General features: G+C 39.1%; 2 protein-coding genes across 10 annotated transcripts; one reads left to right on the forward strand and one right to left on the reverse strand.

The window, feature by feature from the left end:
• Positions 1 to 28,606: 28,606 nt before the first annotated feature.
• LOC148011598 (TATA box-binding protein associated factor RNA polymerase I subunit C) lies at positions 28,607 to 99,594 on the reverse strand. 9 transcript variants are annotated; one of them, XM_087670972.1, is made up of 15 exons: positions 99,250 to 99,581; positions 98,945 to 99,046; positions 98,760 to 98,851; positions 62,844 to 62,993; positions 62,592 to 62,744; positions 62,325 to 62,504; positions 61,919 to 62,023; positions 33,897 to 33,956; positions 33,234 to 33,761; positions 32,228 to 32,321; positions 31,462 to 31,926; positions 30,809 to 30,862; positions 30,465 to 30,639; positions 28,907 to 29,784; positions 28,607 to 28,820 (listed from the first exon to the last, which is right to left on the reverse strand). In XM_087670972.1, exons 2-15 carry the CDS (start codon positions 99,006 to 99,008, stop codon positions 28,684 to 28,686), a joined length of 3,135 nt encoding a protein of 1,044 aa, XP_087527098.1. In that variant the 5' UTR covers positions 99,009 to 99,046; positions 99,250 to 99,581; the 3' UTR covers positions 28,607 to 28,683. The 9 variants fall into 9 exon arrangements, with proteins under 9 accessions (XP_087527098.1, XP_087527095.1, XP_087527097.1 ...); XM_087670969.1 differs by having other exon boundaries at positions 98,945 to 99,117; XM_087670971.1 differs by having other exon boundaries at positions 99,221 to 99,581.
• Positions 51,640 to 52,595, forward strand: LOC148011599 (uncharacterized). Its single transcript, XM_087669874.1, has 3 exons — positions 51,640 to 51,819; positions 51,976 to 52,163; positions 52,280 to 52,595. The coding sequence occupies exons 1-3, from the start codon at positions 51,640 to 51,642 to the stop codon at positions 52,593 to 52,595; spliced, it is 684 nt and encodes a 227-aa protein (XP_087526000.1).
• Positions 99,595 to 144,179: the final 44,585 nt, after the last annotated feature.

Raw genomic sequence — 144,179 nt, forward strand, 5'->3', positions numbered from 1 at the left:
TCCGCGCCTATGGATCTGAGAGACGATAACCCATCTCACCTGCATCTCCATAGCCAAGGAAAATGCATTTGACACTTTTAGGATCCAGCTTACTACGCTTGTCCTTGGGCACATGGCAGTATGCCTCACATCCAAGGACACTAGGTGTGGATAAGATGGAGGTTTCCCAGTCCATACCTCCTTTGAAACTTGGAAATCCAAACCACTGGAAGGTGATCTATTTATTATATGCATACTTGTACTGTTTGCCTTAGCCCAAAAGTTTTGTGGTAGGCATGCATGGCTAAGCATATTGCGTACACACTCCTGGATGGTTCTATTCATCCACTCAGCCACAACAACCATTCTAGGGTGGGATATATGGGATGTTCAACTGACGCTTAATACCCCTCTTGTCACATAGTTGCTCAAAGTCACATGACACATATTCTCCCCCATCGTCAGTCCTAAGGCATTTTAGCCTATGTCTAGTCTAGTTCTCAACCAATACAAGCCATCTTTGAAACACAGCCAAGACATCAGACTTAAGCTTAATGGGATAAGCCTAGACTTTACACAAAAAATCGTTAACTTAATGGGATAAGCCTAGACTTTACGCAAAAAATCGTTAATAAACGTCACAAAATACTTTGCACCACCCATAGACTGGCAGGGCATGGGCCCACAAACATTCAAATGTACCAATGTAGGGGCTCACTGATGCATGTCCTACCAGACTTCCTATGCATATGTGTATTCTTAGTCTATTTGTTCCCTTCAAGGACATATGGCCCAAATGGGCATGCCAAAGAGATACATGTGGGATGGAATCTATAGACAAAACATGATAATTAGAGGATCCATCAACTACAAGAGGATAGAGCCCGCCAGCCTTGGCACCTCTAGCAAGCACAAGTTTTCCACGTGTGATCTTTCAGGAAGAATCCCCAAAAGAGACATGAAATCCAGCATCATGAAGCTACCTTGCAAACATAAGACTACGTGTAAGTGCAGGTACATGATGTACATCATGTAACAGAAAAGTATTGCTAGTAGAGAATTATAGCCATACATCCCCAATGCCAACAATAGCAAGTGACCTATCATAACCCAGAGACAGTGTGGTAGGAGTGGAACCACTCACGACATGGTGTAACATGAAATGAAGCACAAAATCCAAAAGCCAGCATTGCACATACATAGAGTGAACCTTGGTCAATGGCATAGCATCACAAGAACTAGCTGCAAGTATGTACTCCCCGTCGGAGTTCTCAGTTTGTATGACATTTATTTCCTCGATTTTCACACTGGATTTCACAGGCACCATGTTGCGATCATAGGAATTTTCCTGTACTTTGTCTTTCCCCTTCTCTTTGCACTTCTCATTGCGCAACTCATGACATTGTGGGCATATATGACCCTTCTTGCTGCAATGGTGACATGTCACATTAGCATTTTTCCCAGAGACTTGCTGCACGACTTACCACGCGACTTAGACCTAGAATTCTGTGAGTCTCTGCCACGGCCATGCCCACGGTAATTCTTTCCATTACCATCTCTGCCTCTAACAGTCAATGCGTGCGATGCACGAGAGGCATCCAAGTTATTACAGTTGATCTCTTCTTGCAGAAGAGCACTCTCTACATCAGGCAAGTTCAAAGTAGTAGCAAGAGCACAGGAGGCAGTGCAGAATATATCCCATGATTCACTCAGATTTCCAACCAAAAACAATGGAGTAACCTCGTGTCACACTTTATCCATGAAGCCCTCTTTTATTTGAGCTGGACATCTCTCCCATCACCTCCCTAATTACCACTCATTTCATCTGTGAAGTCCTCCACTTTTTATCCATTGGAGACATCTCTTCTCAACCTTGCAAAGAACTTCCACATTGGGAAGATTCTATTCATCACTATTTTAACCACCACCTTCAAGTTTGATGAAGCTTTATTCAAAGAAACATGCATTCATCATAGCTCCCAAGAGAAGAAGTTAAAGAGCTACAAATGTTGGATCCATAGGAGTTGTAGTTGGAAACCCAAGCAAATGCGCTAGCCCCCATTATCCAAATCGAGGTTCCTCTATTATTACATAAATTGAACTTTGTCATATGAAAGGTTAACTTACACATCTAGTAGATTAGGTTAGTATCCAATACTATTTCAAAACATTCCATTTAAGCTAATAGTAAACACTCATCCTTAGATGAAAGAATGCACTATAAATTGATAAGGATAGGAAAGTGTAATGCTATTCCTTCTGGCATTGTGTTGAAATTGATAAAGAGGTCTAATGTTACTCTTACGTCACATTAGGTAAATAAGAAAAAGTCGAATATTTTTTTGCATTGCATTAGACAAAACAAAGATAAAAGCAATGCATTAAAGAAATATAAAGTTAAATTTCACATCGCTTTGCATTATATAGAAATTAAGAAGGATCTATTTTTCATATTATATATCACACTCCATAAGGTTTAGATAAGCAAAGTTCCTAAAATTGTATTTTCTAAAGTCAAGTAGAATAAGCTTGACTTTGTATGTTCTAGATAATTAGGACGACATTGCACATGCTCGCTAGGTTAAAATTTTGATAGAGAATTGACTACATGACTACTACCAAGGGGAGATCCAATGATTCTCCTTCACATAAATTAGATTTTTGATAATAATTCTTAATAAGTTAAAACCATCACACTAGTGCTAGAGATACTAATCATTGATGCACTTTAAATTACCCATGCGTTAGGAGATTCTTGAGGTCTTAGAAACCTAAAATTAAGCAAGACAAAGACTAGTTTAAAAATCAACGCTAAGAGATGGGTGGAAGTTGGTCTAAAGAATGTTTAGTCAAACCTTCTATCCAAAAATGGATTGTCCCATATGTAGGTCAAGTGAGGAAAGAAAAATAACCATAATGTGTAGAAGGTTTGACTACTTGTAGCTAAGAATCACAACTCGTAACCCTAAGCAATTTAAGATGTGCATGCAATGGGTTTACTGAAGCACCAAAAAAAGAAATGTGTCTATTTATAAGGTTAGGATTCTAATTGAATTTAATCTTAACATGATAAAAGAAAGGATATATGCTAAACATCCACCAAGGCTAGTTGTAGGAACTCTACTCTAAGGGGGGTTGATACACTACTTTATAGAGCTTGGACTAGGCCTTGTTGCGAGAGGTCACTCCATAGGGAGGCCATTAGGTAGGAGACCATGAGGGTGCCAAGGGGTTCTGGCAGGTAAATCCCTCATGCTCCTAGGAACTGCGGGGATCTTGATACTAGTTAATGGGTAAAATCTTAGTGGATATTTGACTAATAGTATTGGATTATTGTTGATGTTACTTCCATATGTGTAGAAGGAAAAAATTGTAATAAGAATCCTTCAAGATAATAAAATAACTATTTGACAATGGTCATCCGATTCTATTTTCAGGTTGTGAAATAAATTATGTGAACACATCTTGTGCTCTAAAAGGCTTAATTAAGAAAGGTGTCTTTAAGTGGAAAAACATAACTACGGTAGTTAAATAAATAAATAAAAATATCCAATTAGGAAAGTGGGAGGGCATGAAACTTGATAGGTCTCTGTGAGCTGAGAGGTTCTTTGAAGAAAATTACATTTTCATAGGTTCATGTCAAAAAACTTAGGAAACTGAATAAAAACCTTGAATCCCTGTTGTCTTAGGAGACCAAGCCTTGTTGTGAGAGGTTGCTCCATAGGGAGGCCGTTAGGTAGGAGAATATGAGGGTTCTAGGGGGCTCTAGTGGGTAAAACCCTCATACTCCTAGGAATTGCTTAAACCCTAAGTGATCCATGATGGATTTTCTAGGGGACCTTCATACTAGTTAATGGGCAGAATCTTAGTGGATATTTAACCATTGGATTATTGTTGATGTTACTTCCATATGTGTAGAAGGAAAAATTTGCAATAAAAATCCTTCAAGATAATAAAAGAACTATTTGACAATGGTTATCTGATTCTATTTTCATGTTGTGAAATAAGCTACATGAACAAACCTTGTGCTCTAAAAGGACTAATTAAGCAAGATGTTTCTTTCAAGAAAATTATGTTTGCATAGGTATACATTGAAAAACTTAGGAAACTGAATAGAAACCTTGACTCCATATTGTTTTAGGGGATTGGAGTGAGACTCTGCCACGTGGGTAGAGGGGTTGATGTGTTGGAGTCCCCCTCATTTCTTAGTGTCTTTGAACCAAGTGTGATACGAGTCCGCTATAGTTTGGGTGATCTTGCCCAAAGTGGGCACTTGAAGAATGATGCTAGCAATATAAAAGGTGACCTTAGTTGATCTAGGAACCCAGTTTCAAGTGGATCCTAGTAGGTTGGTAGAACTTCCCATTGTAATGTGGAATCAAGAGATCCACGGTAATAAAATCCATGACATTCTAAGGAGTGTTGGGTGGTGTCACTTAGGAATATCTCTTGATGGGCCACTGAATCCTGTCAATTGAGGACTTCTTAGTCATGCACGTTACATGTGGTATTAGAGCATAAGAAAATTAAACACAAACCTAGGATTGAAGGAGCTCATGAAAATTGTAACTTAAGTTATCTTAAGTTTATTTACTCTTTGCTAATATACATTAGTATTGGCAAAGTGATGAGGCTAGGAATTGATTGTTAGTATTTTGAGTCATGTACACATCAGTGATGCACTCTTCTAATTACAAATGGAGAGGAGAAGTTATGCCTATCTTGGATTGAGTTTATGATTCATCCCTAGTGTACCAAGAAAGGATATGGGTTTGGGATGGACATTATTGTTACATAGACACCGGTCCTTTCCACTACATCTAGACAAACTTGAAGAGAATTCAATGGATGGAGAACTTGAAGGTCGTAACTGTGTTTATATTCTCCCCATCTAGGAGAAACCCTACCTTGTACACACGAGGCTGAGCAATTTTCCTAGACTAGACTTCTATGACAAGATGACAAAGGTAATCACATTCGATAGAGTGATCGTAAGGGGCTGTTCCAATCACCGTGGGTTTTGTATAGAAAGTCTTCCCAACCATTCTTCATACTATCGGATTATGGACATCAATGGTGAGCCACCTTATTATTACCTTGCTGAACTGACTTATTATCATTTTTAGGTTCTTATCATGGAATTGTAATGCCCTCAGGGTGTAATAGAACAACTTCCTACTCGATGTAAATCTCAGCTTGTGTTTCCTATAATAAAATGAGTCTCTATTTGGTTCTCAAAATTTATGGACTCATTATGCTGAGTTTTTATTTTGAAGTATAAATGATTGTAGTTTTGTACTATGAGCATTAAGTGAGAAACAAAACTCTAGGTACTCTATGCGCAAATTGCAAACCCAAGGTATTGTACTTACCCCAAGTCCTGCCAAAAGCTTAGGAAAAGAAATTTCTTCTCAAATAAATTAAACCACTTGAGTTTGATGGCAAGGGAAAAAATGCTGAGACCAAGGCAAAGATATGGATAGAATCCATGGAGGATTTTATCTGCTACAAAAAGTGCTCCCTCAAACCAGGCAACGATCTCCAAATTGAAATTAACATGGAAAGCCTTCTTATGGTGGAAGTAGTAGAGTAAGGACTAGGAGACTTTTAAAGCAACCATCACTTGGGACAAGTTAGAGGAAGGGGTGTGTGGGAGATATCTCCCACTAGCCGGCCTATTGCACCCTGAGTTTTTCATCTTGAAGCAATTAAGGATGAGTTTGGAAGCATACTACTCAATATTTCTATCGCCTCTAAAATATGCACCATCCATGGACCTTTCAAAACAAGTGTCTAAGATTTGCCATGTGTGAATGCTCCTTTGGATACATGCCTCGAGGCAATGAGATCATGCGATCTCCATCATCTGCCAATAGCCATCGCCATTCGACATGCCATCCCTAGCTCTCCCCCACATTGCCATTGCCATTGCCATTGACACGATTATCACATTCATGGTTGATCATTTGTTGTTGCTTGTAAGTTGCATGCAGTGCGACAAGCATGAGAGGGAGGGAGAGTGATGACAAGACGGGTGGGTTATCTACCCCCCCTTACCAGGGCTATAATAGCCTTATGCTATTACCATGAGGAGGGGGGTGTTTTAGGCAGTTAGCTTGCACACTGGCTGCCCACGACACGAAGAGAGAGAATTAGTGAGAGAATAATCTCACATTGCACTTCATCTACGAAGCCCTTCGATCTTCTACTCGAGTGGGACATCTCTCGCCGATTAAAGGCCTTCTATCCACTCCACATCGCGTTCAAGTCTATTCGTCACCACACCGCCTTCAAGTCCATCGAAGTTCTATTCCAAGAAACCCACATTCATCATAGCCCCTTATAAGAGGAGAAGTTTATGAGCTATGAATATGCGGGAGTCGCAGGAGCTGCAGCTGGAAGCACAAGTGGAGATAATGCTCTAGTCCCCATCATGCAAACTGAGGTTCCTCTATTATTCCATAAATTCATCTTTGTTGTATGAAAGGTTGACTTGTATATCTAAATTTAGATCAGGTTAGTATCCCTTGTTGTTTTGAAATGTTGCATTTGAGTTAATAGTCAACACTCACTCTTAGAAGAAAGAACACACTAGCAAATGATAAGGATAGGAAAGTCCAATGTTACTCCTCACATTGCATCAACATTGATAAAGAGGTCTAAAGTTACTCTTGCATCACATAAAGAAAAAAAATTCTAACATTTCTTTTACATCGCATTAGATGAAAGAAAGATAAAGCAATGTATATTAAGTTAAATTTCGTGTCACTTTATGTCAGATGAAAATGAGAAAGGATCCATTATGTGTATTGTATATCACATTGCATAAGGTTTAGCAAAGCAAATTTCCTAGAATTGTCTTTTCTACAAGGTCAAGTAAAATTGAGAAGAATAGTAGTAACAAACCTAACTCTATACATTCTAGATAACTAGGAAGACATCGTATGCAGTCAATAGGTTAAAAATCCGATAAAGTATTGACCGCATGACTGCTACCAAGGGGAGATCCAATGATTCTCCCTCACATCAATTAGAATTTTGATAATAATTCTTAACTGCCTAAAACCATTGCACTAATGCTAGATATACTAATTATTGATGACCTTCAAACTACCCACGTGTTAGGAGATCCTTAAGGTCTTAGAAACCTAAAATCAAGCAAGACAAACACTAGTTTAAAATTCTACTTTAAGTCATGGCTGAAAGTTGGTTCAAAAAATGATTACTCAAACCTTCCATCCAAAAATGGATCAGCTTGTACATAGGTCATGTAAGAAAAGAAAAAGAATAATAATGTGTGAAAGATATGATTACTTGCACCTAAGAATGCAAGTGTTAGAAGAAAAGCCCCGTAACCCTAAGCAAATGACAAGGGAAATAGCAACTCCAAGCTTGTTAAGAGATTTCCTTTTAGGGCAAATTACCTTACTAGGGAAAGTGGCAATTGTTTTTTTAAAGATGTGTATGCAATGGGATTGTTGAAGCACCAAGAAAAGAAAAGCTTGTTCTTGTAAGGTTAGGATTCTGATTGAATTTAATTTGAATAGGATAAAAGGAAGGATATGTACTAGACCTCCACCAAAACTAGTTGCAAGAACCCTACTCTAAGGGGGTTAATACATCACTTTGGAGAGCTTGGACTGGTCTTGTTGCAAGAGGTTACTCCATAGGGAGGCTATTCAATAGAAGGAGGTGAGGGTGCCAAGGGGGATATGGCTGGTAAATCCCTTATACTTGTAGGAATTGCTTAACCCTTGCGTGACCCAGGTTGGATGTTTTGGGGGCTCTAATACTAGTTTATGGACAGAATCTTGGTGGATATTTGACTTTTAGATTGTTGTTGATGTTACTTTCATATGCATGGAAGGGAAAAATTGTAATAAGACTCCTTTAAGTTAATAAAATAATGACTTGACAATTTCTATTCGATTTTGTTTTCATATTGTGACATAAATTACGTAAATGAACCATGTTCTCTCTCGAGTAAGTTACTCATGAATATATGTGTGTATCATGTGGGTTCAAAATAACGTATTTTTAACATGCCATTTTTATACATTTTTTACATACAGAAGGGTGCAATATAACGGGGTTATTTATAGATTGAATAGAAAATGATTATATTTTATTCAAAAAAAATTCATAGATAAGGATATTTATAAATAGGACTTGAACGCACGTGAGGTAGAGGATATACATGTAGTAACTTCTCCGAGTGTTCTCTAAAAGGATTAATTCAGAAGGTTGTCTTTTGAGTATACAAACATAACTGGTAGTTAATTAGATAACTAAAAGTGCCTAGTGAGGGAAGTAGGAGGGCGTAGTCCATGACAAGTCTATTATATGGTACTAATTCTACATCTTTGAGAAGATTCCTTTGATTATCATCTTTCTACCGTCGGTTCATTAAAATTATGCACAAGTCATAGCTCCATTGACTAACCAACTGACAAAAGAGACTTTCTTTTGGGATTCTGTAGTAGAAAAAAGCTTCAATGAGCTGTAATTACTCCTCAATTTTAGTACCATTTTTTGGTATGTCTTGATTTTTCTAAGGAATTCACTATGTGTGTGATACTACTGGAAGAGGTATAGGGACTATTCTATATCAAGATCATGGAGTCATTGCCTAGAAAGTAGGAAAAAGGATGACAAGAGCACCAATTTCATGTATATGAGTAAGAGATGCTCACAATTCTTCATGCAATCAAAAAGTGGCATGGTGGACATGACCATTTGATTAAAACCCCTCCAACAATGCATAAAGTTAAGCTTAAATTATAAGTTAGATTTTATTACTTGAATAGAAATTACTAAAATTTCATTGAAAACTTTATCTTGATTGTTATCTAGGAAGGACTAGTTGTTGATTATCTTGTTTGACTAAAATAGATTGCATATTTAAATTCTTTAAAAAGATTCTAATGACATATGTGCCTTTAATAGCAATGCGAGATTGAGGCATGATGCCATCACCAGGGCCATGCTTAGGATGCTTTTTACTTAGAGTTATATATAAATTGCATAAGGTGACAGACCACTGCTTGGGGCTCCTTCACTCTTTTGGTGCATATGGCATACATTGAGAATGGAGTGATCATGGAGTGTACATGCACTTGCATACAAGAATTAGGCTTCGAATAATTGGAAGGTGGGAAGAGTTCTCCCTGGACTGAACACAGAGTGTACCTACACTTGCATACAAGCATTAGGCTCCGAATCATTAGAAGGTGTATCCACTACGTTTTTCAAGGTCAAAAGTAATCATCATGTGCTAAAATACTTTCTCTCATAGCCTACTTTATCTCCTAAGCAAAGATAGTGGTTGTCTTTACTTCAAGGCTATGATATAGAAATCTCTTACATGGCAGGTAAGGATAATATTGTGGCAGATGCTTTGTTAAGAATGTGGGCATGTTTATTTGATTCAATCTCTACCCTATATAAAGATTTGGATCCATGACATACAAGAAGAGTATTTGCTTCATGAGAAAATAACCATTATATATCACATGTTTATTTGACGCCCCCAACATCCTTCAAGCACTGTATCTTATAAGAAATGCACTCCTCATTATTAACATGACACAAATATGGGCTATTCAAAATATTTAATACTATCCATATAAGAGCTTTTATTGGAAAGAAATTGGTAGCATATTAAAGATTATATCACACAATGTTTTATAGTGCTAATAAAATAATGATTCCATGCTTTTACCCAATGGTTTGCTTTAGCCATTATCCATTCCTTAAGAAACTAGACTAATATAGGCTATTGGCTTTCAACAAAATTATCCCATTTTATCCCAAGTAAGGTTCAATTTTTTGCCAAAAAAATGATTAACTAGTTTTTGGAGGATGTTTTCATGCTCCTTGGGATGCTTTTAAAGATATTATCCAATAATAATAATAATTTCATGGAATTTTTTTTGCCAAGTCTTTTCTGGGCATCAAATTGACTCCTAGCTTGATGTATCACCCCCAAACAGATGGGCAAACAAAGCACATCAACAAGTGGTTGGAGGTTTATCTTCATCATTTTTATCATGATACTCAAGCCTTTTAGGACGAATGGTTGCATTTGACTGAATTTTATTATAAAAATACTCAACACATGAGCATTGTCATGTTACCATTCGAAGCGCTATATGGTTACAAAGTGCAAATACATTTTTTCATTTTCCATGATGATGTGAATCCATAAGATAATGTTGAATTGGAGAAGATGGAAGATTTGGCAAGTCAAAGTAAGGACAATATTTGCAAAGCTCAAGTTGTCATGAAGGCATATGCAGATGAGAAAAGGGTGAGAAAAGAAGACCATTGGAATTTGAAAAAGGCGATTGGGTTTTTTCTAGAGTTGTTTGAGTTTAGGAGTGCATCCTTGAAAGGAGGCCATAACAAGCTAGCTCATCAATTTTATGAGCCTTGTCATATCCTTAAGAGAGTTGGAGAGTGTACATATAAGCTTAAGTTGCCTTTTTCAACATGCATTCATAATATCTTCCATGTTTCTCAATTAAAGAAGTTTGTGTATCCAATCATTTAAGTTTTGGAAGAGTTGCCTCCTATGGATGAAGATGGTCTTTTTACTCATGAGCACGATAAAGTCATTGGAAATAGAGAGAAAGTGTTAAGGAACCAATTATTGCTAGAATACCCTATTAAATGGGTTTACCCATAGTGGAGTTTGCTTGGATGCCATTCTCGTATTAGATGACTCCTTTCCTTAACTTTTACATGAAGAATAGTAAATTTTTGAATAGGATAGCTTATTGTATTAGATTTTTAGCATAAAATAAAATGTCTTAACTTGGTAAAAATGTCATATTTATGGATGGAAAAGCTTCTATATGGTGTCTACTTTGTAATGACACCTCATTTGTTGAATTTGGACATGGATTTCCCAAGTTATGGTACTTTTCCTTATGATAGCCTTGTTTGGATAGTTATAGCAATTCGTAGTTATTCACTTTGTTATTCTTGCTTCATGGAGCCCCTTCTTTGAATTATGGGCTTGATTTTCAGCATGGATCTACATCCTCTAAATCTCTTTTGTACATTCCATTGTAAATTTCATCTCAATTCCAAGCTTTGAGGACAAAGCTTCTTTAGGTCTGGTAGGCTTATAATAAAGCATATGTATAGGGAAGACTATAAAAGGCTAAGATGTATATGGCTCATTATCTATTTGGTATTAATTAAATTTTCCTATTGAGGAATCCTATTCTTAGACCTCCCACCATAGCCAAGCGATGAGTACCTTGCTCCACCATTGCAAGAGGTGTGTATCTTGTTGTCATCTCCATTTTCCTCATAACATCTCTTATAAGTACATAAATACGAGAATTCATTATGGTTACCTTGATCATAGTTTTTCTATATTTCATGGGTATTTCTTGGCTATGAGAAACTATCTTTTGTATGACAGGTAGATTTGAAGTGGATATGCAAACACATGGGATGTACAAGTATGTAGAAGGTATTAGAAATGTGCTTGAGTCAAATATTGCTAAATTTTAAGTAGGTTTGAAGGATTTGTTGTATCTACGTACTTATGGCTCTATAATAAGAAGTTAAAATTTGTTGGGGTTCTTGCAAACTAGATGATTTAGTACTTAGTTTGGGTCATAGTCACAAAGATTATCTCACATAAGAGCCGTTTTTGTAGAATATACCAATAGCTAGGATGATTATCATAGGTTTAACCTATATTTAAGTAATCCCTTTTTTAGAAAATCACAAGTACTTGTTTGAAATAAAATTTTAATACAACCAACAAATGCCATTGTGCATAAGTGTCTATGTAGGTCCGAGTCTACAAACATAGGGTCCATTGTCTTGAGTCATGAATTTTGGTTCTTCTTAATTGAGTTAGCTTTATCTAGGCAACAATGATATCTTGGTTTGAGTATCAGGGTTTATCTCTAAAGGATCAAACCCTATGTTTTTAGTCTTAACAAGGTGCTTATCTATCCTAGTAATGTTGATTTAATATTTCTCTTAATTTCCTTTGGAAGTGACTAGATTATAAACTAAATATCCTATATGCCATTGCTACTAAGGAAGAAAATGCATTGTGTAAACACATAATTCCTTTCTCATAAGAAAATATTCAATTTGTTTTAAGATTGGATGCGAGGACTAATGTGCCATAAGGGGAGGATAATTCTAGTCAAATTTCCTCCTAAACACCTAGTGTTTTGTTCATCTACTCAATGTCCTAGGTATGCATGAGAATCCTAGACTACCTAGTGGCTTATGTTACTATAAAAAACAAAAAAAGGAATAACTTGGACTTGGGGTTGTGGAACAGAGGTGTCGCTCACACATGCTAGCTTACTCCTAGCTCTCGAACTCCTCCACTTAGGAGCCATCTTTGTTACCACTTCATTGATTCCTCCTTCTCTAGTCTTTCTTTAGACTTAAGCTTTGAATTGGGTTTGTAGAAGTAGGGAGATAAGTACGAAGGAAGTGTAAGTGGGGTTTAAGAGAGCAAGAAATTTGGCTTAGAGGGTGGGATTAGTAATGACATTATAGCAAAATATTCAAAAGAATTTGAGATGTATTCCACAGATAAGGAATATGATAAGAGCAAGGTGATGATGACATGGAATGAAGCGGGATGGTAGAGGTACACGGGTTGCTTCGGGGTAGGCGAATTCAATGAAGAGGATGGAAAAGTAATTTTGATGGGATAGGGGATGTCCGTAACAATGAGTGTGAACTAACATAAAATCCTTGAGTATATAGAGAGATCCTTGATCTACACACAAGGCCCTAACTTCTCCCTTTGATCTTGCTATCTCCTTCTCTTTGGTATCTCTCTCTGTCTCTCTCTCTGTCTCTCTCTCTCTCTCTCTCCTTTCCTAATCTCATCCTCTCCTATTCTTATTTCTTAGTTTCTCTCTCTTTCTCTCAATTGATCAGTGTATAGGTAAAAGAAGATAATCAATAGCCCTGTCCTTTAGGCTTTAAGCCTTATATAGCCTTTGGCTATCTCAACCTTTATGGAGACATATGTGTGCTTTTCTCAATTCAACTCATTAGCGGATACGTTTTAAGATTTTCTCTAACTTGATCTGCATGCTAGCTTTGTGGTTACTTTGGGATCTTGTGGATGATGACGTGAGATGGCGACATAGATGTTGATATTCGAGCAACATAACTTTTTGTGTTGTGAAGATGATCGTGATGATGATGGGGAGAGAATGATGTTTGCACTGATGAATCAAAGTTGTAGATGTCAGTTTTTTTAAATTTTTTAAATAATTTTTTTTTTCTAAGGACATTACATTCTCTCCCCCTTAGAGGAATTGAGATGTCCTCATCTTAAAAGAAATTAGGGATATTGTTTAGTTAGGGATTTCTCGTCAATCCAAGTGGCATCCTCTTTAGGATAGTCCTTCAATTGGATGAGGTACTCCCTTACGTTTTGCTTCTAAGGACTCTCATCTTTACATCAAGGATTCTCTCAAGTTGAAGCTCAAGGACTCCTTGGCTTGGCATTACAATTTGTTAATAATCTAATACATGATTGAGATTAGGTACATAAGCTTTTAAGAGACTAACATGGAAAACATTGTGGATCTTTAAGTGCTCGAGAAGTTGTAACTTGTAGGCATTGGTGCTAAACACTTGAGAATCTTGTTGGGTCCAGAATATCTACGGCTTAGCTTCTTGAATTCACCAATGATAGCATGATCTTCTGTGCATAGACATAAAGAAATACCATATTTCCATCTTTGAAGATTCACTCTTGTCTTCTAAGGTAAGTGTAAGGTTTTTTAATTATCCTTGGAAACTTAGGTATCCTACCTTATGGCTTTAACTTATTTGTCCATTTTCTCCAACATTTTCTTAGAGGTTTCTATCCTCAGTGTTGGATCGGAGAAGTTGAGTAAGATAGTCTGGTCCATACAAGGCCTAGAATGGAGTCATCTTAATGCTTTGGTGATAAGGAGTATTATAGACAAATTTTACTATGTGTAGATATTCTATTCATCGCTTAATTTCTTTGTAGCAATATGCCCATAAAATATCCTCTATGACTTGATTGACTCACTTTTTTTGGCCATTAGTTTATGGGTGATATGCTATACTTAAACATAGCCGCATGCCAATAGCTTCAAATGAGCTTGTCTAAAATTTAAAAGTAAAGAGAGAATCTCGATTAACCGACACTTCTTTTTGGTAAACCATGAAGTTTAAAGACTTTCTTGACAAACAACCTTGTGATGTCAGAGGCCTTATAGTTTATCTTGACTAGAATAAGGTGGGCAACCTTTGTTAGCATGTTTATAATTTCCATGATAGAGTTGTATCCTCTTTGAATTGAAGGCAACCTTTACTACGAAGTCCATGCTAATGAATTTCCACTTCATCTTAGGAATATCAAGGGTTTGAAGTTGGCCTCGAAATTTTAATATGCTCTACTTTCACTCTTTGTAGTTTAGGTATTCAATGGCATACCTTAGTACATCACCTCTTAATTTCTCCTAGTGATAGCCCTTCCTAATTGCATTAAAGGTTTTAATATTGCCAAAATATCTCAAAAATGGAGAATCATGCGTCTCCTAGAGTATTTTCTTGTTTAGATCGTGACTAGAAGGAATGCATAATCTTTTCTTAAGGCACACAAGCTCTTTCTCAACAGAGAAATCTCAATACTTAAGTTGTGATTTAGGATCTAGATCCTTTTTTTTTGCACTTCTTTCCTTAGCTATTGATACTTAGGGTCCGTTTCAACCTTTTCCTTTGGCATTTGAATGATGGGGTTACTTGGCATTGATACTATAGTAGCTAATGATTTTGTTCTTAATGGTTCTTTTGTAATGAGGATATTAAGGAATACCTTGTGGCTCAAAGAATTTGCAACAACATTATCCTTGTGTCATAGCCTATATTTTATTTCAAAATCATATACCTATAAGACTTCAATCTATCTTCATTGTCTCATGTTTAAATATTCGTGGGTAAAGATCTATTTGAGGATTTTGTGATTTGTTACTAAGGTAAATTTCTTGCCAAGTAAATAATGTCTCCATAGTTTAAGAGTATGGATTATGGATAACAACTCTAAGTCATGTGTAGCATAATTCATTTCATGAATTTTCAGCTTCCTTGCGGAATAGGTAATGGGATGCCCCTCTTGCATGAGTACACAACCTAATGCAAGAGAACTTGCATCTTTCATGACCTCAAACTCTTATTGTAAGTCTTGAAGCTTCAAGATAGGAGCTGTCACAAGGCTCTACTTGAGTCTCTTAGAACTAGATTACTTAATTGGAGTCCACACAATAGAAACTTTGCTTCTTGTGTATATCTGTAAGAGGTGCAACTCTGAAGTCATGGTTTCATATAAACACCCTCTACCATCCAATCAAGCCTGAGAAGCTTCACACTTCCTTAACCAAATCTGGAGGCAACCACTTCTACACATCCTTGACTTTGGATGGATCTGTTATGATCCCTTTCTTGGATACTATAAATGCAAGGTATTCTATCTACCTTTTAAAGAACATGCACTTGGTGTTTTTGGCATAGAGCTTGTGCATTCATAAAGTGTCTAGTGTAATTTTGAGTTGTGTTTAACATTGGTTATCAATGAAAGCCCTGCTAGTTACAAGAATGTAATTGTAGCCAAATTGTATCTATTGTACCCTATCTTATATGGAATTATTGACTGAAAATGAAGCTAGATGTGGATCTAAAGCTTAGACTCTAATATCACTAAAATTCTAACTTAAATAACAACAAACCATTGCCATTTCCATATCGTATATCGAAATGGAGCTTACACTATATAGAATCCATGGTTGAAATAAAAAGTACCATAAACAATGATAGTCAAGGCACTTGAAGGGTCACCCAACTCTTACATAAAAACTCACCCTCATGCTAGATGGACATGAAAACTCGCCTTCATGCTAGGTGGGAGATCTTCAAAGTAGTAGAGTAAAAATGGCATACTAAAGTTATGCACAATTCTAAATTTTTACCTTTTGTACCTTTTATACTGAACCCTAATTTCTTAGAGTTAGTAGAAAAGCCAGGTTGTATATTGGCGTGGGGATCCCAATGGCCTAAAATACCATAACTATTATTCTATCTCACTATTTAGAAGTAGAAATCCATAGATAAAACAATCCACATTCCATATTCAAAAATAGCCATAGTATTAAAAATTTTGATATGATTCGTGGAAGGTATGATTCAAAGATTGATTTTAGTGTCTCATAAGTTCTCATTCAACGCATTTACATCCATTACAATTTATGAAGCAAAAAGATTGATTCTACATGCCTTATCTATGATCATCTACAAAAGTTTGATTAGGAAAAGTGACAATTTCGAGACTATTTTTTTAGTAATTTTAATTACCATAATTTTACCCAAACCTAATTATTATCATAAGGCCATTTTTCATTGCATAGAATCAGTGCATGATTTGGGTTGGCATGTGACTATTGCATCTTCAAGGGATAATATGGATAAGGATGTCACCAATTTTGTCTGTAAATGTCAAACTTTTCAATAGATAAAAAGACACCACGGGAAACAATATGGATTGTTTATGCCACCTCCTATGCCTAATTTACCTCTTGGGACTAAATTTTTATGGATTTTTTTATTGGCTTTCCAACCATAGGATTTGGACCATTATTGATCATTATAGTAAACAAGCTTATATTTTTACTTTGTAAGAAAAAATTAATTACTTCCCAAGCCACTCGTCTTTTCCTAATTTTTGTAATAATTTTTTAGACACTTTGTCTACTAACTTAGACAAGGACATTGATTTCAGCTTTGCATTTTATCCCAAAATTAATGGACAAATTGAAGCCACAAATGATACAATTCTTGATTTGTTGGGTGCATACACCATATCATGTTTTGGTACTTGAGACACACACATTCACTTAGTTTAGTTATCACACAACAATACACACCACAATGTTACTAAGAAGATACCATTCGAAATAATTTATTGTAGATGTATGCCCATGCTTGCATTTGATTTGTCTAATCACATTGCAAGCCATTGATGAATTGGTGCAAGATCATTCTAATAATTTTGACCAAGTGAAAGAAATGACGGATAAAGCCTAGTAATCATATTAGTGCAAACCATTAAGAAAATTCAAATTATGCAATTTAAGAAAGGTGATTTTTTGTGGTTAATATTTGAGAAATACATACTAAAAAGTATTGAGAAAAATGCAAATGTTAATTACAAACCATTCAAAATCGTTCAACGAATCAATGACAAGCCTTTAAACTTGATCTACCTTCTCACTAGATTATTCACAACACTTTTCATGTGAGTCTTCTTTCACAATTTAGAGGCACTTGTTCATCTTGTTTATGACCCCAAATACCTTTTTTAAAAGAAGACACTAAAATTTAGAACCATGGCTATCATAAATACTGACCAAATCACCACTAGAGATGGTAACACTCCTTATCAATATATAGTAAAATTCAAGAAGCGCTCTATTGAGGAATCCCAATGAATGATAGTCCACTCATTGCACTCCTATCTTTCTTTTTTCTCTACACATTAGGTCACAAACAACTAAGGAAAGTTGTGATGCCCACCCAAGGCAACTAAGATGCATTTATTTAGCTCATGCAGATGTATCTATTGTTCCATGTGAGGCATATTTATCAGTTCATGTGAAACATAATCATTGTTTGTGTGAGATATGTATTAGCTAAAAAAGTCTCCTCTATGTGCTAGGATATATTATTAGTGGGGTGCCTTTGGAGTACCCTTTGACCATTTATTTTTTGGTGACAACTAATGTTTGATCATTTATATTTTATTATTGTAGAAAATTGCTTATTTACAATGATTATAATACTGACTTATTTGTTGTAAGACTCAATTGGTGTGGTGATCTTGCAATGCTAGGGTAAGCATTAGCCAATTCTAGATTATTGACATTTATTTATTGATATTATTGATTTGTAAAGGCACATGATTGATGGATGCATTTATTTTTAAAATTTTTCCTATATTATTGGGAAATAATATAGGTGGTTCCTCCTACTTTTCCTTCCATTTTTGTGCTATGAGTAAATTAAGGTAAGGACAATTATTTTGGCATAAAATAAAAATTTTTCTTAAAATGCAAAAGGGTCAAGAACCTATGCTAATAAGCAAGCAAAAAGATTGCACTACTTTTGAAAAGAGGGCTATTTCTGGGAAGAAAAATAATCAAGTCACTAAATACATGCATTAAGGAGAGTGCTTTCAATGCATGGGGGGAGATTATACCCAATCTTGGTGTAGTGCACTCTCTCTTGCTTTTTCCATGTTCATGCTTTCTATCTTTTTTTGTGACTTTTTGTGTATAAGAGATTAAGCTATGGTGTGAGCTTCCAATAATTATGTAACATAATGAGTTTAGGATACATTCTAACCATCTATGATAAGCTCAAATGATATATGAGTGGTCTTGTAAACCTTATTGATGATCTTCAACCTTTCTGCCAATTTGATCCTCTCTAGATTTCTAGTCAAATTCAGTGTTTTATGAATATAGATAAAATACTAACTTCATCTTCGTCTCCCACCATAATCGTCTCTCTATATTCCTCCTTTATAAAGCCAAAGTGATAAGTTCAACTTCTCTATGATGTGCATAATGGTGTTTCTAAAGCATTATTGTGTTGACCCACATGTAGCCAAATGCTCCTAAATGCCAAGGTGTCATTGAAATTTTTTGGATAAAACATGGTCTAGTATTAAAGAAATTAGCATCATCTGCATCAATAAAAAGAAAACATGAAAAGAATGCATATAATGAAATCATTGTTGCACAAAGCAAAAAAGATTACTCAACTTGTCTGTATACTCCCATACCATGTGCAAGATACCACCCTGAATAGGCTAGGGAAAATATCCTTTAGTACTTCAATATGATTTCTTATCCTTGACACCATCCAAATATCGAATATATGTGGATTTAGTTTATCAAGCTATTTCTTATTCTTCATAGTGAAACATCAAGATCTCAACCTTTGGATTAAGCTTGAGGGTTTTTACAATGTTCAAAGTCATCCTATCATTATCTAGTTTATATAAACACTCTACCCTTAGGAGCAATGGAGTATCATAATGACAACTAGATTTTGCACTTAGTTCAAGGAGAATAATGCTTTCTTGCTCAACAAGCAAAGCACATCCATCAATTTGTTTCCCTAAAAGGGAATAGATAGGGTTCTACTTTGTCTGGGTCACTTTAAGTCATACATGTTCCAAACATGAATCGTTGAAAAGATACCAAACTTATTGGGTCCACATGTATTGAGAAAGTAATCATCAAGCTCATGATCTCCCACCCTCCACCTAATGCACCCACATAGGTTTAGGTTTCTAAAGAAATTGATGCTATCATATTATTGTGATACATAACAAAATATTTCTTAATCTCAATACATTCTCATATTTTCTTAAAATTTCTTAGTTAGAGATATCAATAAGGTTCAAAAAGTAAAATTTTTACTTGATAATATTGCAAATAGAAGGTATTTACCAAGCTCTAACTCTTTACTAAGCCAAGGACCCCTTTATTGTGGTTTTTCTTCTTAGCTCGTTTTCGAACTGATAGCTAGCAACCCTTTACCTTGTTGGCCACACTCATCTTAGGGTGCAGGAGGTATTATTTGTTCAAAGTCCCCCTTACGCTATTTAATATGCTTTAAAAATGGAATGTCATCATGTTGGGGTAATTCAACTCAATTTGTATTTAGAGTACAAAGTAGCATTATTTTTCACCCTTAAGATTAGGAAATCATTGGACCTTGGGGAGGATGGAACTGATTCTAAGCAAAGGTTCAAAAAACATTATTATCTAAGCATCACAATCAGTCCTTGCATACAACATGATGCTAGGCTTAGGATATCGTTGTATGTTGGGGAGGATCAAATTGATTTCAAGCAAAGATTCAAACAAATATTATTATCCAAGAGTCCTTCCATACAAGCTTCTGCCATTTATTGACTCTATTCTTTTCTTATAATGTTTCCTTTTAATTGTCACTTTCTAACTACACTTCCTTAATCTCACCTTATAATGAGTGTTAACTAAACCACAATAGAATCACTAGTCTAATGCTCAAGGTCCCTGTTATCCTACCTTTTTTGCACATATTTAAAGAAATGGCTACTTAGATTTTTCATTTTTTTAATTGATCAAGGCTACCTCTAAATGTGATTACTCTAGGTCATTTCTTGATTCTGCTTTACTATAAGTCATAACTAACATGAAAGGAACATTACCATTGATCATTTTCTTCCTATTCTTGATTATCCATAGATTCATATGCTATCATAATACACACCACAAGAATATAGAAACTCAAATGCAATTTCTTAATCTAATGAACATGGTTTTCTTAGCTTGGCATGGATTGCTCCATTGTGTTGATTGCAAACATTGCATTGTGTAATCTCTTCTTCGCAACTAAAGCACCACTTGTAAGTCATACAACAATCCAAAGCATCCTTTCTTATGCCTCTTTCTTTCATCTTTCTCTTTGGCTTCTTGTATGCTTTGGAACACCATATCATGTATTCAAGGCAAGTGACATTGTCTCTCTTTCTTCCATTGTATTGATTATAGGATTTGCATTCTCATCTCTTTGGACCAACTACTTGAAAGTCACATTCCAATCCAAAGCATCCTTCTCTTTGGCTTCTTCATACTCTTCACTAGTCCGACTAAAAAATTTGAAATGACAATAGTGGATTGAGTTGGTGGAGGGGATATACTACCAAGATCATGAGGGAAATATTGTAGTACTATCAATCTATAAGGGAATGAGGGGGAAAATGGGTGGCTTAACCCTATCAAATTAAAATGAGATTATGGCTACTATTTTTAGAGAGGTATTGGCAATATGACACTACATAATTAAGAAGATCAGTAGTATTTTCAAGGAATAATGACCGTCGTAACACTGTGAAATGGTGATGGGGATGCCAAGCATTTTGAAGAGGAATATGGGCAACATAATGACAAAGAATTGAGGATTATGGAAAGATTATCATGATTGTCTATCAAAATGATTATGAGGAACCATGAAGAGGATTCTAGCAAGTTATATGACAACCTCCTGTTTGTAAGTATAGTTTAGAAAAGTGTACAAGGTGAGGAAAAGTAGAGAGAGAGAGAGAGAGAGAGAGAGAGAGAGAGAGAGAGATCATGGTTCATAATTCAAAAGAAAGAGTTAATAGTTGATAAAAGCATGGACTTGTAAGAGCATAGTTGACTAATACTACAAGGAAAGGGACCCTAGGCATCGTTATAAATGTATTATTTGACCTACAATAAAAACTCATAGGCCCTTTTTTTTGCATTAATGTAGGTGTCTAATTATCCATATGTTAATAAGTATGTCCACTATGTAATTTGCATATGCTAGTAGATGTGAATGTACAAACATTATTTTCTAGTTGTAGAAACCACGGAAGCTACTAATTGCAAAGTTGTAGCTCAAACTAAAGTTACAATGCCCAAAACTCCTAGTTATGGTTAAAAAATCATGCACATGTTCACACCGAGTATTCTGTTTTACAACAAGTACATCATAATGAATTCAATCAACACACAAAATGTGCACATCCTCAAGATGTAAAACAGCATTCAACCAGATTGGCCAAGCAATGTTCTTTGTCTACTTATAAATACTCATGGGTATCTAAATGTATTTTGAAGCCAAAAGTGGCTTGAATTACAAAAATAATAACTATAACCTATGGTATATGCTTTGCATGAAAAGGCAACACTACAAAAAAAGTGTCTCATGTACTTATTGAGAGAGCCCTCCTCAAATCTAGTGCCATCATATCCAATGTTCTCATCAGATCCAACCCCTTTGTCTCTCTCTTCATCACCTTTTATCTATACATGTGACACACAATACATATTAGCACTGAATGGTGCTTAGTATTACAAATTACTTAACAAGTTATAATTACCTCCTTGTGTTTTTAAAAATGATGCAAAATAGTATTGCTCCATAATCATCCCCTTAGTGTAGAAGTGCTCTCACATATCTCACCTATTATATTGACAATGAAATGACATCTTTGAAAAATTCGAAAGTTTACTTATAAGATCAATCAATAAATAATAATATGTGTATTAAAAGAAAACAACAACAAGGTTAACGAAGAGGTTAGATACTTACAAACTTGATGTCCCATGACGCAACACCTCTATAATCTAAAGTGTGATTATCCATACTACTAAATGTATCGTACATTTTAGTAATTTCTACTTGAAACCCCTTCTGCTACATTTCCCTTATCCTGCTTCCACTCGGCCTTGTGCACTATTGCACGCTCACTTTCATAAGGAAATCCTTGCTCTATCCTTCTCTTTTTGGCCTTTGCTTGCCACTTTAGTAAAGACTTCTTGTTTACAAGGATAGATTTGATCTTATCCTTATCCATTTGTCCTGAGGATTTGGAAACCTCCTTTACACAATCTTAAATTTATTTGAGAATGTATCGTTGAGCAAGTTTGACTTTTTATTTTTTAAATTCATGAAACAATTTTTGTATTCTATGTGGACTATGTAACAAAGGTATCTCACAACCTCCCTCCCATGCATATCCCCAAACACTCTACTAACAACATTCAAGTCATAGTCATTCTCTTTCCTGTGAGGAGGTGGGTGGCAGTGCTAAAGAACTATCCCCATGCTCAAAATGCACTCCTAGTTATCCCCTGCATTCTCCACTTTTCCTACTACTACTGTGTCCATGACACACCATTCTTGTGGAGCTATTGAACTAATAGTGACAACTAAAAAGATTAAATAGGAGTTGGGTATAATGGAGTGGATTACACATGTGAATGAGATAAGGAGTTTCTGACATAGAAAGACCTAGAAATTGTCTTGGTGTAATAGAAGAGACTATTAATAGAGTCTATGTAGCTATCTATGATGATCATTATTATTAGGGGGCACTCACACACCTTCTCAAGAATGGGGCTCCCAAAGAAAGAATACACCCCACCATGCATTTCTCATTATTTTTCATCTCTCTGTCAATGCCAAAGTTGGGATGTTTAAAGCATAACCTTGACCACATTCACATTTGCATCAAAAAGATGAGGAAAATCTATAAAATATATAGCATCAGAATTAGGGAGAAGACAAATAACAATGATTTAATAACATATAACATATAACATATAACATATAGCAATCTACACCTAGGCTAGCCTATATGTAATCCTAGCATTGCCTAGTCTACATGTAGCCTAGAATGTGCCTAATGCCTAGCCTTCGTATGTGCCTAGCCTCTGCATCACCTATGCATAGCCTACACATATGCCTAGCCTATCTATACCCTACACCTAGTGTAGGTTTATGTATATCCTACATGTGTGCCTATGCCTATTCATATGCTTATACCTAGCCTAGCATAGCCTATGACTAAGCCTAGCCTATCCTTAGGCCTAAAGAAGCCTAGTCTATATACACGTAGCATGCACTTCCACTTCCCTTATGAGCTATTTGGAAGCATAGCCTAGCCTATGCCTACACCTATGGTTCCCTAGCCTAGCCTACACATATCCATACACCTATGCTTGCCTAGTGTAATCCAAAACAACAAACAGCTACAAGGCAAAGAAAGAGTTGGTCAAAGGAGATCAAAGCTAACTTAATATGGAGGACTGTCGTTAAAGAATAGTAGTAGTCTTGCAGATGAAAAAGCAAGAAGAAAGACCAATTGGGTGTTGAAAGATAATGGAATTATTTTTAGAAATATTTTTAAGCCCCAAATTATTTTAGATAGGATATATTAGTCATCTCTTTATATCCTATAGCACATGAATAATTTTGGTACAATTTGAGTGCTACACTCACTCTTCTGCACATTGTATTTAAAAACTTGAATGAGAATTTCCATTCATATATGTAAAAAAATGTTTCATAGAAATATTGAAATTAGGTCTACCACCATTGGTGACGCACAAAGACCCAAGGCATTGTAACTAAGCAGGATTATCAAACAAGAGAGCGAAAGAGGATTGATGACACCTATGAATCCTATATATTTGAAGTTCCCAATTATTTGAATCTCTAATTCTTGTCTATAATTTTGTGAGCCCTTACTTCTCTACCTTCTTCTTTACCTTATGGGGTGTGTGTGTGTGTGTGTGTGTGTGTGTGTGTGACCATACCTTGTTGCTTCCACCATAGCTTCACACACACTACACGTGTGTGCATGCGTGCACATGCACATGCTTGAGTGAGATCTCAAGAGGCTTCCCCTCCCATTCTCTTATGTCTATTCCCCTCCTTTTTCTCTATTATGGATTTTTTGGGAAGCTTGAAGCCATAACCATTGCTTGAGTGAGAAAGTGAGTAAGTAGTTGTATGAGAGGGAGTGAATGAGAGAGTGAAGAGTATATGTGAGAGCTTAGGAGAAGGTTATGTTCTCCTTTTCTCATCTATATTATTATTATTCTTACTCCTCTTTGCATGTGGCAATGGTGGTGGGGATGTATTGAGAAAAAGTAGGGTACCATGTGTAAGGAAGAGCTACATTTGAATCATGAGACCACTAAAGCCCCTCTAAATCAATCAATAAAAACAATAGGGAGGTAAGTTTTGGTGACTTTATTACATCCTTTGATCTTGCTATTGCTATCTTGTGTTCTTGGGATAGACAAGAAAGTGCATAGTTGATTTATCTTCAACAAAAGTCCGATATGAGAGAGGTAGCTTGAATATATAGAGTGGAAGCTCTTAATGAAATAAGAGTTCCACCAACCTATCAATGTATTAGATAGGGCATGTGATAATGTGGAATTTTTGTTTTCTTTATCCCAAAAAAACCTAAATTGAACCTTTTGCCCGTGTGAATGTATTTAACAAGTTGAGATAAGTAGCCAAGTGGACACTTCCAATTTGCCTTCACTCTCAAAGAACATGCAAAGTTTGGTCTTTAGTCTTGATGAACTTGCACAATTTGGCATTAACTCCCAAATTGTGCACTTCAAATATCTAACGTTCAGCTTAAGCTATTCCAAAACCTAAATAAGTTTATGAATAGTAATACTTAGCGAGTTAATTACCAAATCTGGCCTTAGCAAGTATGTGTAGGCCCTAGGAGGTGAAATCAATCACAAGTTTTCCACTAACTTTTTGAAATCCTACAAGAAGACCACAACAGTAGAATTATGATTGTCTATACTCCACACGAGGACATATCACGCACCCTGTCTCCTTAATTAAAAGGATTTGGAAGATATACTGGAAATCAAAAGGTAAAATAGAATCCACAGCAAGGGTCATACTTCTAAATTAGTCAATGAATTTTGAGGAGGAGCACCTACTACCAATCAAGAGAGCTATTGCTCCAAGCCATGCAAATTATATGCTCTAATTGAAAGGAAGGTGTTCCACATATATTCTCTAGTGTGAGACAATGTCTATATAACAAGGATCCCTAAGAGCGCCTAACAAGGAATACATTGCAATAAATTGTAAATAACTAATATCTTAAAACATGATGCTACTTAGCTTCAAGAGTTGATACAATAATCCAAAAGCTCCTCTCCCTATAGGAAAATTGGTGCAAAATGCAAGGTTCTAAGTGGCTAGATAGAAGAGAATGGTGAAAGCCATAGCTATGAGGGGACTATGCAAGGGGTGGGATGGAGTTACGTACATTGACATGAGCATTAAAAAGCTAGATAAGGAGAGGGAGAGAATCAACAATTCCCTACAATATATTTATCCCAATTGGGTGAAGTATGAGTACTCATCCTCTCCAATGCATGGAGTGACCAAAAGAAGAGAGGAATCATCACCATACTTCTCGTGTCCCCTATGCACTTATCTTTCGTGAGTTGTATATGTGGCGTGAAGGAAAAAATGGCAACCACGATATCCATGTAGAAGCCTATCTAGCAAGCTACAATAGAGCTGAGCATACAATCTTGGTTTATGAATCTCTAATCTTTCTCTTGGCCTTAATATAATTTTGAGTCTCTACTTCTATCTCTACAAGTCTACCTCTACAAATTATCACTACCTTAACCTCTAGTCTCTATTTCTATCTTTGCATTTTGAATTAGAAATTACATCATATACATATAGGTTGGTGCAAGTAAAGTGGCCCAAGTTATCATTAACAATGCTTCAAATGATCAAAGAATTGAATGCTTACTTGAGCCCAACTTTACCTTCATTGTGGATGAACATATTAGGTTCATTGAAGAAGAATGTGGAGACAAACATGATTATGATTACTATGACTATGATTGAAAAGGTGTTGTGGATGAACATATTAGGTTCATTGAAGAAGATTGTGATGGAGGCAAACATGATTATGATTACTATGACTATGATTGAAAAGGTGAAAGTCATTATCACCTTCTACACATATAGTGTTATCGATCTTAGTAAACCGTCGAAGACTCCTCTAACATTACATGATTACTCCTTGATCAACTTCTTGATATGTGAAACAAAATCCAAAAGTGCATATTGGCAAAAAAGTCAAATCATAGATGGATATAGGGTTCTTTACATGACAGATATGGAGAGTGTCACCATGGGGCTTCACATCGTTTTATAAGAGAAGCCATTGAGGAGATAAAGGCTTGGACTGTGGTCAATGCCTTGACTTTTAACATACACACTAAAGACCAAATATTTTTGAATTTAGATTAAAGCTTAGTATGTATAGCTCACATGTTTCTTAAATCTTTTTTTATTAGTGATGGCCTTGAATGTTGCATGATGAGGCAAGGTATGATAACTTCCTCTATATCTTATAAGAAAAGATGGATGTAGATGCATATAAGAGCCGAATAAATATTTATATCTCCCAAAGGACTTATATGTCCATAAATCTTTTCTCAAAAAGCTCATTAAAGATAGCAACCAAAGGGAAACGGCCTTTGCTAGGATTGTGTACTAGAAAAGGGTATGTGTAGTCAAACCTCTCTTTTGGTGGAAGTCATTTTGCCTATCAATTTACTAAATGTGTAAAAGTTGGCACTTAAGATGCTCACTCAAGTTCTTTTGAACTATAGCATATTTTAACTACTTACGTATGTTAATAGCAAAGACTAATGTATCACCAAGTATTCTAATTGAAATAGAATTGTTTATTTAGAGCTTATAAGAAAATTTCATCAATTTATTCAAATATGCACCAAGATTCGTAATAAGCTTAGCACTAGACAGTTAGAACAATAGATTACCATTCTAACTTCTGCATGCTACATGATATGCATGAGATGCCTATGACTAGACAAAATAATGTGTTGAGTTCCGTTGTAGCCCATAAGTTTAGCCTTTAATAATTCTTGAACTAAATTTAAAATTACTTTACAATCTCTCAACTTTCAATTTTCAAGTGGATCAAAATGAGTTCAAGCTAAGTGCCACACTCCAAAGTGTGCATAAAGAGCAAGATGATGAGCAAATTGTTATTTTAAGAGACTACTACACATAGCTGAACCAGGTGTCACATACTTGTAATGAGGCTTTTGTTAAGCATGGCTCTAGAAACAGTCCAATATGAATAATGTGTCTTCACCTCAAGACCATCAATAATGTGTAGCTACATCACCTCGAGACCATCAATAATGTGTCTTCTTTTTGTAAGGTAATAGCATAAGGCCTACTTTCAAAGTACTCGATCGAGCACAATAATCATTGATGGATCTCTTTCTTATTGATTGGGATCATTGGCTTCAAAATGTTGTGCAACTCGGTTTGCCTTTCAATCACTCATCTTGGGTTTCATCCATGTTTCCCTAGTGGAGACTATTGTCTATCGTATCCGCAAGTTGCCAAAACTCACACAAACCGTGCAAACTTTGCCTGCCACATAAGAGTTTTGGAATATTATGAGTATACACCCTTAATGCACATAGTTATGCAGTGCACTCTTGATGCACTTCTACAAACTTGGCACTTTTCACCTCCAATGCATCTATAGTGGAGTCACAACCTACCGTATACACAACACAAATTTAACTATTTTGTTTACCGATTCGCTTAATGCTTCCTATACTATAAATGGAATGATCTTCCACATAGAACAAAGAAAGAAGCCACTTACTCTATAGACCAGTGTTAAATTGCTTGCAATATAATTTTCCCCCTGTTTTCTTGCACCTGAGATGACAAGTAAATGCTCCTTTACTATCTCCAATTTGACTAACCCACCCAGAGCTTGACCAGCATTACATTACAAAATTCTACATATCTCAAGGAGTGATACTGTCGAGTGGCCACCCACTTGTTTTGTCTATTATTTATCCCACTCGCCCAGGGTCCAGTCCAACTTCCAACAGCTACTGGAAACCACTCAATCTGAACACTCATCAATGCTAGAAAGATTAATCTACAGAATAATATAAGGGTGGTACATTAGGCATAACAGTCGGAGCGAGCACCATCTTGAGCAAATCACCAAAAAACACATTAGTTAGGATTAAGCTCTGGCATATCTACTTTAGACTGGCAAACCCATTACAATATGATACATACATAGGAGCTTTTGCATTTGGCCTCTAGAAACATCAACTCACTTGCCTTGGCTCCAATGTCCAAAAATAGAGCTGGAAGAGAATCAAAAGGTGCTGTGTGATTTACTAAGATGAATATATGTACTCCATTATGTACAAGTTGCGCTCCGTTGAAAACTTATTCTTTACAAAATACCGGTAACAAATGGGAGTTGCAGTAGGAGACATAAGGCTCAAAATTTGTCTGCCAATGTTGGAACTGATCTTTAAGACCAGTCAAGACATCCAGTTCCTCGGGCTTTACAATAATATCACCTGAAACCATCATCAGACACTCGTAAGTTACTTGGTTCTGAGGCTTTACATGATGGTCACCGAAAACAGAAAGTATTCATGCATACCAGAGTCCTTGAATGAAAGTCCAACTGGACAGAGACTTGCGTCCAGCTTGCTGAAGCATTCTTCTTTTGTGTTGTCCCTACCATCACACAATGCACTACCCATAAAGGATTCTTCCTTGGTCATATCCCTCTTATCATGCTCTGAACTACCAATAAAGTTCTGGAATTCAGGCTTCTCAAAAGAACCTCCATTGGAGGCATCCAACTCCTGGCTTGCACACTCAAGCTGCACTCTCTCTTTCACATTTGGCATCTTGGCTTCATGTGCAAATGTCTGCAATGGGAGGAAGTACAGATGACTTGAATCCAGCTTGTGGAAAACAAGATGCTTACTGCAATTGTCCTGCTTAGTCTGTACAGTCTCTAACCATAGATCTGTGGAGTCGGTCAAAGAGATTGCTGATTCAGCCCGTTGTAAAACAAGAGCCTCCTTCCTAAAACCTTCAACAACCTGAACAATCCAATCACCACAGCCTCTCAATATATCAGAGCCAGGCACCATGCCATTAACATGATCTTTGAAGATACTGTCTGAAGAAAAACGTGCCAAGAAAGCACCATCACTTATTAAGGGTGCTTTTCTATGATGTCTGTTGGAGGAACTAATCATTGGGAACTGCTGGACCTCAAGTAGTACAGGAAGGGGGAGAGCTGGACCTAATAAGATTGACTCTTCCTTTTGCTCCAGGCTAGTTACTGGCATATCAGCTGCCGCAACAACGAGAGAAGCCAGGTCATTGCCAGGTAGAATTTCTGGTAACTCCAAACCAGCTTTCGTTCTCGAATGCTTCATGAGCATACCCTTTACCCTTTCCAAAGACTTGCCTGCTAACTCAGATGGTAAAATCCTCCAAAGAGCTTTCAAAGAAACCTCATGTCTGCTACAATTGAGGAATTGCAAGGCTTCAACAGATCACACACCAGTAACACTCATTTGTTTTGAATAAAATCAGAAGTCCATCACTGATTCTGGCAATCAATACGCAGGCATGCCAAATGAAAGATTCAGGAATATACTATACTGCTTTCCCGTAATGATTGTACCTAAAAGCTCCTTAAAAGCATGCAGTTGTCATGGCAAATTAAACAGGTTGACTCCCACGCATTCCACAATATTATTCATTCGCTGCAAATACATCTCAGAAGCAAAGCAGTTAAGCAGCACATGACAAAATGATGCAATCCCAAAGTCCCAACAGCAGATGCCTTCAACAAATTTCTAGCAAGTAATCAAGTGCAGGTGCCTTCACACAAATCAATGCAAATAGCAAGGTAAAATCATTACAAACACACAAAATTTTCCCAGTACAGCCCTTATAAAAACATAAGCAGTCCTGCATCCAAAAAAGCATTGTCATTTTGTTAAGAAGCTCAATTGACAAAAGGCTCTCTGCAGTAGGTGGCACTGTGCCTACTAAACTTCCAGGACACACACTTCTAGATTACAAAAAGAATATGTAACACATGATGTTGGCACACAGCCCAGAGGATATGCATCCAGACAACTGACAAAATAATAATAATAATAGCTCCAAAGGATTCCCATTTGCAAGGATACATGCTGAAAGGATGGGATGTTTCCTTGATTAATTGCAAACACATATCCTTAAGTTTATCGGCTGTATTTTTGAAAGAGTGTTCGTGCAATGTGATTGCAGCATCACAAAAGTCCTTCGTTTTCCACGCCACCTCATCTTGAATATAAGTAGGCCAAATACGGCCGTTCTGTATATCTAGCTCAAAATTAAGGCCATCCATGAACTAGACACATCAGAAAGTAAGATTTAGCATTGAATTGTTTTACTGTTATCATTTATGCCAATAGCTTAAATAAGAAAGAATATTTATTCTGACAATTTGCTGAAAAAAGATATTGTCAGGTTAAAGGCGAGTTCAGGATACAGTTAAGAAATGCCGGAAGATACTCCATACGATACTGCTTATTTCCTATTTTTGCTGAGAACACATCAAACCAGGAAAACAAAGGCTTTGGTCAGATCTTTATTACATATTCCAGAATCTGGCACATGGTAAATGAATATTTTAAACACCAAACTGCAAGAAAGGCCCTTTATCAGCTAAAACAAATTCTAAAGATCTAACATAAAGAACCCCTACTGCAGTTGTTAAGCTCAGGTTCTGTCGACTTTCTTTGCAAGCATCCAGGCCAGAGTGTTTTCCATATTTTTCCAGGAATGAGATTAAATGTGTTTAGAGTAGTCTCGACACATAGATTTATAAGATCTGGCCCAAATTTTCAACCATTTACTTCACTAGTACGAAGGACTCCAATAAGAACTCTCCAAACAAAAACCTTACCCTGACACAGGATATTTGATTTCCATAAAGGCAATATAGCATGCCATTTTGTCCCTCCCTACCTCCCTCCCTCCCTCCCTCCCCCCCCCCCCCCCTCTCTCTCTCTCTCTCTCTCATACAGACATGTGGCCCCTCATCATGAAGCCTTTGGTCGTAACACATGCTTAACACATTCCAACACACTCTCTTTGCATATACTTATTATGTAAACCTAACCCATACATCTCTTAACATACCAGCACTTGATCCTATAGCAGTTATTGGCTTGGGAGTGGTGCGGACAAAGCCACAACTTGTAGAGTCCAGTTTTGTTGAGACTCTGTAACTCTGTGATATGATCAGACCACTCCCTGTAAGGTGCAATACGTTGAACATTGGTATTTGTGAAATATGTGAGAAACTGAAAATTCCTGAAACATTTTCCACTTCATAAGATTTGGGAAAGAGGTTGCATTGCCGGCGTTCCCAAGTGCTGACACTAGCTTCAAATTTGTTTCCAATCCTTTCACCAGAATCAACTCTCTTAGGAGTGAGATTGGATGGAAGACCCCAGGAGCATAAAACATCATTGAGACTTAAATCATCTCGGTTCCTTTGAATTATTGAACTTGAGATATTTGTCGAATACACCTCTGGGTATGGGCCATAACAGAAAGCATGTATATCACCCGTCTTACATGCACATGCTAAAATGACATTACCTGTTCAGAACCAGGTGAGGAAATAGTTATGGCCACAAACAATTCTTGTACACATCATAAAGGTTCTCTTGCAAACTGAGAGCAGAAGTACAAGATTCTGAAAATCACGTTAAAAAATGCAACAATTGTAGAATTTCAGCTGTCTTGCCCTAGACTACTATGCCTTAGCACATACCTCCTACAAACACTTGAAACCTTTTTTAAACCTCCAAACCAGAATTTCCATTGAGCCTTTTTTAAAGCCAAAAGAGCTAGCATCAAAACCTACCTCATTTTCCTAGCATCTGGAAGACTTGCATACCTGCTGAAAATGTGTGTTGCAGAGGGGAGCACAGATTTGAGAAACTGTAGATCTGAAGGACCCTAGGTGGTTCACACAACATTCTATGTTCCCACTGAAACAAAAAACGATATGTAAGATATTCCTATCAAAAACACATGTTGCACATATTTTTCTGAGCCAAAAAAAAAAAAGCAGGATTTTTTTCCACAAATCCAAGGCCCCTCTTAAAAACAAGCAGATGTAAGACTCAAGAGCATATACTAAAAGAAAAAGTTCACAGCAGGAATGAATATGATTTATTTTTCCCCAGTTTCCCCCCTTCCCCAGTTTCCCCCCAAGCAAGGGACTGGTAAAAAGTACATGCAAACTAATTCAAGGTTGGATTGTTCCTATAGTATAATTTGGTTTATGGCCTACTCACAAAACTACTGTCATCAGGGGGTCAGCAGCCATATTTGCCTTGACAAGCCTTCAGAAAATCTATCCAAAGTTCAAATTTAACTAAGAGCAAGGGGCTTCAAAATTTGCACCTGATAAGGGAGAGATTGGCATATGCTTTGTTTCATCCATCCAGCTGGATTGCCAGATGAACAGAAAGATACTTGGTTTCACAATGTTGGTAGCAAAAAAGAAAAACAAAGTCTCATCACAGCCATCATTCACATGAAACAGGAAGGAGCAGTTCCTTTTCCCCAGAGTACAAGGACACTGCATAATAGTGATGGCAAAAAAAAGATGTTTTAACAAGATAACTTATGCTGACTGGCCCTTCTTCAGGATGAACCTGTAGAAGAGACAATGGGCCAGTTTTGACCAGATACAAACACAGGAGCAGCTTACGCGGCATACATCCCCTCAGTAGTTGCTAGATTTTTTTTCTTTTTTCCCGAAAAATAATATATTAAGTATTAATGCATAATGTGTGTTTTTTCATGCCAAATATTTAAAATGCAGACTCCAGTGTTAGAATAAACTCAATTAAGTGCATACACCTAACCACTCTGAACAAGGAGAATCCTGGCACCTGAAGCAGTGGAATCTTTGGTTGACGTGCATCAAAGAGCATCAAGCGCCTTGTTGATGCTGCAGCAAACTGATAAATATCATTGTAGCTAGGTCTAGCAAGGCTTGTAAAGTAGTCTGTTTGCCGTCCTTCATTGCAGTACATTAGTCCTCCAATATAATTAAGAGTAGCCAAAGAAGTCTTGAGAAAAGGACTTTGAAGCTGCATCCTACCATGCTTTTGCCTTGAATCTAGCAAATAAATTTCCCTGTGACCAGCAACAAGTATAACTTGAGGGTGCCACGAGAACTCACAACTCCACCATTGTCTTGCCAAATTATCATCAATAACCTTTCCCCTTTTCCTTTTCTTCTGTATAAAGCCAAGCTGATGGTGATTAAAGCTGGAAGACAATTCGTCAATGTAATGTTCCCTCCCCAGTACACTTGAGGTCCAAGTTTTTTGTTGCGAGTTCAAATCAAAAATTTGTATGTCTCCATTTTCCAGAATCGCAGCTGCTTCCCCTTGAAGATGTGGATTCCATGCAACCTATTTGTTGTGTGTAGACATCAAGCATCAGAAACAAAACAAAGTGCAGGGTGGCTATTATCATATGATACAAGCAGAACTGAGATCTGTGATTCTAGTGCCAGAAAAGCAACATTCACAAACACAAAGACTTACATGTGAAGTACAATCTTCAAATGTTGCATATCCTTTGGACTGGAACAAAATCTCGTCATCCTGTTTAACAAAAAGAAAGCATGAAATCCACCCACAAGCCTTTTGTTTAAATTTTCTGCAAGGCGAAATTTGATACTAAGACCAGAATACACATGGACATCCAGTAATGCAAGTCAATGTGGCTGCTCTCAAGTAGCATACCAAACCTCCCAATGAGCCTCAAGCTCTATAAAAACACAGGAAGCAAAGCTACTGACAATCAAGGGCCTATCTATGATGGATGCATCGATGTGAAAAGGGTACCATAGTTGGAACTAGATGTGTATGGTTGGCTGAACCAGACATCTGAAAACTGGGATTTCAGATGCATATGGAGAATGGGAAACATACTTGACATTTTGGGATTGAAAATGAACCATATGAAGATTTTGCAAAAGCAAGGCTATTTTTCCACTTCCCCTGCTTACTGCTGTCAGTTATTCTAAACAACAGAAAATACTAAATGTATAATGTATATTTCCTACTTCTTTCCCCTTACATTATTGGGGTCATCCATGATTCAGCCCCCAGGGCTTTACCATACTACATCATACCTCCATACCAGTCAGCATTTGCCATTATTGCTCTTGTTCATTCAGTTTATTTTTCATTTCAATTTTGTTTTTCTTTTTAGATCATCCCCCTACTGACCTCTGTGATTGCAGATCTTACTCTCTTTTGCAGACTTTGTTTTCAGCATAGGACTAACGTACAGATTTGTCTAGTCCCATCTAAGCTAGAGACATGCGATGTGAACCATTCCCTTCATGGTTTCATCTTCCTAGGAGTTTTGCTCTTCTACCAAGATGGAGGCTTCCCCTCCCGAGGCGGATCGTACAGCACCTCTCTTCATGCTATCATGGCGGTGGCCTCTACCTCGCTCTTTCAATCAGGATGCTTCTTCTCATCATGGTTTCATCTTCCTAGGAGGCAGATACAACATCTCTCTTGATGCTATCATGGCAATGACTTCTACCTCGCTCTTCTAGTCATGATGCCTCTTCTCATCATGGTTCTTAGCACCACGTAAAGACCGACATTTGGCTCCTCTTTCTTCTTTGGCGCCACCATTCCAAGTTGAGAGGGGGTTCCTACCCTTCTTGGGATTCTTCAGGTTTTGTTACTTGTCTTCGAGATCAGTCTCCCCCCCCCCACCTTTTCCCACATTGTACCTTCACCCTTTGCATTGCATGATTACATTATCTTTGTACTAGGGCGCTTGGGCAAGTAAACAATTTCCCCGCGAGGGAGCCTGTCCAAGTAGCATATGCTGCATGAGCAATTCACAACATGTGGTATACTCATTATGTAGAGCACCACTAGATGGATCCTAAGTTGTTTCCACCGGCAATTTCTACACCACACCACCATTACTTTGTCACAATTCCCTCCTCGTCGCCATCCTCGAGTGGATGGGTAGCTTGTTTGTTTTGTGATGAATTGGACCTACCCGACCCTTGTAAACACCCCGAACAACGTAGTATGCTTAACAATTATGATATTCGCTTGTTTTCGAGATTTAATATAAAAGAGAATGAACACTTAAAGCTGAAAATGAAAATTACTCACAAAATTACAGCCATGAAAATGTAAAAGTAATGGAGACAAGATTGAGGGTTTAGGGTTCATCACCTCTGTTTGGCCGTCAGTTTGAGGATGAAAAGCTAAGGAGAACTTTAAAGTGGTTCCCAAATTCTCAAATAAAGCACGCCAAAAGTTACTTGTGAATTTGGAGTCTCTATCTGAAATGATCTCAGAAGGCATACCATGTAATCTGAAGATACGTTGAATGAAAAGTCTTGCAGCTTGTGCGGATTTCAATGTTTTATGACATGGAATAAAATGTGATTGTTTGCTGAATCTATCAATTATATCATGACCTTGAGGTGTTCTTGGAATACCTGAGATGAAATCCATTGTGATAGATTCCCATGGATCTTTGGGCACTGGAAGAGGTTGCAACAATCCTGGAATCTTCTACCTATCATACTTGGATTTTTGGCATACCAGACAAGCCTCAATGAAGTTAGGTGTATCTCTTCGTAATGTTGGCCAATAAAAGTAGCGCTCAATTGCACTTAGAGTGGCTGCCCTCCCTCTATGCCCTGCATAAGGGGGTTCATGACTTTCTTTAAGCACCTTTTGTCGAAAAGAAGAGTGACACAAGCGATTGTTCACGAGAAGGTAACCATCTTTGATGGAATAATCTAGATGAGAACCTCCTTGCTGTAAATTTGACCAAATTGCTGCAAAATCAGTATCTTCATCATAAGTATTCTTCATCGTTTGAAAATCTTCATGATGAGCCACTGTAATAGTTGCAATGCGAGGCACTCTAGAAAGTGCATCAGCAATTACATTTTGTTTCCCTGGAGTATACATAATTTGAAAATGAAACATAGACAAGAAATTTTCCCATCTTGCATGTTTCTCCTGCAAATACTTTTGAGTCTTGAAATACTTCAAGCTTTGATGACCAGTTTTAATAAGGAATTCATTGCCTAAAAGATAATGTTTCCATATCTTTAAAGCATAAACCACTGCTAAGAGCTCCTTTTCATAAATGTCATACATTTTCTCCACATCATTTAGACGGCGGCTTTCAAAGGCTACGGCATGGCCTTCTTGATTTGGCACTGCATCAATACAATCACCGCAAGCATCTGCTTCCACCACAAATGGTTTTACCAGATCTGGAATGATAAGAACAGGTCTAGAAGTAAGAGTTGTTTTCAACCTTGTGAAGGCTGCCTTCTCTTTTTCCTTCCATTGGAAAGAGATCTTCTTTGTAAGGTCATGAAGTGGAGAAGCCATATGTGCAAAATGCTTGATGAAGCGGCGGTAATAAGAGCATAAGCCAAGAAACGATCGCACCTCATGTACATCATGAAGATGAGGCCATTATTGGATTATCCTGATCTTTTCAGGATCCATTTGAATCCCTTCGAAAGAGTTGATTTGAATCCATTATTGGGTAATTTATTGCCAAAGAGTTGATTTGAATCCATTATTGGGTAATTTATTTTATTCATGAAAAACTCACTCTTTTTACCATTTACCAAGAGTTGATTTTGTTGAAGTAATTGTAAAACAATTTCCAAGTGTTGATGATGCTCCTCTTCATTCTTGCCAAAGACAAGAATATCATCAAAGAAAGTACCAACATATTGTCGATGCTCTCTAAAGATGCGCTCCATCATTCGATTAAAGGTGGCTGGTGCATTGGTTAATCCGAAAGGAACCACCAAAAATTCATAAAGACCGTATGAAGTGCAGAAAGCAGTTTTGTGTACATCTTGTGGTATTATCCTAATTTGATGATAACCACTCTTTAGATCAATGCGCCTGAAAACCTTTGAGCCTCCTAGACGATCCAAAATGTCGTCAATTCTGGAAATAGGAAACCGATTCTTCACAGTGATTTTGTTGAGGGCTCGATAATCAATGCACATCCTGAATGTGCCATCTTTCTTTTGAACAAGAAGAACCGGTGAACAAAATGGTGAGCTACTTGGCCTAATTAGCCCACGGTTGAGTAAGTCTTTGACTTGCTTTTTGGTTTCTTCTTGTTGAGGACGTCTCACACGGTATGGTGCTCTATTAGGAGGAGAACTGCCCGGGATAATATCAATATGATGGTCTTCTGGCCTTTCTGGGGGAAGCTGATAAGGAAGATCTTCCGAAAAACAATCTTTATACTTTTCCAAGAGCTGAAGTCGCTCTTGGTTTTCAGCATTCATATTATCTTTTACATCAGTGACATAAAGCAAACAACATTGAACACAATCCTTAATTGCTCTATAGACTTGCATATGGCATACCATAGGTATGGTGTCTCCAGAAACTCCAGCTTGGATCTCATACTTCTTGCCTTTGTTGGTGAGTTCTACCTTCTTTTTCTAAGAGAAGATGGTTGAATCTACTCTATGATTTCAGGGCATGCCAAGAATCACATCGCAACCATCAAGGTCTCCGATACAAACGGTATCTTCGTCACTGTAGCCTTGAATTTGAAACTTGAGCTTGCCAATGTAGGGTGTCACAGTCTTCACTATGTCACCTTCATCAACATTTAAAGCTTGGCGAACTTCTGCCGAAGTGTCCATCTCTTCATTCTTTAATCCAAGCTCTTTAACTAATTGCAAGGAAATGATATTTTCATTCGCCCCAAGATCTATCAAGAATAGTGCTTGTTTACCTTGCAACTGTCCCCAAGCTTTTAATAATTTGCGCGTCTCTGGAGAGTGAGTTGTGTTTGCAACTATATCACTGATAGCATTGATTTTCACTGGCGACTTAGGCTTGTTGTCAAAAACCTTGCTTTGTCCCTTGTTTGGGCATTGCTTCGCTATGTGGCCTGTTTGTCCACATTTAAAGCACTTCCCTTCTTTCATGAAGCGTTGCTTTTCTTCTTCAGAAAGTTGCTTTGCTTGTGGGTATAGATTGGAGCGAAATTGAGGAGCATTAGGAGGTGCATAGGGCTTCATCTTCTTTTGATTTGATGGTTGCTTTTGCCGTTGTTTTTGTCCTTCATTTGAGGCTGAATACTCCTCATCATCAGCTACTCTCTTCTTATCATTCTTTTGGAATGATTTGTTGCCATTGTGCTCCATTTCCCATGTCTCAGCATGGTCAATGAGTTCCCCGATACTAGAACAATGATAATGATTAAGAGCAGTACGAAGTTTAAAATGCAAACCTCCTTGAAACTTCCTAAGCTTTTCCGAGTTGCTGATCTTCTTGAAATGTTGGACCTTCAAAAGTAGCTCCCAAAATCTCTTGGTATAGTCACCAAGTGACTCATTTTTCCTTTGCCAAAGCCGATCCCATTCCATTTTTACATCTCTTTTGAAATGAACAGGAAGAAATTGGCTTTGTATCATGCGAACAAAGGACCGCCATGATTTTGGGGCAGCATGATCATATTCCAACCCCGTCCACCAAGTATGGGCTAAGTCAGTTAAATGTAAAGCTACAAACTTAATCTTTTCTTTTTCTTTATACTTGTCACGACCATACAAAATTTGAAATTGACGAATAAACTTCAGAAGAAGATCAGGATTTCGGAAACCATCATACATACTGAACTTGATCTTCTTTTCAAGTTGAGATAGTGACTTAGTCTTCTTCTTCTTCTTATGCCTTCGTCCATGCCCGGATCTTGAGGTTGAAGATGATGAAGTGCTTGATGGGGATGAAGATGGAGACAAGGGTGAAGAATGTCGACGCCTTTGACGATGATGAGGTCTTCCACGAGAAGGGTGTGACTCTTCGTCACTAGAAGAGGGTCCATCAGAGTAGGCGCCAGATGACTTTGAAGAAGAGGATGAGCTTCGACGCGATCTCTTTCTTTGTCTTGAAGTAGAATGGAACTGCCTCTTAGAAGTAGTTGGACTTCTTGATCGGCTCCTTTCATTGGTATGGCTTTGTCTCCTTGAAGCAGATGGGCTTCTTTCCTTGAACTCTTTGGGATTCTCAACTTTTTCTAGTTTGAGAAGTTGGTCACGAATTTGCTGATTCTTCTCTCTAAGACTTTGAATGGCTTGAAGAATAGCGCTTGACTGATCCATTGAGACTCTTAAGAAAAAAAATATGCTCAAGCACTCAATGCAAGGGCTGAAAACAAACAAACTTATAATTTTAAACACTACCAGTGTTGGGGTGAGGACCGAGCCAAAGCTCTGATACCACTGTAAACGCCCCGAACAACGTAGTATACTTAACAATTATGATATTCGCTTGTTTTCGAGATTTAATATAAAAGAGAATGAACACTTAAAGCTGAAAATGAAAATTACTCACAAAATTACAGCCATGAAAATGTAAAAGTAATGGAGACAAGATTGAGGGTTGAAGATGGGTAATCCCCCCTGAAGAAATGTATTTCTACTCAACCCAAGTCCCTTAGGAAAGAGCTCAGTTACAATCAACCTGAGAGTGAGGAGAAGTAATTCCCACTCTCACAAGATCATGCAAAGATGTACAAACACATGCATTATCTATTATGCAATGATAAGAACTGATTCCTTTACAGTATGAGAGAAGAAAGAGTGGAAATCAGCCTTTCTCCATCGTTGAACAGTAGTACATGGATAGGGCTTGCTTCTTGTTCCTAAAATGGAAGAAAGAGCTTGAGAAGGAGGTGTTGTAATGAATTTACAGGCTTGCTGTCTTGTAAAACAGTAGTGATAGAAGAGGAAATATGGAGGAATTTGATCATGGAGAAGTGGGGGATGATGATGGGGATGGATGGGGCCAGTTTCTGGCTATCTGTGGATGCTGTACATGAGTTTACAACAAAGAAAAATGATGCTGAATGAAGAAAAACGAGCTCTTATTTATAGGAGAGAAAAGAGCTAGTACAAAAGGGGAAAGTGGAGTACCACAAGACAAGTGTCCAGCCAAAATGTCATGGGATGTGACAAGTGGTGGGACACTTGGAAACTTGTGTGACAAGTGTCTTGACACTTGTCTCTTCTCTATGGCCTTCCTTTTTAGGCTGAATACTATCAAGAATAGAAACAATCAAATTTAGTAAGCACAGTCAGAGTACAGAACTTACTATTTTTAGAATGACATCCCTATTTAGGCTAATTTGAGGCTCCTAAAATTTAGGGATCTCCTAAAATTTAGGGACCCCCTCAATATGGGTATCATATGAACGTTTTTCCGTGTACATCACAAAAACGGTATCAGAATCTTCATGTGACTTTCCTATGCAAAGAAATATACATTTCAAGCTTTCAGCCCACATGCACATTATACAAGCATTTCATGATCATGTCATCTTGTTGATTGTAACTGTCTGTTCTGGTGGATCTAGCCTACACTTCAAGGCATCAATCTTTTCTGTGTGCGAACTAACCTTGATATGCGTGAGTTCTGGTCACAGGCGCCCAATCGGGCCATATAGGTAGAAGTGTAAACTATCTTTTCTCTAACCCACCGCCTAGATCCACCATAACCTGTGACCACTCATCAGTGGCCAGCTCTAATGCACTTTTCTTTATATCTAATTAGTACAAAGAAAATAAATTTAATAAATCATTATATAGACAAATTAATGAAAAAGGATACAAATTTTGTTTCTATAGAGTTGTGACAACCCTTCTCATTCATCCGTCTCCTACTCAATTGATCACAAACGATCTCTCACTTTTTAAAAAATTAAAAAAAAGTTGATTGTAGTTCCATCCGCCTTTGCAGGGCTTGGTATGCCATTGGGCAGCTGACGAGCACTCTTTGTCCAATTCCCTATCCTCTCTAGGGTGACTACTTGGACTCCCTTGGTAAGATAACCATCACCTCTCTAGTCTTGGTAGGCCAAAGGGCAGCCATCATGTACCCTTTGTCTGAAGCCCAAGCTGCTTTGGGATGGGACACCTTAGGCAAAGTGGGTTTGGTATGCCATTGGGCAGCTAACAAGCACTCTTTGTCCAATTCCCTATCCTCTCTAGGGTGACTACTTGGACTCCCTTGGTAAGATAACCATCACCTCTGTAGTCTTGGTAGGCCAATGGGCAACCATCATGTAACCTTTGTCTGAAGCCCAAGCCGCTTTGGGGTGGGACGCCTTAGGCAAAGTGGGTTGGCCTTCTCTTCTCACCCTATTTTGGGCCTAGGAGGGGATATTGAGCTAAGAAATGCATTCAATGTTGATTAGACACTTAAACAGCTCCAAAACAAACGTAATTTAATGAAAACCCTAAAACGAAGAGCATTTCAAGAGAGTTCAGTGAAACCCTAATTTGGGAGGATCCATCCTCATTTATAAATAGACAAGCTATGCCTCCATTCAGCCCTCTCTCTTCCGTGCACATTTCTCACCCTTGTGTGCAAATCTCAGCCACCAATCTCCCACCACGTGGCAGTCCATCCTTCACGATTGCTACCATCACCTCATTTTACTGCAACGTTCTATTGCTGCATTTTACTGCCGCGTTTTCTTTATTGTGGCATTCTACTACTGCATTTTGCTGCTCCATCCACATCATCAGCCATTCTCTACAATTGCCTCGGCTTCCTCACACCCTGGTGATCAGCATTTGATGTTTCTCACTCTATCACTCCGACTAGTGGTCACAGCACTTGGGATCTGTCTCCACTGGTGGACATCACTCTCCGACACGTTGCTCTTCCCTTGGGCACGTTGTATACTTTACATTTATTTACAGCATTCATTCATTTCAGAGTTGTGTTTGAGTTTTGAGTTTTGAGTTTGTGTTTAGGGTTTGAGTTTTGCTTTCTATGTGTGTGTTTGTCTCATTGTGCTTCTATCGTGGTCGTACACTCCGTGTTTCCTCAGTGCAAACCTTAGCAATGCCTCCACACTCTTCTTCACAACACGAAGCCCAAGCACATCACAAATATATCTAAGAGCACAAGTATCAAATGAAGTTTCAATAGCCATAAGCAAGCATAAAAGCTCAAAGCAATTGACCAAAGCCCAAGTACATCAAATGTAGCTCAAATTCAAGTGCCAAAGCATGTTACAACTATATCCGAGCTCATACATCAATGCTAGACATCACCATAGACATGTAGCATACTCAAAATACCATGTAGGCACAATAGGCATTGAGAGCATGAAGCTCACTATTATATGCTTGTTGTCCAAATTGTTATCAGAACAATAAACCTTTGCAAGTTATGACATTGAGAGCATGAAGCTTACTATTATATGCTTGTTGTCCAAATTGTTATAACAGCAATAAACCTTTGCAAGCTGGGCTAATCAAGCTCCAAACTATCCAAATAGCATCCCAAAAGCACAACCATACATTTGGGCATCAAAATAGCCTCCCCAAAGCATGAAATATACATTATGGAATTTATTGTTTGCTATCCAAACCAAAACTAAGAGAAAGACTCTGGGGTAAAGGGGCCAGTAAAGTAGCGCCCTCCAAAAAGAAAACACACCCCACCCCAATTGAGTGACAATTTTACAAGAAAGATGTGGCTTTTTTAGCCACTTAACAATATAATATAATTTTTTTTAAATTACAAATGAGCTTAACTTAAGTCAACAATTGAGCCATGTAAACTTTTTTATATTTTAGATTTTGTAAAACCCTAAAGCAATGCATCTGCGAGTGTCACTCTATTGGCCCCTCACTATCCTTCTTTTATGAACCTTTCATTTGTAACTAAGCCTACTTCATAAAAATATCAAAATATCCTAATATTTTTTCTTTGATTTCTATATAATATAAATAGTTTGACCATTAAAAAACATTTATGCAACTCTCTTGGAAAAATATATATATAATAGAGGATTGTTAGATGAAAATCTATTGGCCCCTTTACCTTAATTGTAGGAAGCATAGTTTTTTCATACATTTTTCATACTCATATTCATACGGGTATGAATATGTAAAAAACGTATCTTTTAGTGGTATTGTTTAAACCATATGTGACTTGAAAATTTAACATACTTTTCTACTACTATATATTTAAGTAACCACACACATTATAATGCGAAAACTTGACAAAATTTGAACCATACGTCACTTGAAAATTTAACATAATTTTCTACTAGTATACACTGAATTAACCACATTTTTCCATGACATACACATTTTAAAACACACATTACAATGTGAAGACTTGACATAACGGAGCCACATTGTGTAAGCTTGTAGACTCACTATAGATATTAGATCCAAAGAACAAAGAAAAAATTAACCTAAAACAGTCCAAAGCAGTATGTTGATCTAGAGAAGTGGGCTGAACTACTCGACAAAGTCTTAAGCACACAAAAAGAGTTGCTTGATAACAAGTCGATTTTGCCAAATAACAAGTCGCTTGGGCGCTACAGAGTTAAATTGCAGCAATTTTGGGAATGCTATGATATAATCATTAAATTTTGGGCACTTAGGACTGTTTGTTTAAGAAATTTGATAGGACAAGTATATTATGAATACATACTTTCATACATTTGCAAAGTATGTTATTCAAAACATACTTGGCCGATGGAACAAGTATCTTATGGATAACATACATTTTAATTTTTTCAGACGTTTGCAAATGTCTCTTCGCTCAAACATATGAGTATGAAAAGACTATGGCAAGGAGAGAGAAAAACATACCTTTGATAGAAGAGAGAAATTTGGCCAATTGTGGAGAGAGAAAGTGTGTAAAATCCTCATAATAGCTGCATATATATATATATATATATATATATATATATATATATATATATAAAGAGAGAGAGAGAGAGAGAGGGAGATGCTTCATTGCATGGTATAGGTGGTTGTCAGCTATGTGTATCAGCTACTCAAGAATTGCAAGCAAGATGTCAATTTTGCCTAGGGGTTCACAAATGGAAATGGTAGTCAAATGGTCTTTTGATAGACGAATTGCCCATCATTCTAGGTACTTGTGTGGCATTTTCCTCAATTTGCTTGCACAGTTGGGTGGCAATCTTGTTTTTTCTTGATTGCTTGGCATGGTAATTTGGGTCTTAATGTGGAGCGCAGGGGAGAGTGGTAGACTCTTCTAGTGGACTTACCTGTGCTTGGAGACAGACCAATGCGACACGTAAAGTGTCTACCCTCTTCTTTAACGTTTTTATTATTATTTATGGTTGTCTGGCCGCCAAACGTTATCTTCTACTCATTTAATGTCAAAGTCTTTATAAGCAAGGTCTTAAAGCTCCCCCCCCCCCCTCCCTCAGCAAAAAAAAAGGATCTAGTTTTGCATTAAATGTGGACTATTTCTACTTTCTCTACTCTCCTCTCTTACGCTTCATGATCTCCAAACTACCATATCTTTCTAAAATTTCATTTCTTCTCTCTATTTCTTTCTCTTATTGATAACATGTTTCCTCACAAAGTATGTTTTTGTGATGCACCCGTGCCCATTGAACCTCAATATATAGAGGATGCCTATCTAGCTTCTCTCAAGCCCCACAAACACATGCATGAGCAGCATCCCAAAACTTTTTTTCCTTCAAATTTGATCGATATTCATCCCTCATTGTGATACTTCAATTTCAAATAAAAGAAACACAATAGCAGTTAGCCAAGTTGTGCACTCCTAATTTTACATTTGTGCTTGCAAACATGAGGGCGTTGCTTATTCAATTTCAACCCAATTCCTTTAAAGGGGAGAAAAAGGAATGTACTAAGATGAATATCGATTCCATGGTTAAACAAATGGATAGCGTGTTTTGGTTTGTACTAGTTCAATAATGCTCACCGTATCGAGCGTGTGCAAATCATGTTACAGGGGAAGACATATGCGTGGTGGGCCGGTCTATTAGGCTTCAAGTTGGTGACACGGATTGATTTTCAATCATTTTTTCAAGAACGTTTTTTGATCGATGATCGGATTGAGAATTTTTGAAAGTTATTTGAGCTTACTATGGGAAAGAAGAGCTTGGATGTGTACTCACATGAATTTAAATATCTATTGCATAAAACAAAAGCCTTGGATAATCCTCCAGCACCACTTTACATGCGATATCCTTTTGGATTGTAGTAGGACTATCAAAACGAGCTGCTTGGCAATCCCCTTCATTCGCTTGAGAACCTCTATATGTATTCAGAAATTTTGATAACACTTTGGCTGCAAGTAAGGACAAACAATCAATGAGCGGTTTCCATCAAGCTACCTCAATCTTTAAGTCTAAGAAGTTAGCTATCTCGATAAAAGCTTGTCAAAGTATGTGCCTAACCCTAGTCACGTGCTTGATGATCAACAAGTTGTAATGCCTAGCCAAGGAGTCCTTGAGCTACCGCGGCCTGACAGGATCTTAGATGTTAGGGAGAGGCATTTGAGATCCAGGACCTTGAGAGAATACCTCATCCAGTGGAAAGATTACCCCGAAGAGGATGCCACTTGGATGGATGAAAGTACTCTCAACCAACAATACCCCCAGGTTTTCTCGAGATGAGGACATCTCGATTCCTCTAAGGGGGAGAGAATGTAATATTTCCGCTATGAAATATTCAAGATCCTAAATCTCATGCAAAAGCGGTTCAAAGTAATCTCCCGCAATCAAGACACATTGTAAAAGAACGCCAGACCCCCTCCTGTGCAATTTGTAACCATGAACATGCGGTAGGACTAAGCTAGGAAGTTAGGGCAAAGAGAAAAAGAACCTAGACTATGACCGGCTATGTAAAAAATGGAATGATGTCCATGGGATTTTAGGGCATTTATATAAAGTTCAAAAAGTGAATGCGAGCTCATTCTTTGGTGTGTGGCAAAGTGGACTCTTCTTTTCATCTTCTTCTCTTCTCTTCTCTTGCTTGCTTGCTTGTGAGTGCTTGAGTCAGAAAATGTGAATGAGTGAGGGAGTAAAGATTGTTTTGTCAATGTTAACAATAGCAATACTAGTTTCATTAATAAAATTGTTTTTGGCCTACATGACCTTCTCAAGGTCGTTGGATGTATAACTGGCTAGGGAGGTTACAATTTTATTTGATAATGGTTTTACTTATAATTTAATTCTATCTCGCTTGGTATAGAGATTGTGACTCTATACGAGACTTGTTGACCAAATGTATCGTATTCGATATGTGAAGAACTCTACAATGGATCATTGGGATCAAGTGCTACCGGACTTGGATATTTTGGTGTAACAATACTATTGGATTATGAATTTCTAAGTTATGAGCATCGACTATGTCGATGTTATTCTTGGCATGCCATGGTCTTTTATAAATATTCCTTGTATATTGATTGTAAAAATCATGTATTTTCTTTTGAGCTTAATGGATATTTAAAAATCATGTATTTTCTTTTGAGCTTGATAGACGTTTTCATGTGATCGAGGGTTATTTATCCTTCGAGATCAAAGAAAACAATGTATATATGATTTTATATATAAAGTTTACTCAATGTTTTTGTATTTAAGTGTTAAACTTATATTTCTTTTTGTGAAAATTTTAAATTGTTTAATTCTCAATGAAATTCGATTCTTTCAACAATAACATTAATGTGAATTCAAATATAGTTTAACAATAATCTTCCTTCCTTGTTTTTGCTTGTGACACTTCTTGAGTCATGGGACACTTTCTATATTGCCATGTGTCCTAATATGCCTAAGGATGGTTTAAAACTCCAAGAAGATAAACAAAAAGAATGTGGATGTAGCATGTACTTCTCGTACATGGATTATTAGAGGCAATCATGATGATAAGAGAAGTAATAACCGCCGTGGTAGAGACTCACACAGGTCTCAATCTCACAGGTAATCTCACAGTTAGTCTTAATCTTGTCTTTTGCTCAAGGTGCTAAGGCTAGTAGCCTTGATTCCTTACTTGTATCTAGATCTGTTAACCATGTTTTAGCTATGGCTCATATACCACATGTGTCTTTATGGCATTGTCGCCTTCAATACATGTCCTTAAAAGGAATGAAAATGCTTTCTTGTTTGCAATGTCTTCCGTCCCTTCACAACAAGTGTTTTGATTCATGTGATCATTGTTTTTATGACAAGCAAACACACAATTCTCATAAGAAGACTGGTATTACACGCATGGTTGAGCCTCTAGCTCTTGTTCATTCTAATGCATGTGGTCCTATGCCTTGTTATTCACTAGGCGGCACGAAGTACTTTCTGAATTTCATTGATGATTATTCACATAAGATCTGGGCATATCCCATAAAGCAGAAATTAGATGTACTATCTATCTTTCAGTATTGGCTTGCTCTTGTTGAGAATCAATTTGAATATAGACTGAAACACCTAAAGATCAGTGGAAATGAATACGTCTCTAAAGCATTTGAGCACTTTTGCAATGAGTGAGGTATTAAGCGTCAATGGCCCACCCCTTCCACCCCACCCCAGAATGATATTGTAAAGCACATGAATAGAATTATTCAAGAGAGAGTCCATAGTATGCTTAGCCAGTCAAGCTTACTACAATATTCTTAGACTGAGACGATTACTACTACTATACACTTGATAAACAAATCCCTATGCACTACTATTGGTTGTCTAGTTGCACAAGAGATATGGTCTAAAAAACCTCCATGGTATGCTCATTTGCATGTCTTTGGATATAAGGCTTTTTGACATGTTCCCAAGGAAAAACGCAATTAACTAGATTCTAAATCAGTAAAAAGCATATTTCTTGGCTATAGGGATACAAGTGAGATGGGCTATCACCCATGGAACCCACAGGCTAGGAAGATCATCCATAGTTTTCCATGAGGAGAAAATGCATAAGCAACTTGAGAAGGTAGACAAGGTATGCAGATTGATATTTCGGAAGAATCCTCCTGTTATTGTATAGCTAGCTAGACATCCTGTAGCTGATACTCCAATGTCCATGATCATGATGTTGGACAAGATATACAAGTCCCACAAGCTATTTTGCAACAGTTTACTAGAAATAGATGTCAATTTTACCAATTTGCACCATCCATGGACTCTGTTATGGTGATAAATATTGGTAAACCTCTAACCTATGATAAGGCCATATGCAAAGGTGATAGCCACTCTTGGGAGGGCAATGCAATCATAGTATAACTCATTGCAAAAAATTCATGTGGAATTTGGTTCCTTTGCTATTGAGAAGCGTCCTTTGCTATGCAAGTGGGTGTACAAGTTAGAGAGTACTCTTTGACACCTGAAGCCGACATATACAACCAATTGAATATAAGGGGTTTTAAATAGAAGTACGGTGTTGACTTTGATGAGGTGACAAGCCTCACATATTCTGGGCATACACATCACACATGATCGCTCTAAAGGACTCCTTTACTTGTCACAAAAGAACTACATACAAAAGGTTCTTTAGCACTTCTGTATGTATGATGTTAAGCCTATTGATTGTCCTTTACCTTCCCATGTAAAGGTCAATCACGTAGAGGGCTAAGATGCCCAAGATCCCTTATGCATTTGCACTGGCAATTTGATGTATGCCATGATAGCCACTCGTTCAGACATAGTATTTGCAATGCGAGTTGAGGCAAGCTATATGGCTACACCTGGCCGATAGCATTAGAACCCCGTAAAGGGTACTATAAGATACCTTAAAAGCACTGCAAATTTGAGCATTTGCTATGGTGTCAAGATACTACAGTCGTACGTTACACTCACTCTGATTATGCACAACATGCACATAGCAAAAAGCCCATCTCTAATATATCTTCACTTTTGATAGAGCTATTGTTGTTTCTTGGATATCCAAGGTGCAAAAATACATAGTTTTATCTACTACTAAGGCAAAGTATGTAGCAACCACTAAGACTTACAAGGAGGCCCTATAGTTGGGCCGCCTAGTCACAGAACCTCGTATTACTATTACTCCTACATTGCATCCGGATTCCATGAGTGCTATTTAATTTGCCAAGAATCTAGTTTTCCATGCAAAGACAAAGCTCATTGAGGTGCACTATTACTTTATCAAGGAGATGGTAGAGGACAAGTCTATTAAGCTTGTCAAGATCTCGACTAACGAGAATCTCAGAGATCTACTCTGTAAAAGTTTCTCAACGGAACGTTTTGCCTTTCGTAGAAAAATAATGGACATAAAATGAGATGACATCTATTCCTCATCTTGTTATACTTTATGTAGATTTGTACTTTGTCACTTTTTCTTGTCCTCTCCTCACTAGAGATAAATTCGCCTTTAAGTGGAAGGTTGTTGGGGATAAATGTATCTATGTCTACACCACTCTATATTTACTTCACATATTGTGACCGCACACTTATACGCTGCAAGTGGTGGATGCCCATCGATGTCACTTTATTCTTCATTCTTTTAGTGACTATTGAATAAGGAAAGGCCAATCACACATTGTGACTATTGAAGTTTTCGTATACCATGGTTTCCAAAAACGGTGTTTCTAGTACCCAAAAACGGGACTGCTGTTTTTGGCTGTTTCCATTTCTGGAAAACAGCATTTCTGCCAGACAAGGGACGAGCAAGGTAAAACCCCCAAAACAGGCTGCGTTTCTTAGTCACCTGCATATTTCGTCTCTCCCCTCCTCATTTTGGACTCTCCTACTGCTGCACCTGCTCGAACTGAAGCAATCATGCCTGAACTGCTGCACATCAGCCCGTGGTCACTCACTAACGCTGAAAGCTCTCTTCTCGATAGGTAACCTTCAGCTGTGAACATTCAGCTTGTTTTCCTGTATATTTCAGACCTAAATGTTTGCAATTTTCAGCCAAGATATATTAAAAAAAATTGTCTTGCCAGTTGTGTGTGCACTATTTCAGCCTTGAGTGTCATTTGTTTGTGAACATTCAGCCTGTTTCAAGTAGATTTCAAACCTGAATGTCTGCAATAATCAATTTTCAGCCAAGATCTATGAAATTTTCTGTCCTGCCAGATGTGTGCACACTATTTCAGCCTTGTGTCATTTGTTTGTGAACATTCAGCCTTGTTCATGCAGATTTCAGACCTGAATGTCTGCAATAATCAATTTTCAGCCATGATATATGAAAATTTTTGCCCTGCCAATTGTGTGCACACATTTCACTCTTATGTGTCATTTGTTTGTGAACATTCAGCCTGTTTTCATGACACATGTAGATTTCAGAACTGAATTTTTGCAACTTTCAGCCAAGATATAAGAAAAATTTTGTCTTGCCAACCATGTGCACATTATTTCAGCCTTGTGTTATTTGTTTGATGTTTGGACAGCTTGCAGCCAAGAAAATACCATGGCTCCTGATCCTAATTGGTGCCATGTTACTCTCATAACCTCATATGAGGGATCAGGTGGATCTAAAAAGTGAAAATGTATTTATTGTGGCATGGTGAAACCAGGGAGTGTCACTAGGGTCAAAGACCATCTTACTCACGTGCCAAAAAGAGACACAGCTCCATGTGCAAATGTGCCAAGAGATGTGACGCTTTCTATTGATTTATGGAGGAGGCAACGGCTTGGTCTTCTGACGATTGGTCCAGAACAAGACCAAGACTTAGCCACAGCTCAGCAACAAGAGGGTAGCACAAGTGTGATTGGACCATCAAAGACAAGTAGGCTGTATCAAATCCTGTTGCAAGTGCATCCGCTTCAACCTTGGTCTCTGATTCACGTACGACGAGGACTCCTTTGCCTCAACATGATGTTTCAAGTGCTCCTAGAGGTTCATTACAGAGGGCTAGCATACATGCTGCTATGCAAAAGCAAGCCTGAGCTGAGGCAACTCAAGTGTTGATGAGATTGTTCATTAGATGTGCTATTTCCTTCTATGTGGCTAAAACAAAGCAATGGAGGCGAACCATAAAAGCCATCAGCCGCATTGGATGTAAATGGGAGGGCCCATCCTCAGAGGCACTACGCACACAGGAGCTCAAGAAGGAAAAGGCATGCATTGAGGTTCAATTAGAGCCATTGAAAGATGCATGGAAGAAGTATGGGTGCACTGTTTTGTGTGATGGATGGTCTAACGCCCGTAGGAGAAATGTGTATAATGTCAAGGTCTCATGCTGTGTAAGGGCACTATGTGAAGGCCATTGATGCCTCTTTGCCATGCCTTGTAGTGACAGGTGCATTTATATGGCAGCATTTGCGGGATGTCATCTTGAAAATCGGGCCTGAATATGTTGTGCAGGTTGTGACCGATAACGGAAGCAATTGTGTCTCCATGGGCAGCATCTTAGAGAATGAGTTTCCAAGCATTCTATGGACACCATATGCTTCTCATTCCATTGATCTTTTGATTGAGGATAAAGGCAAAATTCACTGGGTTGATGCCATATTCAGCATGGCCACAACTGTTTCAAGGTTCTCATGGAGTATATGACCAAGGTGACAGGTGGCAATGTGTCAATGCTTCACAGGATTGAGGATGATCTTTTGACATTCCGCAGTGAGAGCTTGTATTTTGGTAGAGAGACTGCGAAGTTGAGAAAGACTCAACTTCAGCCTGTCTCATTGTGGGAAAAGTATGGAAATTGTGCACTCACATTAGCAATTTGCAACCCCAAGATTTCTTTTAATAATTATACATAATCACATATTTGTAATTTATCATCACTGGCATTCACAGTATAGTTTGATTCTTAAAAGTTGAATCTTAGATTCTTATGGCTCTGTTTGTGTTTCTATTTGAATGATGATTTATAGAAACGCATTGCTATACAGGTTTTCTCACAAGATTGTAGCTCAAGCCCTTGTGAGAGAAATTGGAGTACTTGGGCCCTTTTCCATACAAAGAAAAGAAATAAACTTACCACTGCTCAATTAGAGAGGTTGGTCTTTTGCCATTGCAACCTCCAACTGCTTGAGAAAAACGATAATCATCTCGAGCTTGCGCAAGTGATTATACTTATATTTTGCTAATAGCTTATGGTCTTTGAAGTTTGACTCTTGAATGCCAATTCTAGAATCTAAAAATGATAACTTTTTTAAATCTCTATGTCAAATAAATACAAGTAAATATTGACAAGATCGACATAGAGAAGGTGAGGTTTGTTCCAGACATCACTCTAGAGGAGCGGCACATATATACCATGCTCTACCAGGAGATGATAGCCCCGAGCCGTACCACACGCAGCATGACTGCTTTACAACGTCAGAGAGCCATGGATGGAGCTAGCACTTCAGCTGCTCTAGCAGATTCTCTAGCAGATTCAGGGGCTATTAATAGTTTCGGCTCATCAGCTGATGTGGATAGCAATGAGCCAAAGGAGAATCAGGATGACAGCAACTCTATTAGCTTAGATGATGCTGCTACACATGCTTGAGCCTTGAGCCTTGATTTTATCATTGATGTTGAACATTGTTGATAGTTGTCATATACTTATGTTTTTTCCCAAAGCTGGCCAATGGCCGTTGTTTGAACTTTGAAGTTATTAATTCTTTGAGATCTCATAGATCTATTATCTTACTTTAATATTTGACTCTTAAGACATGTCACAACTCACATGATATATCATAGATCATTGTTATATCTTGTAGTCTCACTCTTGAGTCTTTAAATGGGCTTTTGTTGATCTTAGATGTATCTAGATTTTAGAATCTAGGTTGCCTTATTTTGAATTTTGAATGATGAATGATGAATCTTGATGTATCATGTATCTACTTAGTACTATGATTTGTTACCGGTGACTACTCATATTATCATGAGTAACGAGTGATGAGTCTCATGAATGATGAACTTGACTTTTAACTTTTAAGTTCTGATCATGATTCTTAGATGACAAATGTCATGATGTTAGTATATCACACTTTTGTTTCAAAATATTCTAAGTTATTTTGGGTGATTTAAGATTTCTTCAATCTTGTGATTTGTAGCTTGCGAAATTGATAACTATATGAAATTGCTGCGCAATGTGATTTGTCAAATTTAAATCATGGGTCTTGAAAGTTGCATTCTTGTTCTAAAAGTTAAGATTGTTCAATCATCAATGACTCTAGTCTCTAATATACTTTGTGTGTGTGTGTGTGTGTGTGTTTGTGTGTGTGTGTGTGTGTGTGTAATCATAATTTATTGGTTTCTCTAAAACGTTGTTTCCACCAAAATTTCAAATGGCCGAAACTCCAAAACTTCGTTTCTTCCAGTTTCCGAAACTCTCGTTTCCGAAACGCATGGAAACTATACCGCATACAGTATCTCTCTTTCTTGCCCTCTTGCTCCATTCACCATAGCTCTTACTTTGCTTTTGTTTCCACCTATGTGTTTCTACTCGAACTCTTATCTTTCATTAATCTTAACATTTAATTCTTATGCTAACATTAAAATGCATACTAACATTAAATGTTAAAGTCACAATAATTTTAACAATGCATTGCTCGTAAAATTAATAATAGCATTAACATTAAGTATTAAATCGACAAAAATTATTATCAATCAAAACTCTGATGCTTACATAGAAATATGAAACGAAAAGATAGAAATGAAAACAACATTTAAACATTAAAATTCATGAAAAAAAATTAATATTTCACTCATAATAAATGTGGAGTATTAAAACCAAGGTATATATATAATCCACAAGGAAAAATCATTTTAAGTTTGAACTTTAAAGATATCATGCATCATTCTACAACTAGTCGTTATAAATTGAATTACAACTTACAAGGCTCAAGAGCCAAGCTAGTCAATTATAAACCGCATAATATATATGCCATAAAACAATGAACAATGAACTAAACTTTAAAGTCTAAGCTAAAAAACATACCCATTGCCAAAAAGGAATATGAGGTCTAATCTCTAGACTGAAGCAAAAAGCGACATACCAAAATAGCCCAAAGGACAACTACGAAACTGAAAGTACAAATATAATGTCAACATGGCACAAAAACCCAAGTATCACATTATATTGATGAGGTGAACTCATCACTACGAAATAATTGTCTCAAGACATCACTACATTCTCTTAATCTGCCTAGCATCAAGGAGTTAAAAGGCAAATCTGGTAGAACTGATAGCAAAGAAACAAGTGACTCAGAACAAAGCTAACCATTTGAGCTCCTTGCTCTATTACAAGTGCAATCCATGACATGTTGCTAATATCCCTTAGTAGATTATTCAAGCAATGAGCCTTACAATATAAAAATGCCATATGCGGATAATATCATTGGATAATAGCACCTACTGCCCTATTTGTTAATCCCACAACATGCTCTTGACCAATAAGATCAAAATCTGTAACCCACTCTGCTATAATTACATCTATCCACTTTCTTGTCCTTGATGCATCATGTGAAGATGTAAAATACATTTCCCTACAAGAATAAGCAACCATGCCATGAATGGATCAATTGCATATATCACTCCAACCATCACGTGACCAATGAAACTCCGTTTTTAGCCCACATGCTCTATATTGCCACTGCTACTTGCTCAACAAGGTGCTTCTCCTTGTGGAGTAAAGTGGTGCGTAAGGTCTTTGATGATGGAGGTACATACGAAGGGCCATACTCACAAATCTCCTTCCATATCGATTTAAAATACTCTAATCTGGCTGAACGAAATTGAATGTGGTCAAGATAGAAAACATGCCACTAATGTATCCACCTCCTCCTTCTTGGGATCCCAACTAGCATCAAGTGTGTTGTTTGTTAGAGATTATCATCCCTTGAACAGGTATTCTTGAGAGATACGCTATGTATATATGCATTTCATGTTAGTTTTGTGTGTTGTGGCAGTTCCGTAGAGTCCACAGGTGTGCCACATGGCAACACTGGTCAAATCACCACATCAATAGTGCAATTAAACAACCTATCTTGCGGTCGGGCATTTAATGCAGTACAAGCAACTACATTAAATGCAAACAACAAAAATTCTCTTATTGCAAGTCCAAATTACTATTCGTGGAGATTACTGCACATACTTTGAGCTTCACAACTCGTGAGATCTTCAAGATGGAGACATACACAAGTATACACTCTACATCCGTATACATATCTGCTTCCTTATACAACATTCTTCATTGGAGATTTTATGTGTTCCACTCTCCTCTCTCTCCTCGCTCTGTTCACTAAGTCTTGGTCATACATCTCCGCACCGCTTTACTCTGACATGGTATCAAAGCATTGAAGGACTGGCCAAGGCTAGGGAACTACCTCAAGAGCAGATTTCAGCACGACACAAGGCTGCGTTTTCAGCATTCAATTGCAAGCACGAGGACTGTGCATCAAAACAAGGCTAATGCGAGCATGGGTGTACATGAAACGAGTACAGTTGCTGAAGTTGCTGCTGATTTTTTATGTTTCAGAAGGAAGAAGGCTATGTTTACGGCCTTCAAGTGCAGATTTTACCTTTTCATCGCCTCTGATAGGTGAACGAGCAAGATGAGCGCAGAAGAGTCCTAGCAGGCTGCGTTTTCACACTCAAAGGGGGCTGCATTTGTGTTTTGCGCAAGCATTTTGGGTGAAGATGTCTTCTGAGGCCAGGACAAAGTTTCAGGCGATCATGGACCGGAAGGTCCCCATTTTACCAGCTCTTCCATCAGATCAAAAGCTCAATAGCAAGAACTACCACATCTGATGCTCGCCATTTTGGAGTCCTAAGATTTGACGGAGCTTGATGGGCAAGATGGTGCTCATACTTCCAAGGTACTTTATGTGCCGGCCTTGGGATACCATCCGCTTTCGGTGCACAAGCTTTGTGCCCTTGACCTTTTGGTCAAGTTTCATGTGGATCCTTTCGAATTCTTGATCGTGGATCGAGACAGATCCTTGCTTCAGGTTATGAGGAGAATGGAATCTACAAGTTGAGATCTTCTACCTTGACTTCTCTTCTTCTTACCTCTCAAACACAATCTGAGCTATAGCATGCTCAGTTTGGTCACGTCAAATATGATTACCTTCACAAGGAGTCTCAGGGACAGCTTGTTCAACGCATATTGTGATGAGCTAGCAAACCAAGAAGGCTTCGGGGCGGTTTTCAGCACCCTTGGAGCTTGTTTCTACTAATCTTTCTGGAATGATCCAGATGGAGCCCCTCAAAGGGAGCTTGTATTTCATATTGATTGTGGATGATTACAGCAAAATGGCATGTGCTTATTTTTTGAAGCTAAAGTCGAAGGCCTTCTTCAACTTCAAGATTGATTAGTCTTTGAGGAGAACCGCTCGGGCCACAAAGTGAAGACCTTACAATTGGATAAGTACGGAGAATTTGTTTCTAATGAGCTTGCTCATTTTTGTGTACATCGTGGTATCCGCCAAGAGTTTGCCAACACAAACACCCCTAAGGAGAATGGCATCTTGGAGCGGAAAAACCACAATGTGATCAAGATGGCCCATACCATGATGAAGCATAGACAAATTCCGTAGTGTCTATGGGCTAAGTCTGTGGCTACTACAATCCACATCCTTAATCGCTCTCCTACTTCTGTTGTTGTTGGTATGACACCTTATGAGGCGTATTTTGAATCTAAGCCAAATGTTTCTTATTTCAGGGTTTTTGGGTGTGATGCCCGTGTTCACATCCCAAAAACACAGCATGACAAATTTGAAGCAACTTCCAAAAGATAGGTGTTTGTGGACTATGACTCACAATCCCAAGGTTACCACTTAAATGATCCCACCAAGCGAAATGTCTACACAAACCATGATGTTCACTTTGTGAAAGTTCCCACCTCAAAGGGGGATGAGGAACAACGTGTTCTTGGAGATCCAACGTCAGGGCACCAACATTTGTCCCTCTAGAGCCCATGCCTCTTGAGGATTTTTCTTCAATGAGGAGTTTATTTCTCTGTCACCCGACTCTCTGATTGAACCCTAGTAGTCGGTGGACATTCCAAAAGACTTTAGCAGCAGATAAAAAGTGACAAGGAGAGATCCAGCCTCCTCGTTGGGCCCATCATACTCTTCGTGATGCAAGGATTGAGAGGGTCCTTGAGGAGTGGAAACCGCAAGATAGCCCGCGGCATTCTCGAAGAAACCAAGCACATTTCACCAAGCTTGTGTACACTAATTACTATTTGATGACTTGTGCCACGCAAGATAAGAAGCCCACCTCCGTGAAGGAGGTTTTACAATATGATCATTGGCGGAAAGTGATGGAGCTAGAGCTAGAGTCGATTGAGAGGAACGGCACTTTGTATTTTATAGCTAAACCTTCTCATAAAAAGATAATTGGAGTCAAATGGATCTTCAAGCACAAGGCCTGCTTGTTGCTAAAGGTTTTGCATAGCGCCCACGCATTGATTTTCATGATACTTTTCGCCCTACAATTCAGATGGCTACTATTCGTACAGTTCTTGCCTTGGCTAGCCATAAGAGCTAGTCAGTCTATTAGCTCAACGTGAAATCTACCTTCTTTAATGGGGAGTTGAAGAAGGAGATCTATGTTGAGCAACCTCCCAACTTTGGTTCTTCTAAAGAAAAGGTGTATAAGTTGAGGAAGGCTCTCTATGGCCATAAGCAAGCTTCCTACGCTTGCAATGAGAAGATTGACTCATTCCTCCAAGAGAGATTGAGATATCGGCATTCTGAGGCCGACCCACAGCTTAATGTATACACCACGATTCGAGGTTGTGTGTTGTTTGTCCTTTATATGGATAACTTGATTGTGTTAGGTGACTATGCTCAAATGGTCGAGCACACCCAAGGCAGCACTTGATGAGAAGTTTGAGATCATGGATAAGGAACTTCTTCACTTCTTTCTAGGTCATGAGATCTATCACACTGTGAAAGGGATCTTTCTCTCCCAATAACGGTATATGCAAGAGCTCTTCACTATGTAGGAGATGGAGGGATACAAGTCAATTACATCCCCTATGGATCCAAACTAGAAGGCCACAACCCATTCCAATTCTCCCTTGATGAATGCTATCTATTATAGTCAATTGATTGGCCCCTTGATACGGCTCCTCAACACTTGTGTTGACTTATGTTATGTTGTAGGTATGCTCATCAGGTTCATGAGCGAACCCAAGACGTTTGCGACATGTTATTGCTTTACCTTGGGTGCAGGTGTTGTTTCGTGGAGCAACAAAAAGCAATCCATAATTGCCCTATCTTCGACTGAGGCGAAGTATCATGCAACATCTTCTACCACATGTGAGACAGTGTGTCTTCGCAAGTTATTGGAGAAGCTTGGTTGCTCGCAGATAAGCCCTACTATTCTTTAGTGCGACAATGCAAGCTGCATTGCCTTGGTCCGAAACCTTGTGTTTCATGCTAGAACGAAGCACATCAAAATTCAATAACATTTCATTCAGAAAAAGCTTTTAGATAAGACTATTGATGTGGAATATTGCAAGACATAGGACAATCTTGTCGACCTGTTTACGAAGGTGTTTCCACAAGCTTTACTTCAGCATCATTCCAAATCCCTTAGCCTCATGCCTCATCCAAGATTTGAGAGGGGGTGTTAGAGATTATCACCCCTTGGAAAGGCTTTCTTGAGAGATAGGTTGTGTACATATGCATTTCCTATCCATTGTGAGTTGTGGCAATTCTGTATATCCCAAAAGTGTGCCACATGGCAACGTTGGTAAAATTGCCACATCAACCGTGCAATTGGACAATACAATTGGCTGCATCAAATACAACCAACAACATATTTTCACCATTTTTCTTCAAGCTATTTTTTGCATGTTTTCAGCACATAATTGGATATTCTTCAATCGCAGGTTTCCAAATTACTATTCGTGGAGACTGTTGCACATACTTCAAGGTTCATAGCCCATGAGATCTTCAAGGTGGAGACATGCGCAGACATACACTCTACGCATGTGTACATATCTACTTATCCAGGATTCTTCATTGCAGATTTTCTATGTTCCACTGTCTCTTTCTCTCTCTTCTCTCTTTGTTCACTCTCAATCTTAGTCATATGCCTCCACACTACTTCACTCTAACATTGTCTACGTGCAACACGTGGTGTTGTTGATACCATGGCCGATACAATGCCTACAGTAGGTATGGAGGTAGCACTTCATGATATTGATCCTGCTCTAGACACATCTTATGGGGATGATGTCACAAAAGTTGCAAGGTTAATTGCAACACATTGTGGTCTACACGAAAGATGAGCTTCTTAACCTATCACATGGTCATGAAGCTCCCTTTGCTTCTCCAAATTCACATTACGACAAAATTGTACCTCTAAATTTGCCTCATATAGGAGATGAGCTTGGACCTAATTATGCATAAGACAAAACAAGTGGCAATTGGTATTCCATATTCTAACATTTAAGTAACTTTGAAAAATTAGAATTTTAAAAAAATACGAAATAGAAATAATCGATTCAACAGATTACCTTGTTTGCTCCACTAGTTCCCCTATATGAGCAAAGGTTGCAAGCCCATGGTCAAGATCCTCCACCACTCAATGGGCAATCAACATTTACTTCTTCCCACCATGACCAACCATTGGACCTTCTTCCTTGACCACTAACACGACGAGCAAGGCGAGAAGATGAAGACATTTCAAGCTGAAAATTGAAATAAAAATGGTTGAAGAAAAGCCTAAATGATTGGTTGCTATGAAGAGACTCCAGAGAAGGGAGAAGACTCGAGAGTGAAGCAAAAGTTGAAAACTTAGAAGAAAGAAGGGAAAAGAAGAGAAGGAAGAAGGAAGAACACAAGAGAAGAATGGAGAAGAGAGAGGAGAAAAAAGTAGAGAAAGAAGGAAGAGGAAAATGAGAAGTTGGAGAAGAAGGAAGAGAGAAGAGGAGATGATGGTGTTGCACATGAGAGCACACCGAACGGGGGCAATAGGTGAGACACGAAGCTGGAGCTAGAAGGACCTGCCAGAAGGGAGTTGATGGGACCTACGGGCAAGCAAGCATGTGTAGACGAAGCAAAGTGAGTAGAAGGCGGGAGTGGGAGCCGACCTAGCTTTAGGTAAGTGGTCTACCACATGGTCTACCACAAGGAAAGCAACAGGAAACACGTTTCCTGCTACATTCCCAATGGGACAAACCGGGATCATTTCGCCAGACCGAGACAACGTTCGAGACAATTTTGAGACGAGAATGGTGTTTCAACATGCTAGGGGACTGTTCCGTTTGTTTCCTATTTCTATGGATGCTTATTTGGGCTAAAAGATTTTGGCTTGTGATGAGAGTTTGCCATAGCCCTGGAGTTGCAAAGCCCCGAACTTTGATCATTGGAACCACTGAAAATTGTTACGCACAAGCACCGCCTCAACACAAAACCCCATACAAGTACAAAACAAGAAACACACCTTATTTTCACACCCATCACCCACAACACGTGTCCTCAATGCACACCTCTCTACCAATAGAGTCCCATACCACCCTTCATGAGATAAAGGTGTATCTATCAAGCGTGAACCATCATGGTTCCAAGAAAAAGTGGTTTTGTGCACATCTTCGGATCTCACGTCCAATTGCATGATGATGCTCTGATACCAATAAAACATCCCCCTAGAATCCTGCACATGAGACATGGTGCAAGCCAAACTCACCATTAAAGGGACCAGACATCAAAACTCACCTCCTAGCCAAAGCCAAACAAACTCACTCCCAAGCTTGGGAGCTAGCAGCAATCCGCATCACAACCACATCCTAAGGGTTGGCGTCCCATACCACCAATCCACACTATTCCGGTGTATGGGTGCATTGGCCAACGAGCCATGAGTCCAAGAGTGGTGATCACACAGTGAATGTGCAAAATAGGGCCTTGATTCCTATAAATAGGGCTCGGCTACCCTAACCCTAAAGTGTACTTAGTGCATTCACACTAAGCCACTTTGTAACCACCATGACCAATGGTACTAATGCCCATCCGAACATCCAAGGACATAATACTAAGGCTCCTCTGCGGTGTTCTACCAATTTAAAAACCAGTTAAGGTCACCAAGGAAGCCATACTCAAAAAAATCTATCTACAAAACTGCTGTTCATAAGCTTCAACCAATCACAACTTTGGTAAACTCTGGCTGTCATCAGGCCCTAGCTAACCAATACTTTGGCACCTGCCCTGCACAACCATCTTGACAAACCCAACAAACCACCAGTTGAAGAGAATACAGATCCTATGACCTACTGGTGGGAGGTTACCCGTTCAAGTTTCCGCAATGCTACACCTTGAGATTTTGAACCATTTGCATGAAATCAGGATCTTCAAAGCAGAAGTTTCTGCTTATATGATCCCAATAGTGTATTCCTACTAGGTGTTAGCAGCTAGACCACCAAAAAAAACTGAGAAACAAACTTCAAAGATGGATACCTCAGCATAGTCACATGGGATGGGGAGCAGGGATGTGGGGGCAGCCATAAATTACCATTCCATGTGATGATACAGTCACATAGAATAAGCATGGGGACGGGAAATAGGGATAGAGGACAGGAGAACTAAAAACAGCCATTCCCTGTGATATGTACCTGAGATTCCAAAATCTAATTTTCTCCCCACTTAGTTCCCAGTTTTGATGCATAGCTTTCTCATGCATATTCAAAGGAATGCACACGGATAAGTGTAACCTTACAGACCCTTCATCTCTCTTTGTACCCAGCACCCATGTTTCACAAAATCAGAAAGGCAGCAACTTCTGACTAAGAGCCTAGAAAAAGTTCTGTTGTTATAGTGTTTCCATTGACAACATGAGAACTTGAATACACCCAAAAGGTGAGCAATAGCAAACCTCCAACTGACTCGTCAACCAGTGAACCTGGTATGGTGTTCGGGCTGCCAGAAAAATTTCATTCTTCTCAAAACTTCCACAAATATCTTTATTTCCAGCAGTAATCTATACACAAAACAAGGATACTGTTAGAAACATGACAAAATGCACCTATTCATGGACTTTACAAGCCCTCGTGGATCCTATTTGGCATGTGGTGCAAGTCCACTTCATATTGACCACTTCAGATAAGTGTAGCCTGCCTAGAGTTAAAAAGCGTATTTGTTTGTGGAAATGTCAGAAGGTAATGATGACAGAGTCTACTATCTCAAACTGAAGTGGACAAGCTAACTGCCTTCACTGCAACTTTAGAAAGCTACAGCAGAACTCATATTGGGAAGGAGAAAACACTGAGAATTCATACAACCTGAAGAATAGGTTGATCAACAGAAAATGACTCTGACTGTTGAGAACGGATTGCATATTTGTGTCGGGCATTTCCTTTTGACAGGACAAGGCCTTCTGATTCAGTAAAGCAGACACAACTTCCTATCTTGTTGGCATTTTTCCCAATCGGAAAGAAAAGCTCCAGCATTCCTTCCCTGTTCTGACCAGCAACACAAAACAACAGCGATCACGGCTTAGATATTTCAATGACACAATCAAGTGGCTTGTATTGCAATGTCTAAATCACCTGGAAGCCTTCCAGGCGGTTCCCAAGCACATATTTTGAACATTGTTGTGATGAAGTTTTCAAGTTTGCATCTTCCTGTAAACTCTCTCTCATTGTTTCTTGAGACAGATCTGTGTCTTTACAGCTGCTTACAAAACTTGTGGCTTGGTTCTCCTGTAGGACCAAACAGGATTAATGAACAACCAGCTGTGCGTCCAGCTTAGCACTCTCAAAGGAAAGTAATGTTATTAAGTAATGCAGTTATGAAACCACCTGAATTCCTCCAACGGATCTCCCAACATCATTTGGGCATTGTGGCAACATGCACTCCAATCTGACACTGTCCAGTGATATCTCCCCTGATATTTCTTCAGCGTGAAATGATTCTTTAGAACTGCTTAAACAAAATGAAGCTTGCGTCTTCTGCAGCACCAGATGATGAACATTGGCCCATGCAACTGAGTAATATAACATAGAATGCATTCTTCAAAAAGTTGCTGATCCATCCAAGACCCCAAAGGGACCAAAGTACCTTTCGATGATATTTAAATCATTTAAGAAAGCATGTGGACATCAGACGGGTGCATCATGCCACACATTCATTTGGATCTCGCTCCATTAATCACAAATATCAAAGACATACCAAAGAATGAATGGACATGAAATTTCACTTCCTAAGCAAGTGAAGCTTGGAATAAAGAACAGCTTGCAATGCAATTAATTTATGACTAAGATTATGAATCCATGTGATAGAAATGTACACTGCCTAATCTATGTACTTGGGAGGGAGAATGCTAACCCAAAATTCTAGAGCTCTTTAACCACAGTCAGAGAATTGCACTTCAGAAAAGACGACCTAATTCAGCAACTTAGCAAATCTACAAGTGCCCCTAAGTTTTAGGCTTTGTCCCCTCTTTGACCAATATAACTACACTCCCACATTATTTATATAGCCTTCCATTGTGCAAATGCTTGGCTAGGCTCATCTTGGTGCCTTCAGCTATGGTAAGACTACTTTCTAGTGGAGGACCACTTTACTACTCCATCCCCGCCTCCCTCCACCTGGGGCTGGATTGGATGTTAGTCTGTGAAGGCATCATACGTTACTATCTTTCTCTTAATTCGTGGGAAAATGTGAACCCAACTTGACCATTTTGTATCAATTCCTCATGCTTCTAAAGGATTTGTGTGGGGGATTCCACTAATGGCTAGTTCGGGTTCCATTCCTAGACAAAATTGGAACCCAAGAAAATTCTATTTGCAAGGCAAAACAGAATTTAGAATGAGTTTACTAGTTAATTTTCTTATTCTCAATACATCTCCCTAGTGTTGGGATTAGTGCGCAATTAAGTGTGAGACAGAAATGGAGCAAGAGCAATGTTGAGAGTGAGAAAAAGAGAATCCCAAGATGAGTGTGCCAGTGAGTGACTGTACACAAAAAATAAAATGGATTTATATGTTAGGGTACAAATAAGGGTGTGTTTACAACCCTAAGTTTATATACACAGAGATTAACAGACTATACACCCAACAACCTCCCACTTAAAGGACCGAAGTGGTACCTTTAAGCTAGCCAACTCCCACTAATCAGATGCAATGCTCATGCTGAGCCTTTGCAAGACTCTTAGTGAGAACATCTCCACGGTTATCTGTTTTGACCTTAGTCAATGTGACAAGACCATCATCCAAGACCTTTCGAATGAAGCGGTACCAAACATCTATGTGTTTGGTATGTGCATGAAACATGGCATTCTCAACTAGACATATGGCACTTTGGCTATCACAACCAAGCACTGGAGTACGTGAAGAAAGACCAAAATCCTCGACTTCCTTACAAGCTTTTGTGTCTGAAATATATTCAGCCTTAGTAGTACTCAATGCAACAATTTTCTACAACCTTGAGCACAAAGAAATAGCCCCACCAGCCAAAGTAAAGACATACCCATTGGTAGATTTTCTAGTGTCAAGATCTCTTGCCATGTCCAAATCACAAAATCCCTACAACTCTAGTGTACCCTTGCCATAGCATATACACCTTTCTTGTGTACCTTTTAAGTATCTAAAGATACATTTCATTGCTTCCCAATGTAGCTTGCCAAGGTTAGACATGAATCTACTAACAACTCCCACTACATGAGCAATGTCAGGACGAGTTGCAACCATGGCATACATCAAAGAACCACAAGTTGATGCATAAGGTATGCCCTTCATAGCAGTAGCAACTGCATCATCTTTTGGGAAATCAACTTTGTTAAGCTTTGTATGTGGTAGTAAAGGCATACCAAGAGGCTTAGCATCAACCATATTAAATCTATCAAGTACTTTATTGATGTGCTTGTCTTGTGAGAGAAACAAGTGCTACCCTCTCTCTCTCTTTTAATGCACATGCTTGAAATGTGTTCAATTATCCCCCAAATCTTTCATCGAGAAGGTTGAACTCAGCTGCCTTTTAAGCGTATTTAAAGTACTCTTACACTTTCCTACAATCAACATGTCATCCACATATAAGACCAACACAATAAGGCTTCCATCATCAGCCTTTTAGTATATAAACAGTGATCTGCATGACTGTTTAAATCCATAGTTGAGCATAAAAGTATTAAACTTTTTATACCACTGTCTAGGGGCTTGTTTCAAACCATATAAGCTGCGTTTCAGTCTACAAACAAAATGATCTTTCCTAGGAATAGTGAAATCTCTGGGATGTTTCATGTACAACTCTTCTTCCATGTCACCATGAAGAAAAGCAGTCTTCACATCCATTTGATCCAACTCTAAATCCAAGGATGCAATGAGAGCAAACAAGACACCGAGCATAGTCATCTTCACCACTGGTGAAAAAGCCTCTTGGAATTCTATGCCTTCCTTCTGTGTATAGCCCTTAGGAACCAAACATGCCTTGTACTTGGGCTTCCCATCAATACATTTCACCTTGTACACCCATTTGTTAGGGATAGCTTTCCCATCCTTGGGAAAAGGTACAAGCTCCCATGTGTTATTCGTATATAGAGACTTCATCTCGTCTTGCATAGCAAGCTTCCACTTTCTCTTATTTTCACATGATTGTACCTCTCTAAATATCAGAGGCTCACCTTCATCAGTCAATAAAATGCAATCCGAAGACGGCTGAAAACTTTATGGCTGCATTCTAATACCTGAGAACCTTCTTACCCAATGATTTGTATTATTAGGCCATGGGCCTACATCCTCAAATGTGTGCACACCGTCACATGGTGGCTGATTTTCAGCATTTTCTTGTTGCTATAACCTACTTTCAGCATGTTCTTCTTGCTATCCTATTCCATATAACCTACTTTCAGCATGTTCTTCTTGCTATCCTATTCCATATGCACACCATCACCTAGTGGCTGATTTTCAGCACTTTCTTGGTGCTCTAACCTACTTTCAACATGTTCTTCTTGTTGTCCTATTCCATCCTGTGCATCTATCTGTTGTCTATTATCTTCTAGCTTTAGCACAATAGGTTATTGCTGATTTTAGCATCAAAAGGAACAAAATCTTCAACTAATGGTTGTTGAATGGCTAATTGTTCATGCTAAAATTTGACCTTTTTATCAAGCTCATCATGTGTAGCATTTTTCAGCAACTTTGCCTCATTAAATACTACATCTCAACTACGTACTATCTTCTTGTCCTGAAGAAGCCAATTTCTGTAACCCATCTCTCCCTCATCTCCATATCCCATGAAGATGCCCTTGATGGGTTTCATGTCTAGTTTAATCCTCTGATTAACAGGAACATGCACAAAGGCATCACAACCAAAGACACGCAAATGGTCATCTGGACCAAGTTCGCCCAATTAAACCTCTTCATGAATGTCATTTTCTAATGCATGATTGGGAGAGCGATTGCATACATGAAATGCAGTTTCAAGAGCCTCTCCCCAAAAATATTACAGGAGATTAGCCATGGACAACATGCATTTGACTCTCTCACAAAGCGTGCGATTATATTTTTCAGCCACGGCATTTCAATTAACTCCCTCTTAGTGCCATGCATCTCACAAAACCTTTTAAACTCATTAGAAACATACTCGCCCCCATTATCCGCTCTTATAACTTTTCACTTAAGCCCTTTCTGTGTGGTAACAAAGGCATGAAACCTTTTAAAAGCATCCAACACTTTCTTTTTGCTCTTTAACACATAACCCATGACTTTCTACTAAAATCATCAATAAAAGTGACAAAGCACCATGCACCCCCATGTAAATTAATAAGCATAGTACACACATCAAAGTATACTAAGTCAAGAGCATTTAACTTCTTAATGACACTAGAGTAATAAGGAGACTTCACATGTTTTCCATATATGCAATAGTTACAAAAGTCAAAACCAAAGCCTTTTACATCAAATCTCCCTAAAGAGGAGAGAACTTGAAGGCCTTTTTGGCTCATATAACCAAGTCTTTTATGCCAAAAATCCATCTATGAATGAACTTCAGCCACAGCCAAAAACTTATAAAGTAATGCTTTACAATGTAAATAGTACAAAGCCTCCTTTTTGCTGCCTTTAACAATCAGTATATAGCCCTTGTAGACCTTCCAAGATCCACCACCAAAGGTAGTAAAATATCCTCTTACATCAAACTACTTGAAACCAGCCTTCCTTCTGTGGATGGATAGTAATTCCTTGATTACAACTTAATTATAGCAGCTGACAATAAATGCAAATCTGAAAATACAAATTTACCTACTTATCTTGGACAATGCACACCCGATTGGCCCCAAAATTGACACACCTTTTGGTCTTTTTTTCAGCTTTATTGAAGAAAAAGTTGATTTACAATGGGATTCTCCTAATCCCCTTCGCAATCCAAACTCCCCTTGCTGTCCAAAGTGACCAGCAAATCTTCAATCTGATTTGCCCCTTGATCCAAGTACTTAATTGGCCTTCATCCACTTCATAAACAATAGAAATACCCCAAATTCAATGGTTGGCTAGTCCTCCACCTGAATTTAGTTAAAACTCACCTTCAACCTTGTAAAATTCAAGACTTGGAGCTTCCAATTTCTGGCGTCCTGAGGCTGCTGCTAAAACCTAATTTCTACTATAGATTAGAATTTACAATAGAGAAATTTGCAATTTCTTAACTTCCAAGGATCCAAATGCTGAGATCTTCGGAGCAAGGCTATGAAATGGCTGGGAGATGAGAGAGAAAGCTGTAGAGAAAGAAAATTCAAAGTTTTGTCACAAAGCATGACTGAAAATCAATCAAATGCAGCTGCTGCCCTACCACAACAGCTTGTAGATGCAAAGAACTAAAGAAAATCAGTCGTTTACTGCTGATGCCTTGTCTGAACAACCTATAGATGCTGTCACCTGCTGTTGATTGGTCTTCTACAAAACCTAGCTATCTCCAAAGGTCCTCCAATGGCTGCAAATCAGACCAGCAACATCTCCTCCCTCTCTCTCTTGCAAGCTAACTACCCTAAAAATTCCTCCTTTTAACCTCTAAAGACGTTTTTCAAACCAAATGCTGAGATCTTCAGAGGAAGGCTATGAAATGGCTGGGAGATGAGAGAGAAAGCTGTAGAGAGAGAAAATTCAAAGTTTTGTCACAAAGAATGACTGAAAATCAATCAAATGCAGTTGCAGCCCTGCCACAACAGCTTGTAGATGCAAAGAACTGAAGAAAATCAATCGTTTACTGCTGATCCCTTGTCTCAACAACCTGTAGATGCTGTCACCTGCTATTGATTGGTCTTCCACAACCCCTAGCTACCTCCGAAAGTACTCCAATGGCTGCGAAACAAACCAGCAACGTCTCCTCCCTCTCTCTCTCTTGCAAGCTAACTACCTTAAAAATGCCTCTTCAACCTCTAAAGACGTTTTTGAAACTTGCATGGGCATTTTTGACAAGTGGCAACCTTCCTAAATGGTTTTTCCAACATTATCCATAATTAAATATTAATTTTCAATCTTTAATTACTGAAAATTAATCTAATAATTATTTCGATGTCCAAAAAAATAATCTAACTCCTCGATAATTAAATTGGCTAGGCAACTTCCATTCCCGAGTGTCTGTGTGTTATCCTTGACCATCAAATTGGCATTAGAAACCATTAAACACCACTTCTCTAATGTTATCAACCGACACTTATGGCCAAATGAATGACCTAGGCCAATAACTGACACCAGATACCACCAAGTACCTGTGCGGCATAACTTATAGAACCTTTTGCCTTTGACATCCCGTGATTTTCTCGAGTCCTGAGCTCGTAAATTTACTCTAACCCCAATTGCATCTCACATGTGCAACATTTACTTAATCATGCGATTAAAAATTAATCCACATGTTAAGTAAGGTTTCAAAAATACATGTTCTCGTGACACTATCCAACTAACAATAGATTTTTATTTATGTCATGCACCTATCTAGCATCCTGTAAAATCAGCTCTTGGCCATTTTCAAGAGCCAAGTGAATGGTACCTACACTCTCTATTTCACATGCATAATTGTTGCCCAAGTAAAACCTTGCCTAGGTAACCTACAGCGTATTCAAAAAATGACTTCGGCAAGGGAGTAACATGAAAAGAGGCACCACTGTCCACTATCCATGATTGGGACAGCCTAACATGAGGTGAAAGTAAGGCATCAACCACCTCATTTTTTATGATGTGCATATTACCCTTTTTTGCCATAACATCTCCATCATTGCACGAGGCTACAATAAGTCTCTCTCCAATATTAAAGAGCTCTTTAATGACCATACTAGATGCAACATTTGCCTTTGCAACTTCTTTTGAGAGAGAGCTCTCATCATCTTTCTTGTCCTCTTTTTTCTTTCCTTCTTGTTTCTTTCTTTCTTACTCTTTCTTGTAGTACCAACAATCGGGCTTTATATGCCCTTCACACCCACATTGGTAGCAAGTAACATGCTATTGTTTGCCCTTGCTTTTACTCCTACTTTTTCCTTTACTTCCAGCATTTCCTCTCTTTTCTGACCTGCCTCTAAGATGATAGGCTGAACCATTGCTTTCTCCACTGGACTTCCTTTTGATCTTCACATTGAGAATAGAGCCCCTAACACCATCAAAGGTTAAAGCAAGCTTGTTACTTAGTAAAACCACAAAAGACTCCCAGCTATTAGATGGGTCATCAACAAAAAAATAACCTTCAATCTATCATTGAAGGGCTGCAAACCAAAATCCTACAACAACTCGCTCGAAATCCCTGTGAAAGCACTTAAATGCTCCAATGCTGACTTAGACTCGTCCAGCTCCATGTTCACAAGCTTGCACATGAGATGCACTTGATTTACTGGAGTTGGATTTTCATAAGTGTCCATTAACTTTTTCCATGACATAAGCCATATCAAGACACTTAATGTTCGTAAGTACATCATCAGATACAACCATTTTAATGCATGCAATGGCCTTCTTGTTGAGTCTAGCCCAATCCTCATCTGGCATAGCCGGAGGCTTCATTTCCAAGAGAGCATCATTACAGTCCTTGAGAAACAAAATGCCTTGCATCCTGTCCTTCCACAAATCAAAGCTAGTGCCATTAAACCTCTTCATTTCAAGAAGGGATTTAGTGTCATTGCTGCTAGAAGCATTAGTGGCCATTATTCAACAAAGTCCCAAGTAGCAATTATGTATTTTATAACAATAAATATTAAGCTTAATATTCAGCTAATTTCAGTCCAAATTTTCAAGAGATAAGAGCAAGACTTGATCCAAGTTCATGTACAACAATAGAATAAATGACTTTCAACAATATAACTGAGATTTCAGCATATAATCCATGCATATACCATTGCAAAGTGACTCCCACTTCAGCAATATCACCAAAAATATATTTGCAACCATCCAAGATCTGCAAGTGATCACTAAGACTCCTGCACCATGAATACTCAGCAATATATCAACTCAATGGAAGCTACCAAACATGTGTACTATATACATATGTGCCCAAAAGCACTTCTGATACATAGAAACACCAGAATTCTCTGCAATTTCTACAAAATCTCACAAGTGGGAGATAATAAACTCGAATTTCACTGCTTACAGCATCAAGATTGCTTCAGCAATGTCCTCAATGTGCATTTCACACATCAATTTTGCCAAAAATTCACAAATTTCAGCAAAAGCCCCAAAATTTCATTGAACAATCTGCCTCGATTGCATTAACATGTGTTTCCTAGAGCATAAAATAGGCAAGTTTAGTAAAATTTTGCAGAATTTTGCAAAAGCCTCAAATTTCTTAGGTCCAAAAGTGCACCAATGTCAATAAATTCGGTTCAGCTCAAAAAAATTTCACTAATACATGAAAAACCCCAAATTTTTCAAGGCCAATGTTCACAATTTCTGTAATTTCCAGGTCCAATGTCACTACTATGTAGAACCAATATCAAATCTAGGAAAACGCCCAAATGTTTGGGCATAATTATGCACAAATCTGAGAGTTGTGCTTACGCGTGTGAAGCCACGTCAATGGGAAAGAGAATAGTCTACAGAAATTAATTTTAAAAAATGACAAAAGAAAACACCTGAAACATGGCCGTTGACCTGTCGCCTCACCCTTGGCCTAAGCCTATCGAGTCACGCCATCGACTGATGACCTGCGCCTCACACCTAGCCTACCTGTTGTTCGGGATGTTGCCTGCTAGTCTTCGCTTGTCCTTGTTTGGTCAAAATCAACCATCTCCTACTGACTCTCTGCCCACACTAGCTAAACAATGCAACTGACAATACTCACAAACTGACCAATTGCCTGGGCAAGACAAGTTTCACTCAAGTTTGCTGCCCCCATCACCTCCAACTCTTGTAGTGACCATCCACAACTGTCATGTTCTTCTTGGTGACTTCTTAAGACTGTGTTTCGCCCCAATTGCTATCCTCTCATTCAATCTACTACCATGACCATCTCCACTTGTCACTCTTTAGCCTAGAGACTCCTACATGCTGCGTTTTGCCTAGCTTGTTGGCATCATCATCATCAATTTTTTTTGTGTTTTTAACGCATTTCTTCATCATCCTCTACTTTAACTCGTGGTTGCGGTACTCAAGAAGCATCTCTGATGGACGACACACATTGACACCTCCCTCAGCCTGCTCCCACAAGAGCTATCAGCTATTGGGCAGCTCTCCCCTTGAGTATTTGGTACATTTTCATTGATTTATTCTTTCGTTATTCACTTGTCTTCACTTTCCGTTTTTGCATTTTTGTGTTTATTTATTAGTGTTTGAGCTCCCAATGTCTCATTGGAGATCATACACTATTTTCTTTTGCAAACCCTAGCATATCTCCACATGGTATTAGAGCTATTGATGTTCCAAAAACTTACCTCCAGCCATTGTGGTAGTGCTTGGTTTGTTCTTAATTACACTACACATCATGTGTTGATTCATGGTGGCTCCGACCACTCCATTGAAGGATCCTTTGGTGCTTTCTCAAGCTACTACTTCGACACTTTGTTGAGACATTATGGTCTTGATTTGGCAGAGAATGCTCTTGTTGGATCAAATGGACAACTCAATAGACAAAAAGTGGAGTAGAGAGTGAGAGTGAGAGTAGAGAGACAAAGAAGCGTACAAGAGTACCTTCACTAAAATGAATTACAAGAATGAATGTACACGGTACAACCCAAAGGCTATATAGACATAGATGTAGACTCGGAGGACAATACAAGGTGTATTCAGCAAACCCCCTTGGAGTGAACAATGTGAACAAAACTAGGATGTGACATGTCACAAATCGATCCCCAAAACCTAAGTAAGCCTAAAGCTTTGGAAAAAGCTTCAAAATTTTCTATGGATAGAGCCTTGGTGAATATGTTTGCTATGTTGTCCTTTGTAGGCACGTTCGTGCATGAAATACTAGATTTCATGCAACTGTCGATGCACTCTAACTATTGGTGTAGATACATGTATCTAACGGAAGTGCAATATGCAAGTCTGATAAAATTTGTCTAAGCCAAATACACTCAACTGTAGCTCTAAAAGTTGTCTTGAATTTAGCTCCACAACTCGAAATGGCCATTGTAAGTTGCTTCTTGCTAAGCCAAGAAATATAAGCATCACCAAGTAAGAAATAGACACTAGTGGATACTAGTATCAAAACATCCTACCCAATCACTATCTACTAAAGCATGCGAGGAAGTAGATAGACTGCAAGGGTAAAACAACCCCATAGCCGACGCTTTCAAGTATCAGAAGAAACGCTTAAAGCACTTGCCAATGTCATGAGTCTGGACTATGCATAAATCCACTCAACTAGGATATACAATATTGAATGTCTAGCCATGTATTGCACAAATAGATCAAACATCTAACCGCCTGCAAATAAAAATAAGTGTCAAAAGAATCACTAGCATCCTCATGAGAAAAACAAAAGTCTAACTCAACTAGAGTAAAGACAAGCCAAAACGCTGCAGTAACTGTCCAATGTACTTGGACTACCTCAGAATAACACCCCCTTAAGAGTATCAAATTAGATACCAAGATAGTATCACAAGTGGCCAAGATCTATCATAGCAAATGCTTCCTGCAAATCAACCTTAAAAGCTGAAGTTTTCTGCTCATCACCCCCAATCAAGAGCATATCATCAACATATAAGATTAGAACAAGAACATCACACCCCTCTTGTCTGATGTAAGGGGTGCTCTCAATCAGATTGTTTTGAAAGCCTAGACCAATCAAGTAAAGAATGAATCTTCTCATACCATGCCAATGCTGCTTGTTTCAGCCCATACAAGGCTTTCCACAAACGGCAAGCTTTCTTTTCCACACCCTCCTGTACAAACCCTAGTGGTTAGTTGACATAGACTTTCTCATTGAAGTCACCATGTAAGAAAGCAATCTTAATGTCAAGTTGATGTGCATTCCAACCATAGTGTGCGACCAAAGCAATGATAGTACGGATAGTCGTCATGAAAGTAACGTGGGTGCAAAGGTCTCTTCATAATCAATGTCCTATCTCCAAGCATAACCCTCGCCATAACTCTAGCTTTATAGCAGTTGATGCTACCATCCACATGACATTTAAGATTTTAAAAACCCCCTTAGTGCCAATGGCACACTTGCCTTTAAGCAAGTCACATAACTCCCACATACTATTATCTTCAACACTCAACAACTACAATCAAATAGCATCTAGACAATGTGTATCCTCCAAAGCATTCTCGACAAAAAGAGGCTCTTCACCACAAGTAGTGGCCAATAAAGCACAACCCATAAAGTTCCATGATGCCTAATGAGAAGTTGCTCTAATACATCCAAGAAGAGAGGCAGCTTGTCTGTTGTCTTGTAAGATATCCAACAGCCATCTATGCACTATCTTTGCTTCTTGAATAGCAACCCTCTCTGTGGTCTCCACAACATCATGATCTGCTCCCTCGATGGAGAGGAAAACCAAGCTGAAAATCAGCCTTGGCAGCTTGTTGAATATGCTGCAATGGTGCATGAGATTGAGCAAGTGCATGCTCCACAATCTCTCGCAATGATCTGAATAATGGCATAAGTGAATCAAACATGCCTTCGGAGCCAATAATTGGCTGATTTTTGCAGTCACGCAACGGCTTTTCTAAATTTCCAACAAAGACATCTTTACTGACAAGTGCTTTACATGTAACCAGTTGATATAGCTGATAACCTTTACTCTCAATATTGCACCCAATAAAAATGCATTTAATTGCTTTGTCTTGCAACATGTCTCTTTTGAGATGGAACATGAGTCTAGGCAAGACATCCAAAAGTATGCTTGTGTGCAACCACTGGGTTATTGCCACACCATGCCTCATAAGGCATGATAGTCTTTAATGCCCAAGTAGATGAACAATTCAGCACATAGCAAGCTCTATGAATCGCATCCAACCAAAACTTACATCTCCATAACAAATCTATTCTTGCACTCGGCAAGACCATTTTGTTGATATATATAAGGCATAGTGCACTAAGCAATAATGCACCTAGAAGAAAGGAATGCCCTTTGAAATGTACTACCCACCTTTGCCAATGAGGACAGTAACCAATTTGGAACCATTGGACTTTTCAGCCATGGCAATAAAAAGTTGAATGCATGAGAATACCTCTGACCTAGCCTTCAGGCGAACCACCCGAGTGTAACTTGTGTAGTCTTCAAAGAACATAATAGATGCATCCACTAAGAGAAAAGAGTGTGCATAGAAACACATACATCACTATGCACAAGCTGCAATTTCCATGTGGCACCCACACTCCCATCCTTGGGAAAGCTGAATCTATGCATTTTGCCAAGCAAACATCCCTCACATATGTCCTTACAAGGCACATGCACTTCAAGCAAATCATGCACCATATCATCCCTATACAAGCATGACAAGCTATGAAAATTCAAGTGCCCAAACTGAGCATGCCATAACTCAACGATAGATAAGGCAGAAGCATCCAAAACCATAGCATCCGAACGAGGCCATCTATCATAAACATCAAGTCTATATAAGACACAGAATAAAGCAATAGTTATGATAATCACGTCCTCATCATGGCTGTCCTTAACCACACATCGTGGCCCAACAAAGAGAACTTCAAAGCCACTACTAGCAATGTCTAGCATTGATAACAAGTTCTTTTGAATGCCAATAAGTACATACAAAACGTTCTTTCAGATGACAATATCCATGTTCACTCTAGTAATAAGGATATTTCCAATAACTTAAATAAGTGGCATTGTTGGCACATCTGACAATAACCCCTTGTGTAGCATCAACAAAATAAATAAAAAGATGTCTAAATGAGGTGACGTGCTTGTTAGCACCACTATCAAAATACCAATGCTGCTAGTTGTCCTCCATTGAAAGGCCTACATCATGTATGGTGAGGGTCATAAGAACAAGACACTGCAAAAGCGTATGAACTAAAGTTTCTACAAGTTGATCTACCTCATCCTTCACATCACTAGGAGCACCAAATGTGGGAATCATAATAGGCAATGAGGCTTGTTTTTTCTTCTCCTTTAGAGCCTTGCATTTGCGACACTCAAAGATCCCATGCCCTGGCATGCGGTAATTTTTGCATCTCTTCTTTTTTATACTTGTCCTCTTAATTATGTGAGAAAGAAGGCAACAAGTTACCCTTGCCCTTCTAATGTCTAGATGAAGAATCTATGTATGACTTTCCTTTGCCTCTATGATGAGAGAAGGCAAAGGCATGATTATCCGAGACAGTAGCAAAGCGGTTGAGAAACAACTCTACAATCCAACATGAGCAACTGCACAGAATAACAAGTATCTTGACTGAAAGAGTAATCAAAGAGTGTGCTCCAACGTCATGCATATCCCTACATACCTAATTGACAATAGGAGCAATAGCAAAAGCAACTCCTAAAGCACTAGGAGTAGAAATAGAACCACCTAAAGTAGAAGCACTAGCACCTGCACGTACATAATGGCTTGTTAGTCGAACCTCTACATGTGCATTAGGGCTTGCTAGTTGTACCTTTGATCCCATGATAACTCCCCAAATCCTTTTTTGTGATCAATACATGCTTCATCATATATAACCAAGTGGAATTTGGCACCATTCAACTTGTCATCAGTAGAAAGCATCCCAAACAACTCATTTTGATTATGTGACATCTTTATAAATGCTAAATACATAAATGTAGCCGAGACAGCTACTCTCATTTGTCCAAAAATGAACAAGGAAGCTACTTTCCCAATACCTGTGTGCAAAAAAATTAGCTCAAAAATAAAATGAGGTGAGAAAGAGCTTACAATCAATGCAAATGTCGATATAGATGATGTTCGAACATTAACATGCAACAACATTGGGACAGCAAGCTCAAATTTGTCGAAATTGGAGTCGAACAAGTGATTTGGATTAAAATCCCCAAATTTTGCATTGTGCAAATATCGAAGAAATTGCTGAATTTGCATAAAGTCAATGAATGTTCACGCAATGGAAGGTGAATCTAGCCAGAGCCCTAGATTTTCTAATGAAAAATGCCAAAATTGGGCAAGTCAATCAAAAATCACCAAATTTCCAAGCCCATGCATGTGAAATTGAAAATTCCTTTGAAATCAAAGATGAGACACTTGAAAAGATGAACCGAAAATTACACAAAGTTCTAAAAACCCCACATTAGAAATTTAGTGTTTCTACACTTTTAGGGTTTTTGAGATTTCTAAAAACCCCACTAAAATTATGGTTTCTAAATTTTCTTTCCCATTTGCAAAAAACTAGCAGACAGAAGTGAGGAGACGATGAGCAAAGCTTAGAGAGGTGGCAAGGCTGCATGCCAAACTACACTTGGGATTGCGTGCAGGCTACATAGAGAGAGAGGCAGTGTGCAGGCTGCATGGTGAGGGGAGTGCAACCTGCACAAGAGAGAGAGTGCATGACAAAATATTACAACAGAGCTCACAATGTCTATGGGCAGCACTCTTCCTTGAGGGACTCCACAGTGTTGGAAGCATGGAAGGGCACCTTCACTAAAATGAATCACAAGAATGAGTGTACAAGGTATGACCCTAGATTGTATGGACTTACACACTGAAGTGTGTTCACACAAGGAAAAAGCCCCCTCCCACACAAGAGAGTAAAAAGTGCCCTTGGATAGAACGCATTCACATCAAAACGACTCAAAGGAAAATACAAAGGATGCTTGACAACTGCATCATCTTGATTCTTCATCCACTAACCTTTCTTCTAGGGATCACTCATCAAAGGCTAGCTTTTCTTCATCTCATATTTTCCTTCACAAGGTGCATCTTCGTTGAGACACTCCACAAACAATGATCACCTCTCAGTTGAGGAAAGACTACTCACTCTAGACACAACTAGAAGTTCAAGCTCGATGGCAGCTTCATGCAATCAATTTTCGTGTGTGCCTCATTATATGTCTATACTCCTCCTTTAGTTACTCAAAAACTAACTTTTTTTCACCATCGAGATTCATATTGGTATCAATATGGTTTAGAAGAAAACTTTATGATTAGACATATTCCACAAGGTAATCCTTTATCCTCTATTTCATTTGAGTATGTGTTTAGAGCTTCACATTCACCTTCACATTTCCCACCCTTCCCTACCACTATCACTTTTACATTTAAATTCATTTCCATTACATTTAGAACCCTACTTTAGACCTACCATAGATTATCTAGTCTTAGCTCACCATGTCTTTGATGCACATTTAGGTTTTAGGCCATCATTAGACAAAAAGGAGTACCACTTTACACCCTAGTATTTTGTTATTGAGAATGCCACCCATGCACTATGCACCTTCCACGTATCCACAAGTGCATCACTTTCTATCCTCTTATCATATTGTGTGGATAGTTCCCCTCCTACACATTGTACAACCCTCCCCAATTACTCAAACGCACCAACCCCTCGTATTGTTGAGCCACCTCCTTCATTGAACAACTCAAGGAGTGAAAAGAAATCAGTTTCATACTTGGATCCAATCCCACTCTCCCCAATTGATCCTAAACATGGACCCTATTTCGATACCAATGTTTTGTCTCCTTCTTTGAAGGCAAAAAGTAGTGGTAAATTCTAAGCATCACAAAGACCCTTCTAGCATTACTTGCCTAAAAAGAATAGGTTTGGTATATGTTTTTGCCAAAAACTCGACCATGTAGATGATAATTGTTGCTCAAAAGGCAAGGTATGACATCCACACCCAAAATCACTCCATCCAAAACTACGCATACTCTACCCACACCAAAGATGAATCCATTTCCTAAATCAAACTCGATCTCTTTCAACAATGGTAGTGCCACTCCAAGGCGGTTGAGAGGGCAACTTCCCTAAGGAAGCAACGCAATTTCTTCACACACTAGTATCTATGCCCAACTACTTTAAGGTGGATGCTACCCATTCCACGCATAAATTGGTATTTTTTAAATGTCTTTTATTCTTTCATCAATGGTAGGCCACTACTGCAATCGACCCAATCCATGCCTTCTAGCATTCCTGACAAGTTCGGTCATTACCTTCCACTAAGCCAAGTTCTTAACAATCCTATGTTATCCTTCAAAACGTTAGGCTAGTTAGCCTACATTGCTTTTAGGCTAGCACAAGCTTAGCCATAACTCACCATACACGTAGTGAACCAACCTTCCTTCTTGGATGGGGTGGTATATAACCTATTTAAGCACTAATTACAGCAAGCATAAAAATCACATAAAGTGAAATGCAAATCTTACCACTTAATCTCGGACATTGGACACCCGATTGGCCTCAAGACTAGCAACCCTTGCATTATTTATTTAACTTATATTGCTAAAGGTTAAAGTATACTAAGATTCAAACTAATCTCATATTCAATACATCTTGCTATCCATAGCAACCAGCAAGCCTTCGAGCCAATTTGCCCCTTGGTTTGCATCGAGCTTGGCCTTCAATTTGCTCATTGAAAGAGAAATTCTCCCCCAAACTTAATGTTGAGTAACTAACCTCTTGAAATTCCCTAAAATTCCCACTTTTCAGCTTAACTAAATTAATTTGAATAATATTAATTCTAAAAATTAATTTAGTTATTAATTCTTACTCAAAAATATAGCTATGCCACCAACAATCAAATTGGCTAGAACAATTTGTCATCCTAGCAATCCTAAGCATTTACTAGCCCCTAAATTAAAATTAATTAATGCCCAGTTCCCAATGCCGCTACTAACACTAATGGCTAACAAAATAATCTAGAATTGTCACCAGGTACCATCTAGTACCTAACTAATATTACTTATTACAACTTTTGCCTTTGATACGCACTAACAGCTCGCAATCCTCGGCCCATCATTGTGAAATAACTAAGTTGTGCATCACATGTGCACCTCACATTTGCTCATTTGATTGACACTTAATCAAATGCTAAGCAAAGAATCAAAATTTCACATCCTCATGACACCTTGCCACTTACTTCCATTGCATATACACTCCTTAAAGTTTATCTCTCGCTTTAGCACAGCATCCAAAGTATCTCAATTTGAATTTTGAAACAACTCGTATACATGTTCTTTTATCATCCTTTCATGCTAGGTTTTGTATTTTTTTTCAAGACTAACATTGCAAGATTTTACAGATCCTAACTAAGCTGAAGGTTTGTTTTTGTGGTTCCCACCTTCGTGAGTATAGCCTCCATTAGCATGGAGATGAAGATAGTATCTTCTCTCTTAAGATCGGATCTTAAGCATCTTTTCTTTCCTCGTCTTTCATTCCTTTCAATTTAGTTGTTTTTAATCATTTAACATCATTACTCCACTAGTTTATTTCTTTTTCATGTTAGATAGACTGGTACTTTAATAATTGCACCTACAATACTTTGTCAACATTGAAGCTATCTCGCAAGATCAATACGAACACATCTCGACTGCCTTGGTCACTAACTCTTCCCTTGCTCTTCTCATAGGGGGATGTCAAGTCGTCGTCCACAATCCTCTAAATCCATTTGCATTGGAGTCATCTCCCAAGGTTGAGATTCGGACTTGCCTATGTCACTTGGTCAACATTGGAGCCCTCCCCCAAAATCAAGTATTGGCATGTTCCATGTACAAGATGGTTGATTCTCCTTTGGCTATTTAGGCTAAGGGGTGTCATGTCTACCTTCATCGTCAACCTCGATCATTTCATCTTCATCCTTCTTCATGGTTCTCAACACCACATGGAACCATCCTTCTTGGATAGAGTGGTAAATAACCCGATTAACACTACATACAAGAAGCAATAAAATTTACATAAAATGAAATTCAAAGTTTACCAATCTATCCTGGACATTGAATACTCGGTTGGCCCCAAAACTTGAGCCTCTTGCAGTGTTTCTTTAACTTGAATTACCAAAGGTTAAAGTACCATGAGATCCAACCTAATCTCCTTCAATCTTCAATAAATCTTGCTGTCCATAGCAACCATCAAGCCTTCAAATCAATTTGCCTCTTATTTTATTTGGTGATTGACCTTCAATTTGCTCATTGGAAGACAAATTCCGCACAAACTTAACATTGGCTGACTAGCCTCTTGAAATTCTCCGAAATCCCCAAATTCTAACAGCTGAATTTTAAGTACTAGGCTCCAAATTCTGAGCACTCTTCTCAAAGTAAATTAGGGCTTAGCAACAAAAATTCTCAAATTGCATTCTCCTAGGACTAAATTTGTATGAGATCTCTTGAGGGAAGCTAACAATTGAGTGAGAATAGAGAGGAGGTTGGAGAGAGAAATTTCAAAGTTTTATAGCCAAAATTGGCTGACATTTATGCAACCCTACTATGAATGGCACATCAACAAGAGCCCCACATGCAATTGTCTACCCCTATGAACCTCAAAAATTGTTGTCACCTACTCATAGACAGCCTACAAGGGCTATCATCTACCTCCAATGGCCTTGTGATCAGGTAGGGGCAGCTTTTTGACAGCTCCAAGGGTTAGGATGATCGGCAATAGCTAGAAAATTGCAGCAACAACTCTCTCTTCCTCTCCCAACTCCCACAATGCTAAAATGAGGCTCCAATAGCCTCATAGGCTTTCCCTCGCTTGCATGAGCAAGTTTTGCCAAGTGGCAACCTTCTAGTTGCATTTTTCAGCCCAATTAAATTAATGCGTGATCACCACACTTGGACTCTTCAATCATTGGCCAACACATCCATACACCAAGATGGAGTAAACTAGTGCTATGGGATGACAGTTCTTGGGATGTGGTTGTAACCTAGGGTGAAACTAGCCTTCCTTCATGGATAGGGTAATAAATAACTTGATCAAGCACTAAATACAGCAAAAATAAATATCAGCAAACTGAAAATGAAAATTTATCACTTAATCTTGGACAATGGACAACCTATTGGCTCCAAAACTGGGCCCCCTTGCAATATTTCTTTATCTTGTAGTGCAATTTGGATACAATACATTGAGCTTCCTTGAATCTACTTCACTCTCCAATTGCCTCTTGCTATCACAAATGACCAGCAACCCTTCAAACTGAGTTGCCCCTTGGCTTGCTCAAGAAATCGGCCTTCACCATGCTCCTTGAGTGACAAATTCAGCTCCCCAAGGCTTGTTGAGAATAGCATCTCTATATTGCTTGCCACAAATGCAAGACACACATGGCAAGTAACTCACCCCAATCTCAAGCAATCCTCAAACTAGCTAACCACGAGCTGCCTTCGAAAGGTACTCATAATTGAGATGGCCAAACCGAGTATGCTAAACCTCAATCTAAGTTTGTAAAGAAAGAAAAAGAGAAGAAAAAAACAGAAGGCCACATCTTGTAAACTTAAATTCTCCTTTTGTCTTGCGCGAAAAACCTGTCGAGACACTCCATGAGAACTCAAAAGGAGTCCTTATCAAACTCAACTATCAATAGTCAAACCAAAAGCACAAATCTTGCTCACTAAAAGGAGATGATACACTAAACCCGACACATAGAGCATCTCTAGTGTGTGGGCATCGCCTTGCCTTGTTGAGCTAAAAATTGCATGAGCCTGACTTAAACAACCCTAGAACACGCTTAATTAATGAAGAAACCTTATTATTTTAAAAGAAGACTTAAACAACCCTAGAACACGCTTAATTAATGAAGAAACCTTATTATTTTAAAAGAAAACACCATCTTAGAGAGTTATTGTATACCACATCCAAAAACCCTAATTTGGGTGTCCCAAACTTTCTATACATAGGCTTGCTGAGAATAGCATCTCTATATTGCTTGCCACAAATGCAAGACACACATGGCAAGTAACTCACCCCAATCTCAAGCAATCCTCAAACTAGCTAACCACGAGCTGCCTTCGAAAGGTACTCATAGTTGAGATGGCCAAACCGAGTATGCTAAACCTCAATCTAAGCTTGTAAAGAAAGAAAAAGAGAAGAAAAAAACAGAAGGCCACATCTTGTAAACTTAAATTCTCCTTTTGTCTTGCGAGAAAAACCTGTCGAGACACTCCATGAGAACTCAAAAGGAGTCCTTATCAAACTCAACTATCAATAGTCAAACCAAAAGCACAAATCTTGCTCACTAAAAGGAGATGATACACTAAACCCGACACATAGAGCATCTCTAGTGTGTGGGCATCGCCTTGCCTTGTTGAGCTAAAAATGCATGAGCCTGACTTAAACAACCCTAGAACACGCTTAATTAATGAAGAAACCTTATTATTTTAAAAGAAAACACCACCTTAGAGAGTTATTGTATACCACATCCAAAAACCCTAATTTGGGTGTCCCAAACTTTCTATACATAGGCATGTAGCCCATCATTCTCCCTCAATCTCGTTTTGTGGATTTCAAGAGCAGTACTTTTGTTGCCCACGCCCCATTTGTGGAGGATATAACGGTCAAAGCTTCCCTTTGATGTCTGCTACCATTTGGCCCTTGATTTCAATCTCCATCACCCGCATCCATCGCCTGCTAATTGATCACTACCAAATTTGCACTTGCTGCCAAGAGTCCGTCTCCAACTACTAGCATCATCATTCAAACTGTGTTTGCTGTCACCACGGTCTTCTAAAGTTGTCGCCATCATCCAGGTACTATTGCCTTGACCAGACTATCTACATTTAATATTCTCTCTTCTCCATGGGGTCATCCTCACTGTCACCTATACTCTACAACTTGCCACCCACATCAAACTCTATGTTTGCCTCCTACAACTGTCGTCTGGTTTTCTCTCTCCTCTACAAAAAATTTTGTTGTATATTCTCTCTCCTATTGTCTGTCTGCATCAAATCCAATCTTTAGTGGTTGCGTTTGCTAGTGTTCGACACATAGAGATTGCCTTGCTGCGTTTTGAGATCCTTTTGAAGTATGACACTCTCCATCTCATAACCTCTGCCTTGATCCTAGAGATACGAAAGTTCGACGTTCAGTATTCATTGCATAGTGTGTTTGTTGCATGAGCACTATATATTCAATGATCATTCACTTCATCATTCATTGTGTTAACTATCTCTGAGTAATCCTAATCTTAACTATGATATGTGTTTATCAATTTATACTTTGTCGTACAATTGGTTTTATGTTTTCTATGTTAGACCATTTCTTTACATGGTATCAGAGCTAGGTACTCTATAAGCAACCTTGGCCTTTCATCAGAAAGCTCATCCACAAAAGCAAGTACAACAACACGATCAAATGACATCTAACGCATTCACACTACCACTCCAGTCTCCACAGCCAAACATGGACAAAAACAATCAACAGTGGGCCTCCCAGCTTGCTACTATCCAATCTAACATGGATGGAGAACCATCGGACAACCATGGAGTCCATAGACCATATTAGATTTCTGCCATTAAGCATGATCTTATCCTAATACGTAGAGCTCAGCAAGAGATTAAACGTAAGCCTAAGTTATCTCCTTTAGATTCGTGCATAAAACTAATGATCTTGCAGGACCTTCAGAATCTCCACTACGGACTGGCCATCTATAAGTGGAACCTAGCTTGAATTACACACCACTTCCACAATACTTCTTTTCTCCGATACCAAGTACGAACTTAGGGGATACTCCTCAAGAAGAGACTCTTCAAAATAACCCTTGGTTTGTGAGTAATGAGAAAGACAATTATTTCTTTATGAACTCAAAACTCGTTAAAAAGCTAAAAGAAGAACTTATTAGTATTTTGTCCTTCCTTTTTCTTCAAATGATTTTATGTCTCGTGGTCAATTTAGAGTAAGTGAATCTTCATCTAATGCATTTAATGGACAAAGGAAACCAACCATGTTTTTACACGACAACATGGAATTTGAAGATGCTTTAATCTTGCCAATAACATTTGATTAAGTTATTAATCAAGTAAGCAAGGTTGTTTAGCACATGTGATACGCATGGTAGTTATTTCATGGTAATAGGCCAAGGATCCCAAGGATGAAATGGGAGTCAAAGAAAAAAATTGTGATAAGTTATGCCAACTAGGCTTTAGGGATCAATTGGTATCAATTTTGATTCTAAGACAGTTATTTAGCCAATAAACATCAGTGGTGAGACTAGGGACTAGCATTAATTAATTAATCAATGTCAGTCTAAGGATCTACAAAGATTGAAAACCACTTTGGATTGCAAATGGCCTAGCCAATTTAATTATGGATGAGCACATTTAATTTTGGGCAAGGTCGAAAGGGTTGCAATTAATTTTCAAGATTATTTAATTTTAAAATTTAAGTAAATAGCTAGATAATGCTAAAAAATGGATTTGAAAGACTGTCACCTGGCAAAAATGCCCATGCAGACTGAGAAAACGTTTTTGGGTATTGGGTCTCGACCATTGAGTTAGTTTACAACTTCGGGGGGGGAGAGAGAGAGAGAGAGAGGGAGCTGTTTGTCCATTTTTTTTTTCAGAGAACGGCAATTTCCTGCAGAAGACAACCATCCGGGGCTTAACAGGCAAGTCACAACAAAAAGACACCTTCCAAGGGTTGGCAACAGCATTGTTGATCAAGTGAACATTTTGGAGGTGTCTGGCAGTAGATGACTGCATTAAATGTAGGCTGGAGCAGGCAGCAAGCAGACTTTAGGGTTTCCTCACCAAGAAAATCAAATTTCTCTCTCATCTTAACCTTCCCTCGCCTTCTCCAATAATTTCTCAAAAGATCTCAGCATTTCTCAGCCATTTGGAGCAAATCTCAGCCATATTTTATGGACAGCACGAGAATTTCTGTTGTAAATCCTAAATTTCTGTAAAAATTAAGATTTAACAGCCCCCTCAAGACCCGTACCAATAGGAGAAGGCATTGTAAACCGAGCTCGACACCTGAAATTTGTGTAATTGTCAAGGGATTTAAATGCCAATCCATTCATTGTAAATTAGGGCAACATTTGGCGAGTCTGTGGTTCCAATTGTGCAAGTCTTGGGCAAAAAGTCAAGGAGTAAATGGCCCGAATCGCTTGCTAATTGTTATCACAACAAGGGGCTTTTGGAATAGCAAAGGAGATTCTAAAATCTCAACTTGTACTCATTCCATTAACAATCAAAGTTAAATAAATACCAAAAGGGGCACCAATTTAGGGACCAACAAGTATCCAATATCCAAGATTATTAAGGTAAATTGTACATTTCAATTTATGCTTATTTGTTGATTATTGTAATTAAGTGCTTAATCAAGGAATTACCACCCTCTCCAAGAAGGAAGGTTGGTTTCACGTTTCCCACAACATCTATCGCTAATCCATTTGAGCTCCCACCTATCCCTCCCTCATCTTCCACTATACCTTTCTTTCCACTTCCATTAAGTGCACCACATTTGCCACCACACCACACACCGAGAGGTTCTTCAAACTTAGACACAGGCTTTAGGACCTCTAGATACCCGTTTCTAACTGGTGTACTAGTCACGAAGACTTGACCTCCCACACAGATACTTTCGGATTATCCCTCTAGAGGTACGTTCCAAGCATACTAGCATGTGGCTCGTTTGGTACCGTAGTTTGCCTCTAGCATTACCTGATCGACCATCCGATCATTATGTTATGCCTAGCCGATATTTGGACAAGGCTATCGTATCCCAGTGCCTGCGTCTCCACCTTTCGTATAATATGGACCAATGTTGTTTTGATACCTCCGCATCAATCAATACTCATTGAACATCAACAACCTATTTCTACCCATCCACAATTACCCTCTCCTTATCCACTGCCACCGCCACCACTACCACCACCATCTTGTCTGTTGAGCTAAAAATGCATTAACTTCACTTTAACAACCCCAAAACATGCTTAATTAAGGAAGAAACCTTGTTTATTTAAAAGAAATGTGTTCCTAGAGAGTGTTTGTATCCCATAAGCACAAACCCACTTAGGAGGGCCCAAACTTTCTATAAATAGCTATGCTGCCCTCCATTCAACCCTAATCTCGTTTTTGTAGGCTTCACGTGTTTTCAGCTTGCTGCCCACACCCTATTTGAGGATGGCATTGCAGTCCAAGCTGTCCATTGCAATCTTCACTCATTTGGCGCCTGTCTCCAACACTCCAACATTAGTTTGCTAGTTTTCCAGCCAAGCAATGATTGTTGTGTGTCATCTAGCTATCGTATAGCGCTTGCCACATCAGCATACTGCTGCCTTTAAAGGCCCTAATTGCCACCCTACAGATTTTCTCTCTCCTCAGTTATCGCCATCATCTCCTCAACCTGTCGCTATTGTTTTTTCTCTTGCAACCTACGTTCGTTATTTTCTCTCTCCTCACCTGCGCTTTTAGTCATTGTCACAACTCTATAGAAACAGAATTTGTATCCTTTTTCATTAATTTGTCTATATAATGATTTATTAAATTTATTTCCTTTGCACTAATTAGATATAAAGAAAAGTGCATTGGAGCTGGCCACTGATGAGTGGTCACAGGTTATGGTAGACCCACGCGGTGGGTTAGAGAAAAGATAGTTTACACTTCCACCTATATGACCCGATTGGGCGCCTGTGACTAGAACTCACGCATATCAGGGTTAGACTCGCACACAGAAAGGATTGATGCCTTGAAGTGTGGGCTAGATCCACCAGAACAGACAGTTACAATCAACAAGATGGCATGATCATGAAATGCTTGTATAATGTGCATATGTGGGCTGAAAGCTTGAAATGCACATTTCTTTGCATAGGAAAGTCACATGAAGATTCGGATACCATTTTTGCAATGTACACGGAAAAAGCTTTCATATGATACCCATATTGGGGGGGTCCCTAAATTTTAGGAGATCCCTAAATTTTAGGAGGTCCCTAAATTTTAGGAGCCTCGAATTAGCCTAAAAATGCTAGTCCTAAAAAATAGGGATCTCATTCTAAAAATAGTAAGTTCTGTACTCTGACTGTGCTTACTAAATTTGGTTGTTTCTATTCTTGACAGTATTCAACCCAAAAAAGAAGGCCATAGAGAAGAGACAAGTGTCAAGACACTTGTCACACAAGTTTCCAAGTGTCCCACCACTTGTCACATCTCATGACATGTGGCTGGACACTTGTCTTGTGCTACTCCACTTTCCCCTTTAGTACTAGCTCTCCCCTCTCCTATAAATAAGAGCTCGTTTTTCTTCATTCATCATCATTTTTCTTTGCTGTAAACTCATGAACATCACCTACAGATAGCCAGAAACTGGCCCCATCCATCCCCATCATCATCCCCCACTTCTCCATTATCAAATTCCTCCATATTCCCTCTTCTATCACTGTTTTTTTTACAAGACAGCAAGCCTGTAAATTCATTACAGCACCTCCTTCTCGAGCTCTTTCTTCCATTTTAGCTACAAGAAGTAAGCCCTATCCATGTACTGCTGATCAACGATGGAGAAAGGCTGAATTTTCCTTTTTCTTCTCTCATATTGTAAAGAAATCAGTTCTTATCATTGCATAACAGATAATGCATGTGTGTTTGTACATCTTTGCATGATCTTGTGAGAGTGAGAATTACTTCTACTCACTCTCAGGTTGATTGTAACTGAGCTCTTCCCTAAGGGACTTGGGTTGAGCAGAAATACATTCCTTCGGGGGGGGGGGGTTGGTTGCCCATCTTCAACCCTTAATTTTGTCTCCATTACTTTTACATTTTCATGGCTGTAATTTTGTGAGCAATTTTCATTTTCAGCTTTAAGTGTTCATTCTCTTTTATATTAAATCTCGAAAACAAGCGAATATCATAATTGTTAAGCATACTACGTTGTTCGGGGCGTTTACAGTCATTCTCTCCTCACCTACGTTTTTAGTCTTTTGGCTGCATTTGGTTGACATCCAAACGTTGCCTTACCATCTACATCAAATCCGTCCTTTCTTGGCTGCATTTGCTAGCGTTCGACATCTAGCCGCTGCCTTGTTGCGCTTTGGGATCCGTTCTGAGTATGACACACTCTCCAACTCATTACCCCTACCTTAATCCTTGAGATACAAGAGTTCAAGAAACTATATTCATTCATTGCATAGTGTGTTTGTTGCATGAGCATTGTATATTCAATAGTCGTATCACTTTATTCATTCTATATGTTCATTATCTCTAAGTTACCCTAACCGTAGCTATGTTCTTCTATCAGTCTATGCTTTGTCATACAGTGTTATTTTTATTTCTATGTTAAGGTATTTTCTTCACATGGTATCAAAGCCGAGTTCTCCGAGAGAAACCTGGCCTTGATCTGAAAGCTTTACACAAGAAATAGAAACAACAAAAGGGTAGATGACTTTGAACACTACTTCTGTACCACTTCTCACATCCGAGCTAAATCCATCAAGGAACGAGTCAGAGTGGGCCTCACAACTTGCTTCACATGCTCTTGACATGGCTAGACAAGACATTAGCCTACCATGGAGTTCCATGACCTTACAAAATTATTGCAACTGAGTACGATCTCATTTTGATGCATAGACCCCATGGGAAGGCAAGTCTGAATTTCACTCTTTAGTTTCAGTCCACCGATCTACTAACCATGCAAAAAGGACAAAACGTCCACTTAGGACTAGACATCCGCAAGAGAAAACTAGCATAGAGTACACTCCATTGCCTTCATAACTTATTCTCTCCGGTACAAGGTATGTCTATCATTTCAGATTCTATTAATGATGATCCCCTTCTCCTATTGGTATGGAAGCCCCAACACCAAAACCCAAGTCACAGAGCCTTGCTCTTCGACCAAGCAAGCCCCCTCAAGGAAGGGGGGGTGATGGCAAGGGACAGTGGAAAGGTCAGACTTGCACTGCCACTGGTCAGCCATCTCAATCGACAATGTTCTCAACTCTAGAGAGCTTGTCTAGCTGGTCTACAGAGGCCCACATCATCTCCATAGAGACATCCCATACGAGTCTCATCCACATCTGTTAGTTACCTCCCGACGAGGTTCCCTCGTAGGCCCGCTCATCACAATCGAGCATATTAGCACCTGTTTAGATAATGGACAATGAAGCTACATATCACATGACTCCTATAGAGAGCATCTTCTATATTCGAGCCCCTTCAACCGAGCAGGTCCATGTAGGAAACAACTTCTTACTCAAGATCCAAGCTCAAGGTTGCATCAGTTTTCCCATTGACAAGGATCCAAATCTGGCTTTGCTAAACAATGTATACCATGTCCCTCAACTTGGGATGAACTTGTTATCTGTTCAATAGCTTTGTCAATTGGGGTGAGCAGCTTTCTTTACAAAGACCACAATTGAGATCCTTGACTCTCACACTAGTTTAATGATTGCTCACGATGAGGCACAACCTAATGACCTATACCACACAATCCATTTTCTTACCGAGTCGATAGTCAAAGCCTTCGTGTTCCATAGCTTCCAAGCATTAGCCACATCTCAAAAGCCTATGAACAATGAGCGTCTTTGGCATTTCCGATTAGGGCATCTTGGTTGTGACTCTCTTTATGAGTTGTCTCGCCGTGAGCACTTGAGGGCCTTTCTTGCCTGAAGTTAGCTCGAGATATCTATAAAGCATGTTATCTCGAGAAGCAACATTGTACCCCGTCCCCTCAACAGTCTACACACAGAGCTGAAGCGCTTTAGATTGATTCACGTTGATCTTTGTGGGCCCACATCCACTGCTGCCTTGAACGGTGCAATGTGCTTCTTTTTTATAGTGGATGATCATTCGAGATATATATCAATGTACTTTCTCAAGCATAAGTCCGATGCCTTCACATATTTCTCCCCTTGGGTGCTATTGGTTCATAACCAGACAGGTCATCATATTGGTTGCATGAGAAGTGATAGCCGTGGTGAGTTTATCTCCCATTTCTTCTAGCATTTTCTTGGAAGCCTCTACCCTTAAAGTAGGATCTGAAAAATTCAATGGAATATGGCAGTCATGCCCATACAATGCTTGAAAAGGTGTCATTTGGATGCTTTGTTGGTAAGAAACATTATAGGCAAACTCTACCAATGGTAGATATTGGATCCATTTCTTGGGTTCGCGACAGCAATATGCTCTAAGAATATCTTTAATGACTTGGTTGACTCTCTCTAGGTTTGGCCATTAGTTTGAGGCTGATAGGTTGTACTGAAACAAAGATGAGGCGCAATGGCCTCAAATATCCCTCTCCAGAAGTGAGATGTGAAGAGGGAGTTGCAGTCACTAATGATCCTTCTGGGCAACCCATGGAGTCTAAATATCTCCTTGATGAATAATCTAGAAATATCTGAAGCTTTATAGTTTTTCTTAACTGGAATGAGATGTGCAACCTTGGTGAGCATATCTACTATAACAATGATTGAGTTGTATCCCCCTTGAATTGAAGGTAACCCAGCAACAAAGTCCATGTTGATAAATTCCCACTTCATTTGAGGAATGTCAAGAGGTTGCAGCTTCCCAGGAATCTTGATATGCTATGCCTTAATGCATTGGCAAGATAAACATTCCATGACATATTTGAGTACATTTCCCTTTAGTCTTTCCCAATGGTAGCTCTTCTTGACCATGTTGAGAGTCTTAACATATCCGTGAAAATGGAGAGTCATTCTCAATCATCTTTTTCTCTCTTCTAGGGAGATGTATCTCTACATGGTGGAGATGCCTAAGAATGGGAGAGCTATGGCCGGAGAGAGAGAGAGAGAGATATATACCGCCCTACAGATATTCTCTCTCCTCCAATTGTCGCCATCATCTTCTCGGCCTATGGCTACTGTTTTTTCTCTTACAACCTACGTTCATTGTTTTCTCTCTCCTCACTTGCATTTTTAGTCTCTCTCCTCACCTACTTTTTAGTCTGTTTCTCTCTAGCATTGTCGTGTACATCAAACCCAAGCTTCCTTGGCTGCATTTGCTGGTGTTCAACATCTAGAGGCTACCTTGTTGCAATTTAGGATCCGTTCGAAGTACGACACTCTTCAGCTCATTACCCCTTCCTTGATCCTTGAGATACAAGAGTTTGAGATACAGTATTCATTCACTGCATAGTGTGTTTGCTACATGAGCATTGTATATTCAATAGACATCACTTCATTCATTCTCTGTGTTTATTGTCTCTAAGTTACCCTAACCCTAACTATGTTCTTCTATCAATATGTGCTTTGTCGTACAGTGTTATTTGAGTTTCTGTGTTAGGGTATTTTCTTCACATTATCCTCCACACTACCTCATCTATCCATCTTCACAGACATCTCATGGTTCTAGCTCCTCATCCACCAAGCATGCTTTTAATGACAAGACTCATTTCAACAAGTCAAACTACACCACTTGGTCAAATTTGATAAGGCATGTCTTAGACTCTCAAAACCTACATGATTTAGTGCAAGGGTTGGAACCCTAACAACCCAATCCCACACTTGTTCCCTACAAGGTTATCCGCTCATGGAAGGCTTGTAATGCCATTGCTATTATCAAGCTCATGCAAGGCTTATTGCCTGAGTTTTACTCTCAGCTTCAACATTTCAACTTAGCATCCGAGCGTTGGACACGGTTGACTAATGGCTATGTAGCTTGAGATAGGACCCGTCGCATCAATTTGGATCATGAACTCTAAAACTGGGATGACTTGAAAGTCAAGGCTAAGTATCGAGGTCTCCTCGCTGAGTTCTCAACCACTAGGGCTACTAAGTCCTCCGACGATCAAGTTACCCTGTTCCTTTCCAGAGAAAATATTTTCATTTTGTGCAACAAGTGATTTCACAACCTTAGATACCCACATTTTATGAGTTAAGTGTCAAATGTTATGCTACGCACGATTGCTCAATCAATTTCATAACATGTCCTCAATAGAGAGGACTCTCGTTGCATCTTCTCAGAAGGAGCCGCAAGGAAAGAACAAACAAACCTCAAATCAAAATCAAAATCAAAACAAGGCTAGTGAGTCCCAAGGAACCACCCAATCTACAATTAAACATGGATGTCTGAATGTACCTATGAAGAATAGGTATTGTCAATATTGTCAAAAGACTAGTCATTATGACAACAAGTGTCGATCTAAGGCAAGAAATACATAGCCAAGATCCAAGAATCAAACCCCCACACCCCAATCAGCTAACCCCCAACAAGGAAAGTAGGGTGGTGGCAACCCCTAACAGGTGCAATGGCTAGGTCAAACCTACACTACCACCAGCCATCCATCACAATCGGCAAACCACTCAACTCCAAAGGATTTGTCTAATTGATCTACTAAGGCCCACATCGTCTCCTTACAACCATTGGACGTGAGTCTCTTCCACATCTGAGAGCTACCTCTTGACGAGGTGACTACAGAGGCCCACTCATCATAGTCGAGCACATCAATACCTGTTTGGCTTATGGATAGTGGAGCTAGCCATCACATAACTCCTATAGAGGGTATTTTCATTTTCCGAGCCCCTACAGCCTGTAGAGTCTACATAGGAAATAACACCAAGGTCTGAATCTCGCTTCACTGGATGATATCTATCATGTCCCCCAACTTGGGGTAAACTTGTTGTCCATTCAACAAATTTCCCAATTGAGATGAGCAATTTTCTTCATAGCAATCATAGTCGAGGTCTTAAACTCTCAAACTGGTTTAGTGATTGCTCACGACAAGGCACAGCCTAATGGCCTTTACCACATGACCCATTTTTTGACCGAGCCGATTGCCAATGATTTAGAGTTTCCATCACTTCCAAACCTTGGCCACCACATGAGAGCCCACAGACTCAAAGCATGTTTGGCATTTTCACTTAGGACATCTTGGCTACAACTCTCTTTATGAGCTATTGCATTAGGGGATGGTTGAGGAACTTCCACGCCTAAAACTATCTCGAGGTCTATCAAGCATGTCAACTAGGTGAGCAACATCGTACAACCTTCCCTAAGTAGTTTGCCATGCATGCTAAGAAACCCCTTAGGCTCATTCATGTAGATCTTTGTGATCCCACATCCACTACCGCCTTGAATGGTGCAATGTACTTCCTTTTGATAGTGGATAATTTCTCTAAGTACATGTGGATATACTTCCTTAAGCATAAGGCCGATACCTTCGCTTATTTCAATGCTTGGGTATTGTTGGTTCATAACCAAACTAGTCTTCGTGTGGATACTATGAGAAGTGATTCTGGTGGCAAGTTTACCTACCATGAGTTCTCTAAATCTCTACAAGAGCGAGGCATTGCACGCCAACTCACCTCTACTAACTCCCCTACACAGAATGGAGTTGTAGAGCGTAGGAACCAAACAATCGTGAATATGGCACGCTCTATGCTATTTGCAACAGAGCTCACTAAGCGCCTTTGGATTGAGGCTATTAACACTTCGGTGTACATCCTTAACCGATGTTCGACTATAGCAATACCTAAAAAGACTCAATACGAGCCATTACAATAGTAAAATTGATGTTTGTATAATTATCATCTTCGAGAGCCTAAGCTTTGTCTAGCACTTTGAATTCATGAAGCCATGTAATTGTCCTGTTTGGGACAACTTGAACAATCTTCACCTCAATTGAGCGACAAACACTCTGGCTTGCCTCGACCTTGCGCACACTCCATCATGTTGCCATCAAGCCTTTTTATCATAATTGGAAAAACAAGCAACCAACTCCTAGATTTAGTTGATATCTGTGAATCATCACTTGCCCATGAAAAAATCAATTGACTAGTATTTGTATATTTGCATATTTATTTCATTATTCATTGACTATAGATTTTTGCATTCTTGCGTTTCTCTTCTCTCGTATTCATTGTCTTTCAGTCTTGTCTATATGCTTTCCATTCGTTGCACTTTGATGTGGTATCAGTGTAGTCTAAAAGGGTTGATTGATTGTGGACAAACTTGATCGGGAGGATTTTTGGCAGGTTTTTGTTGTTGGTGAAGGAGAAAAGGTGCGTTTTTAGCTTTTTGAAGCAGATTTTGAGTTTTCGTTGCCTCTAGTAGATTAAACTCTTTGAGGATGAGTGGAGAAGCCCTAGTAGATACTTGCATCGGGCACGAAGTCAAAGGGGTTGCCCTTGTTTTTGTGTAGGTCATTCTATTTACAATGCCCATTGAACTTGACGTGGAGTTTTGGGCTATTATGGACCGTAAGGTCCTTGTGCTATCGGTTCTTTCTTCACATCAAAAGCTCAACAGGAAGAATTACCATATTTGGTGCGTGATGATACTTGCCATATTGGAGTCCTATGATTTGGCAGAGTTTGTGATTAAGGCTATAGGTTGTTCTACATATTATGATATCTCTAAGCTTTATGCAGATGGGAAAGCTGAGTTGATGAAAATATAGGCACATTTGGACAAATTGAATGAGTGTATCCTTTCTCTCCTCTTTTTCTCTTGCACTCGAGCTATCATTGCTCGCATTGAGCACTTGATCGTAGCGTGGGAGAAATGGTTGGAGTTAGATGAAATGTACATTCGAACGACTGTAATGCAGTGGGTGTCTTTGGAGATTTAGGTGAGAACTTTGAGTCCTAACAAGTCTACTATGCAGGAATATGTCAATAAGCTTTGACAATCATAGTTATAGGCCCGGAATGTAGGGAAGGTGATTATCTTGGAGAACATGGTGATAACTCTTCTAGTTATTACCTCGATTTAGTACATTTTATTTCGCCTTGATTGTGTTTGGACAAAGAGAGACTATTAAATGGGAGGAGTTGGTTTCAATGATCTTGAGCCAAGGGGAATAACTTAAAGGTTAGAATGCTTCTAGGTCGAAGGCTTTGATTGGATAGTATTTTTGATAGAAGAAGAAGAAGAGGAAGAAGAAGAAGAAGAAGAAGAAGAGGAAGAAAGACGAGAGGTCGACACAAGAGAAAGCCATTGGAAGAAAGATTGTTTTAATAAGGACAAGAAGCACAAGAAGCCACTTTTCTCCATTTGGAGTGATAGAGGATGTTTTTTTGATGGCCATTGATGTAATGATGATGGCCCCATAGTCTTGTGAGTGGATTATGGATAGTGGTATTTCTCGCCTCATGACTCCTTCATATGAAATTGCCTATATGTGTTTGATGCACGAGCAAATTCTCATAGGTGATAGTTATTCGGTCTTGATCAAAGGCAAAGGTAACGTGCAACTTATTTTGGATAGATATTTGAGAAATGCTCGAAACGTGAAAAACACAAAACCAATTGTAAGACAAAGCACAAATTGATGAACACAGAATACAATGAGGGGAACACAATGAGTGATTGAATATATTGTACACATGCAATAAACACACTATGTAGTGAGTACTAAACCTCGAATTCTTATAGCTCTAGGATCTAGGCAAAGGTTATGAGCTGGAGAGAGTGTTGTACTTTGAACAGGTCTTGAAATGCAGCAAGGCACTCTTTATGTGTTGAACACAAGCAAACATAGTCATAGAAGATTGGATTTAATACAAATTGGCAACAGGAGAGGGAATATATAGCAAACACAAAATTGTAGAGGAGAGAGAAAACTTGGTGATTGTTATAGGAGGCAAACATAAATAGTTTGATGTGGGCGACAAGATGCAGAGTGTAGGCGACAGTGAGAATTACCTCGTGGAGAAGAGAGAAGATCAAACATAGACAGTCTGGTCAAGGCGACCACTCGGATGATGATGGCAGCTCTAGAAGGCTACGGTGACAATAAATGTAGCTTGAATGATGATACCAATAGTTGGAGATGGACACCTAGCAGCAAACGTAAATTTGACAGTGATCAATCAACAAGTGATAGTTGGATATGAGTAATAGAGGCTAGAATTAGGTGCCAAATGGTAGTAGATTGCAAAGGAAAGTTTTGATTGTGATATCCTTCATAAACGGGGTATGAGCATTAGTGATATGTCGCGTAAAACGTGCAAAAACGAGATTGAGGGAGAGTGGTGGGTTGTATGTTTGTTTATAGAAAGTTTGGGATATCCAAATTAGGGTTTTACATGTGGGACACAGTAACCCTCTAGGATCGTGTTTTTAAAAAAAATAATAAGGTTGCTTTATTAATTAGGCGAGTTTTGGGGCTATTTAAGTTAAGCTAATGCATTTTTAGCTCAACAACCTTGCGTATCCCCAAAGTTGAGCCATGAGAAATAAACCCTTGGATTGTAGAATCAACCTGTTGATGATCGCCTTGGTAAAATATTTACAAAATTGTCATTGGAAGGCACTAACTCCAGGTAAATAGTGTCTAACTCAATTTGCTCTTTGGTAAAGTGGAAGTGAACCACCATGTGTTGTTTAAGATGTGATGATCGGATTGCTTGCAAGAGCAATGACACTTTGATTGTCACAATAGACAATTGTAGGCGTTTCACAAGGAAACTGAAGCGTGGCTAGTAAGCTCTTTAGATAGATGGCCTCCATGGCATCATAGAAGAGAGCCTTGGTTGTGGAAGTTGCCATCATCTCTTGCTTACTTCTAGTTGAAGAGATGGGTGCCATGCCCAATGTATATAGGTAGCCACCATGGGAACGTTGGGCGTTAGAATCTTCTATCTAGTTAGAATTAGTGTATCCTTGCAATCTTAAACCATGACCATAAGTTAGTCCATAATTATAGGTATACCTTAAATATCTTAACACACGAAGACAAGCAATCCAATTAGACATTCTAGGTGCATTAAAATATTAGACTAATCAAACTAATTGAGTATGCAAGCTTTGGCCTAGTATGAATCAACCAAAGTAGCTTCTCTACAAGGTTCTCTTTTCTTTTGTTAGGTTGTGCATTAGAATGTGAGGCTTATAAACTATGTAGCTATGGATGATAAAGATTTGAGGATCTCTTCTACCTTTCTTGAGTTCTCTTTCTTTTGTTAAGTGGTGCATTAGAATTGTGAGCCTTATAAAATATGTTGAAATAGGATTTTCCTCAAAAAGTTGGATCCCATGTGCATCCCATTGCTTGATACTCACAAAATACTTGGAAATATCAATTTTCCAATACAACATTAAAAAACAAAAAAAAAACATTCTTTCTATAAATCCATGTGACTACCAAGTAGTGGACATGAATGATATGGTAGAAATAATGTTCAAACCACAACCACTATGGGTAAGCCAAGTTTGATCTAAGGCAAACTTGACAAGAGGCAATAGCAAGGATGGCTATAACCCACTTCGGGTGTAGCACAATGGGGTTGGACTTGATTCAACCACTATGGATAAGCCAAGTTTGATCTGAGGCAAAGTTGACAAGAGGCAATAGCAAGCATGGCTATAACCCACTTGTGGTGTAGCACAATGGGGTGGGACTTGGTTCAACCCCAATGGCCAAGCCTAATTTAAGGCCATGCACACCGAGGGGAAACGTCAACAGAATAGACAACTTAAATGACATTATAGTGCACAACAACTGGTTACTCACATTACTACATATAAGAATAAGAACTTTGCTTTTTTGCTGGGGTGAGGGTGGCATCGAACTTAAAACGGGCTCTGTTGGCTAGACTTTGTTTCATGGTGGAGCAATATGGGTGGTTTATAGACTAAGGACACCATTGGAATTATTATTTGTGGCAACGAAGCTTCCATTAATGCAGAGGCTTCACAATCTTAGTGTACTTCTATATCCCATTTGTAAAATGAGGAAATACAAATGGTGGTGATTCTCCTAAGCAGAGTTAGACATGATGTTCATGTCCAAAGACAAGATGTAAGATAGAGTTGAGATGATCAGTTTAGAAACTCCTTGGTGAGTGTCCAAGTGTTTGCTCAACCAATTCTACAATAGAAGTTACTAATGGGCCGAGTACTCAATAATGATCAAGGTGCACCAAACTATACTCACCATACACTTTGGCAATGAAAATCATCACAAAGTGAGGCTGAAATATACCTTAATCTGTTGGTACAATGGGCCTCCTCAACGGGTGTCCCTAAGTGCTTGCTGAACCAATTATAGAATAAAAGTCACAATTAGTAGAGTATTCCATAATCGTCAGGGTGCACAAAACCACACTCGGTGCACACAAGATCACAAAGGGAAGCTGAATATAACCTGATCTGTTAATACAATGGGTGAACACAATGCTGCCTTGATAGCATTACTCCGCATACTTCAAATGCTGCATAAGAATTTGAATGCAGCAGATAAAACAACCGTGCATCTAGGCACCCCTAGAGCCATCACTGTGATACTCAAGGCACAGCGACATAGCAGCATAATGACTGTACCTAAATTAGCATCTAGGACTTGTTGTGTGTACCCTTGGTGTTGCATGTTGCCTCGAAGGCAGAGCCATTATGATAAGTGATACTCGGATGAGTGAGCTGCACTAAACAAACGCTAAAATAACTGATATTTGAATCGCTCACCCCCACGGTAAAGAAACAGAGAATCTGGCAAGTGAAATACATGCTGCAATGATGAATGTGCAAAATATGCAGACAAATATAAATTTTGATCGAATCATGAAGCAAATATGCAGAGCTTACAGGATCACTGCGTTCAAAGAATGTAGAGTTGAACTGGCAGCCCGTATCCAAAATACATTTAGGATGGCCGAACTGGTCAAAGAGGGGAGTGACTGCAGGTTCACGCACACAAAGAATTAGAGGAAAACAAGGGCCGGCAGAAATAAATAAAAGGCAACAGTGCTCCCTTGAGTATACTTATTTACCCGAAGGTCCATTGATCAGCTGTGGAGCAGGAAATATCGATCCCACGCACCATGGAGTCTCCATAAAAAGTTGGGTTTTTATTCGTCTCGATCTGCGTGGCTCTGTTATGTAGCTGAAGTCATTAGCGATAAGAGAGACTGACTGCAACAGAGTATCGCTTTTCTGCTGCCTTCTAAAAAGTTGGAAATCATCAACATAAAAGCACGATCACTTAAAAACTTAACAAGCGAAAAGCTTAAAAACTTATCATAGCTTTGGAAATCGCTGCTACTGACCACACTACCACTGTGCTGCCCGATTGTACCTAAGACTCAATGTTGCAGCTAATAACGACCTTCCCTATCCTTGTCATGAAGAGCGGAAGCAATCCAATCTTGGTAGGCAGGAGCAGTCCCTTCATATCATCGGCAGGATTTATGGACGATCCTGGAGCTTCCTTCCGGCTCGCTTCTCTGCTTTCGCCCCCGGGGGTTGTGCTGCTCTTGAGACATGCAGAGCAGAGCCCCTTCTCTCCTATAATCTATTCTCCTCTTCCTCCTTCCTCCGTGCTCCCTTTTAATAAGGCAAAGCGCTTGAGCATTAATAATGCTGACAGACGCACTGTCCGAGACTAATCGCGCCTTCCCACCGTCCCGTTCTTAGGCCGGTTACACACCGGGGCTATGGTCGGACAGGAGGTACAAGTTGTCCATTACTTTGTTTACACACTAAACTACGATCATAAATTTTCCCATAAGGAGGTTGGGTCATTGGTAATGAAGAGAAGTGTGAGGGGATTGGTAGGGATCCAATTCGTGTCAGCCCCGCATACCACTTTTTGGAGAAAGGTGTTGTCGTCTTGTACATTGGGCGTGCTCGAATTTCGAGATGGGGGAGATCCCCCACCGAGAAATGTACGCCATCCGAAAAAATCGGGCCCAATGGCCTTTTGACACGTAGGGCAGCGGATGCCCCATTTTCTACCATGCGTCCGTCCATAACCCGGTGTGTATCCGGCCTTAAACTCATGAAAAGCAATCATAGCTGGTTTGTGCGTTTCAAAACTTTTGCAAATAGTTACAAAGTATCTCTCGCTCGTATCACTGCATAGGAAGGTGAAAGCGAATATGTGTAGGCTGTTTGGAAAAGGGACCGTGGGAAGCGTCCTTAATTCCTCGTAGATAGAATTAGGAGTTGTTCATGCAAGGCTTTTTTTTTGCGGGGGGTTTTAGACAGGTTCTCTCTAGAAACTAGAAACTTGGGTCCCAACTTACATAGGGGGTTTCAATTTTGCAGGGGGTTTTAGAAGGGATATCTCTAAAAACTGGAAACCTGGGTCCAAGGATACATGGGGGGTTTCAGTTTTCATAGAAAACTAGGGTTTTTTTCAAAGCACCATAGGGGCAGTGACCTTGAGGAAAACCCCTTTCTATTTGGGGAAAGCATGAATGGTCTAGTGCTGTTGGAACCAAAACAACAAAGGGGCTAGCCTTTGTCACTTTCCCCCATTCGACCCTCACCCCACCATTGCTTGTACCCTTAAGCTTACACCACCATGATTGCCCCTTCTGCTTCCGTATTTGGGCAATGCCCCCACCCAATGCACGGCCCAAACTGCTTCTAAGCACTTCTAATATGTTGGAAACTAATGCTTGTAGCCTTTCGTAGCGTGTTGGACAACAAGGCATGCCTTTGTTCTCAATGTTGATGTTGACTAACATTCGTCTATAGCCTTTCATAGAATCTAGAATCTAGACAATGGGGGTAAGGTATGTTCTCAATGCCCCTTGATTTCTATTTAGTGTGCTTGCAATGCATTGATTTTGCTCCCGTGGCATGAGTTCGAAGATTAATCATCAAAGAGAGAGAGAGAGAGAGATTGAGGGAGTTAACACACCATTGTTTGGTAAGAGACATGGTGAGAAAAGAAGTAGAAGAAGAAGGGGCAAAGCAAATATTGTGGCAAAGTAATGATGGCCTACTTTTCAAAGCTTATTGATTTAAAAATTTAGAGGAGGTTCTATAAAAATCCCCCACATGACGATCTCCAAGCTTCAAGGACTGCAAATGATTGAGGTGCGGCAATTCTCATTGGTGACAACAATGACTTGCATGACAATCATACAAAAGCTGCCATGGCAATGTGAGCAAGGCACAAGGATAAAAATGACAAACCAATGTTTGATAAAGCCTGACTTCCCAAAAGGTTTTTTAATTAAAAATTTAGAAAGGGGTTTTTTAGAAAGTCCCCCATGCGAACACATCTCGTTATCAAAACCAGCATCTTGGCTGAAAACCATTTCAAGTGGGAAACCCTCGTGGAAATAGCTCCTTACTCTCTCACTCATTGTATCTATATTGTCTATCTATCTATATTTTCTATAGTTGTCCGATTATCAAAACATCTACCAAAATTTTGACCAAACAAGACGTCATCTACCCCCGAGGCTAGAGGTAGCTTAGGTATGTCGCTTATATGTACTTTGCCCTGTAATTTGTAGCTTCTCTCCACCATTCATTCCTTGATGGACTAGAAAGTAATATTGTTTTTTAAACCCTTGCAATATTAATTATCCAGAAGTAGTGTGCGAGAGAGAGAGAGAGAGAGAGAGAGAGAGAGAGAGAGAGAGAGAGAGAGAGAGAGAGAGAGAGAGAGAGAGTTGACTCTCTACTTGTCTCTCTGTCATTGGAGTTAAGGTTTCATGTCACTGATGGTATAGATATTGGACCAAATAGACATGCACCTACAAAAAAGTTTTGTACCCTTAAGGAAAATATACTTGTGAAATAACCCAAAGCTAGTGAGAAACACATGGCCTTCAACCTTTGTTTGTATGACATATTTTGTTTGAAAACTGATAAATTTTTTTGGCAATATGCTCAAGTTTTGATAATCTCTTGATGTGTCTATTTGTAAAGGAGTTCCAAAAGTAGATGCATATACCCTAAATAAAATTTTAAAATGCAAGTTTTTCATTTCTTTTTTATATCGTCAAATCTCAAATTGAACTTGTCATGCACGTATTGTCTAAATGTTGTATACAAGATATTTCTAGCTATGGTGTTATATATGTAAATTGCACATATAGTTACGTAACAATACACTATCCACCATGGGAAAAATATTATAATTGTGCTATGACTTAGTATGGTAGAAGGATAGTGAAGCATTATGTTAATAACAGAACTACATGAGGCTGAAAAGACCATAGTTTCATCAAAAAATGCAAATGTGCCTACTGCACTTTCAACATCAACCCACTTGTAGGCCCCACTATACAAAATGCTACAGGTTCATCTAGTTCATCCATTGCCACCACAATGCATCTTCTGCTCTAGCCCTCCTATGCCTCCCAATGTAGATTAGTTGATATGGAATGGGTGTGATTCCCAAGCCTTTGATTGCATTCTCGTACAAAATGTAGGTTATCTTGCATATTTAGTCATGCACAACAGCCAAGTATGCTTGGGATAAGCTTGCCTCATTGTATCTAGTGTGCAATGAGGGTCACATAGCCTATTTACGCAAATAGCTTGAGATGGAGCACATGATAAAGGTAGAGTCAGTGGATGCATACATTAAATTTGTTAAGGACATAACTGAGGAACTTGCAAACATTGATGAGATAATTCCTAATGCCTCCCTAATTTCTACATTCTTGGTTGGCCTAGCTAATATTTATTAGAGTTTTACCACTACACTTTTCTTACTTGCAAAAGGAGGTGTCGAAGCATATACATTTGATATATCGGTATCATTTTTATTGCAAGAAAAGTAATCATAGATGAATTGCTCTAATGTAAGTATGAAAAATCAAGCATTTGCAGCCAACCATAGGAACAAAGGGAAGTCATGGCAACCATCAAACTTAAAGGATCAAGGTAGATCAACACCTTCCACGGACTCTTCAAGCACCAAGAAAGAGGGTACTAAGAAAAAGAGATGCAATTGTTGTAGGAAAAAGAGGCATATTATTGAGGAATGCAGAAAAAGGATTGCAAGTGAGAACAACCACACATGAGTATTGTTAGAAAATCAGTAAGTGTGAAGGATGTAACAACACAATTAGCAAGTTTGGACATTAATTAATATTATGCTTTTGTTATGTATTGTATGTATGATCCTTCTTCACATGCACATGGCTTATCAAAGGTGGCTAAAAATAGTAGCACTTGATGTTTTGACAGTAGTGCTATGCATCATGCTTCATTTCACAAAGGTGGATCTATGCATGTTAATTAGAAATTACAACTTGTGCAGAATGATGTTTGAAAACCCATGCATACCAAATCCATCGAATGATACTTGTACTTTGTTACCTTCATTGATAACATGACTTGTCATTATTGGACATATGCTTCGAGGCACAATCAAAAATGTTTGCATGCTTTAAAACCTTATTGGACTTGATAGAAAATGGCAATGGATGCAAGTTATTACACTCCATACAGATTGAGGGTGGAATATGTGCCTTGAGACTTACCTATATTTTGTTTGAAAGGGCCCTTTACACATCAATGTAGTATGCCTTACACACCTCTACAAAATGGTGTGGCTAAAGAAAAAACCCAGTTTGATGAAAATGGCACGTTGTATACATTCAAACAATAAGCTACTCCAATTCTTAGGCTTAATGCTACCATTATTTCAACAAAGTGCATCCAAATTTGGTCAATTTCAACAACCTATCAAGGGTTTATAGTAGAAAAATCACTGACAAACACATGTTGAACAATAGCCTAGTTTTTAGTCCATTGATCAAGGCATTGATGATGATGAAGTAGTTGATGAGAGGGCTGCTATTCAAGAGGCTAAAATAATCCCTAGATGGTTGTTAGATACATTATGGGACAACAATAGTTTGTTCCACTTCCCAATAGAACTAGAACAATATCTCACCATGCATAGGGTAACTTGGTTGTGTAGGCACTCATAGCTACTACATGCAATGAGGACCATGCATGGCACATGGAACTTATGTGACTTACATGTTGGCAAGCATGCTATAGGCACAAAAAATGCATATATGATGGTAGCATTGATTGCTATAAGGCACGTCTTGTCGTGCCAAAGGATATGTCCAACAACATGAGACATTTTCACCCACCATGTATGACTACCATTCGCAATGTCATTGCTTTGGCTGTCCATTTTGATTTGCATGTGCATTAGTTGGATGTGAAGGCTACTTTTTTGAGTCATCTCTATGAAGAGGTTTGTGTCACACAACCTCCTTGATTTGTTCAAAAAGGCTCAAAGATCAAAGTGTGATGATTGCATAAGGCCCTCTATGGTTTAAAGCAAGCACCTAGAGCATGGTACAAAAAGATACATGCATATTTGATTGCTCTCATCTTCAGTAATTCACACTCTGAGATCATGCTTTATGTCTACAAAGTGGGGATAACCTCTTTATTCTCATTCTTTACATGTGCACTTTTTACCTTCTAATTGGAGATGGGTTTTTTCCCCATCTCTAATATATGCATTACATACATAATCAAACAAATCATATGGAGACTCTTTGAATCAATTTCAACTATGAATGTTTAGGAGTTGTGCTTCATCATAGGGACTTAATGTCTACTTCCCCCAATGGTACTCGAATGCCATGGTGTTCAACGAGTCTCTAGTTTGTGGTTACTCATGATGATGAGTTTGATGATGTATTATGATGTAGTAAATAAGTGTAGAGTTTGTGAAAAATGAGGAAATTTATGGATTCAAGTCTACGGAGAATCATGGGTCATTGAATGAAAGTGATCATAATGGAAACCCTAATATAAATAAAGTGGCGTGAAAGGTGAAAATGATATTCGATATTTGCTCACCAAGTTCAAGGAGGAACTAGATCTCAAAACTCTTGGTAGAATTCATTTATTAAACTTTGATTCCAAATTTCTAAAGTATCATTACAAGATGCACTTTTATGTGAGTATACTTTCATACGAGTGCTTTCCTATCTCAATAGATACTTGAGACTTTTCCCTTACATCCAACATTAGGGTTTTATTTAGACCACACTTTATGAACATTTTTGTTGTAGAGATGAAGTGAGTTATCATATGATTAGGGGAAGAATTTTTGAATTATTCGTAAAGATTCAAGAGAATTTCACAACAACAAGAAGACATATAAGAGCCATATGTGTACAAATGAAGTGCATGTGATAATATTTTTGTCCTATGTATGTATATGTGCAAGTGCCACAAAGAAACCTTATATAACAAAAGGTATGACCTTGAATGTCTATGCAATTAAAAATAAAGAGTACCATTACTATTATTTGCAACTTACAACACAAGGTTGAGGCTGAATAAGTAACTTTGTTAAATAATAGCTAGTGCATCAATGTAACATGGATCATGTCAACCATCTATACAAATCAAAACATTTTTTTTGTAAAATAATCATTTCATTTTTTTTAGATCACCACTGACTAGTGCCTTGATATTCATCTATATGGAAATTATGGAAATTTTGAGAGTGTGTCACATTGTTGGATTGTGTTTTATATAGCTCTCTTATATGATTAAAGCTATATAAGACAACAATCTCTCTCTCTCTCTCTCTCTCTCTCTCTCTCTCTCTCTCTCTCTCTCTTCCTTATTCAATTATATGTGTTATATTCAATTATATAATTATATTCAATTATATATGACTATAAAGTGCGTACATATACAAGGGGTGCTCGTCGACTATAGGCAATTGGCCTTTACCCTAACAACCTCCCATCTAAATTCCAATGTGCCTCTATGGGATTATAAGAGGAAAGTGAAGACACTATCCAATGTCCATTAGCACTGTGCAGTGTGTAAAGTGCTTAGAAGATATTGGCAAGCTCAATGCGCTTCTCCTCAAGCACCTCCTTGATGAAGTGATAATTTGCCTCAATGTCTTTGTCTTTGCATGAAAGATAGGCTTCTATGCAACTGAATGAATTTTTTACTATCACAATGCAATGTAGGCACATCTTTTGCAATATCCAAAACTCTTACTAGATGAGTAAGCCATAGAGCTTCCTTGCAAGCCTTAGTGGTTGCAACATACTTTGTCTTAGTGGTAGATAAAGCTATACATGGCTATAATCAAGAGATCCAAGAGACTACAGCACTTGTGAAAGTGAAGACAAGCCTATAATAGACCTTCTAAAGTCTACAATCCTTGCAAAATCATCATCTACATATCCAATAATAAATACATCCTTCCTTCCAAAGCATATATAGTGATGTGTCGATTGCCATGGTTATCATGGGTAGGTGGCACATGTTTTGGCACCCTTTTGGCTCTTCTATCTTAGTAAGTTGTAAGTTGATGCTCTATGCATCATGCGATCCATGATTAAAAAACAATAGTAAAACCAATTGTTGATCTAAATGGATAATGATGAGGCAAGGCATTGCTATGATTACTTGTTTGTACATTTTGCAATGTTCACCCTAAATGGCCACCGATCCATGAGTTATGTTGTTTGTGTGATGGCACACGAGAGGATATCAGAGATGAACATGATGTTATTTGGTTGACTGGTGTAAGATTCTTAGAGGCTTGGGGTGTAATTCCCTTCATGCTTAATGTATGTATTGCTTGGTACATGCATTTTAATTTTAATTTTTAAAATGTTATGTCCTTTTCATGAATTCATGAGACACATGCACACGCATCATGATGGGATTATTTTGTCTTAAACTACTCCCATATTTACTTTAAGAACTAAAAATGTTGTGATATATGAGTGCTATGTAATCCATAATCTTATTTTTCCACCCAAACATGAGGATGAATAACATATCACCTTCACTTAATGTTTGCCATATTCATGATAATATGATAATATAGCTTTATGCCCTACCCACTTTACCTCATGTGGGCATTAGGAAATACACTCTCTCAAGCATAAACAACACCTTTTTTTTCCCCCACTTTGAATATTATCCATCTTGTGATATTTTACAAAGTTGGGCTCATTTCTACCATGGGCCTATATAAATACCAATCCTCAATGGTCCTTAGCACACAAACTCCATCAATAGCTTGCTTCATAGCATAATCTAGTTCAGACATCTCTAGCACACTACCTCTAACTTTTGTAGCTTCATGGACATGAACAATGTATGCTTGTTCTATGTATCCCTATTTGATGCCTTGATTGTCCTTTGTAATGTTCTCAATGTATACACTCTCTATTCTTTATACCATTCTAGATTTACCCATTGTGGTTTATTGATGGTAAGTTATAACACACACACGCGCACGTGTTTTGCCTCACATAAACACACACAACTCTCTCTCTCTCTCTCTCTCTCTCTCTCTCTCTCTCTCTCTCTCTCTCTCCGTTTAATCTCCTACATATGAGCAACTATCGTTGAATCTTGAAATGACTAGATTTTTTCGTTGATTTTTGTTGTTTTTAAGACCTGAATGGTTGATTTTTTATGGATTTTGAGTGATGTTTAATTTTTTTGAAAGTGCTTGAGAGTGTTTTGGATTATATTGATTATGTTTTGGAAGCTCATGATGATTCTCAGTAGAAATATGAGGTTTTCTGATGTTCTAATAGGTTCTATTGAGGTTTTGATTGGTTCTAATACCTTCTGTTTAGCTTCTGTTTTGTTCTGATTTTCTTCTATATGAAGCATGGATTGATGATTAATGAAGGTTGAAGTCTTTTGAAAGCTTATTGAATAGTTTTTGATAGTTTGGAATGGTTTTAGTATGACTTATGAGGTTATGATGTTTTCTATTGACCTTTTGTAATCCTCTAATGAGCTTCTGTAGAGTCTCTATTTCTGTTTTGTTCTGTTCTATTCTATATGCCTTTGTAAGCATTTTGTGGAATATGTGTGTGATTTTAGTAAATTTTTCTAGTATTGGAAAGAGGTGAACGTAAGCTCAAAAGAGCTCAAAAAAGTGGAAGAAGTAGCTGCTAAAGACTCAAGAGAAGATTGGAGTGAAGTGATAGTAATGAGCTATGAAGAGTCACTGTAGTGGCTCTAGTGACCTTTCATATCAAACACACCTCTTGGAAAGGGGCATCCACGACCTAAGAAGGATTATTATGAGTAATTATTGAGTATTGTAGTGAGGAGATGATGTACTATTGATTGAGAGAGAAAGAGATAGTCAAAGATAGCCAATTATATCAAAACAATGTATCTATCTATGAAAGATTGAGAAAGAGAACTATGAAGACAATGAAACTGAATCATATGTGATTATTTACATTCAAAAGTGGTGTTTCTTTTGTGTTCTTGTTAGTTTTGATGGATTCTATGAAGATGTTGAAGATTATGGTTGATTCAATTAAATCCGTGGGAGATATCTACTATGATGCTGCGTGAAGATTTGTTCTTTTCCTTGTTGTGGTTGTCGAGTATACAACTCTAATATACATTATAAGTAGGTGATTTTCACCAAGGAAGATCAAGCGCCGTAATTTTGCTTCTCAAATAAAACAAACTACCATAATTAAGATGAACAACCTAATCATGACATAACTCAATGTCATCCATAATGGTGGCATCAACCTGTAATGAATTATTTGATTCTCTCCTCTCACAAATTAAGCTAGTAGAGGCCATTGTGCAATTTACCAATGAAAATGAGGGCATCCCCACAAATGTGATTATAAACAATCCATTAATCCATGTGGAATTCAACCACAAGACCAATACGTGCAATGGTTGAAATCGAATGTCAAATATTCTTTATGTTAGGTACATATAAGACCTTTTCAAGCATGATAATTTTTCCATCTATTGTATGTAATAAAGGAAATTTCTCCAATGCCTTGGATTGCATATGAAGCATTATTTGCACATACAATTGAATCCCCCCTTTTATACATTTGTATATGATACAAACAAGTCACGAAAGGATATTATATGCTTGGGGTCTCTAAAGAATAAAACAAAAGCTTGTTGATGTTACAAGATAGATTTTCTTGCAGTAGAAACCCCTTTTCCTTGGTGTCTCTCTTGGGGTTCCATGTTTTTGGTGCGCACCCAAGGAAACCTGCCATCAACAAGCATCAGAAGAGGCTGAAAATGAAGGAAATGGCATTGCCAAGAAGAGAAGAATTCAATGGATGTTTGCAAAGTTCCTTCTTCCAATGAAGAATTGAATATTGTTATTACCAAAGCCACAATGACGGAAAAACATTACCATCATGATGCAGGCTATGTGGTGGACTATTTCCTCTTCCTGTTGAAGCAATAGAGACGTGCATCTTGGTGGCAATTTGTTTGGGAATAAACTGAAGTGCAGAAACAGAGAGAATGACCATCCATGGAAGATTTGGTATTCATTGAGAAGTTTCTAGACATCATCAAGTGGGAGATCATGAAGAAGCTTCAAGAGTCATGGTCAGTGGAGGTTCACGAAAGCAAGAAAGAAAAGAGTTGGAATTTGTTCGTGGATGCTAAAAAACAGGACACGTGGGATGCATGGTGCATTGACAATCTCCTATTTGTTCAATTAGCAACCCACTGGAAGTTGGTGGATAGAGTATTCTTCACAACATACACTATTGAAACCATCAGAAGCTGGTATTATTATGATGATGGCACAACAATGATCCTCTGAAGAATGAGTTTTGATACCTTCAAAACGGAATATCTTCCCCTTTATAGTGGATTGAAAGTTGAATTCAGAGACATAGAAAAGCAAGAAGTAGAGGAGATGTTGGCTAGACAGTCCTCCAAAGACTGAAGCCCTTGCTGATCTTGTTTTGTTGAGTATATACCAATTGGTTGTGGAGCCAACCCCCTAATGAATGACGCAATCAAGAGGCACGCACTAGAACGAGTCTAGAGATACGTGAGAAGAGAGAAGGCAAAAATCAAGGTTGAGAACGAGCTTGTAATAGAAGCCTCCTTTGACGCCCTAAAAGGACTCTATACAGAAGTCCCCATGGCGACTCAAGGTCCCCTTCCTAGTTAGATTCATCCTGGAAATATTAATGACAGGCCAACAAATGTAGTCCCATTGCCAATTTTTAAGGGAGAGTACAATGAAGACCCTGATCTTCATGTAGCAGAGTTTATGGTAGCATGTGTGGCTAACAATGCTAGAATCCCTAGTATTGGTTAGTAATATTCCCCGCCACTTTCAAGGGCACGGTTTTTCAATGATATGAGAGATAAGCAATAGGAACTTTTGGCACATGGGACGACTTGAGGTTGGTCTTCCTTACTAAATTTAGGCACGAAGTTTTTGAGGAGCAGATGCGAGAGGAGTTCATGAACCTGAGTCAGTCCTTTGGAGAAAGAGTAGAAGCTTATGTCTCATGAATGGAATCCATCCTGAAGAGATGGATAAATCATCAGTTGGATGAAGGCATCCAGAAAGGAGTGTTTCTCAGAGGCCTACAACCAAAAGTTTGCAAGTTTGTGGATTTGAGAAGACCAGTCAATTTGCAAGCTGCAGTGGAAGGTGCAAGACTTTATGACAAAGTTGAAGCAAGGTTGTCAATAACCTCAAGAAGAGGAGTCTTATCTCCTCCCATTCCAGGAATGGTATACCCAGCAAAAGCAATCCCAGGGATTGTCCCCTACCCCTACCCCCAGATGCAAATAGTGCCACAGTGCAATATACCTAATCCACAGTGGCCTCAAGAACACAAGAAGAGAGATGGAGGTCAAAACATTTTATTGCTGATTTTTTCTCATTCTTCCACACACTATACAATGTACACAAAGTATAGATAAGATACAACATAAAGGAAAGTGGCCTACTAAGCCAAACAGTGCATAACAAACTACCAATCAACTGGCGATATATCTTTGCCAGCTGTAGGTAAGTGTAACAAACTAAATATAATAAGTGATAAGTCAGTGGCCATGTGAGTATCATAATGACCACCAATGTGCTAAGTGTAGACATGCAGACTCATCTAGCCATGCGGCGATCCATCATCAATGTTTGCACGTGTTGAGCTTGCCATCTCAACCCTCCCCCTCAAGCTCAACTCTATCTCTGCAACTCCGAGTAAGCTTTGGAACTTTCGAAGCTTCTCTGCACCCAATGCCTTTGTGAAAATGTCAGCTATATCTGATATTATATGCTGACATATACCAAGTCAATCTCTCCTGCAAGTACTTTCTCTCTCACAAAGTAGTAGTACACCTCAATGTGTTTTGTCCTAGCATGGAACACCGGATTCCTAGCTAACTATATGATGCTCATGTTTTCACAATGAATGACAGCTGGACCATCTCCCTGCACATCCAAATCACCTAATAAATTTTGTAGCCATACCACCTCAAATGCTGCCATAGCAGCACCTCTATACTCAGTCTTCGTACTCGATAAAGCAACTATAGGTTGCTTTTTGCTACTCCATGTAATTGGTGCACTACTAAGGGAAAACATGAATCCACTAGTAGATCTTCTGTCTGACATGCTACCAGCCCAATCTACATCTATGTATCCAAAGACTTGTACATCCTTACCTGCCTCATAAAAATTTCATAATGTAAAGTGGACTTCATATATCTCAATATACATCTAATTGCATCCAAATGAGGCTTTCTAGGCATCTGCATAAACTGACTGACAAGGCCAATAGCATAGCTCAAGTTTGGCCTTGTGATAGTCATGTAAATCAAACTCCCTACTATCCTCCTGAACATAATAGGGTCTTCTATCTCATCCCCAATGTCGGTACTTAACTTCACATTTTGCTCCTATGGTACTGAAAGAGATATACATGCTGTCATACCATACTTGGATAACATATCCAAGTCACACTGCCTTTGGGATAGCCATATACCATCATCACATCTGATCACCTCAATACCAAGAAAGTATCTCAGCTCACCCAAATCCTTCATCTCAAACTTCTTCTTCAAGAAGTCCTTAACTTCAACAATCCCATTGGCATTGTCATCTGTAATAATCAAGTCATCCACATAAATGACTATGATCCAAACTTGCATCTCCCCTTCTCACATAAAGTGAGTGATCAGCATTGGAAATACAAAATCCAATATTGACAAGATACTCTCCAATCTTGTCAGACCATGCTCTAGGTGCTTGCTTCATCCCAAGGCGTGGCGTTTCAGTGGTATGAGAGACAAGCAGCAAGAGCTTTTGGCACATGGGACGACCTAAAGTTGGCCTTCCTCACTAAATTCAGGCATGAAGGTTTTGAAGAGCGGATGTGAGAGGAGTTCATGAACCTAAGTCAGTCCTTTGGAGAAAGAGTAGAAGCTTATGTCTCGGGAATGGAATCCATCCTAAAGAGATGGATTAACCATCATTTGGACGAAAGTATCCAGAAAGGAGTGTTTCTTAGAGACCTACAACCAAAGTTCGCAAGTTTGTGGAATTGAGAAGACCAGTCGATCTGCAAGCTGTAGTGGAAGGTGCAAGATTGTATGACGAAGTTGAAGCAAGACTGTCAATGACTCCAGGAAGAGGAGTCTTACCTCCTCCCATGCCAGGAATGGTATACCCACCAAATGCAGTCCCAGGGACAGTTTCCTACCCCTATCCCCAGATGCAAATAGTGCCGCAGTATAATGCACCTAATCCAGTATGGTCACCGCAGACGACGGTGCCTCAAATGATGGTTCAACCACAATAACAGTGGCCTCAAACAGTTCCTCCAATGGCATCTCAACAATAGTGGAATCCTACCAACTAGAATCAACAACCCCAAGTCTCAATAGGGGCTCTGAATTAGAACCAGAACAGAGGACCTTCTGGATCAACCCAAACAGTTTATGTAGTAATCATAGACGCTTCCCAAAATCCTACAACAAGCACTTCAGGAGGTGAAAATCTAAAGGACTATTTATCCAACTCAGTTGCAAGTATCAAGAAAGAGCTTCTGGATGTGATTACAGAGCAGCTACAGATGCTGAAGGTAAACACTGCCAATATATCCACTCCTATGGGAGCTGGAAGAGATGTGATGCGCTCTAATACATGGTGTGGAAGTGTCATCAAGCGAGACATTTAGCCACTGAATATACTCGAAAACTAACCATTCCTGGAGCCTTCTGTTCCTACTATTTGCGAAAGAACCATACAGAGGATATTTGCTCTCTGAAAGAGATGCATGAACGAAGACAGAAGGATGAAAATGCAAGATTCAACTTACTGGAATCTAAAATGACAACACAGGATATTGGACCAAGGCCTAGAGAATTTGGTCCTAATTTTGGTACAAGGAGGTTTCCCTCTCAAAGTTACAGAGGACGACAGTCTGGCGGTGGTCAAAGATCAGAGGTGGAATGTTATAGGTGTGGAGAAAAGGGTCATATCTCCCCAAATTGTCCAAACCCTAGATGATCTATGGATTACAAGCCCTTATGCAGCTGATACAAAGGAGAAGGCCACACTGCAAAGGACTGTCCAAGCCCAGCCCCTGTAAAGGCCAATGTCACTAATAGCCAACAGAAGGTATAAGAGCCTGCCTCCAATTTGGTAGAGTTGGAAGTTGCCGCTATTACACGCACCAAGAAGAAGGAACCAATGGCTTAGAATGAAAATGATTCTCCTGCCAAGACTGTGAAGTTCAACCTGCCAACAGAGCAATCCCGAACAGAACAGTGCAGTACAGAGCACTGTAGCACCACAGAGAGTTACAGAGATAGTCCTAGAGACAGGTCCAGAGGCCCAGGAGATAGATGATACAAAAGCACCTCTAGAAACAGAGGAAGTTTCGATGCTACAATTATTAGAAGAAAAAGGAAAGATGAAAATGGGTGTAGCCCCATTCCCCAGCCGACTGGAGAAGCATGTGGATCCTATCAAAGATTATGACGTGGTCAAAGACCTAGATACTTTTAAACCAAACTTAACATTTCGACAGTTGCTAATGCTGTCTCCCAACTGCTGAAAGAAATTCAAAAGCATCTTGACAAGAAGACGTGGACTAAGGATCGCTCCTTCAATAGCGACCAAGACCAATAAGGCCCTAGAGCTTGTAAAGGAAGTAGATGTGGCTAATGCATTTCTAGATCCTGGAACCCCAGAGATTAGTATATGGATAGAAGGATGCTTCATTTCAGATGCATTGATTGATGGAGGATCATCAGTAAACATAATGACGGACGTGACAATGAAGGACTTAGGGTTGAAAGGAATTCAACCTACACAGTGGCTTATCAGATTGGTAGACTAGAGCAGAGTCAAACCATTGGGCATCCTCCCATATATAAAAAAAACCCTTCCAAGAAGAGACTATTGGCTGACATATTTGGTGGTCAAACCAAATTCTTATGGGACCTCATACCCTCTGCTGTTGGGAAGACCTTGGCTTTTTGAAGCAAGAGCCAAGATGGACTGGTTCAAAGGAACCCTAACCCTAGGCAGAGGACCCAACAAAGTGGTATTAAAGTTGTATGGTGATATCACAAAAAGGCAATTGATCCACATCCATTGAAGTCATAACTGACTCCTCTAACAAGGTAATAGATGGTACATTAGGAGATGAAGAGGCTGCTAAGCAAATCTTTCCTAAGAAAACAGAGACACAGTCCCTAACAGTGGGCACTTTAAGCCAACTGCCAAGGGAAGTAAAATCCTTGTCCATGGGAGAATACCTCCTGCCTCAACTAGAATTAACTTCTGAAATCACCTCTGACACTGAAATAGAAGCATGGATTTACTGTTCTCCCTGTTACATGACAGTTGCAGAGACAGAGCAGAGCCAGTATAGAGACAGTATAGTTATAGAGAGCAGAGACAGTACTGAGGCAGAGCAAAGACAGAACAGAGACAGAGTGGATACAGAGACAGTAAGACATAGAGCCAGAGCCAAAAGCAAAGTCAGAAGCTGTGACAGAAGTAAAAGCAGATGTAGAGGCAGAAGATCTATTCTTCTCCTATAGAGCCTCTATAGAAGCAGAGACAGAGCCTCCAGAGGAAGAGGATGAAAATGATGAGAAAGAAAATGAAGCAGGTTATGAAAGTGTAGATGAAGAATTTACTCTGATACAGGATAATCTTGTTGATGTCCCTACAAAGACCTTAGAGGCCGAAGATCTCAGGGTATTGGATGGAATGACCATGGTTCCATTTGGGTTGGCCAATGGACCACAAAGTATGTAAAATCTGTATAAGCAATGGATTAAAAGCATAAAAATTAAGTTCACCGGTGGCTCCTGTTGCCTTGACCATTCAGTCCAGAGAAAAGACGATGATGATGCCCCTTGTCAACAGAAGCCAAAGCCCTCAGAGCCACGGCCTCTAGAAGGTCCGTACTATGTGAGATTCCTCGATGCATCCTCTGAAGATGAAGCCTTGAGTCCTGAAGAGATCACCACTCAAATAGAAGTAAACAAAGCTCTGATACCCTTCCAGCAACCTCAACAGACAAACGAGTCATCTGTTCAGAAGGAGGACACAGGTTCTAGCGGAGCATCAGACAAGAATAGTACTCTCTTGAAAGAGTCAGACCTCTATTCGGAAGCAATTCGTGGGACATTTATCCGCAAAGTGGAAGGTGAAAGACAAGTAACATTCCTAGATACTAACGGTATTGAACGTCACCTAAAAGTGGGTCTCAATCTTCCAGAAGAAGAACTAGTGGTCCTGCGAGACCTACTCAAAGAGAACTTAGATGTGTTTGCTTGGTCATATAAAGACCTAAAGGGGATTGATCCCACAGTATGCCAACATCACATTGACCTAGAGCCTGATGCCAAACCTGTAAGGCAAAGACAAAGGCATATGAATCCTAATTATTCTGCTTTGGTGAAGGCTGAATTATTAAAACTTCTTGAAGTAGAGTTTATTTATCCCGTGGCTAACAGTGAATGGGTTTCGCCCATTGTGGTAGTACCCAAGAAGAACGGGAAACTTCAAATATGTGTCGACTTTCGAAAGCTCAATTTGAAGACGAAGAAGGATCATTTCCCTATCCCTTTTACAGATCAACTGTCAGATACAGTGGCAGGCCATGAGCTGTATTCCCTCTTGGATGGATTCAATGGATATAACCAAGTCTAAATCGCAAAAGAGGACCAATCCAAAATAACCTTCACCACCAAATGGGGGACCTATTATTGAGATGACAAGCTCAACACATGCGAACATTAATGATGGACCGCCTAGTTAGATGGATCCACACGTCTACACTTAGCATGTCGGTGGTCATTATGACTCTCACATGGCCACTGACTCATTACTTATTATATTCAGGTTGTTACACCTATTTACAGCTGGCATAGTCATAGCACCAATCGACTAGTGTAGTCGGTTATGCATTGTTTGACTTAGTAGGCCACTTTCCTTTTTGTTGTATCTTATCTATACTTTGTGTACATTGTAAAGTGTGTGGAAGAAGAAGAAGAATCCATCAAGAAAACGTTTTGGCCTCCATCTCTCTTCTTGTCTCTTGAGTGAGCTTCTCCTTGTGCATTCTGTGTATGTTCGGCGCAGCATCTTGAGCAAATCCCCCCACCACGCGATTCTAGGGCTTAATCCACTGCTATTTTGGCCATCCGAGGTCATTTCAGGCCCCGTTTTAGACTCCCAAGGTTGCCGATAGTAGTTTGAGATACACTGCAATTTCAGTTGTGTCTGCCATATATAGGTGCACAGGTTACGGATTTTAGATCTGTAAGTTCAAAGGTGTTTACCAACAAATAAACGCAAGGTTTATCTGCAAACTGGTTGCAGATTGCATGTATTGTTGAGCAGACAGTGAAAAAGGTTGTCTAGTGTATTGCTGTGCACTACAGGTCGAGGGTTGCGCAAGATTTGCTTGCTGTTTGGTATTAGTTTTGTGATAATGGCAGAGAACAGTGGAAACCCCATCATTGAGAAGCTCGACAAGAACAACTACCCTTTATGGAAGTTCCGTGTCACGAACTTCCTTATTGGAAAAGGCCTCTACGAGTTTGTTTCAGGTGAAGAAAAGGAGCCGGAGGTGAGTGATTCTCCAACTGTAGAAGAGACAAAGGCACAGAAGGAATGGAATGCAAAAGACAAAAAGGTCATGTATTGGCTGTTTGCAGTAATTGACAATAATATGCTGGGACATATTAGAAATGCAGAGAATTCATATGCAGCTTGGTCCATACTTGAAAGTATGTTTTTCGTAAATACAAAGGCACGAAAGATTCAACTCAAGCAAGAGTTGAATACATTGAAGAAAGGGAAGATGTCTATCAATGAGTACGGACTGAAGGTAAGGAGCATTGTAGATGCCTTGGCAGCGATTAATGCAATGTCCGATGATGATGATTTGGTGTTGTCTACCTTGGGTGGACTTAACAATGAAAAGGCTTGGAAGTCTTTTGTAACTTTCGTATATGTCAGAAAGCCATTTTCAGATTTTGATGAGTTGGTCTCCCTTATGATCATTGAAGAAATCAACATGCAGAGTGAGACATCTGAAAAAAGTGGTGAACAGGTCCAAGCTTTCTACTCTAGTTTAGGAAGGGGACGTGGCAGGTCTTCTTTAAGAGGCCGTGGTACAAGACGTGGTAGTGACAACCAGCAAAACAGATTGAATTAACAATTTAGCGATATGCAGGTTTCAGGAGGTCATGGTAACTTTAGAGGCAGGGGGAGATTCAGAGGAAGAGGTGGATGGCAGAACAGAGGTTCTAACAACTCTGGTATGGTGTGTCACTACTGTGGCAAAACAGGTCATATTGCAGCCCAATGTTATGCTAAGAAAGATGATATTTGTAGTGGTAAGTTGCAGCAAGGAAACTATGCATCGTCTTCACGATAGAATGAAGACAAAAATGAACATCTGTTTGTTATGTAACATATGCGAAATGCTATTGTAGGAAAGGGAACACATGATGATGTTTGGCATGTTGATTCAGGTGTATCCAATCATATGACCAGCCATGCAAAATGGTTTGGAGAGATGCAAGATTTGCAAAATGCAGGTTATGTGCAAACGGGTGATGATTCATGCCACCCAATTTCACACACTGGAAAAGTTTCCTTGTCCTTGCATGATGGTAAGACAAAGAGTCTTTCAGATGTATTACATGTGCCATCTATTACAAAGAACTTGGTGTCAGTTGGTCAGATGGTAGAGCAAGGGCTGCAAGTCAGATTTAATGCAAAGGGCTGCTTTATAGAAGACTTCAATGACAAGTGCAGGTTAGCGTTGGACGTATGTTTACTCTGGATGCTGGAATTCCTACTATGTATGCTAAAGAAAAAGGTGTTGTTGCAGATATTGAAATTTGGCACAAACACATTGGACATGCAAATGTACAAAGGCTGAAATTAATGTAGTCCAAAGGGTTGGTTACAGGTTTGCCTGCATTTAGAGTTGCAGAATTTCATAAGGTATGCGAAGCATGTCAGTTTGGTAAACAAGCAAGACAACCCTTTTCACATAACAGAGATGTAAGCAGAAATATCCTTGATGTTGTGCATGTAGATATTTGGGGGTCTACACAAAATGTATCTCTTGGAGGCAATTCATACTTTGTCACATTCGTTGATGATTGTTCTAGAAACTTGTGGGTATATTTTATGAAGAAAAAGAGTGAAGCGTTTGAGCACTTTAGAACTTTCAAGGCTGCAGTTGAAAGAGAAACATGCTTAAAAGTAAAGTACTTGAGGTCAGATAGAGGGGGAGAGTACATCTCGAATGAGTTCAGTGATTTTCTAAGGTCTCATGGGATAAAGAGACAGTTCACATGCAGGTATACCCCATAGCAAAATGGGGTTGCAGAAAGGAAAAACATGCATATTGCAGAAGTTGCACGTGCCTTGATGGTGGCTGAAAAGAATATGCCTAATAATTTTTTGTCTGAGGCTGTTCATATTGCTATTTATATTATGAATAGAACTCCCACAGCTACAGTTCATGGTATGATCCCCGAAGAATGTTTTACAGCTAAGAAGCCTGATGTCTCACACTTGAAAGTGTTTGACTGTATTGCATATGTTCATGTGCCAGATGAGTTGCGGAAGAAACTGGATCCAAAGGCTGAAAAGTGTGTCTTTATTGGATACTCTTTAGAGCAAAAAAGGTATCGTTGTTATAACCCTATCACATGTAAGTTCAGAGTGAGCAGGGATGTCATCTTTGATGAAATGAGCAGTTGGTATGCATCTAGTGGTGATGCATTGGATGATGATCATGATCATGACACTCATGTATAGGCTGAAAAGCAAGAATCACAAACTCTTAGTGGACCAGAGACATCATCTGGTAGTCCTTGGTCTGGGAGACTAAGGAGTAGCTCTACATCTTCAGGTGCATCTAGTAGCACTACAGGTAAAGACAAAGGAAAGAATAAAGTGTTAGATGGCATTGATGCAGTTCTTGATGGAGACTTAAGTGGCTCAGAGAGCTTGGATGATGAGCTTGGCATTCCTTCAGTGAGGACTCCGGGTGTGCAGAGAGCATGCGTCAATGCAAACACTCCATTGAGTGATCCAATGGTATGCAGGTCTAGCAGGGTGAGATACCCTGTTAACAGATTTGGTTTTGAAGCTTATACAACTCACCATTATGCTTATATGGTGAAAGTGATTGAAGATGTTGAGCCCACATATTTTGAGGAGGCTGCTGGTCATGCTCATTGGGATGCAACAATGGATGAGGAGATGGCTGCATTAGAGGCCAATAAGACTTGGGATCTAGTATCATTGCCGAAGGGCAATAAAGCTATTGGATGTAAGTGGGTTTATAAGATTAAGCACAATGTAAATGGTTCTGTTAGTAGGTACAAAGCTAGGCTGGTTGCAAAAGGCTATGCCTAGACATATGGCATAGATTATGAAGAAACCTTCAGTCTAGTTGCTAGGATGGCAACTGTCAGATGTGTGATTGCTTTGGCAACAGCCAAAGGGCAGCAAATGGATGTGAAGAATGCCTTCTTGCATGGTGATTTGAAGGAAGAAGTGTATATGGATCAGCCAGCAGGTTATGAAGATTTAGAGCATCCCATGTATGTGTGCAGGTTGAAGAAGGCGCTCTATGGGCTCAAGCAAGTACCTAGAGCATGGTCTGACAAGATCAGAGAGTATCTTGTCAATATTGGCTTTTATGTTTTTGATGCTGATCACTCACTTTATGTGAGAAAAGGAGATGCAGGTTTGGTCATCATAGTCATCTATGTGGATGACTTGATTATTACAGGTGATAGTGATAGTGGGATTGCTGAAGTCAAGGACTTTTTGAAGAAGAAGTTTGAGATGAAGGATTTAGGTGAGCTAAGGTACTTCCTTGGCATTGAGGTGATCAGATGTGATGATGGTATGTGGATGTCCCAAAGACAATATGGCTCGGATATGTTGTCCAAGTATGGTATGATAGCATGCAAACCACTTTCAGTCCCGTTGGAGCAGAATGTAAAGTTGAGTGCTGATGTTGGGGATGAGGTAGAAGACCCTACTATGTTTAGGAGGACAGTAGGGAGTTTGATCTACATGACCATTAGAAGGCCAGACTTGAGCTACGTTGTTGGTCTTGTGAGTCAGTTTATGCAAGTACCTAGAAAGCCACATTTGGATGCAGTTAGACGCATATTGAGATATGTAAAGTCTACATTACATTATGGACTTTTCTATGAGGTAGGTACAGATGTACATGTGTTTGGATACACAGATGCATATTGGGCTGGTAGTATGTCTGATAGAAGATCTACCAGTGGATACATGTTCTCTCTTGGTAGTGCAATAGTTACTTGGAGCAGCAAAAAGCAATCTACAGTTGCTTTGTCAAGTACAGAGACTGAGTATAGAGGTGCTGTTGTTGCAGCATGTGAGGTAGTATGACTGCAAAAGTTATTGATTGATTTAGATGTGCAGGTGGAAGGTCCGGTTGTCATTTATTGTGACAACATGAGTAGTATACAGTTGGCTAGGAACCCTGTGTTCCATACCACAACAAAACATATTGAGGTACACTACCACTTTGTATGAGAGAAGGTACTAGCAGGTGAGATTGACTTGGTGTATGTCAGCACACAGGATCAGATAGCTGATATCTTCATGAAGGCATTGGGTATAGAGAAGCTGCAAAAGTTTCGAAGCTTACTTGGAGTTGCATAGATGCAGTTGAGCTTGAAGGGAAGTGTTGAGATGACAAGCTCAACACATGCGGACATTAATGATGGACTGCCTGGTTAGATGGGTCCACACATCTACACTTAGCACGTCGCTGGTCATTATGACTCTCACATGGCCACTGACTTATTACTTATTATATTTAGGTTGTTACACCTATTTACAGCTGGCATAGTTATATCGCCAATCGACTAGTGTGGTTGGTTATGCATTGTTTGACTTAGTAGGCCACTTTCCTTTTTGTTGTATCTTATCTATACTTTGTGTACATTGTAAAGTGTGTGGAAGAAGAAGAAGAATCCAACAAGAAAACGTTTTGGCCTCCATCTCTCTTCTTGTCTCTTGAGTGAGCTTCTCCTTGTGCATTTTGTGTGTGTTCGGCGTAGCATCTTGAGCAAATCCCCCCACCACGTGATTCTTGACACCTATGCCTATAGAGTGATGCCATTCGGGCTCTGTAATGCTCCTGCCATCTTCAAACAAGTAATGATGGCTGCCTTCCAGAATCATCTGCATGATTTCATCGAGGTGTATCTTGATGACTTCTATGTCTATAGCTTGATCCGTGAGCACTGGGGACACCTAAAGCAATGTTTTGACAGATGCCGCGAGTGTGGGATTACTCTCAACCCCAAGAAATGTGTCTTTGGCGTCTCCTCAGGAGTTCTTTTGGGCCATATTGTCTCTGCACAAGGGATTGCAACAGACTCGGTGAAGATTGAAAAGATTGCTGCTTTAACAACACCAACAAACCTCAAGCAATTGAGAGGATTTCTTGGTCATGTGGGCTATTATAGAAGATTTATTGCACATTTTGCAACCAAGGTAGCCCCTCTGCACAAGCTCCTAAGGAAAGAAGCTGACTTCCTTTGGACTGATGATTGTGAAGAGGCCTTTAATACCCTAAAACAATGCCTTATCGAAGCACCTATTTTACAACCTCTTGATTGGATGAAGGAGTTCCATGTGCACACAGATGCATTAGTTTTGAAGGGCTAGAAGCTGTCCTATGTCAAAAGGGCCCCTCTAAATTAGATCAACCGATATATTATGCAAGCTGTAAGGTCACTGATAGGGAACGGAACTATATAGTGACAGAGCTTGAGTGCTTGGCAATGGTGTTTACATTGGAGAAGTTTTGACACTATCTACTATCAACGCATTTTAAGTTCTATGTGGATCATGAAGCCCTATCCTTCCTGATGAACAAAGCAGATGTTAAAGGACGACTGATGAGATGGTTGCTCCTATTCCAGGAGTTCAACTTCGAAGTGGTAACTAAGCATGTCTGTTCCCATGTCCTAGCTGATCATCTATCACGGATCCCTTAAACAGAAGCAGATGAATAGGATGATCCAGATCTTCTTGATGCTTCCTTGTTTCTAGTTGAAATAGTTACTCCTTGGTATGCAGACATAGCCAATGTCCTAGCAACTCAACAGTATCCTCCTGGCATCTCAAGCCATAAGAAGAAGAAGAAGCTTCTGTTAGAATCAGCCCCCTACACTTTGTTAGGCAGTGCACTGTATAAGCGAGCCAAAGATGAAGTGCTGCGAAGATGTGTTGCAGGGGATGAAATTGGCATAGTATTGAAAGCATGCCATGATGAACCATGTGGTGGACACTTTGCGGAAGAAGCGACAGCCAGGAAGGCTCTGTTAGCAGGATACTGGTGGCCGACCCTCCACAAGGATGCATATGATTACTGCAAGAGATGTGATGGTTGTCAGCGAATGGGGAAGCCCACCAAAACAAGTGCCATGCCACTGCAACCCATTCTTTCCCTAAAGCCGTTCGAGAAGTGGGGGATTGATTTCGTGGGTCCCATTGATCCACCTACCAGACAGAAGCAGAATAGATACATCCTAGTTTGTACGGGTTATGTCACAAAGTGGTATGAAGCTAAAGCCCTGAAGCGGGACGATGGTAACAGCATAGCCCTGTTCATGTACGAGAATATTATCACCCGTTTTGGCAGTCCTGGTAAGTGACAGAGTTACTCATTTCCTTCACAAAATCATGGAGGAGCTGACTGAGCTGTATAAGATCTGCCATCGCAAGTCCACTCCTTATTACCCTAGAGCCAATGGCCAAGTTGAAGTCACCAATCGCATCCTCTGCTCGATTCTGACAAGAATGATTGCTGCACATCATCTCGACTAGGACAATCGACTTACAAAGGCCCTCTGAGCGTACAGAACCTCTCATAAGGTAGCTACAGGACAGACCCCTTTCCAGCTAGTGTATGTTACAAAAGCTGTCTTCCTTGTTGAGCTGGAATTGCTCTCTTTGCGAGTGGCAGTTAAAGAACGCTTGGGAGATAATGAGTCACTACAACATTGCCTCCTGCACTTGGAATGCTTGGATGAGATATGGCAGATGGCCCTACAGTGCATGGAAACCACTCAAGCGCGATGCAAGGCCTATCATGACAGTTTCATCAAGCACAAGGAGTTCAAAGAAGGTGATCTTGTTCTAGCCTATGATTCAAGATTTGGCAAGTTTCCTGGCAAGCTTCAACGATGGTGGATGGGCTTATACAAGGTACTTGCTGTCAATTCTAACAGCTCTATTTAGATAGTACAGACCGTTGATACCTCTAATGATCATTTTCTCATCAATGGCGATCGCCTGAAGATGTACTTCCCTCCCTGAGGATCTTGACAATCACAGTCGACCTACCCTTTCCCTTTTGGGTGTCACACTGTCCTTCTCGTTGTGCTTCTAATAGCCCTTATGATTTTCCTCATGAGGCGGTCTCGTTCTGATAACCCCTCACAGAAATATCTCAACCCAACCTTTTTCTCTTCTCGTCTGATTCAACAATGGTGGCGAGATTGGTCCTGATACATGGTATTTCTACCAATCTCTTTCTTAATGAAAAAAAAGGAAAAAAAAGGAAAAAGAAAAGAAAAAAACAACAAAAACAAACAAACTGTTATGGGAGAAAAGGAAGAAATACCCTGTCATAACAGGCCTCGTTCCAAGAAAAGGTGGAAACACCCTTGGACGGGAAGCTGACTATGGAAAAGGTGGTAACACCCCGCAGTTCAGGATAGCTGACTCACCAACAGAACCTCTTCAGCAAGTAATTTGAAGCCACCTCCCTTGGTGCACTGTCTTTGCAATATCAGTCTGTCTGCCCTTCTTAACAGACAACTCTTTTTATAAATCATTGAAGCATAAGATTTGTTGGCTGCCTCCCTGGGTTCGCCTCCTCCTCAAGATCTCGATGACAACAATAGTTGACATGATCTTCATCACCAACGCCTTGAGTGATGTGAGCTTTCATCCTAACAGGATGGAGAGGTGAGTATGGGATGCGCTTTATATCTATCAAAGAGTGAGACAGAGGGTGGGGGGAGTGACCAGTCTTTCCCTTTAAATCAAATGAGAGGTGAGATGTGTGAACAGAGTGTTGCATGCACGGGATGGGCCTCTCAATGCACAATGCACGATTTGTTCCTGTGCACTGCACTATAAGGCTCCCTGGCCTTCCTTCTTGCACTGTATGCCGATACAGGGTGGGATGCACAGTTGCACCATCAAAAGCGCATAAGGCATACAACCTCTGCAGAAGTGATCGTGAGGATTATATCAATGGGTTTTAGGAAAGGGATGCCCTCTGTATCTTTCAACGGAGCGTGAGACAAAGGGTGGGTTGAGTGTGACGTTACAACAATTATCGAGAGGTAAGGATTGAGGGACGTTACAACAATCGGAGTCAGGTACGTTCCCGTTTCTCTATGCACCCACGGGCTGGGTCTCTGCCATTAGCACAGGACACGTCACTTTGTTTTGTATACTACACTACAAGGCTCCCTGGCCTTCCTCCTTGCACCTATGCCAGACGGGGTTGGACGCACCTGCGGCACCATCAATTGTGCACCCTGGCATACTCTCTTCGCACCATCCCCTTGTTGATTCCTAAACCGGGTGTGAGCTTTGGGTTTTTATCATTATTTCCTTGAGTGACATTAGTCATGGGGCGAGTGACTGTTCTTTCAGTCCATTTGAGTGATTGTGAGTTGAGTGCAATATCCCTTGTCATCGACGAATTTCCTGTGATTCCTTCAACCAACTACCTCTGTGGGTGTTGCCACGTGCTCCCTGGGTGCTACCGCGTGGTCCCTGCCACAAAGGACGTTGGCCGAGTGCTGTAAAGACACCTTGTTACCTCCTGCAGCCGACAATGACACAAGATGCAACCTCGATAGTTGACATTCCTCCTTGGCAATATGGGCCAAGTTTTTCTAACCCTAGACCTTTTGCTTCTTAGTGACGGTCATGTGTTAAGTGTGGGGACGTTCATGGTTGGTTTGATGTGAGATACTAGGTCCTTGATGTTCGGTTTACCCTTCTTGCTAAGGTTTTAAGTGTGGGGACGCGTCCCTGCGCGTCTATGTTGCATATCCACAGGCATATACCTTGTTCTGATCATGCATCTATGCCGTGATTTCATTTTACCATGATGGGGTCCCTTCCCCACCTTTCCGTTCTATTTCACCCTGTCCTCGGGCTTGTTCCTTGATCGTTTGCCCTTATTCTTAGTTTTGCGCTTCTTTCATATGAACGAAACTTACGTTCATCGAAATCCCAATTCAACCATACAGCCCTATTTGTCTCTTTGAACTGCCCATTTTTCCTTTTTACTAACCCCTATTCTGACAGATGGTTCTAGCGTTATTAATTTTTGAAATAATTCTCGTAAAATGAACGGTTTTCCATGTAACCGCATCTTTATTGCTTTAGAACCCTGATCTGATGTGCCAGCCCTATCCTACCTCTTCCCCTTGACACTTTTTCTTTTTATTCCATGTCATTCCAATGCACGATTCATCCGTTATTAATTTTTGCGGGTTTTTAGGCCCTTTTCGCGCCTATTTTTTACATTTTTCCATGTAAACCTATCCTATTTTCACCGGAATTCCAATTTGATTTGATAGCCATGTCCTACCAGCCTTTCCCCCACTTTTTCCTTTTTTCTCCCCCCTCTTTCAACTGCCAGATTTTAAGTTATTAATTTTTTCGAGTGTTTTCGGATGTGTTTTTTGTGTTTTTTCCATGTGAACAACCTGATTTTGCCACGGAACCTGTGTTGCATGTTTCCATCCTTTTTTCCTCGTCTCTCGGCACATTTTTCCTTTTTACAGATTTTTGATCCAACGAACGGTTTGGATTTTATTAAATTTTCTTCATTTTTCTCGGGTGACCGCGTTTCTCGCCTCGTGCGTGAACGTGCCTGTTTCTGGTTTTATGCGCCTCGGACACCCCGTGGCATCTGTGGCTCATGCGTCACTGTCCTTGCCCATTTGACCCCGTCACTGCAAATTTTTTTTACCCCTGCCCGTGCATGCGTACAGGGGTGTGTTTTTTGCCCCTCCATTTTCCATTTTTCATTTTATTTTTCTATTTTTCCTTAGAAAAACAAAAACAAAAAACAAAAACAACCACGAATAATAATAATAATTACAATAAAAACTAAACAAGACGAGAGAGAGAGAGAGAGAGAGAGAGAGAGAGAGAGAGAACACAAGAACAACAAGAACGCAGAAAAAAAAAGCCCAAAAAGAAGAAAAAAACACCAACACCACTAAAAATTATTTAAAAAAAGGACACAGAAACAAAAACAAGAAATGCAAAAAGAAAGAAAGAAAAAGAAACAAAAAAACGAGAAAGAAAAACAAAAGAGAAAACAAAAAAACAAAAAAGAGAGAAATTAAAATAAAAAAAGAAGAAAAAAAAAACCTACCTGTTGCCGTTTGTGCGCGCCTCCTCGTCCTCCCCTTTTTCTCCCCTCTTGCTCTTCTTTCTCCTCCTTCCTTTCTTCTTCCCCTTCCCCTTCTCTTCTTCTTTCCCCCTTCTTCCTTCTCCTCCTCCTCCTCCTCTCTCTGCCTTAGGCCACGTCCAAGTCTGCAGATTCTGCCCTCTACGCCTCGGCCGCCCACGTCAGCGCCTCGGTAGCCCCTGCTGCCGTCGACGCTGCCTCCTCCACGACGCCGCTACCGCACCCATCGTCTGCCCCGCCGACGACATCGTCCCGCCGCCTCCACCCACCACCGGCCATCGTGCGCCTCCACCCTCCTCCCCCCTGCTCCTCCACCTCATTCCTCCCCCTTTTCCACTTCCTGCTCTTCCTCCACCTCCACCTCCACCTCATTCCACCTCCCCCTCCACCTCCACCTCATTCCACCTCCCTCCTCCACTTCCTCCTCCTCCTCCTCCTCCTCCGAGCAAGGTTAGACCTTAATCTCACATTAACTTAACCTTAATCTCACATTAACCTAACATTAATCTCACATTAACCTAACATTAATCTAACCTTAATCTAACCTTAGCCACTAACTTAACTAAACCTAGTTAGTTGACCCCCCACTAACTAAACCCCAGTTAGTCGACCCTACACTAACTAACCCCAGTTAGTTGACCCCCCACTAACTAACCACAATTAGTTGACCCCCCACTAACTAACCCCAGTTAGTTCACCCCCCACTAACTAACCCTAGTTAGTTGACCCCCCCACTAACTAACCCCAGTTAGTTGATCCCCCAATAACTAACCACAGTTAGTTGACCCCCACTAACTAACCCCAGTTAGTTGACCCCCCCTAACTAACCCCTGGTTAGTTAACCCCCACTAATTGACCCTAGTTCGTTTAAACCCCTAACCTAGTTAACCTCACTAGACTAGACTAACCAGACCTGACCTAACTAACCAGCCTTGACTAAACTAACCTACCTAGACTAACCAGACTTAATTGACCTGACTTAACCAACTAACCTAATTTAACTCCCTTCCTTGATTTATTCAACTAAATTAACTTAATTACCTTTATCAAACTAAGCTAACCTAATTAACCTAATCTACTCAGTTAGCCCCCGTTCCTGCCCTTTCTCTTCCGTTCTTTTTCCGCTGAGTATGGGTGTGCTAGCGAGCGTTCACGTGCGAGGACGCGCTTCCAACTTGTCCGTGCGGTGGAGTATTGCAGACCCGCCATTCACACGCAGTCATCGCTGTTCACACGCATCCCGGGTACCGCCTTGTATTTGTATTTTCCAACCCACAAATACATACAAATACATAAAAATAAACCAAAAAAATATAAAAATTTTAAAAATTCATTTTAAAATTTAAAAAAATTACATATTTTTTTGAAAATTCACCAATATATTTGAAATTATTTAGAATATTTTTAAGGTGGAAATTAAAACAAATAAATTGTAGAAAATTTAAAATCTAAAAATTAATTCAAAATTACATGAAAAATGAGTAAATTTTATTTAAAAATAGTAAAATACAAAAATAAATTCAAAAAAATCCATAAATCCCCATGCCTCTTTTTGCACTAAATTCTCAATTAAAAATGTTTCCATAAAAAGCAAAAATATTATTTGAGGCCAAAAAATCCTAATTTGAATACTACACTTCATTAAAATTCATTTTAAATCCTAAAAAATCAGCTGAAAATCATGGCTGAATTAAAATAAATTGTTAACACTTGCTAAATGGCTGAAAATTCATTCTTACACTTCATAACATATCCATATGTTATATATCTTGATTTAATTTAAAGAAAAAACACAATAGAAAAAATAAAAATAATAAAATAAATTAATCAAACCAAACAATATACACAAAACAAACACACCTAAAATACAAAAAAATAAAATAAAAAATAAAAAATAAAAATAAAACAAAAACACTCAGGTGTTTTATTTTTTTCAGTCAGTGGTCTTTGTTTTTGTTTGACTGGATTCATTGCTTTTGGGGGATTACTCCATGCGCCTTTAGTCCATTGCATACACAGCCCTACCGGGTATTTATTTTGTGAGCTTTATTTTTTTCCATTACCCCCTTAACCACAATTAATTGCTAAAATGAACTATTTATTTTAATAAATAAAAATCAACGAGCCGTTCACTTTGCACGTGCTACGTGCGCTTAAGACACACCTTAATTTGTTATAAAAATGAACCAATCGTCACAAAAAAGCACACGCTAAGAAAAAAACGCTTCACATCACTATCAGTTTTTAAGTAATGAAATTACATTTAGAGACCCAATCTGGAAATTGTAGTCCGGGTTTCGATAAAGCACCGTTTCACCCTAATAAATTTTAATTAAATTTTTAAGAAGGAACCGCCGTTTTCTTATTAAGGTTTATAATCTAATAAAATGTCACCCATTGTTAATAATTTCTTAAAAGATTAAAATACTTCCCCCTTATTGCACTTTTTTTCCCTTTTTAATAAATGCGCTTCGTGGGATGGGCACGTAAAAGTCTTTTAGTTGACATTGATGGTCAAGGTTATGGTCCGGTTGTTTTGAGGTATATTTTTATCGTGTTATGATTTGTCTATGTGTTACGATTACAGGAACGGTTTGTAGTTTTCTTTCTTTCTTGCCTGATACGGGGATTTGGGTGCTTGTTTGTTGCATCGCATGAAGTTTTCGGTTGCATATGTGTAGAGGTGATGTCGAATTTTTTCTAGGATGTGGGTTGTTTGGGGTGGTAAATGGGTTAGTTACGTCTACGTATGTGTGTCCTTCTTTTTGATTGATTTCTTTTTGATAGCCCTTTGGTTGTTTTGCGGGCATTCTTTATGACTGTCCGTGTTGTGGTGCGTGTGTTTTTCATCTGAATGGCACCTCACGCTCCTCCTCCTATCCAGTATGTCCCGTTGGTCAGTAGGGATTATTCTTCCCTACTGGCTTTTGAGCCTATAGCGAAAGCACGACTTGCGACTTTCGTGGCTGTCTCATTCCCCTTGATTCCAGATGATCCATCCTTGTGTGACGAGTTCCTTGCCTCATACAGCAAGAAGTCGAGACTGGTTCATGGTGCCTCCATGATATTGACACCCCGAGGGTTAGGGAAGGCTTTGTCTCTTCCCTACAAAGGAGAGCCCTTTGTTACAGCTAGATAATTATTCTCCAACGATGAGATTTTCAAGCTGTTACTGAAGTAGACCAAGGAAATTCTGGATGTTAAGAAAGTGATCAACACTTCAGGAGTCTCTTTTTCCATGATCACTGATCCTCTATGGAAGTTGGTCTGCCAGTTCCTCCAAGACAGGTTTATGCTTTCCAAAACACCATCCCATTACTTGTCCAAAGAGCTCTTTACAGCTTCTAGGATGGTGTTAAAAAGAGTGGCTATTGATTGGAGCACTTACTACTCACAAAGATGGATCAACATTTCGTCAAAGTAACCAGAGGAAATATCACAAACATCACATATGGATCATACCTGTATGCTTTCTTGACATACTCAGGCCTAAAGAAGGGTGTGCTACTACCTCCTCCATCTGATCCAATACCTCCCCCTCCATCTTCAGAAGAGTTAGAATCTATTGACATAGAGGATCTTGATTCTCCTCCTCCACTGGTCATTCAACGAAAACGCTTGAAGCGTGTGGCAGATAAAACTCCCTCAGTTTTTCCTTCAATTACAATTTCTGCTACATCTGGCAGTGACCTCCCTGCTTAGCTCACATGTAACAATTTGTTTAGGGCACATAGAGAGGGTTTCTTGGACATATCAGTCCCTTCACTAAACAGTCTAGTGTCGGAAGATGCCATTCCATTCCTCTGTAAAGATATCCAGAGTTCGATTGAACTTTCAATGACAACTTGTGTTCATGTATGTTTCCTTTTACGAAGAACTGATGCAGTCCAAAGACCAGTTGTATAAGGCAACATTAGAGTTAGCCTCTGCTAAAGACACATTGGCAGATCTGTTTAAGCAGATGGAGCAACAAACCTAACTGATTGAGACTCAGAGATAAGAAATATCTTCTTTGAAGATTCAGTTAACAGAAGCTCAATCAGAGGTCACTAAAATCTTAGAGGAGAAGGAGAGGATGTCCAAAGAGGCTCAAGAGTTTCAAACTCTTTTAGATGAAAAACTCTCAGCCTTATAGACTGTTCATGACACAATGGAAACACAAGCTTCCCAAATCAAGCAGTTGCAAGACCAATTGACGCAGTCACGGTCTGTTCCTCCAAGCCCCAATGCTCCACTGATTTCTTCTCTCTCAAAGCAGGACTTGGCAGTTCTCTAGAGACAGGCCACATTCTGTCCTTTGTTCCAAGATAAGGTGGAAATATTGCAGTCCAGGATGGATTTGTTATGGTCGATATTTGAGCACTTCCAGGAGTATGTTCCTCCGGACCATTCTTTCTTTGTCCACTATCAATTACAGAAGTTGGCCTTTTACATGAAGCTTTCAAGGATGGATCTTCCTCTTCCAGAGGATGGTTGGAGTGGGGCTTGGTCTCCTGAGTTATTGACAGAAGTGGTCCGTATGGTGTTTGAAGATTTTGTGATGACGGATACCATATTGCTGTCATATATGTATCTACGAGGCAATCTGTTGATTCCAGATGAAGTAGATATGGCATGGTATGTGGGGGATGTGGTTTTGCAAACTGTCTTATATGTCAACTATTTGGAGTTGAGGATAGATGACATGTTCCAGTGTTACCCATCAAAAGGCCATTCCAAAACTTTATATGAATGTCAATGTGAACATTGACTCCCACCAGTTGGATGTCCTGTATTTTCATGCCCTATGTCTCCCTAGCAGATACCTTGTTTTGCTAGAAAGGATGTGCTGCCTGCAGTTCTTTCAAAATCCTCCAAATATATTTTTAGATGAATCCTTCTCCATGGATCGTTTTCGAAACCACAAAGCCTTCAAAAGGGATCATCTTCATTCATGCCTTTGAAATGTATTTTGGATGATTCTGAATGATATATATCTCTTTTTGGAGGTGTCATTCAGATGGTTGTGTTAGTGTTTGTGTGTGTGTTGTAATAATTGTATATGATGAGTTCGTACTAATTGAGAATAATTTGTTCGAGAGCTCTTTTCAAACTATTGATGGTGATGGTGGATGGAAAGCCTATGGTGGAAAGCTGAAGAAAACCTCTCATATCCTTTACAAATTTGTTATTATTTTTAAATGATTAATTAGATGAGTTAATGAATAATGAAGTTTTCCTTTAGTAGTTTTTTCTATCAGATACAAGTGATAAGTCGGGGTCGTGGTTTGGAAAGACTATTGAAGATCCGACAGAAGACAAAATTGATCTCTTTAATGAACTTATATTCTTCTTTTCCTTAGGTCACGAGGATGCTTCCTTTCTAAGTGTGGGGATATGTTGAGAGTGGAAAAAGACTAAAATTTTGACTGATTTTTGTTGTTTTTGAGGTCTGAATAATTGATTTTTGATGGATTTAGAGTGATGTATGGTTGTTAGTGGAAGTATTTGAGAGTGTTTTGGATTATATTGATTATGTTTTGGAAGTTCATGATGATTCTCAGTGGAGATATGAAGCTCTATGATGTTCTGTGATGTTCTGATTGGTTATGTATACCTTCTGTATAGCTTCTGCTTTGTTCTGATTTTCTTTTGTATAAAGCATGGATTAATGATTGATGAAGGTTGAGATCGTTTGGAAGCTTATTGAATAGTTTTTGATAGTTTGGAATGGTTTGAGTATGAGTTATAAGGTTCTGATGACATTCTATAACCCTTTGTAGACCTTCTGTAGAGCCTCTGTCTCTGTACTGTAACTGTATTGTAGTTGCTTTGGTACTGTACTATAACAGTTCTGTAGACCTTTTGTAAGTGTTCTGTAGAATGTATGTGTGACTTTGGAAAAGTTTTCTAACTTTTGGAAAGGATGAATCTAAGTTCAAAAGAGCTAAAACAAGTGGAAGAAGCAGCTGCTAAAGATTGAAGAGAAGATTGAGTGACAATGACAGTGACAATAGTGAGTTGTGAAAAGACACTGTAGTGGCTCTGGTGACTCTTCATATAAGACATACCTCTTGGGAGGTGCATCCACGAGCTAAGAAGGATTATTGAGAGTTATTATGAGAGTATTGTAGCAAGGAGATGATGTACTATTGATAGAGAGAGAGAGAGAGAGAGAGAGAGAGAGAGCCAGAGATAGTTAACTCTATCAAAACAGTGTAACTGTGTTTGAGAGAGAGAACTATGAATACATTGAAGATGAATATTATGTGATTGATTTCCATTCAAAGATGGTGTATTCTTTTGTGTTCTTTGTTCTATTGATGAATTCTATGAAGATGTTGAAGATTATGGTTGATTCTATCAAATCCATGGGAGATATCTACTATGATGCTACGTGAAGAATTGCTATTTTCTTTGTTTTGGTGATCAAAAGAATGAAATAAAAGCTTGTTGATGTTACAAGATAGATTTTCTTGCAAGATAATTCTCTTTTCCTTGGTGTTCCTGTTGGGGCTCCACTCTGTATATCTAAAATAGTATGTGTTTTGCGGTAGTTATTGTAGAGCAATGAAAATAGCTCGATATGAGTGTTGTTATGCATGGTGTGTTTGAATAAATTCCTACAAAGCAAAGGGGTGTGTCATGGAGCGTAATCCTATGATGGTGACTTCAACATACTAGATTGTGTGGAAAATCCTCCTTGCATGTGAACCCCATAATTGTAGAAGAAAAGTGCTTTGTCATGCTTAACTATCATGCATTTTCCTCAAAATGCATTTCGCTCGAAATACATTATAAACCAAAAAAAAAAAGAAATTGAAAGGAAACCTTAATACCCATGCTTGATGTTTATAGCTTGCACTTAATGCTTGATAAGATGAAAAAAAATCACCATGCTCGCAATCATGTACATTCACCTTGCTTGTAATCCATGCAACATTGATTTTTAGAAACTATAAAAAGATGAAATTATTAGATATTAATTTTTTAAAAAGAGTTCATATTGTCAACTATTAAACTCAAAGCTATTTTTATAAAGATTACTTATCCCTATCCCTTACCAACTTATCCCTATTCATGAACTAAAAAAGCATGCAACTTATCCCTATTCATGGACTATCAAAGCATGCCCACCCTTTTAGATATGGAAGGGGAAGATCATAGTTAGAAACATGAAAGGGTGGGACCCACTATATTTGTCCATAGCTAAATGAATTGATTTTAGTTACCTTTTATAATATGAAAGGGGAAGATCATAGTTAGAAACATGCAAGGGTGGGATCCACTATCTTTGTCCATAGCTAAATGAATTGATTTTAGTTAGTCAAAGTGTAATACCTATTACCCACCAAAGAGAGGCTCCACTTGTTCTAATCAAAATTAAAATATTCCACCAAATAATCAAGGTGTGCAAAAGCTCATACCATGTTTACATTTCAAAGCTCATTTTGAGACTATTGGTACGCCTTTCTAGAGCTCATGTATTTATCTTATGAAATGAGAAAATTATTCAATGGAGTTGAGTGTCATGGAGGGGCAGTGGGGGAAAAGGCCTTTCGATATGCTTGATGGTGGCAACACTATTGCCATGGTAGTTTGGTGGTTACTTCTACTCTTTGACTATGATGTTAGTAGAGGTGAAGAGTCAAATGGAACACAAAAAGTCAAATGAGTAGTAGCTTGTTCACCCAATGATATTGTTTAAGCTTGCAAAAATATCTAATCATACAAGCCTGTTTTTTTTTTAGCAAGGCCTTCTTTTGATTATAATTTTATATCTCCATTACAAAACAATTGCAATTACTAACCAAAAGTAGAACCCTATGTCATGAATGATTGGAAATGTGGATAAATTAGAAAAAAAGGTTGATAAAGGATAATGCAATTGGTCTTCACAAATAAATGAGTTCCGGGATGGCACGAAGTGCAAGAGTGTAAAAGATTCTGGGATCTAGAATCATACATTGAGCTTCCAGTGATATGTAATAATATACATTGCAAGCAAGCAAGCATATAAAGCATATAAACATTGTCATCAATACACGTAACGTGTTTGTGGCATCCGCAAATCCTTTCCCTAGATCAAAGTGGCAAGCAATAGAAAGGATGTGCAAAGACTTTCTATGGCAGTATGCTAATGGCAACAAATGGAACTCCTTAGCATGGAGCCTACTTTGTGAATTCGAAGTGAATGGTTGAATGGGTGGTGAGGCAATAGGTGCCAAAACAAATTGCATGGCATAGTAGCTAGACTTGAGCATGACATTCTTTGGGAAGCTATTATGATAAAATGGATGCTAATAACCAAACTAGTGAAAGGTGCCTAGGACTCCCTTTCATGGGAGAATGTTTTATTGGTAGGGACTGAGTTCAGAATAAAGGAATTGACCACTGTAAATACACTATTGAAAAGTTGGTGGGCATCTCTCAAGGAATTTAGGTGGAGTGAAGAGGTAGACTGGAGAGGAGATTCCTCCCTCTCCTAACATATCTGGCTCTCATCAGTTGCCTTCAAGGACAATATAGCTCCAACATATAAAGATAATAAGAAGTCCAAAGTAGTTGAGAAGAAAAGTCTGAGAAGATGGTTAGAAATGTTGAACTCATAGGAAGGGGAACTCATGGATAAGGATGAAATTAAACACAAGTTCCATCTCAATACTAAGGAAATGGACTAGCTTAGATCCATGCTAGCTAAGAGGAAAGAGGAGTGGCCCACCTCCAGGGTCTGTAAGAACAAACACCTCCCCAAGTTCCTAGTCACAACTAGAGGTAAAAAGGTGGGTTAAGCTAAATGCCATAAATATTTGGAATTAAGGAAGAATGATGTGTTCCTCAAGTAGCAGATGGAGTGGAGATCCATCTTCCCTAGGGAACATTGGAAGATATGGTAGAAATGCTCTAGAAAGGTGTCGTCTAGTACTGCATCTAACAAATTAAGTACCCTTCTATGGAAGGTGTGCATGTAGAAGCTAAGCACGAAGGAGAGGCTCAATAAGTTTATGAAGATCTAAGCATAGTATGTCATGTGCCATCAAGCTTGGGAGTCAATCCCCCATGTTCTCTGGCATTGCCCTATGGCACAAGCTCTTTGAAAGAAGGTGATGGGGTGGATTGCAATTGTAGGCCTTAATGCATAGGTTAAGATGAAGTTGGCATTGTTCGAGGACAAAGACATATTAGATGAAGAGATACTAAAACTATGGAATTATCATCGGGGCATTACCATTAGAGCCATTTGGGCAGCCAATAGGAATGACAAAATATGATCTAGTGTTTGGGCAGATTGTAAGAGAAGTGCTTGCGATGTGTAGATAGATGAGGAGAAGAGAGCATGTCTTCAAAGTGGCGGTACAAGCTCCTTAGAAAGACGATTGTTTGAAGCCTATGGGAACCTTTTTGAAGCCTGGTAGTATCCTTGTGGATAAACCTCGAAATACTTTGTGATAGAAATATCAAACTAAACCTTCGCATTAAAAAAAAGAGAGAGAAAGAAAGTTATGTTTCAATTTTGGCAAGGGCACGGTTGTGCATGCGAATATTCATACCGAATTTAATCGAGGGTTAACAATGGGGTAGGAGCCAGAGTGCTGCGACACGGGACGGCACACATGAACTAGATGAAGTCCATTATTGCATCCATCAATCTTGCGATAGGTCTAGTGCTAGCTATTGCTTAAACCTTGCATGACTATTAATTAATAGGTGTGTGCACCCATAATGTTCTCCTAATGATAATAAATCCATCTATGATTTCATACCGGGTCTCTCTCTCTCTCTCTCTCACTTTGATTGCACATGATTGGGTTGATTAAAAAGTTGTGCTTTTGTACCAGGTCTCTTTCCTCCTCTTCTCTCTCTCTCTCTCTCTCTCTCTCTCTCTCTCTCTCTCTCTCTCTTCACTTCTCTTGCTCAGAAGAAGCAGCTTAGTCAGGCAACTCCAACTTCATCGCTCCCAGCAGGCAGCTCAACTCCAATAGCAAGTTTGAAGTGAGTCTCTCTCTCTCTCTCTCTCTCTCTCTCTCTCTCTCTCTCTATTGAGCTCCTGGTTGTGTCAAGTTGTGATTCGCCTCCCTCTCTCCCTACATACTAGTCACTGGTCACTATGGTAACATTGCACGATCATTGGTCTTGACTCTCATTGCACGTCTGGCAACACTGAACAATAGTCACAAGTTGCATGACTCAGCACTGGTCAGTAAGCCGCAGGTCTAGCAGCTGGTAACACCGCAGTGACCAATCTGCGATGCGACCAGTATTTTGTGTGTTGCCAAAACTAATGATTATCCCACCATTCACAAGGACAACATTTTGGGGTCACAGTCTCACCATTCACGCTGTCCTCGTGAGTCGTGATCAGTGATCAAGGACCTTGTAAGAGGCATCTGGCTTGGGGTCGCGGTCTCACCATTCATGACGCACGCTGTCCTTGTGATCAGTGATCACGAACCTTGTAAGAGGTATCTGGCTCACTGCTACAGTGAAATTCTTCAGCCCATGCCTATTTAACAACGAACCAAAAGCCATCACCGTATGCATAAGAAGAAGCTGCAGCTTGATGTGACGACGCCCAAGCACGTGTGTTTGGGGAAAAGTCTAGACCCTTAGGAGTCAACAAATGCATCACTGCTCCAGCAACGAGAAGAATTTCATCTGCAGCCCATGCGTGTTTACAAAGGAACTAGAAGCCACCAGCGTGAGCACATGCATTTGGGGAAAAGTTCAAGACCCTTAGCTCCATACTCTCAGCTATACTTGCTAGTTTAGATACATCCACTAACAATGGAGATTTGATCTCACTCAGTAGGCTGCAGGTCCAGTAGTTGGCAACATTGCAGTCTGCGTCGTGTGATGCGATCAGTAATGTTGTGCACATGAAAATATCATGATGTCAAACAAGTAGACAATGGATATCACAGGTCTAGCAGCTGGTAACAATGGCAACATTGCAGTCTGCGATGCGACCATTGATCTATGACCACAGGGAAATGTCGTGCACTAGATGTGACCAGGGAGATGTCGTGCACTAGATGCATCATGCGACTAGTGACGAGTGATTGTAGGCCCCCTCGAGATGTCATGTAGATGCCGTGCACAAGGATATGCTTCACACACACGCTCGTAGGCCATCGCCCACGTCAGTGTACTGATGCAGTGCTGATGCCATCAGGCGGGCGTAGTGATGGTGAGGCCCTAGACGAATGAGGTCAAATGAGGTGGCTTGGTGGAGCTTTCATTAGAAGGTGCCCGAAACCAGGCCTATCCTCTTGCTTGCGCATGAGTGCTCAGGGCTTAGAATGAAAATGGAAGCGTAGGATAGCCAAAGTTTTTCAATGATAATATAACAAAAATAAATGTTTGCATTAGCAATAAGCTAAGGTTGGTAGTTTTTTTTCAATTTTGAAAATGATGAATGGAAATGTATATATGCATATACTTAAATAACTTGTGTGTGTGTGTGAGTATTGTTAGCACAAACTCATTCTATGTTATTTAAATGTAAGGGATAGGCATTTTGAAGCAAACCACGTAGGGATTGGATTGGGACTTAATGCTAATGCGAGATGGTGTTTACCATTGATGATAGGATACCTTACCACATGCTAATTGTATTCAAGAATACTATTAAAAAAATATTAGAAAGTAGGTGGTATGGTGTGTGTGGCAAGAGAGACCCATTGATTGGTGCGCATTGTGAATTTGGCATATGCATGTCATGAGACAGTCCTTTCTTGTCACAATGTGTGCATGTATGTGTGTGTGTGTGTGTGTATGTGTGCACACATCCACGTGTGTGATAGGAGAGGCCGTTTGATTGGCATGCACTGTGAATTTGGGATATGCATGTCATAAGAACCGATAAGGCAATCCTCTCGTATCACTCATTGTGTGAAGGTGTATACTCTTCACACACACGTGTATGGCAAGGGGTCGTTGATTGGCATGTATGCGTGTCATGAGATGGGTCTCTTGCCATGCATTATTTGTATCTTTGAGTCTTTGTGTATATGTATTTTGTAGTCACTTGTGAGATATGTGGATTGGCACGTGTCGTGTATTCGACATATACATGTCATAATACTTATCTCTTGATGGGTATGTGTGGCACTCAGTCGTGAAGTCGCCAAGTGAGTGCCTTTTGACAAGTATGTCACAACTGACTTGGCATTGTGTCTTGAACTCAACACAGATGTGTCATTTTGATTGTGACACCCTCCCTTCCCCCTTGAGTATGGATGGGCACTTGGTCGTGAATTTGGCTAGATGTAATGTCCTGGACACGCTAGTTTTTTGGTGTTGCTTGATGGGATGGGCATTGCAGCATTTAGGTCGTACACTCAACATAAAGTGTCATGACTCCTCACATGTGTAGATCTTTAAAACTCTAGCAATCTTTTTATGTATTTATGCTTTCATGAGAAAACAGCTTGATGCAATCTATGTTGCATCTTCATTATTCAATGTCTAAATGATATCATGAAATTTTAACTCAATTGAAGTCTATATACAACGCCAGTATAACCCAAGATTGATATCATGCATTTTATTAAATAATAAAGGATTGTTAATAGTTATCAAATGTTTATATTCAAGTGATGCAATCTAACTTACGATTGGGAGGTGGGGTCTTGGGAGCCATGCTTATACACTTTTTTTCCTTTGTCACAGACTAGGGGGAATCAGCCTTGTCGAGATGGCTCTTAACATTGCCAAAGCACTCCGCATTTGCTTGATAGAGGCCATATCGTCTAGTATAGAAGATCAAATATCATTCATTAATAGCAACGATGTTGCCTTTGTCAACTTTTGCAATCGAGCATGTATAGCTATGCGTGCCTTGTTGCAGCAACAAGGACTTGAGCACTTAGTTACTGATGCAGTCTTTGTCGCACATTGCTCGAAAATGCACCTAAGATGCTTGGAGATCTTAGGGAGTTAGCACCATCATTTGTATCAAATGAGAAGTTGGCCTTGTGGAACACAAAGTGGAGAGAGGAGGTGGCACATTCAAAGCGGGCGAAGGACTATCTGGTGTCTCCTCTCTACCAAAGTGTTTGAAGATTACAATAGGTGCAAGTCCTAGTCCTGGTTCCACAAGACAGCAAAATGATCCATTGGGGGCAAGAACTATGTGGCGGACATTGAGGAATCATCAATATGCCCCAATAATTGGCATTCCTTTTGATGTAATCAAGCTAGGCAAAGACATCAGTGAAGGCTCTTTTGGGCAGTGTGTGGAAGCCACAATAGATGACATCAGTTATTTTCCTTCAGATTTGAAATTTTGTGCCAAAATGTACAAGGACTCTAATAATGCCAAGTTACAACAGTTTCAAGTGGAGCGTGGGATGCAAAAGGTCAATGCATCGATTGTGAGATGCATTGCCTTCACTTTTGAGCCCCCTTAGGTAACGGTCTTCCCCTTATTCAATGGTGGTACATTGAATGATGTATTGATGCGGGGTCCTTTCAAGGAATGTAGATATAGAAGAACAATTGAGCGCTTGCACAAGCCATTAGTGTGGGATTCAACCTTAATCTTGACAAGGTGCCCAATGTAGAGGAGAAAGCTAGGATTGTGGGCATTATCAATAATATGCCGAACATTATTCATGCACTAGTGCAAAGAGAACATCCCTAGGGTTGGCATCATAGACTGGGGTCTAATGCTCATTTCTGGCATGACAAGATCAGCAATCAATTGTGGTGGTCCAAATGATCCCATGCACCTCATAGATGAGCGTCGGCGGAAAGGAGAGTTGGAAAGGAGAAGAAGACCTTGGATTGCACCTGAGATCTATGACCCACTGTGCCAGTCTGCCTATAGCAAGGAGTCAGATGTGTATGCAATTGGCTGGCTTGTCATTCGTCTTGTTGAGTTTTGGCGCCTAGGCCAAAACTTGTGGTTGTGCAGGAAGCCAAGGGATGCCCCAGATGAAGTGATCATGCATCTGATAGAGTTAAAGGCAAGTGATCGCATGTTGGTAGATGACAAGGTTGCACGTATATCCTTTGTAGACCTCGACGAATTTTTGAGGGTAGAGTGTGGGATTGATCCTGCAAAGGCACAAAGATCCCTTGTAGAGCTTGGTCCTATCTTAGCTCACCCCTTTTGAGTAACCCAACTCTTATAGTCTCTACTTGCATTTTGTAAAACAATCTATCAAATTTTGGAGTTTCCATGACTTGTGAATCCAAACATGTCTTGAAAAGATTGGCAACTTTGTAAAACTCTATACTCCATGGAACGGGACTTGTAATTTATGCCTATAGATTAAGATAGTTAAGTGCTTTTAAGTTTTAGGAGTAATTATTCCAAGATTTCATGTCTATGTCTCATTCACAATTTGTTTTGTATGATTGATAGTTTTTTCAAGTTTTGAAATTCACTATTTGCAATGTGTCATATTTTATATCATAGTGCAGATTTTATATTATAAATTATTTCTAGTTATTAGCAAATGTGAAACACTGGTGACTCATGAGTATTCTAATGTATACACAAGGTTTCTGAGGGCGAATAATCATATCTTGATATTTACATATTAGACCATAATGCTTATCATAATGCACTTAATAAAGGTAACACTTAGAAAATTTCATAGTCACTAGAAGCACTGAGAGATTTTTATGAACCTTTGATATCTACTTTGCGATTAATTCCATGATAAACTTGGATATCAGATTATCAACCATATCGCATTTTATCTCCATTGAACTAGTGTCATTATTTAGTAAGGTTTTTAAAAATGTGCAATGATGTATGTGTACATGCATGAGAGAGAGAGTGTGTGTGTGTGTGTGTTATTCCTTGCAAATAAGGTGCTTTAATCTAAAATCTTGAAACCAATCTTTTATGGGTTGTAGTTAAGTTTGTAATGGTCTATACGTTTCTTTCAATTTCAAGCTATATTTTGTTTTATGTGCAACTGGTACAAAATGTGCAAGGATGTGTATATGCACACATTTAAGGGTATTGTTCCTTGTTGCAAACAAGGTTATTTAATCTAAAGGCTTGAAACCAATCTTTTATGGGTCGTGGTTAAGTTGGTAATGGACCATGGTTTATATGTTTCTTTAAATTCCAAGTTATATTTGAATTTATGTGCAATTGGTATAAAATGTATTATGTGATCATATGTGTGTGTGCATGACACTGCATGTGTGTGTGTGTGTGTGTTTTATTGCAAACAAGTTGCTTTAATCTAAAAGCTTGCAATCTTTTGTGAGTCGTAGTTAAGTGGTAATTTTTTGCATGTTTCTTTGATTTTCAAATTACATTTGGATTTATGTGCAACTAGTATTCTTTAAAAGTTGATATAATTTTGTAGTAGCATTGTGAAGAAACAAAATCTTAGGTATTGTTTTATGTGTTTTTCTACAGGCATGGGTAGATATTGCAACATTTGTGAGGTTTCAAAGGGAGATATTGCAACATTTTTCAGCCATCCATTAAATACCCATGCAACCATAAATGTTATTAATGATTCACAGACATCAACAAATCAATGAGATGCATCTATTCTTGGAAATGAAGCAAATAATGAGACCGAAACACCATATCAAATAGCAAAAGATCAACAAATTTGTGCCACTACTAGTGTTGGGGTAATTGAAACACAAGTTACACCAACTGTACAAAATGCTCCATGTCAACCTATACAAACAAATGAAGAAGAGATGTCAAGTTCCCTGAAAAGCACACAAGCTAGTGAGAAGAAAAATAAAAGAATTTGGAGCTTTACAAAGCGTACATTTCAGCTAGATTGGGTTAGTAAATTTCCATTCATTGAGCTAGTTATACCAATAGATGATTCTACTCCAAAAAACGCTCGATGTATTTGTTGCTCATGGAAAAGGGGAACTGATTATACACTTCAGCTCAAAATTGTCACTATACAGAAGCATGCAGGAAAGGTGTATGAAAAAACCATTGTTGATGGGCAAGAAGTAAGTCAAGTAAGATGGAAGTCTAGTGAGGAGTGTCTACATCTAAAGAATGTAGGACTGTATGAGAAACATTTGCTTGAGCAAGCACAACATGAGAAGTTATCAATTAACAACATGTTCGAAAAAATGCAAGATAAGACCTTGCAAAGTAAAATCCTGCAATTGAAGGTATTTCTGACTTGATTTACCTTGCTTTAGTTGTACTATTTTCTTTGCAATAACACGGTCATTGGTTGAATGATCTTTCATTCAATGCTTTTTCTATGTTATTATTGAGAAAAATTTATCATATTGAGTTCAAAAATAACACTTTAAATCTTTCATTACTTTATTATTTTCATAAAAAATATTCACCAACCAATTACAGGATACATTTGGTTTCGAGAACAAATCGCCACACTTTTGAAAGTCTAAAATACAAGTTTCGCCACATATTCTATAACATGAAAGTATACATTGGCTCTTAAAATCATCTATGAATCACAATGTACCCTAAAATTGTTATCCACAACTTTGCGGCTCTAAAACAGGGCTTGAAATAGCCTCAAATGTCAAAAAGAACTGTCGAAAATCCCTAAAGGGTTGCCATCATAGCAATATGAGATTTTCACTCTACCTTGCGTTAGGTGCCTCCACATGCACTATCCAAGAGAGAGAGTGGAAGAATGGAAGAGCTTCTTACACATTACTTACTTGCTTAAACCTTACTTCTTCTCCTTCACTTTAGCTTTCAAAATCAGCCTCTCTCAATGGTATGGCTCTGATACCATGTCAAGAATCGTGTGGTCGGGGGACTTGCTTGAGCTGTTGCACTAAACACACACTATATACACAAGAGGAAGCTCACTCAAGAACACAAGAAGAGAGATGGAGGTCAAAACGTTTTCTTGCTGATTTTTTCTTCTTTTTCCACACACTATACAATGTACACAAAGTATAGATAAGATACAACATAAAGGAAAGTGGCCTACTAAGTCAAACAATGCATAATAGACTACACCAATCGACTAGCGCTATATCTTTGCCAGCTTTGTAGGTAGGTGTAACAAACTAAATATAATAAGTGATAAGTTAATGGCCATGTGAGTATCATAATGACCACCAATGTGCTAAGTGTAGATGTGCGGACTCATCTAGCCAGGCAGTCCATCATCAATGTCCGCACGTGTTGAGCTTGCCATCTCAACATAAGGGATGCATTTCTGAATAGATTTTGTATAAGGAGAAATCTCCAAATGATGTGCTTACAAAAATCAAAGGGATTAAGCAAAGGAAAATGTTTGTGGAGGATTATACTAAGAAATTCAATCAATATTTGAAGAGGCTTACAAATGTAGAAAGGCCTAGAGATGAAATGTTGGCTGGATATTACATGCATGGTCTGCGGAAAGAATTGCAGAATGTAGTAGCAGGTGTAGATATTGGAGCAGGTTTTAATGCCTTGGTGGACATTGCAACAAGAGCAGAAAATGATTGGGAGTTACAAATCTGAGTTCTTCAAGGAAGAGTTCTCGGGTGAAAAGGA

This window comes from Lygodium microphyllum, chromosome 28 (assembly GCF_053477565.2).
Source record: "Lygodium microphyllum isolate KBCC chromosome 28, Lygodium_microphyllum_v1.1.10, whole genome shotgun sequence".
Lineage (NCBI taxonomy): Eukaryota > Viridiplantae > Streptophyta > Polypodiopsida > Schizaeales > Lygodiaceae > Lygodium > Lygodium microphyllum.

What these genes read in the sequence shown, in the direction of transcription:
- LOC148011599 (XM_087669874.1), top strand. Translation starts at nt 51,640, where the DNA reads ATGGAGTATATGACCAAGGTGACAGGTGGCAATGTGTCAATGCTTCAC. An exon ending in GAAATTGTGCACTCACATTA is followed by an intron (nt 51,820 to 51,975) that starts GCAATTTGCAAC and finishes GATGATTTATAG; the next exon opens with AAACGCATTGCTATACAGGT. An exon ending in GATAATCATCTCGAGCTTGC is followed by an intron (nt 52,164 to 52,279) that starts GCAAGTGATTAT and finishes TGTCAAATAAAT; the next exon opens with ACAAGTAAATATTGACAAGA.
- LOC148011598 (XM_087670972.1), bottom strand. Translation starts at nt 99,008, where the DNA reads ATGGAGACTCCATGGTGCGTGGGATCGATATTTCCTGCTCCACAGCTG. An exon ending in GCTGATCAATGGACCTTCGG is followed by an intron (nt 98,852 to 98,944) that starts GTAAATAAGTAT and finishes GTGAACCTGCAG; the next exon opens with TCACTCCCCTCTTTGACCAG. An exon ending in GCAACACACATTTTCAGCAG is followed by an intron (nt 31,927 to 32,227) that starts GTATGCAAGTCT and finishes GGTTCTGAACAG; the next exon opens with GTAATGTCATTTTAGCATGT.